The sequence below is a fragment of the Buteo buteo genome, chromosome 9 (genome assembly GCF_964188355.1).
Source record: "Buteo buteo chromosome 9, bButBut1.hap1.1, whole genome shotgun sequence".
Classification (NCBI taxonomy): domain Eukaryota; kingdom Metazoa; phylum Chordata; class Aves; order Accipitriformes; family Accipitridae; genus Buteo; species Buteo buteo.
In genome coordinates this window covers 10879656-11023834 of record NC_134179.1, presented here as the reverse complement: position 1 = coordinate 11023834, position 144179 = coordinate 10879656, and the positions used below count along the sequence as shown (strand labels likewise).

Here is a 144179-nt window from a genome sequence, read left to right as displayed (position 1 = left end):
GCAGATCCTCACCGTGCCCCTCCAAACCCAACTCATCAAATTCAGTGTGCAGCTGGGTATGAGCAAAGTGATCACAATGTGTGCCAAGGTAAGCAAGCTGCTGTATGTTTTGCTTTCAGTATAACTGGAGTGTATGTGATAACAAATCTAATGCCTGGAAAATGAAAAAAATGAAAAAAGCCTATAACTCTTGCACTTACTAGAATATATTGTTGCACCATTAAACTGGACATGTACACACTTAAGATATAATAAATAAAATACATGCATGTTGTTATTGTTCAAGGTAACAGAACTTGCAGTTTGTTGCAGCCTTACAGTCTGTTCCATCTATTTCAGGGCAACAAGTAGAACTAATTCTGTTGTCTGTAGATCCTCAAAAAAAACCTCCACCCTTAATGCAAGTAAGCAACTTTAGTCAAACATTTTGTTTTGTATTAAGTATGTCCAGGAGAGGCAGTGCTTTGAAAAAAGTAGGCAACACAGCAAGTCATATTATAGACAATTTCTCAAGATTTGCAAAACTATGTAGTTTACAGTAAGTGAATGCTGAATGGAACAAAAAATAACCACCATGTGAACTTGTGCTTAGACCAGATTGCAATGGAGAAGAATATGGTGTTTTTATTATGTTTGAGGAATATTTCTCAACTAGTAGGAACCAAACATCTGAACAGCTTGTGCTCTTCTGATCTCTATGGAAGTAGTTCTACACAGACCCTGCCAGCTCACTTCCAGTCATAGTCTAGCCAGTCTTTGAAACTATGGCAATGAAGAGCTTTCATCTCAGTGTACATACACCACATGCAGTGCCAAAATTCTCAGGGTATTAGCAATGTTAATTGTATGCATTCGGGAACCAGACTCACAAGCACTACTGTAAACTAAGACTGTTTCATTTATTATTTCATATAAATAGTTTACTCTTATATTTGCTGAAGTAACAAACGTTTCATCCACTGTTTTGTTTTCTTTCATAAAAAACATATTCTACTCCTTGTTCACAAACTTGATTTTTAAGCACATTAGTGAGATACCCGTGCAAACAGAGGGCAAAACTTAACCCCATGTTTCATCTTTTCCACTTTGTGGCCCATAAGAGTATAATCATATAAAATAGCACTTGAGTGACTATAATCAAGGCAAGCTGTAATATACAGTGGTAGTTCCTTTCTCCCTGGTATTCATGTATACAGAACATTATTTATCACTAGTAAGTAAATTCCCTGTCATTCTGAAGCATAGTAATCATCATGGAGACTGGGTAAGTTATTTTTGTAGGCAAAGCCTCAGAGTTGCATTTCTGGCTTATCTGCTAATTCTCAACATTTCTGTCACTCTAATTCAAGAACAGCAAGTAAAGAACCTACCGCAGGAGGTCAGTACCACGATCCCCTCAACCCTGAGCGTTCACTTAGAGTTATCAAGGGAAAATCAATGTCAAGGATGGCAAATTACTTTTTCCTTAGTTTAACTTAGCAAAGTAGCAGCAGAACCAGGAACAGAATACCAGACTCCTATGTTTGATCCGGCACTCCCTCCTTCAGGTGATGTTGTGTTACTGTGGCTGGCACTCATCTTCACTGGTGAACTGCAATAAACCGCTTCAACTTTAGCCTGTGACAACATTTTTGTTTGATAAAAGAGTGCAAGTAATGCTAGAAGACTCCAAACATGAACATCACTTTTGCTACAATGGCTTTAGGTGTATAAATTGGGGATAGCATAAAGTTTAACAGCGTGTAGTACCGATACCTTATATTCCAAATAACAGTTGAGAGTTAGGGTTAACTTACAGACTGACAACTGGTTGACGTTTTTGTTTTGTTGAGGAGAAGATTGGTGGTGATATATTACTATTACTTTACTCCATGCTCTGGCTTCCTGAAACTTGCAACTAAATATTTATATTCAATTCACAAATCTTTGGCTAATTTATAACAACAACTAACTGTTGTTATAGTACCAGAGTTTTTTAACTAGCAGACCCAAACTATGGTGAAATCTTGGGCTTGACTGAATCAAGTTTTGCTACTAATTTCTTCATGCCAAAATTTCAATCTAAATGCAGAAAGCATGGAAATATTAGTGTTTAAAAGTTGAAATGTATTGTACTGAATGAATTCCAGCTGGAAAAAGGGTAGTGGACAGTGTGCTTGAAAGAAAGGATAAAAGACTTTTGGAGCACTTAAAGCATGCATTCAGCTTCATGATCTTCATGCTTTTTGCTGCTGAAAATATCTTATAAAAGATAATCTTGATCAGCAATGGTCCCACTGTGGATTTATTTAATTATGGTTAAAAGACTTTGCTATGATAACTGCTTGAGGCTCCTAGGGAGTGTAACTTACACATATAGTCACACTTAAGCTTGTTTTATTGTTTAGTAAATCAAATATGAAGTCCAGCTCCTTCTAATTGTTTGCAGATGTATGACATTTTCCTTCCAGTGCAGCAGCACTAACTATTTTATAGCCAATGTGAAAGTGTGGAGACCTCTGTTTAAAACAATAACATGCTCTGAGGAGCTGTATTACTGACATCATACTAGAGTATGAGGGGCCTTCTGTTTTCATACAAATATCCACTCCCTTTTTAAACATTGAATAGTGAGTGTATGATAGGCCAAACACACTCGTGTTGCTTTCTGTGCTTGGAATAAACATGCATAAATGACACTAGCTCTGTTGGACTTTAAGAGGCTTCAGTGATGTGCTGAGCTTCATCATTAGGTAAAGCATGGTGTAGTGTGGCCAGATCCTATTTCTGTTGACAGGAATGAGAAACATTGAGAGGCGCATGATTCTCTGCACTTCTTAATCTACCAAAACATGGCCATATGCCTGAGTCACAAAGATACTTAATACCTTCTTAACTTCTGACCTGAAGAAAACAAGTGACAAGTATGATATTTATCAGCATTGAGAGTTTTCTGTCTGCAATGCGTGCTCTTATTTATTAGAGACCATGTAGCACATGAATAGCACAGATGGCAGGTTGATAGCAAAGCACACTGCCTTGCAGAAGACAACTCCATGGAAATGACTGCAGTTTCCTATGATATACATAATTTTTTATAGCTACTAGTAGTCAGAAACAAGTTCTTGTATAATTGTGTTGATGTTAGAAGTGTAGGTAGCAAAAATTGGGAAGTTCTTAAGATGCTGTACGTGAGCAGTAAGTGCTAGGAAGCCCCAAAACTGATGAAGAGATGACGGGAGGTTATTCTGGAGAAAGATCTCTTGTGTAGAATGTGTACAGAGCACGGAGTTTTGTGCTTTAACTTAAAACACTTTAACTGTATCTTAAATTCTGAGTTTATGACCTTAACTAATCCACCCTCTTCCCACCTCTGTATACTCAATTCACTGTCACTTCTAAATTTGCCTTTAACTCAAAGGGCTGCTGAACTGGTCACTAAGGTAGATTCCCATGTGTGGCACCTGCCAGCACTTTCAGGAAGCCACTGAGATGTTCTGACCTGTCATTGTGAGAGTATCACTCAGACTGGGAAAAGCAAAAAACAGAATAAGAAATATTTTTAAGTAAATTACTGAGTTAGCTAATACTCACAGATACTTTTTGCCTGATAGAAAACATAAATAGCTGCATTCTGTTGCCTGCATACAAGACTCAATTGTATTTTCTACTGTGGTGTTAGGCTCTCTGTGATTTGAGTCTGCTCCTATTGAAGTCAAAAGAAAATCACCCAATTAATTCAATTTTGTCAAATCTAGTCTGCAAGAAACTACTAGCTTTTCCTAGAATTTTAATGACACTTAAATGAAAAAAAAGAGCAAGCAAAGGTACCAAATAACTTGTAAACTTGAGAAGGGAAAGGAACTTTTTTTTCTTGTGTTCCTATCATACTGGCAGTAGAAGCAATAAAGTAAGCAAACTTTTTTGCTCCTCAGATAGATTAGCTTCCTGTATTTCTCCAGTCTCTTTATAACCCTTTGTGCTGCTGTGACTGTAAAATACAGGGGGGAGCCAGGGGGGAGACAGATTGTAATAAAAGATATCAATGCTTGCTTATATGGAAGAGACACATTTTTCCAGAGAGTTCTGCCTTGACTTGGTGGACATTGGTTGCTTTTTTTTCTTCTCTGTGGGAGGAGGAAATGAATGAACTTCTTTTCTGTGCTGAGGTTATTTTTCCCCTGCAAAATCATTTTAGGGATCTCTATTGGTAGGGGTTAGGGTCTTTTTTTGTGAAGTTTTCCAGTACTTTTCAAAGTAACTTACCATACTCAATGTAGCTTTTTGACTCAAGGATTTAACATGGTGTAAGTAAGTCAAATAAGCCTAAATTTTGCATCTCTGGATTACTTTTTTTTTTTTTAGGAGGGAGGGACAAGAGGGAGCAGTTTGTGATGGTTTGTTTTCTGTACAGAAATCACTTATATGTATATATGTCAGGGATGTGCAACTTGCATATAAAGGAGATTAAAAATTGGATAAGTGCAGGTGCACTCAGCCTGGCCCTTGGCAGAACTAGTTCAGGTTGGAAGGTCGGGTGTGCCTCTGGCAGGGTGCTCTTCATTGACGTTTTGGCTGGGGTGCAGACTGCACTTCTGAAATGCACCTCCTAATGAGCTCCACTTAGCACGCTTTGTTTTGCCTCACTGAGCGGTCTTGGAACATGCAAACCAGATCCCATTCAGAAGAAACTAAACCTGAAAGGCACTGCAGGAGTACCGCTAATATGCCACAACCACTAACAAGCATTCAGGCTCCAGGATCAGACTGGAGAGAGCCTGGAGACCCTCAGAATGCACATACTGGGACATGGGAGCCTCTGCACCAGCTTCTGATCTGCTTCTATGGGTTCATGCTACTTGCTAATATAGACATAAGCTAAAATACACCTTTTAATAGCTTCTTAGGCTGGCCCCAGAAATGTTTTGGAGAGCCTTCTGTAAAATACTGCACCATCCCAAGTTTTCCCACTTCCTGTATTTAAGGAGTACTTTAAAAAAATGCTTTCAGGACTACTTTTAAAAGAGCCTGAGTTGTGACAAGTTTAATTCCAGAGTTGTTCCTCTCAACAACATAAGACCTGTTTAGTCTGAGGATAGGGTGAGGAGAGAGGCTGTTTTAGGAAAAATAAGGTCTAGTTATCTGGTTTAGGATGCCATTAGTTCATCAAAGTGCTTACTCAGGCACAGTTCATATGTACATATGTTTGCTACAGTACTTCAGAAAGTGGAGAATACTTGCTGCCAGCAGTAGCCACCCTAAGAGATTGACCTGGTTATACATGCCATTTGAATACTAATTACTTGGAAAAGCCGTAGGAATTTTGCAGGTCTAAGAGAATCCACAGAAGGATACAAGCTGACATTTTCACAGCTATTTATACTGAGTGTTCATAGACGCCAATTAATTTCTTGTACATTTGGGTACATCATGCAGAGATCATCTTTCATGAGCCCATCCTGAACCAATTGTTCAAGCTGTTAATCTGTGAAACTGCTGCATTTTGCTGCAAAGAGCCCTTTCTGGAGAATCTCTTTAATAGCCTTGAGGGACCAGGGGAGAGGTCACAAAAAAAACATCTCATTTTGAGGGTCTGAGGGCCTGGGTTTGGGCATTTTCAAAATTTAGCCACTCTGAATCATCTTCCCGTCTGTGCTATTTGCACAGCTGTGAGTGTCATGTCAAGACCTTGGATAGACATTCTCTGTTCTGTCTGACCATTTTACTGTGAACATCCATCACAAGCATAAATGCTAGCAGCTGCTTTACTTCCTTTAGACTTACTGCTTTTCCATTATTCCGACCCCTGCAGGAATATGCTCAGTACGTTGCAGCTAAAGATTCATACCATATGCTAATCGTGCTAAGTACCCTAGATTCAGGCAAGCTTCCGTAAGTTGTATTTACCTTAGCTTCTTGAATTGCAATTATGCAGGCAAGCACTAGACTTCCAAGTTTAAGTAAACTCATTAGCAGTTCTTATGGCTTCTTATTCAAGAAAAATGGGATCATACAGTAGTCACATCAACTGTCATACTTTTGGGTTTGATTTGTTGATTGTAAAGCCTGTTTGCTTAGTAGCTCTGAGGAGTCTGATGTTTTCACAAGCAAAACATAGCAAATGTATTCAGAAGGCACATGGCCTAAAGAAAGTCCAAACGTCCAGCCATCCGTCCTTCTTCAGAATTTCACTCTCTAAGCTGGAGGTCTTTTTCATAATGCAATCAGGAATAATACCAGATAGCAAAGGGGAAGAATGTGCTTATGTCTGATCCTGACTGGGCATCCCAGTGTACTTGGCACCCCATTAAAAAGCATGGAGTATTTATTTATCCCTTCAAGGAATTCCCTGTATCTGTTGCAAATGCTCAGACACAAGCATACTAAAAGTCAGTAAACCCAACAAGGAATGATAGCTGTCATCTGTTGCATTCAATAGCATCACATAGCTTAGAAGGTGATTTGTGGGAGCACAAGCTGGCTTTTGTTCCCTGTTTCAATACCTGCTGTCAATCAATTGTGGTCTACAGCGTTTCAGTGATACAGAAGGTTTCCCTAGCAGCTACAGCAGCGTGAGAGCATCCTGGCAGCTACTTTTAGCACCCTTCTGGGATATTTTTATAGTGATACCCTTGCCGCTTTGTGGATAGACTGTTTCTCCCATGCTGCCATGAGAGAATTATAGTGATGTTCTCAGTGTGTTTGCTTTGAGCAGGTCTGCAGTTATTTCATCCCGGACTACTGCATTATAGTTCTTTAGCCTGCTGAGAAAGGTTGTGTGTTCCTCTTTTCTTCAGTTGTTTGCTCAAGGTAATTTTCTCTCAACCAACACGTTTTTCTCTGTTTTCAAACCTGATTCCTGCGTCAGATTACTTAGTATATAATGGAAATGCTCTTATCTGTGTTTTATTTTCATTTTTGAAATTTGGGTTACTGAGTCACCTTTTCTAACCCTGGAACATCTCTAAAGGTTCTCAGCATTAGACACACACTTTTTAAAGGTCCAAGACATTTCTTGAGCATCTCCAATGATGGGACTCTAATTTAGCAAGCTGGAAAGCTAGCGCAAGAGCTGAAGTTCAGAACTGTTATTTTCTTCATTTCTTTTTCATGTTGGCAAAGGAAAATGATAACTACTGTTTCTCTTTGCCTTTCTGTGTGTGCCAAAATTGTCCTACAGGAAGAACAAAGCTTCCCGCAAATATAGAATTGGTCTGTTTGATTCTTCACTGTACCACCTAGTAATGCCTATGTTCCTTTGCATATCCTTTACTAAGGAAAAAATGTCTGATGCACTATAGCCAAGTGAACCAGTCTCCACCATTACTTGAATTAATTCAGTATGTTGTTTAGGCTTGCTATTTTCCTGTCATCAAGGACAATGAGAACATAGTGTTATAGGACCCCATACTCATGAGATATTTTTGGTCTGGTGGAAACCACAATGAGAGAGTAATTTTTGAGTTCACCTTACCAGGTTGCATCTTAAACATTCTGCATATTTTGTGGTGTGGTGTGGTCAACTATTCTTGTACAGCACTTTGTCATGGCAACCCTTTTGTCCTGTGTATGTGTTGACTGAGTAAGAACTTCTACTTTTTGTTCATGGGTTTCATATAAGTTGAGCTTGGCCATCTCCTTTCATTATATTTAAAGAATATTTATTCTCATTTTCCTTCTGTGATGCTTTTTGAGCTGTTTTTTCTGGACCATCATCATTTATGCATGTTCTGTAATAATTCATATGAGATTTAAGCATCCTTTTGGCTGAAGGGTTCTTATCAAAGGGAAGCTTGCCACATACCTGTTGTAAAGTTAAATTGCTCCTGTCCACAAGATTGAAAGATCTGAACGTGGCTAGTAGGATCTCATCTCTCTGTATGTGACAAGAATATATGGAATAGGTAATCAGCCATATAAAGTTCATGGATAAAAAGCATGAAATTTCAAAGGTTATATCTGCTTTCATCTTTAATTTGCTAGGTTTTGGTTTTATAGCAGCCAGAAAGCAATAGTTTTGGAGAGAAAGCTATTTGCCGTAATTCGATATACAGCAAAATTTAACCTGAAAGAACTAATCCACAAGAATCCTGCTTGTACTTTCTTTCATTTACATTTTAACTTTACCAAAAATACAAGCGGGATTTGCAAATTACAGAGCTATGAAGTAGTTTAGCGTACATGTAGTTATTCTATAATACCTTTTATGCTTATTCACATTTGTGTTTTTATTTGTTGATCTGAAATCATATTAAAAGTTGGTTTTGTTGTAAGTAAGAAATGTCTAATCTTTGTTATGTATAATTATATGGTAAAAACTGTACTTCGAAGCTGAAAAAGTTACTAAGAAAACAACATGTGTTACACATACTTTTGTAAGATACAGTGCTAAGAAAAAGTTCTTGAGGCCCAGAAGTGAATTAGACCTTTTCTGGCATAATGTATCCAATCTCTTAATTAAGCATTTTTAGAACTAGATATTCAGTAGACCCTTACCTGTTGCTGTTACCAAATACCTTAAATAAGTAACTTCACCTAACTGAAAAATGCCCCATAACTATTCTGCAGGGGGTGGTTTGTTATTTGTTATTTGGGGTGGGGTTTTTTGTTTGGTTTTGTGTTTGGTTTGTTTTTTTCTTTTTAACATGGCTTTCTTATTTGCATTTCTTACTGTCAAAACACTAGTTTTCAGGAGGTAGGAAAAATAGTACTTGATTGGTCAAGGATAGTGGTGATGACCATAGATGGCTAACCACAGAAATAAGTAAAATTCTTAAATAGTGTAATAAAGGATTCAGTGTATGAAGGTGTATCTCTTGGGAAGAGATGTTTACTTTGGGAAGCTCTGAATCTGTCTTTATTAACTCCTGATTAAAAAAAATTCATGCCTTTGAGTGGACATATCCAGGCATCATTTAAGCCTATTTAAATTAGTTCTGAAAAGGAGAAGACATGCCTGAGCTTTCTTTTATAAGCTGAACTTAATCTGAAGTAAAATTCTAGTCTAATGCATGACCCAGTATGATATGATACAAGCAAATCTGACATTGCACTTAAGCATGTTTAGTCCATGCCTGAACAGATGTTGTATGTAGTTTCCTGAGTACAAACAGAACTTGTTAAAGGATTTTTATATGCATATGCCTGCATGGGTGGGATTTCTGTTAACGGGTAACTGGTCATAATGTGTCCCATCGAACCTCAATAGATAGCGAAAGCAATGGAGAATATGGTGATTTTAAAATTTCAATCCTGAATGATTTCAGGAATGGGTGGGTTTTTTTGTCCATCAGCACCACTAAAATCTTCAGCCTGAGTTTTCAAAGTAATTGGTTACTGTCTACCCATGAATCTTTTCTTTCAAAAAGATGGCCTTTATAAAGGAGAACTGGCCTTCTGCTGGCCTCCGAGTAAATAATCACCTCATCTACTTTGATACTATTGACACCTAAATTCCACTACCAGCTGTAACTTGCACCAACAGAAAAACTTAAGTCAGATTGCTGTATAAAACTGGTGTTTATACAAAGATTTATACAAAGTTTGTTTTTTCAATAATTAAAATTCACAAGAGTTAAAGAAATCCAAGGGGGTGAAATAAGACATCTTATGGGATGAAAAAATACCATCATGCCAGAAAAACAGTAATATGGACAATCTATTACTGCAGATCTCTTAGCATTAACAATTTAAAAAGAAATCCTTATCAATACCGTAACAGCTGCCTGTTCTAACAGAAGTAGTTAGAATTGAAAAGTGCGAGGACTTTTGACAGGTAACAATTTTCTGTATGGTTTTAAAGAGGTTGCCAATAAGCTAACATTTAATAACAGACTTACACAGAAGAAATTAATAAAACATGGCAAAGTGAGCAGAAATTTAAGTGTGATTTTAGGTGACTTGACCTAGCTTATAAAACTACCTTGATCAGAAAGATGGAAAAAGCAAACTCTTTCTTTTCTAGACTTACTCTGTGGAGAATTTGGGGTATCTGGGCTGTGTTAGAAAAGAAATGGAATTAAAATACACATTTAGAAGCAACAAATACAGTTCAGTACTTGGAGAAGGTTCATCTAAGTTGATAAAGATAGCATCATAACAAGAAATAGATATCTTTGTCAAGCACCTTAAAATAAAATAGTTACTCAGTTCTTCATCAGTTTTGAAATTATTTTGTTTTGCACCTGCATTACCAGATCTTACTTGTACTTTTATATCTTGTAGTATTTAAAGCACTTTCTTAGTAGATGAATTTGTTCTCAAGGAACTTTCTTATCAGAAACAGGTTCTCCACATAACTTTCAGATGATAGAGGTGAACTAGATAAAACAACGTATTGCATGTCACACTTAGGGCTAGTTAAAAGCAGTAATATTTCAATAGGCAGTGTTGCAGTTAGTGCATAGACACATCAGAAATAAGCAATGCTTTGGAGTACCCACTGATCTGCCCATAGGCTGTGGAAGATACTTTATTCCTCCCAGAAGTTGTTGGAGACTAAATCAGGAAAGTGTGCAGAATCCAAAAGTCATTCCTATTTCCCAGGAGTAAAGAAAAAACACATTCTTATCTGAAGTCATCCTGCTTGTATTTACTCTGCACCTAGATCTTCCTCAATCTTACCTGGCTTAATTTGAAGGATCAAGACAGATTCTCTTTCCAGCTTGCTCCTTGTATGTTATTGGAGTACAAAAGAAGTTCAGGATTGTTGCAAGACCCTAAGATATTGTCGACAATTCTAGGCCCAGTATTTTTTACCTAGTGCAGAAAGCACTGTACAAGCAGATAAAAATGATAGGCTTAAGTCAACAACAACATAGTGGTTGAGCACCTCTTGGGCTGCCGGGGCTTGCAGAAGCAGGAGAGCATTATAGCTCAAATGAGCCTCGGTTGGAAGAGAGTTATAACCATCTTCCTGATACGATGGGTGTGCTGCAAAAGCTGGGTGCAGGAGAAAAACCACCTGTTTTTCCCATTCTAAACACTGTTTGACCATTATTTAAACAATCTAGAAAATATATTAATAAGTTTTAATCTATTATTCAGCATGTGGAAAATCATGATTTTGGGGAGGTGGCTGCTTTTTTCTGTGTGTTCCAAGATAAAGTATTCCTCTATCAGAAACTGTGGCTCTATGTGCCTATAAAAGGGAAAATTCCCCATTTCTAGAAGATATTTTTATGAAAAGGTTGCTTCATTATATATTTAAATCATAAATGTTCTCTCCATTATGATTACACTCAAATTCAGTATTCACCATTAAGAGAATCTCTTCCTTACTATGTATGCAGATTTATAAGGCTCCAGGCACCTTTGAAATAAATTGAAAGCACAGCCATGTAATAAAGCCAAAACCAGAAACTAGCCAAGGAGATCCACCCAGCAACACCCTCGAACACCCTCAGCCTCTTCCCCTAAGCACAGCTTTAGAGCACTAGTCTTGATCTTGTCTCTGCTTTCTCCACCCTCGTGAAAGCTTCCTGGGGGATTCCCCAGCTAGCAGAGAAGCTGGAGCTATGCAAGTGGCTGTTCGTGATGCAGAAACAGTTCACTTGCTTGATTTTCTTACCTATCAAACAGCTCATAAGGAGCGCGGCTGTTTGCAATACTGCTCAGCCCATTTCAAGGGGAATATTGCGAACTAGAAGCAGATCACAGCAGGAGAAAGCAACAGTTAGGGAACGAGGAAGGATTTTAACAACTGAGAAGAGAGATAAGCATGGTAAAAAACATACAGAAATAAAGAAGGAGTTGGAGAAAGCAGACTTAAAACTGCTGTTTCCCACTTTGAAACACAGTTCAGAACTTCATTTAATGAAAGGCAGTGTAATCAGAGGACCCCAGAAAAGGAAACACTTCCTGAAGTCACTGCTATAAGATATGAGTGAGGCCAACAATTTAAGAACTGAATTAAATAAATGTCTGGACATTTTATATAGTGAAACCAGAAGTTAAAGAAGAGCAACTTTTGAAAGGGATAACAAACCTAATTTATATGTTTAAGTCAATCTTTAATTATTAAAGAATGTCAGGATGAGGTTAATTGTTGAAAAGTAGATTGGCAATATCTATGCACTTCTGAAGTATCTCATGCTGCCCAATTTGTGAAAGCATAGCATGTTAAACTTTCCATCTTTCTGCATTTCATGACTGCTACCTATGGATTAAGCGTAAAGCCTGTTCCCCAAAGCTTTGATTAATCTGTCTGGTGGACATCAGATGCTCAGTATTGTAATGGAACCATTCCCTGCCCTACAAAAACTGCAGAAGGTTGAGACTTTTTTTAGAGAGCACAAACCAGTACAGTTTTGTTGAAAATTAAAATGATTGGGAAAATCAGACAAAAGTTTCTGTAAATCTGACAAAGTGATGTATAAATAATCCAATCTGAGTGTTAGCTGTCAAATGCCATTTAAAACATTTCTATATCGAAAAGAAATCAGGTATTAATATCAGAACATTTTCACATAGGAATCACAGCTTGTCACTGCAGAGAAAAGCATGCAATACTGAAATTCAGTGACATCATTTTGTTCTGCCACAGCTTTCAGGGGCCTTACTTAGGCTCTGTTCTTCTGGACAACATATGCATGTAGAAGGAGGTCCGTCCTGCTCTGAACAGCTTAGTGGTGTATGCACTTGTACACCTTAACAAGCACCCCCTTTACACAACACTGTTGCTGTGTTTAAGTCTTGTGTTTGGGACAAAAGCAGCAGCAGCTTATATCGTTCTTTGCATTTGATTCTTTGTTTTAGTATCTGTCATGTCCAACCTAGCCAAAAAATGGCCTCAGCAAATTCTGGCTCGTAGATGCTGTGGGAGCCCCGGAGGCTCCATACACATGCCTCATCTGTGACCAAACAGGGGCTAAGGAGCCATTTCACAGTGCCTTGTCCTCAGGGTGGAGTCACACTCCTACAACAGCTATGATCAGTAGGCTGAGAGCAAAATATTAAAGAGACCAAAGGGACCAATTGGGATTTTGACAGACTGAGTGGCCACTCAGGGGGTTCAGCCAGAAAGAACGATCTTAAGTGCCTAAAAATATGAAAAATAGCAAAAAGGCGACACAAAAATGTTGTGGGGTTTTTTTTTTAATTTGGCCGTAACATTCCAAGCAGGACAGCCATAGGATCTGCCTGGATCGACTCAAGACTGCCTTTGCAGAACACCGCAGAAGTTCATGCAACGCACCAGCTAACACGCACTCCACCTTTATGGCATGAAGTCACAGAACTGTCTCTGTCACACAAATTCAGATTCAAGACAGCATTACCGTCCCGTTGGGATGCAGTTGGAATGGGCTGGGTAGACAACAGCCCTTAAAAACTGGAATGATAATATGCAGGTTTTTCCATTCCTATCATTTGTCCTTAATTTGAAAAATTAAATGCTTATGTCCCATTGTTAACTATTCTTAGCACTAATTTCACAGTTTAGCCCAGTGATGACCAAATGGCTTCCTTACAGGGTTTTTTTTCTCTCAGTTCACAGCTGTCCTGAATTTATTTAGTTTGGTGCTTAGGTTGCATTAAAAAAAAGTTTTGTGACTCAACCTCCATAAATGTTTTAATCAGAAACCTCACTTGACTCAACTACTGCCTGAAGAACGCTATCTGTAAAAATTCAGAGGAGAGAAAGGTAATACAGTTCTCCATTCTAGTTACTAGCTTAGGATACATTTACAGCATCATAGAATAATTCAGGTAAGAAGGGACCCCAGGAGGTCTCTAGTCCAACATCCCACTCAAAGCAGGGTCAGCTTTGAGATCACACAGCAGGTTTATCCAGTCAGGTCTTGAAAACCACTGTGGGTGGGGAGTGCATTAACATTTTGAAACTCATGTTGCGATGTTGCTAATTGTATAGTAATTTATCCAGGACCACAGTGTGAATTGCTGTTTTCAGTCAGGTTTTGGCACTTATTGCCAGTTTAAGTAAAGAGGAAGACTCTTTTGAGCAATGTGTTCCACTTCTTGACTGCCCTAAAGGTGAAAAAGGTTTTTCCTTATATCTAGTCAGAACGCCTCCTTTCATTTCACCCTAAATTGATAGAGACAGACAAAAGAGATGTGCTAAAGATGCAGACTTCTCTTTTTTTTCCTCTTCATTTTTCATTATACTTCTAGCTGGTTTGCACCAGACCCTTAATTTTACTTATCAAAATATTTAGAATTAGTTATTATTTCATTTGGCTGTAGCACAGAGAGGGTGCCAGTCACCAGTGAAAGTTTCCTTCTGGAAGGCACTGTAGGTACAGATGCAGTGAAAAAGCTAACCTGAGAAAATCTTCCATCTTCATACTTTTAAACATTTGGCTCGCATTCCTTCTTTGCTCTGTTTTCTTCAAGATTAAAAAATACACCTTCTTAGGTTTTACCTGCTACTAAGACTAGTTCTTACTGTACTTTTCAGAACTGAATTTTGTATAGAACTGTGCTGTATTTATGGGAAAAACTGGTTGCTTTTCTTACAATAGGTGAAGGTGAGGAAGTGCTTTCCATAAGGGAAAGTAACACAATTCTGAGGCAGCCCTGGGTTTGAATGATAACATTTTCATGGGAAGCAGACTAGCTAATGAGAAGCTGAATGTCATTCCCAGCCTCTCATGACCCAACTCTTGCTGCAAGTGAATCTCTGCAGCTTTTTCAGTTTCAGTTTCAGTTTGTAAAAAAAAAAAAAATAAAAAGGAATATCAATGTGTATCCACAAACCAGGAAAAAAAGTAAAGTTTCACTGATCAGTGTCTATGCTACTTAACATGCAAAGCTCTGAATAAATGTGAAAATTTATTCATAGCTAGTGCCCACCAAAGTTCTTAAAGTATATCAAGACTGATTTTAATAAACAAAACCACTGTTTATACTTTGAGGTGTCATATTAAGACACATTTAGCTGTGTTCCAGCATTTAAAGCACGTGCTTGGATCCCAGCAATTTCTCTGACATCTTTGCACATACCTAAATTTACACAGTTACTTAATGCTGCCCTGAATTAGTTCTTTACCTTGTTGCTAGGATCTTTTATTTTAAAAACCCTCACTAAACCTGCCAGAGCAAGCCTTCAATACCAAGCACAGACCAATCCTATTCACAGGTGGGTAGGAAATGCTTGAAAGTATAGGAGGGAGTAGCCTTGATCTGAAGGAACGGTGCTGTTTACTCAGCTTGCAGTTACATCGCTGGAACATAGTTTTCAGATAATTCTGCTGAGTATCCCAACTTGTCCCACATCTAGCAGTGCTGTCCCTTTTAGATACTCTTCACGTCATTTTTATGTCTATTTAATCCTTTATTCTCTCTTCCTCTTTACTTAAACTGGCAATAAGTGCCAAAACCTGACTGAAAACAGCAATTCACACTGTGGTCCTGGATAAATTACTATACAATTAGCAACATTGCAACATGAGTTTCAAAATGTTAATGAAATAAAGCTGCTCCTTTAGGAAACTAGATACTTTACAGTTTATGATTTATGATGACTCTAAATAGGATTGTGAGCAGTTTACAGTGCCAGATGAAAAAATATTGTCACTTTTACTAACTAGATACTTTGTGCCACTTCTGTGGAAAGTGATGCCTGGCTTGACTAAAACAATCATCTCCTCAGTATCCTCTCTGTAAAATCTTACCCCTTCTAGAAACTGAATTGCAAAATTGTTATGATCTGAAAATCAAATACATTTTCTTCATTATGAAGAGCAAAATGATGCGGTGGACATGGCTGGTTTGGGACAGAATGACACGTAGCTGTATGTTCACAGAGAGTTCCTTCCATGAACTTCTCAGATTCACTTTCTGGCTCGAGAGGCTTTGTTCTCTACTACTGGACATTTTGGGCGAGCACACGTACATGTAATAAGTATGAAGCCTTATGAAGTAAATAAAAACTACTGCACAAATAAAGTAATAATAAGTCAAGCCCAAGAGTTTTAGGTCAATATGCAGTATTAGCCTATTTACTGAACATACTGTAGATAAGAGATCATTGTTCTTTGCTTTAAAAAGATTTATGGTTTTAATACATATTCAGCTATTACTTATCTATTATGCTTTGCTTCCTTTTTATTTTCCTTTCATTGAAAATGAGATCTAACTCCTTAAAAATCATTTGGACTTGATCCTAAAGCACATTGAACACTTTCCAGTCCTTTTGAAAATAATACGATACAAGAACTTTCACGACTTAGTTTTCATTTCTCTGAGGTGGTTTTGAAACTTTGAAATCAGTTCACAAGATCCTATCTTCTTATTATTTGAGACACTGTATTTCTTTTCTTTCATATTTATCTTTTTGCCTGTCCATGAAATCACAAAAGCATACTTATAGTCTGTTAGATCCTAAATAAGTTTAGATACAGATCCAGCTACAAAGAGTGTTCAACTAACTGCTAGAAACCAAACTTGTCATTGGTCTTCCACCAGTGTTTTGCATATTTATTGGTAGCATCTGATTAATTAAAACCAGCCTCTAAATCAATGGAGTTGGTTAGGTGCTATATATGAAAGTTTTCAAGCTATTTAAACCAGCATGTTTACAGTCTGCTAAAAAACTTGCCCTCCTCTTCAGTAGTCCTTGTCTGGAAATCTTGTATTTTGCAAAAGCTTTTAAAAAATCTTCACAGGCCACAAATACCATTACCTACCAGACTGGTTCTTGCTATCCTTTGAAATCCTCCACTCTGTCCTCTCTGAGACTGTAGGTGCTTGAAAGTGGCCCTGTCTTTTGGTTCAGACTTTACATATCAGCAGAACAGTGGAATCCTTATCCATGACGAGGGCTTCTGTAAGCTAACAGTGCAGAGAAATACAAGTACTCTGTTAGACCTCTTAAGCTGACACAATAAATTTGATTGAAGTTGATTAGCCTGGGAGAAGGCTTAATGTTGCAAACAGTGGTTTGGGTTATTCAAGCTAACGAAAATCATAGTAGCATAAATAATAATAGGATTAGTAAAATTATCAAAAAAACTTACTTTAAAACACTTTAGCTTCAGAATTTTAAGCAATTCTCCCCCTTATCCTATTGGTGAGAAATTAACATGCTTGTAGATGTTTACTTTTCCTCCACTATAAATAGAACTTCTAACTAATACTTAGGTACTTATCTCCTTGCTTTAACTTATAATTCTATTCTTTGTTCATGACATTGATTACTTTGATATAATTAGTCTCCCCTAGATTCATCTTCTGTCAGTTCATCTCTTGCCTCATCAGTTATTTGAAGATAGCACTTCCATGAAGAAAGAGCCACTAGTAATTTTTTTTTGCCATCCAGCAGATGAATGAGCATGGCATGGACTTTCCCCCTGAAGTGCACAGCTGCAAAGCTGAGTGGACAATCAATCATACTGGCATTAAATCCGTCTGGAAGGCATTTGAGGCAGCAAGACATCTACGAAAACCTTGAGTGTGATTGACAGCTTTTTCCAATAGCTTTGACAGGGGTCTAAATTGAGAAATCTCTTCTCCCATCCTGCAAGAATTTATGAGCAAAATTTATTTTGACCAACCAATATTGGCCTATATTCAACATGAGGCCCTTATGTTCCCCTGTAGGCTTGTGTTCATTAGTTAACCTCTGCAATGGTCATGGAAAGACTAGATTAGATTTTAATCAAATATTTATGACTGTCTACTGAGAGCGAGAGACAACCAGGCAATGAAACAGTTATGCTGAGCAACATACTGATAATGTTCTGGGCATCCCTCAGAAATGCTGAGATACAGACAGACTACGTATCCTTGGCAATTAGCTCATACACTCAATTTGCAAGAAAATCAAAATCTGGGACCTCATGCCTTTTAAAGAGGGAATGGAACAGACTGAAAACCAAGCAAAATACCTTCTCATGAAGAGAAGGAAAGGCCTCAATGCTACCTTTTCAGGAAGGATGACTAAAGCTTCCCACTCATCTTTCTTTCTGGAGCCAGGAGCAAGAGAAACTTATCATGCCACAAAGTATTAAAAAACTTGTCCAGCGAATCTGTCAGGGCCTGTTCCTTTCCTTCCCCATGTTAGCTACAAAGCTGATTCCTATTTCTTCCTGCAGGTCTCTGGAGGCAAAAAAATCCTCTGGTTTGGATGGGCATCTGTACTAACAGTTGTCCCGCAGTAGATCTCTTTCTACTGGCATACTAGGCTCCATGCTGCTCGTGCTTTTCAATGCCTGCCAGTGACCCAGAGCCAAAACTTGCCTGACATTGAGCCATTGCTAATACTAGTGTACTTCTTGAGGACTGAATTCGTTAATTTCTCAATGTCCTTGGTTATACTGCCTACTTAACATCAACGTGTTCTGGGGAGTGCCCACACTTTGTCACAACCACAGAGTTTCAAAAATAACAATTTTCTTTAATTTGGTTGTAAACTACTCATTCAAGAATTTCATCAACTAGCGTGGAGTAGAAGGGATTGTCAGAGGAGCTTCTTATCCTTTCATGACCATCTTGCAAAAGCTGATTTTCTCACCAAACTGTGTTTTGACAGAGTGCGTTTCTCTCCCAATGCTCACTTACCTGTGTTCTGTACATTTTAAGATCGTCTTGAGACTTGCACAGGGCTGTATCTATTTTAGATTGTTTTTATTGGCAACTAATGTATACTACCATGCACCCACGTTAACAAAATTACAGAGCCTAGACAACTTTTGTACAGAGTTCCTTTGGCCACAGCCTCTCTGTGGGTTTCATTTGGCAGAAGTGATATCAAGCAGAAGTCTTTCCCTCAGCTTCTGATGTAAACTAAAATACACCTTATAAATAGAAAATACAGGCACTGAGAGCAGTGCCTTTGGGCAAACAGCCACCTTTGGGCTATGGGAAAAATTCAGTTAGATATGATTCATAAATGTAATGAATAGGGTGCCATAAACTAACTTTGCTCTTCACAAACAAAGGCACATTCTCTGCCTTGAAAAATTAGAAGGGCAGAACCCAGAGGAACAGGGAAAGAAAAACAAGAGCAAAGTAAATGTGGGAGATTCAAGGGGAAGAAAGAAACGTGGGGACTCAAGTTGTCAGAGTGGAAAGTATAATTTTGAAGACCATCACACAATGCATGGAGTAAAACAAAGGGCTTTGTTAGGCACTGAATCCCTCTGCACCTCACTTCTGATAAGGTCCAGCTTTAATTTTTCAAAATTTGAAGTGTAATACATTTCAAAAAGAAGTTAGTTTGTTCTTTAAGCTCTAGTTTAGTTGAAGGCTCCTATTGATTACAGCTGGAGCTAGATCAAGCATGAGCTGACTGTGTTCTTCTGGCAGAGTCTCATTTGTAAATACCTTTCATCTCATCCAGCAGTGATAATGATGTGCTTAGATGATGTGGCAGCAATTATTTATCTGCTGTGTTAGGTTTTCTACTTTATGCTAGCCAAGTACCCTAAAGTCAGACCATAGAAAGGGATGCTTACATTTTCATTAAATCTTATAACTTCTTCCAAAGAAATTGTAACACTTCTATTGTAGTTTAAGTAGTCATTTCTTTCTTCACTGTCACTGACAAATTTGGAAGCAACGGGCCTTATTCTACCATATTTAGCAACTTTGAACATGTTACAAATAACCTTGTTATGTGATAGCACACCCCAAAGGAAAACCCCTCAGAACTTGCATTTTCCCAGGTTTCTGAGCATCCTGTCTACTAACCAAAGATGAAGCAGAAAGAAGGGGGTGGTGGAGGCCTTGGTTACTCTCTGAATGGATTTACACACTTGCTTAATACCACGTAAATACTGGAAAATAAAGCATGGATCTTGTCAAACTTAAGAACTTAGCAAATAAGGAGCATTAGAAACAGCACTAAAGTATCTACTGCCAAGTCAGTGAGAGATCCCACGTCCTGCCTGGCAATCAGTCTAAATACATCCTTTCTCCCACTTTATGTGACCTTTTCAGGTCAGCAATGTTGTGTGTTAGTTTAATATTTTAAAACTGGAACTTTACTGGTATTTGGCCTACTTTTTTCTATTTATTTTCTAAACAAATGATAGCCACTCCCTTCTCAAACTAACCTTTTAAGCTTCGCCAGAAGTCTGTGAAGATCACAAGGTATAAAAAAAAAATGAAAAAAATCACATGCTCAGGCAAACAAAAGCAGGTTGCTGCATTTCACCATCCTGACAGCCCTGCAAGCAGACTTCTGGAGTACTCTACTTACTCTAGGAAACACTGCTGAAATCTCATTTTCAGTGAAAAGTGCCAGGACTATGGTAGCATAGCATCTATTCTGAGGCAAACCCATGTAACTTCCCAGCCAAAGACCAGGAAAAAAAAAAATAAAAAAAAAAAAAAGAGAGAGAAAACTGTCCCAATTGCTACTTCAACTTGGTTGCTTAAAAGCAGCTGGGAATTCAGACCCTTAGCTTGAGAGCACAGTCGATCACAATTTTAAGGCAAAGTAATTGTGGAAGAAAAAAAATAGCTCTCTTCCCAAGGAAACTTCTGGTTTTTAAAATGTTAGGTTTTATTTATTACTGGCTCATTGAAAGAACAAAGTATTTTTTTGGTGTCTTTTTTCTTTTTTTTGTTCCCAAATACAGAAAAAAATGTGGCTAAACCCCAGAAAAATCTTAGTTTGGGGCCAAAAATAATAATAATTTTCAGTTTTAAGGTTTTTTTTGTCAGGTTTTTGAAAGAACAACAAATACTTCCCAAGCACCACTCCAACTTACGATATTCGGTAAACTGCACACCCTCAACTTATTTCAGTTACCCTTCTTGTCCATCCCCTGCTTTTGCCCACAGCCCACCATAACCTCCCTTGGGCTCATGTCTTGCTCTCACCATATCCCAGGCACGTGCAACCACAGCAGGACACGTTCTCCTACACAACACAGGGTGCACTGTACCACCTCAGCACTTGCTATTTAGGCATTCTTCTAACAGCTGCAATTATACTTTGAATCAGAAAAACAGCAGTAAAATACAGGCATACATTACAGGCAGGTACTTACCAGATCTCAGGTCAAAAAGTGAGCAATGAAAACACCTTGGTGTGGTGGTGATCAAACTGCTAGTCTTGAATTATAATAAAGTGCTTAATAAACACTATTTCTGTAAGTGAAAAGCAGCTACATTACTAGCGCTCTTATGTATGTACCTTGCTTTTTCCCCCTTCTTTTCTTTAGCCTCCACTTAGTACCTCTATCACGATACATCTTTTTAACTTTGATGTTCATTTTTCTTCCTTCAGAAATACTCATACTGCCTTTTTTTTTTTCCCTCTTTTACCTTCAAAGAATAGATTTCTTTTGTCCTAGTGCCTCTACCTCTCTTCTGATCCTGCCTGGCTTTGACTTTTGTATCTATTCTCTTTCAAACAAAGGATTTTTAAAACTTCGTTTTAAGCTCTCTTCATGCTAAGAATTACATGGAAAATTGGATTTTCCACTTAAGTTCAAATGGAGAACCAGCTACTGTGAATTCTTAAGGCAAGACAGACAAACAAAAATTTATGAGATACTGTTCCTGATGGTTTTGTTAGATCAGTACCATATAACACTGCTTGTTTACAGCATAGTCAGATTGATATTGCCACAGGAATCTTAACTTTTGCACATCCATTTCATTTCACTTTGCTTGAACTGCGCAACCTGAACATTGTGTTTTTCTATCCCAGCTCTTCCAATCCCCTCCCATCCCTAGAGTATATTTTGGACCAAATCAACTGATGTGTCTTTAAGTACTATTTCCATAATTTGCTTTTATTGTTTTATCATTCAAAAGTTGAGGAAGGCGTGAAAGTGAATTTCTTTTAACCATTTAATTTTTTATTTCACAAGAAGGTAAAATACAGACCAGTGCCCACCAGTTATACTTTGAAAATAAATAAGTTTTGGATATGTTTCTTCAAAACAAGGCATCTGTGGGTGCATACGGCAACACACTAGAAGTATCACATAACCATGTAGGAGAAATTCATAACTAAATAATGCCTTCAAAGGCATTTCTGAAGTTGGAACGGCATCAGGAATCTGCTTATTTACGTAGGGAGCTGTGGAGATTGCAGTATGTTGGTACTGCCAACAGATAGGCTGATTAGTGCTAAAAACAATATCATCGTTTAGATAAGCCTTCTCTTTCTGATAGTTGCTATTGAACTCAACTTGAACTTAAATGTTCTCGGCTTGGGAACTACAGTTATAATTCCTAGAACAGCTCATTCAGCCTGCAAAAGCTGAAGGAGAATAAGATTTTATTGATAAAAATTGGTCCCTTATATCAAATATTTTAAGTCCCTTGTCTTATAAGTCCTTTATATCTTAAAGTCCCTTGTTTCTTAAGTTAGCAAAGTGTGCACTGATGAGCTGTGCACTGATGAGCTATGCATTCACTACCAAAAAAACCGCAAAAATCAGACTATTGTATTTGAGGCTAGGATTGGATATCACATAGTTTGTGCTTAGTACATCGGTTTGCTCACTGTGTTAATTAGATTTTGTTCAGTTGATAGCTAGCTGCCTTTACTGTCAGAAGGACATGCAGACTATGGTAGTGCCACACAGACAGACCAGGTTTTCACCCGACTGCATCCCCCATTGCAGAACCTTTGCCAGCAACTCCCACACGGAGATGCCTCTCTCACCGTAAGGAGACATTGTGCTTCCTCACAAGAGGAACCGTCTGATTAGGACTAAAACAGTTGAAGACATGCCAACATACAAGGAAAGCAAGATTTTTTTTTGCAGGAACTGTTTTCTGCGTTGTCTCAGAATAAAACTTGATTTTTAAAGTGTGCTCTGAAGCACACTTTTTGGATAGAAGTTTGTGTTTTCCTTTGCAGGGACCCAGCAGCTGCCAGTGTAAGTGCTGTGAAAAGGCTTGCAAAGATTTAATGAGTGATTCTTCAACTTCCTAATTAAAAACCACAATGAGCTTTCAGGCCTTTTTTTCCCTAATATGACAGGTTGTAGCAGTAATATTTTGTTCAGTCAAGCCTAGCTAAAGGAAAATGCTTATGAGGTTTCCAAGGAGAGAAATAAACAAAATGGAAATGAATAGGGAACTTGGAACTTTTAAGTGTACATAATTAAGAAAAAAATACATCCTTCAGATAATTCTGGAAACTATTAGGAGATATTCATAATTCATAACCAGTTGTTTGGTTTTCTTTCAAGCAAGGGGGCAGCTTTACATCAAACACTGACTAGCTTTTCCATTAACTTAAATAAACAAAACAGTATGCTTCAAGTTAAGTGAACATCTTTTTTTTTTTTTTTTTTTTTTTTTCCTTTTTAATAACTGGGTGAGTTAGAAATAAGAACAAGACATTTACTTTCAAATAGGAAATTAGTTTGCATGCTATTTCTTCATGTTAAAAATACTTTGGAACACTCACAAAAACAATGTTAAGCTGAATTTATGGAAATGTTCCATATCAGTTTTGAAGATGATATGCCAGATGTCGGGGAGAACTCTTTCATCTGCAATAATGGAATAGTTTAATCCACCCTTGTTGTTTTTGAGTATAGTCCAAGTGTATTGGTCATCATGGGTGGGTGATCCTCACTTAGGCAGGCATGAACCAAAAAGCACAAGTTGTTAGACCTCTAGCATAAAGTCACAAGAAAGCAACAGCAGGAAATACTCTACTGAAAGTAAAAATAAGCTATTGCAATATAAATCAAAAAGTTTACCATTATGACAACTGACATTTTGAAGCACTCTGAGACTTGCAGATACATTGCACTGAATTATTGGATTATAATTTGAAAGCAAGTATGGCTCCATTTATGGCCCCAGCAAAAATAAAGCCAAAAATACAAATTTTAAATTAATATAGATCAAAAACATGGAACATTTTTCTTTTTGATGAGCAGGAAGACTAATAGTTACCATTGTGGTCTTCTAGTGGGGGAAAAAAAGTATTATTCTTCCCTTTCAGAAACTTTAAACACAAAAGACATATATATTAATATCTGTGTTCTTGTTTTAAGAATACATGTTGCAGTAATATTGGATAAAAAATACTATTTTTAAATGTCTTTTGGGAATGGTTTTTGTGGCCTTCTATAAGACTAACATTGTTGTCATATTAGCCATACCACTTTTATTTGTAATAATCATTTTAATTACTGTATTACTTGGAACAGTGTTTTATGTGTCACATTCATTTAATTCACTGTGGTTGTTATTCGATAATGAAGTGTATCTTTTTATCAGAACACATTTCTACAAGCTGTGTTGAACCATGGCTTGTACTGGTGGGGGCCAGGAAAAAGTACAGAGCACAACACAGTAAAAGTTGTAATACAGCATTAGGCTTTTTAACTTGCCATACTATTTCCAGCATGGACAGCTACTGTGCAGAAGGCAGAATACGTGTTTGGGCACTGATTCAGGTTAAGCACCCTTACCTTGTCACCACTGAAATACTGTCCTGAATGCAACAATTATAAGTATTGTCTTATGTTAAGACATAGGATAGAAAAAGCATATTCAGTTGCATATGGCATCTCCATCTTAAAAATAAAAAAAACCCAAACAACTCAGAATTAAAAGCCATTTACCTTTTGCAGTATAATTTACAGACTGCATGGTGTACACTAGAGAAGGAAGGTGGTATCACAGATGGAGGCAAAGTGGAGGAGAAAGGAAGTAATGCATCAGTTCAAAGCTTCATTCTTTTTTTTTTTCCTTTTCAGCTGCCTGCCACTCCCAAACAAACATGTGGGAGATGTTCTAGTGCTGAAAGCTATGGCTCACTCCTTTATTTAGCTATTCTATGTGATAAGTCAATTCAGTTTGGACATACCAAAAACAATACATAATTGTGACAAAGTACTGCAGTCCAGACTTGATTATTACAGCTTGATCCCTTGTTAACTCTGTTGAGTTAATAGAAGGAGGATGCTTTTCCTATACCTTCATACTCACGAAGTCACTGTGGTTGGGTGACTTTCCCAAATTCACGGTAGTTGCTAACATTTTTGCAGTCCAAATACAGAAATCACACAAGGAACTATAAGTTGCACTGGATTAAATTTTTTTTATACATTTTCTACATTAATACTTTGCATTACTTCTATTTTGTTGTGCCATGATACCCAGGAGTATTAAAAGACAAATCTACAAGGAACTTGCTTTGCTGTACTCTCAAATTTGAGAGGGGAAATGTTTCAGCACACCAAAAGAAGTCGTGCCGTTTTTCATGAAAATCTCATTAATTTAAACATTCTACCTCACATATTTGCTTAAATGTAGGTCTTGGCTCTTACATATATTTTTCCTGTGCAAACAAGCATTTGTGCAGGTTACCTTCGCTCAACTGTGAAAACTTGTTACCAGGGCAATCAGTCCAATATACTTAACATGAAAGGGCCAAAGGAAAATTTAAAAGGGAAAGAGAAAAACCAGCAATAAAGAGGGGTTTTATGGGCTGCTACAGAGTTGTACAGAATTATAGACGCTACCTCATGACACTACTGGATAGTGACTGCACTGTTAGAGTGCAGGTCTCTATATAAACAGGTTTTGCCACTCTAGAAGTGAGAAATTTCTCCAAATATTTAGTCTTTTGGTACCTACTGACCTGATGTTATGTAACAGATTTTGTGCTGGTATTTTACCACCACAAAGCACAGCCTCCCAACACCAATGAGTTAAAAGTTGTCTGGGCATCCAGCCCAGATGAATAACATCCCAAATGTTGAAGGAAGTAGCAAGGGAAATAGAAAAGCCTTTGACAGAAATTGTTGATAGCTTGCTAAGGCTGGGGAGGGAACCAGGGAATTTTGAGGTTGCTAATGTTGTTCCTATGTGTAAGAAAGGATCAGGGAGGATCCAGGAAACGACATAGCAGTGAGCTTGGCTTCAGTTGCAAGAACAATATAAGAAACATAAATAAGGGACAGAATACTTAATTTGGTAAAATAATGTAAGCCCATTCTCATGGAAGAACTATAGTGGTCTAATATCTTCAAGTATTTCACCTTCAGCTGGTTATTTCTGAAAAATACTAATAAAAAATGTCTTACAGACAGAAGGAAAGCTAATGAAGTGGACACAAAGTAAAAGGTTTTACAGAATCCTGAAGTTAAGTAAATTGTCCATGATACCTGCAGTACTGTGCAGATCATTGTATGTCTGATATCAGACTCACTGGTGCCATCGCTTACATGGGAGGCAGTGTTTTCAGTTCAAATTAATCTATTAGAAAAATAGACCAAGTCATTTTCTGGTCTCACTCACACTGAGAACTCAAAAAATTTAAACTGATTAACTAAAATATTTATCGTTTACATTCAAAACAAATGGAGAACAGCTTCACTGGAGTCAATAACAAGTGCAACACTGACATCAGTGGAATCATTCTGGGTTTAGATTTGTATAAACCATTCAGAAGCTGGTCTGTTGGTGCTGCTCAGTGGGGGCAGAAATAAGAATTTGAATCCCATAAGGTCATTTTAAGAACCCTCTTTTTGATCTGGTGGAATATTCTGCTTACAAGATTACTACAGACCAGAATAGAAAAAGCAATTTTGAGTTGTTTGAACATTTTGAGTTGTTTGAACAGATGACTATATACACAAACAAGCAGAGCATGAAGATGCTGTAATAAATTGCAATATGTTGAGAGCCAGTGAGCAGCAAGAAGCTGAGCACTTCAGTCACAGGAGTAAGACATACTTGAGTTAGTTAAGAATAGTTCTCCAGCTCTGAACACAACATACAGGTATGAGCTAAAGGAGAAAAGGTTTAAATGGCTTAAATAAGATGAAGGATAGATGTGGATTGCATTTTTTTTTTCTACAAAAGTTTGAAGCACTGGTGAAATGCATCTCATGAATTTATGTACTTCTCATGATACGAAGAAAATTACAGAGATTAAGCTGTTGCATAAGTGAGCAAGCAGCATGAGTCAGGGGGTTTGGGAAAAATGAGTCACAGCATGAAGGGAACGGAGCCAGGTTTGTAGCTCAGAAAGAGAGACTAGGAAAGAATTTTATGGATGTAGATAAGAGCCTGACAGAATGGATTGCAGTAGAGAAGTAGAAAAACTAACTAGCTCTAAAACAGGGAACCATACACTAGATTTAGAGAAAGCTATAGCTAAAAAGCAGGTCAGACAAAATTTTTGTACACAACTGGTGGTTGAAATATCAAGCAGGCTGCCAAAGTCAGCAATGGAAGGACATAATTGTGTAAATCACTTCAAGAGGGAGTGCGGGTACATTTTTGGAAAATGAGGGAATCACTGGGTATAGCTATTAGTGAGGCTTGTGGAATTAAAACTATGAAATGCAAGTTGATTTATATTTTGAAGGAATACAGGAGCAAGCTCTGCTGCCCTCCATGGTTCTCACGTTATTTCTGTAGTACCCTGCAAACTTCAAACAGTAGCCTATGCAAATCAGAGCATTATTGTAACCTGCAGATAGTTATCAATATGAAAGTCTTCTAAAATAATCTTCTTAGAATAGTCCTGGAGATTGTTGCAAAAGGGTATTTATATCAGGATGGGTCATTGGGGTCTGATGGCCATATTTACCATAGTATCGTTGAGGACTTCCATAAACATTTCTGAAGGAGCAGTGTGGCTTACATGTAATTTAATTGAGACACCAGTGTCCTTAACTGTAATTTTCCTCCTCCCAATTCTCTATGACTCTGACTCTTTACACTAATTTAAGGTTTTTATATAGCAGTAATCATTGCAACTTGATAGAGGACCATACCACCTATCCCATTTCCGGAATGGTAAGGTTTGACCGAGCATAAGCATGCAGGAAAAACAGAATATGAGATTCAAATAATTAAAGGCTGTGTCATGATGCTTAATGGATCTGAATTCAGTCTGTTCAGAGAACCTGAATTTGTGTTTTGCAGTCCTCTTCAGTGTAGTGTTCTGGATGTAACACCTATAAACAACATACAGAAATCAAAGTACTCAATTCAAACACATTTTACAAATTTTGTTAAATTTTTGTAACTGTGTGAAGTACAAATAAATCCCATAATAAGTTTACTTTTAAGTGGCTTATTGAAAGACTACATAATAACCAGAGTTCAATTATTACAGTGATCAAGACACTGAAGGTAACCCAGCTCCATTTTCAAGTAAGATCAATCTGCAAAAGGATTGTTAGAGACACCCAGGCTATTTCAAAGGAAAATTTCCAACTACACAGGCTGTAACTGTCCAGAGAATAACTGTCTGGGAATAAGAATCTGAGTAACATTTTAGATCAGACTCAGAGATACAGTGAGTTTAAGAATTAATCTATATTTCATAGGTTGCATACATCAATAATCAAATAGCATTCAGGTTGTTTAACAATTTAATACAACTTACAGCTCTGTTATCTGTAGCGAACAGCACAACCCCTTAAACAGCTGAGATGAGAAAATACAAAGAAAAAAGAAAGGGTAATGTTGAAAGAGAAATCATTTTAATTACTGGTTATCAGTGTAATTTACATTGCCTACCTGAGTGAACAAATGTATGTGTAACATCAAGAAATGAAATTTAAACAAGTTGATGAGGAACAAGTTGAGGGTGTTTTCAGGTACAGCTTACAAGATACTTGGTTAGGGTAGAGGCTTCAGCTATGGCATCAGTTGCTGAAACACTTATTGAAACAAACTTTATCATGATGACACTAAATTTGGAAAAGAGGATGCAGAAGAAAGATGCTCAAGAATGAGCTTGTAAAAGCCCATTATTTTCTTTCTAGATCTGTTTCTTATACTGCACTCATCACTGTGGTATCTTGAGTGCTTTCCAGTAGTGCATTAAGCAACATGACAAACATCTGTCACATGTTTGTTCTCTCACCCTCTCCCCAGAGAGACAAGTGTGTGCAGTGGAGTGTCTTGTTTTAATTTTTTTTAATTATTGTAAATACACATGCACGTAACACATTATTAAACATTCGTGCTAGAGAGGAAAGGTCAGACAAATTTAGCTTGCTTTTAGGATTAAAGCTGGTGAGCTCTGTGATTGTCCTGTGGGAGTTTCTATCACACCTTTGCCCCAGATGGCTATGTCTTCACAGATACCAGATCAGTCTGGTCACGGGTGTCTGCAGCAGGCAGAAACCAAAAGTGTGGATTCTCAATACCCTCATTTACTGTTCACACTTAAGTCCAGAGATTTTGTCAAGAAAGATCAATTGGAATGAGATGGTAGAATTTAAGGAAAAACACGTGCTTTGTATAACCACCATCTCATCCCCATATTATTGCTTTTGATACAGACTAAAAGCAGGAATTGGTGCAGCTTCCAGATCACTGTCACAGAATCAGGTGCCACTGTGCAAGTTACACACACAAGCTAGGAATCTAATGGATTGGAAAAGTCTGATTTAAACTGGAAAAAGAAGTTCTTAGAATAATGAAGACCTGAGAATTACTGATTTCCATACAGAGGGGACATAACTGGGAAAACAAATATGGAAGCTTCACATCAGTCAGAGTTCAGTCAGACCCCAAACAGTTGCAGATAGACAGTCTACGCATTCAAGAACCATGAACACATAAGTGGGAATCCCAGATGAATATTGGCACCACCAGTGTAAGATTATGCTATTTCATATGGGGAAGAGAAGCGTGTGTGTGTGTGTGTACTTCTGCCACCTCAGAGAAAAATGGAGCTCTTCTGCCTCATCCCAAGGAGACCTCCAGCACTGATGTTGCTTCCTTCCTATGACTTCCACTCCTCTATTGCTCCAGTAACTCCCAGGACAGTTAGAAAAAAGACTGATTCTCTAATAGAGGATTATTCAGGTCACACCGAGTGCCAAGAAGCTGAAGACTTCTTTTTGGGCTTCGCTCACCAAAGGCATAGATGCAGAGATCTGTACAGCAATATCACATTGCAGAATCCACCAGTGCTTCTTTCCATACTCCACAAGGGCTGGGCTGCTTCTAGTATCACACCAGTACAATTCACATTTGGCACTGCTTTGAGCACTGAAATCTTCCACTCACATCCTCACCCTTGTATCAGTCACAATGGATATATCTGTAATTATTGCAATCCTAGAGATTTCAGAACTGCATGTTCTAGCACTGAAACGTTTCTAGCTGCCTGTTGTTCTCCTTCCACAATATTTTCATTGAAGCACCTAAACATGATCTTTAGGCCATCAGCCTTCCTCTAACATTACTGATTTCTTTGCACAGATGTGAGCAGAACTGCTTTAAGCATGACAACCTACTGCCCTTCCCCAGTGAAGGCTAGAGGCTGCTCTCCTGTCCTCCTTCACTTCCCACCTTAGACAGTTCAGAAAAGTCCACACAAGAAAAAAAAAAAAGAAAGAGAAAAAAAAAAGAGGATTGGGGTTTTCAAAGAACTCCCACCAATACTTCATTCCATGTATCTGTTTCCCTAGCTTGCCTAGGGACTCACTTCTCAACAAAAGCCATCCAGCAAAGACAGTCAAAATAGCAAAAAGTACCATGACGATGCAGAGTAACACTGATAAAGCTCTTCTGAAGTCCACCAAGAATATGCCACATACTGATACGCATTTTCATGGCATGTAGAAGACAGACAGGACATACAGTCACAGCTAATATGCAACCCAGTTCAGGATCCCAACTTGAATAAGAACCTTAGGAGAGCTCTAAAGGATTCCTTGAAACAAGTCTTAAGAAAAGGTTGTTGTTATAAGAACAGATCTTTTTGGCCATAACATCAGATCCTCCAAGAGGAGGCAGCTAATAGTCAAACACTACTTCTAAATAATTGTTTTTCTTTCAAACTGAACTTACCATTGGGAAAAATCAAAGACTCTGAGTGCATAAATCAATCTAGTTTGATTCATTTTTGCTGGAGTAGCTTATTAATCCATAGAAATTAAGCTTAATGGAAATCAAACCATGGATGCAAATGGCAACATAGGTACTTAATGCATTTTAACTAATCCATCTTAAAAGGTAACTCATGTTAAGTTTACTCATATATGAAGTTGCCAAAGATCAAATAAACTTTCTTTGTTCCAGCACACTCTGCAACAAAAAGGATTTGAACTGTATGAGTATTATAGCCATTTTATTTTCAACTTTTGTAGAAACTAGGAGTACATGCAAAGCCCAGTGAAGTCCTTGCAAGGACTTGCATTGAACTCCACTGTGCTTTGGCTCAAGCATTTAATGATGTGTCAGGTTGGTATGAGGCAGCCAGCTATAGTCCCTGAAAGTCTTTACACCTGAGAATGTGCTTTTCAGCTGTCAGTACAGAACAATGCAGTCAGCAAGTCCTGCATCAACACAGCAGCTTTAGGACTGATATGCAGAAATGCAAAGAGCAGGCTAACATAAAAAGACTTTATTTTTCCTGTCAGATAAAGAGAAGATACATGTAAAGTATTTGGACATTTGGGGAAAGGGCAAACATTGAGAATTAATTCAAACTGTTGACGGTTTATTTTTTATTGAATCTTGTGGTCAAAATTGTTTTCATTTGCTCTGAGAAACAATCCATCATTTTTTCCAAAGCACCACCCAGAATCTGCCACTGGTGGTGTTCTAACGTCCCCAGTGCCTATACAAATAGAGAGGTCAGCTGAGATTTGTAAACTAGAGATCATAAGTTTTAAGGAATTTGTTTATTCAGCCTAGAGTCTCCAAATTGTGTACAATGCCAAAGTTAAAAAGTCCTTTCGCTGTACTGTGTCAGGTTACAATGAAAAGCTTTCCAACATTTTGGATGTTCAGATGAGAAAGCAAATTGTAATTCCATCTTAAGCAACCTATTTGTCAGCACATGCAGTTTAATTATAATTAAGTACCTCCAGCAGTTACAATGAATAGGCAAAATCAAAATGTTGTTTTTATACTTGTATAAACCTGCATTTAGTGTGAACTAAAGCTGCCTGAATTACACTGAGAAGTATCAGTCTAGTATTTGCATTTTTAGCTGTACTGTTCAAATACAAACATACGTAAATGGTTTCCAAAGACTTCAGATTGACTGAATTAGGGGAATTTTCATGGGAATGAAAAGAGGCAGATCTCTTCCTGATGAGAAGGCCACCACATACCAGGTTCCAAGTCCCTGTCCAAAGTATGGAGCACAGGAACCATGCAAAAGAGATCACCAGAGTCTTTTTGTATCAGCAAAACAACATATTTCTAACTCATCTCATTCTTGGGAAAGAGCTGAACTACATTTGCTGAAATTTGCCAGAGTAATTCAGCATGCAACAAACAACCAGCATGGGAAAAAAACACAAACCAGAAAAGTCAAATTATTAAAATATAATAAAGTTGCAAGAAGTTTACAGAAAGTTTTATAGTGATAAGTACAAAATATTAATGGTATTTGACAAATAAAAGTATCTGATTGTTTAAAATAACCATATCTGAAAATATTTCCAAATGCAGTACATCAGAATTAAAAGCTATTAGAAATCTGATAACATTATGCCCTGCAAATGGAATAAGCATTGAGATTACATCTTTGGAGTATATTTGAACTTTGCTGCCTTCACTTACAGGTAGCTTGAAGATGTGTAAAGCATTTCAACAGGCTAAATATTGTAAGTAAACTTTATGACTAATACTGCATTTACTTTTTTTAATAAAGATATAGATGAATGTGCAACTGGAACCCATAATTGTAGAGCTGACCAAGTATGTGTCAATTTAAGAGGGTCCTTCAGCTGCCAGTGTCCTCCAGGCTATCAGAAACGAGGGGACCAATGCGTTGGTAAGTGTTGCTCTAGACTAAATTATTTTCTTTCATTATCTACAGTTGCAAACTTTATATTGATTATAAAGTCTATAGGCATGTGTACTGTAAAATATCTATATAACTTTGAAATGCAATGGAATAATCACTTTATCACAATAACTAGTCACTGAAACATGAAACTAGAAACTATTTTAAGTATAATCAACACTTGGACATGAACTTCACAAGATTAATTTTCCTAACAGTTACCATTGTGTTTATTGTTTGTATTGGGGTATTGCCTAATGTCCCAGATATAGTCATAAGTCTACTATAGCAGCAAACTAAAGCATGTCTTTCCACTGACCTCAGTGAGACTTGACTCCAGATCTGTAGGACAAAGCACTACCTTCACACAGACCTAAATCCCAGCTCTGCAGAGCCCCCTTGCACAGTCTGTTTCAGTACTCAGTTTTATGAGTATAAATGAAAGAGATGGAAATTCTGAATGCAGGTATATGATATTTGCAACTTATAAACCACTACACTTTATTCTTTGTGCCAAAATAAACTATCGGCACCTTTGGGACCTATATAAGTATAGCATTAAATTAAATCCAAGTGCAGTGTAAACACTGCATCTTTCCTATTCCATCCTCATTTGGGGACATTATGCAAAAGTGCCATTACTCTGTTCCTGCAGTCCTCCTTCAGCCTTTATTTAACACCTCTTTAATCATGATTTCAATGGATGAATTGCTTTTATAGGCACTCCAGCCTTAAGCCTTAGGTTTGTCAGAGATAATAAAAACAACTATGAAATAAGAGAATCAAATATATACATCATGAGCTGCTTTAAGAGGTGGTCTTGAATAGGACACAAGACTGGTTTTATGCAGCCTAGGAGAAAAATGGGGGGGGGGGGGGGGTGTCGCCTCAGCAGAACAGGAACAGAACTTCAGGTTTTCCTCTTTTTCTTTGTGTTAGGGATCCTCCATTTGGAAGTGTTTAACTTTTTTTTTTTTAATCTCTTTCAAAAAGCCTTGCAAAGTCTATAGGTAGTCACTGCCTAACAAGAGCTGCAGGAAGGAAACTGGGGAAATTTCAGTACACATCCAGACTAACTTAAATTTCTGGGCATGGCTCTTCCTTTAGGGTTCTGAGCCAAGGGCTGTAGAAATTGACCCAAAAATTCTTATCTCTTTCCCAAAAGATGTGGCTCAGGCCCTGAACTGACAAATTGTTATAAACACAGATGTATCTGATTTTTCTCAGTTCTCTGTGCAAGAGTAGGAGGAATAGTTTGGAATGTAGGTAGATGAATAGTTTTGACAGGTCATTGATTTTTTTTTATTTTTTTTTAATATCTGGGTTTTATCTAGATTTTTTAGAGCAGGTAAAGTATATTACTGCTATGCAATAGCACTTTTAATGTCAAGACCTATGATACTACCTGACGGTCTTGTGGGACACATATTACAGCACTCAAAAGAAAAGAAGCAGAATGATACACCCTTATATCTACATGTGAATACATTAATGCATCTAAGTCTATACATGAAGATGTCTGGAAAGTGAAATTTCCCTTCTCCTATTTAGGTCAAAACCAAGAATAACACCTGTATTACATATTACACATTGACCTAAATTATAAGTACATCCCTACACTTATTACTGTCAGCATTTCAGACTAAAGCCTGTCTTTGGGGATTTTATAACAACTTAGCCAGAAAATGTTCTTGGGGCCAGATCTTGATAGAGGTTCTCCATATGGGAGGAAATGTTTCTCAAATTTGAAAGAAATTTTTCCAGACTATTTTGGCTTCAAGGTAGAAGGAGAAAAGGACTCATTTCTAACGACTGATTTTAATCTAAATTCACTAATAATTTCTGTCCTTTTTTTGAGATTTTTTTTAATTTGCTCATTTACATATTGCAAAATTAGTCTTTTCTGAAACATGGGACTGCAGGTAGAATAAACTGTTTTCCAGCATTACTTCAAAGAAAAGATTTGGCCGAATTGATTAGATAATGCTTAGCCCTTAGATCTGCATGGAGCTGATGTGCCTAATCCTACAAGGAAAACTCCCACTGACTTAGAGTCAAATCCTGGAAGCATTTATGTGCATAAATGCAGTGCCTAAGTAGCAAAGAATTGCTCGTATGTCTGTATTGTATAATCAAAACTCTAAACAACAATTTGTAACAGCTTAGTCCTGTAAAAGTCAAGGATGCACGAGATCTATTGTGCCTCCTAATTTATTCCATTTCTACTTCCAAATTTCTCTCTGCAACAAAAGAGTTACAGTGACAATCGCTACTGGATGGATAGCCAGGAATTTTTCAGCATAAGCATTTTCATTCAGAACCATCCAAAACACTCCACTGCTAAGTTTAGCCCCAAACAGTGACTGCAAATTTGACAAAGAAAGGGTTAACTTCTAAAGATTATTTTTTCACTTGATATTAAAACAAACACTTTCCTCATTATAAAAAAAGTCTTGGCCTCTTTTTAAACACATCTATGGTGGAAACAGCTGGAGGTAGGAAACTCAAGATCTGGCATGGATATGGGAAGTGCCTTTGTTCCAGTGAAAACTGGTCTTATTTGTCTGAGCGTTGAGCCTTTGAAATCTCACATTGTGTACATGTACAGAACATGGCATGGATTTCTTCACCAAGCTCAAGCAGGCCACAACTAAAGATGGCTGCTGCACGTACATGCACGATCAGAATTGTAGCATAATAAAAAAAAATGTTTTTCAGACAAAACCAGAGGCAGTATCTCCTCCAGAATGCAAGGAAACCTTTTAAAATGCAGAGAGGTAAAAGAATGGGCTGTGGCACATTTGTATGGTTTGCAGGTGAAAACCCTGCTCCAGTGCACATTAGGAATGCTGAAACTTGGAAAGGCAGCCTGCTCCACCTCAAAACCAGGGCTAATCTGCAAGGAGAGTCTGTGGAAAGTTAATACTGCCTGAGATAACACCAACTTCAGCCAGTCTGATCACCTTCCTTGGCACCCGAGAGCACAGCCAGAAGGTGCTAGTGCTGCTGTATGGAAAGGTATGCAGGAGAGGCAGGGAGGGGAATGGGAGCAATGGCAGCCCCTTGGGGGAGCAAGCCAGTTTCTGGGGGACCCCTGCAGAAGCGCAGCCACCTGTTTCCTTTTCAGGCCCATCAATCTTCTATCCTCACCATTTCCCTGTACTTGCACAGAAAATTTGGACTCTTCCTAACGGAGCTGAAAAGATTCAGTACATGCTAAGAGTGCTGCCTGTGAATTTTTGGAAAAACGAGAGCTATAAGCCACATTCACTGTGTTGGTCGGCATTATGTCTGATCATGAGAAATCTTAGCTGAAAAGCCAAACAAAACATTCTGGGTCTTACCTATACAAAATAAACAAGACTAAGCAGTACTGTGGAACTGGATAAAAAATAGAGTTGGAATGTGTATTGGTTTCAGTGGCTGGAAGACAATCAGCATAAAGCAGATTTTTACAAAAGTTACTTAAAAAAAAGTAAAATAGTATTCCCATTAATATCCACAGAAGCAGTACCTAGCTTATATAAGTGTTTTTCCCCTGCTTTTAATCAAGTGTAATTAACTTTACAGTTTCTTTGGACAAAAGACAGCAACAGTGAACTGCCATGATTCCATTTGAACGAATTTCTCTTTTTTGATAACTTAGACATCGACGAATGCACCCTGCCTCCATATTGCCACCATCGATGCGTGAACATTCCTGGTTCCTATTACTGCCAGTGCAATGCTGGTTTCCAGTTAGCATCCAACAACCACACCTGTGTAGGTAAGAACTTCTCTGCATGTACTTGAGCTCATGTACTCATGAGCCTCTTCAGTATAGAGACAAATACTGACATATGACTTGCCACGGTTGAAATTTAAATGTCTTCATCCCAACTTAAAGGAAATAAATACCAACCAGTACGACATACCAGTTGCTGTATTGAAAGGTTCTCCCGCAAGGGATCTGAGAAGTACAGGAGGGTTAGAGAGAAAATGGGAGCCTTATTGAAAACCTGTTATTTTGTTGGTGTAGCAGGTTTCTGAGGAGCATCTAGTTTGGCAGCTGGAACCCAGGAGGTTTACATTCATTATTTAATCTTAGATTTAATTATTCTTTCAGTTCTGGTGGATCACTTTGCATTATCATTGGCTTTCATGATATTATTCCCAGTTCATGCAACACAAGGGCTGAAACTGGAAACCAGGGGAAGCAATACTATACCTCTGCAGTTAAGTGTAATTATCCTCAGCACATGATAAGCATAATGAGGAAAGAAAGCATCTATCACATTTGAATATCTAGAAAATAATGTTAAAAATGAAAATGAGGGTCACTAAGGAAGAGTGACCCTTTAGAAGCCTTGCAGTAAAACTTTAAGACTGCTGTTAAGTTTGAAATCATAAGTTCTGTTCTAGAAGAATTAGACAGAGTAATAATAAAAAGGTAACTATGTCTGCTGAAGTGCGGAGAGAATGGCCATTAAAAAAAAAAAATCAAGAGATTGGTGATGGAGATGGTCAGAAGTCCTTTATGGCTATAATTTTTATATATATAAAATCTACATTATATACATATCTGTATAGGAGATAAATCAATCTGGGTTTTCCAGTTTCTACCATTACTTCCAAGTGTTGCCATATCTTAACAAGTACCCTGGCACACTGCACAGCACTGAAGTGAGAGAGGAATGTCTCATTTTTCACCAAATGATAGGATAAAAAATTGCACATGGACACAACATAACCGTGTGACAAGTTGTTACTTATTTGACCCTTTTCCATGGCTCAAATGCAAGGTGTATTCTTTCAGTTAGACTCACAAATCCATGACAGCTCCAACTTTGCTAGGTGCTTCACCATAACACCCCTTCTCTGACTTGCTGGCCTCCCAGCCTAATAAGGCATACGCCCACCAGGAAAGGTAACGTAAATCATAAGAAGAAAATTTGTAAATGAATGGTTGCTGCATCAAGAAAGACTTTCACATCTGCAACAGTCATCTGGCAGAAGTGATGCTTGACAGCTGTACTGATTACATTTGTGTTACAACTTTTGCATATATTGAAAGTGGGTCAATAGTTCTTGGAAGGAAAACAAACAGAACAACTGTGGCTTTGGCTAACTTATTTATTCCTTCTAGTAGCATTGTCACGATGTACATTCGTTGCACTGTTGCCAGAAATTAAAAAGAGGAAGAAAGAAGTTTGTAATCAGTTTTTCCCTATTACCATTCATTTTCAGGACTAGGAGGTTCATCATATAGAAAATTAATATCCTACTCATTGGTTTTGTTATTGTGAATGCCTAGTCTTCATAGTCTTTGAGTTTTTAGTTGTATCTATAAATGACTGAGTGTTGCTGACATTTATAAGCATTTGCAAAAGGCATGAACTCAAGATTTATTTTTTTTTCAAATGCAGCTCTCTACTAATGGTTATATCTGATAAACACAAATATGAATGGAAAACATGCAGGGGAGGAATACAAGGGAAAATACACTAAAATCTACAGAGGGAATGACAGAGGAGCAGCAGTTAGTCAAGAGCCTATGAAAAACAAGTGTTATACATTCCAGAGGTCATTACAGTTATATAAACTTACCATTAAAAATTGCTTCTCTTCTCATACCACAGTGTTCTCACATATGTTCTTAGGATGGACACTTCATGGAAAAAAATCTAGCATAGAAACATACCTTCCCCCAATATGGTCTAGGCCTTAGAGCAATGCAAAACTCTACTGGCCTCAAAGGCTCATGTTATAATTGTAATGGAATTTAAAAGAACAAATTTTAAGAGTAATAAATAGCTCAAATAAATCTTAATGACTGCATGCTGAGAGGTCTTATCAGTATGTATTCCTTATATCAATTATTTATAGATACTTGGCATTTCATACCTGAAAAAAAGACACTGGAATGTGGAGTTTAATGGCCACACTAAACATTTTTGGAAGAATTCATCACACATTAGAATAACTCTCATTCCTGGAAAAATAGTCTTTTTCTACATGGAATGTAAAGCATAGATCTGACTTTGTTCCAGTGACTGCAGATCTATATTGATACAGTCAACTGAGCTTCTGCTAAGCAATAGACCCAGACTAAGGACTAATCCACTTAATCAGCCTAATTACCAGCTACACAGGATAAAGATCTGTAATTTTTCCTTTCAGACATAAATGAATGTGATGCCAATAACCCATGTGCACAACAGTGTTACAATATACTGGGTTCTTTCATCTGTCAGTGTAATCCAGGATTTGAGTTAAGCAGTGACAGAATCAACTGTGAAGGTAAGCAATTTTTTTTGTCTTGGAAGAGCGATTTTTTTTTTAAATTATTATTTTCCAGAAATCTTTTTGTGAATTAAGGGATATAATTCAACTGGAGCCACCCTGTGGGTGCAGTTTGTGGCCAAAACCCTTAGATGTTTATTTTTTATGTTGCAAATGTGGTTGCTAATACACACCTTGGTAGCTGCAGCTGCATTCAGGTACATGTAGATACGGGTATATCTCTCTTAATAGTAAGTGCAAAACAGGACAGACTTTACTACATGTCAGATCACAGCTGGGAAGAATAAGGCTTCTGAACACTTATTTCACAAATTCACTTGAATTGTGTGTGGTCTAATGCTGATGACCATTAAATGAATCAGAAAGGAATGCAAACCAAAAACAAGTGCAATTTTGTGTGTTGTTAGGCTCCACTGAAAATAAAACCTCAAATTTTTGATTTTAAGGAAGTGACAATTGTGCTTTTGAGGTGCTTTCAAGCCTGTGTATACAAACAGCATGTCTCCTGGTGATTATACAATCAACACTTTATTTCCTCTGCCAGAGTCTCCACAGGGGTCCTCTAATCTCCTTTTGGACTCATGATGATCTCACCCTTAAAACCCATATTCTTTCTACCAGTCTTTGAGCCAAAGAGATCTTTTTGGTTTACCACTGCCCTCCTAAACAGGCCAGCTGAGCTATTGCAGATGCTCCCTCTCCAAGCTTCTTAAACTAATCCTACTTGCAAGTGAACAGAACAGGGAGCAGCAAGTATGCAGCCTCCAAGGACTTCCCTGACAAAATCAAGAACTGGCCTCAAGCCTCAGAGGTAGTAGGAGGAAGTTATACTGTTTTCCAAACCATTCCCTAGTTTTGATAAGTTTAATTTAATTTCTGGTTAATGGCATATACCGTTAAATTCTGTTTCACACTACACTTCTCTAGCAAGGGACTGATAGCTACTTAAGGATTAAAAAGCAAGAGAATGGCATACACTGAATGTTATTTGAAGACAAAAAATGAGGCCTTCCCCTCTTTCCCAAAGAGCTACTCCATTAGCATAGGCCACAAGTATAAAGGCAATATTTTTGCCTTACTAATCTCACATCTGTGGGTTTTTTGTGAAAGTAATCACATTTTGCAATACTTAAAGTATAAATTCGCAAACCTGTTCTGCAGTCTAATTTAGCTTTTGCTTCCTCAAATCCAAAATTCTCATTTTGGAAGATTATTGACAACACACAAGTAGAAATAGCACTTCTGTTTGCAACTTTGAGGCTTTAAGCAGTACACTTCAGTTTTTTGAAAACATTCTTTTTAGACAGAATTCTTTTTTTTTTTCCTGTAAGAGCCAGCATTTAGGTATTGTATTTAGTTCTGTAACAAAGTAGATGTTAAAAAACAATAACTCTAAGCTCTTTTGCTCTCTGCAGACACTGATGAATGCAGAACCTCAAGTTATATATGTCAATATCAGTGTGTCAATGAACCAGGAAAATTCTCGTGTGTCTGCCCTGAAGGATACCAGGTAGTAGGAGGCAGAACATGTCAAGGTAAGTGCCCTCATCTTAGCAGTCTCAATACTGCATTATTAACACCACCATTTCAGGCAAGACTAAGAATGCTTGCTATCAAAATGTTTACATTTCATGACAGGACTACCATTATGTTAGCAAAAGATAGGTTGATAAGCATTTGATGATTAATTGCATATCTTATATTAATTCTTATTTGAACCCTTCAGCTCAAACGCTAAGTCCTTCAGATTCCTAGGACAAAATTTCAGTTTTTGCAACCGTCAGGTAAAACTTGTCTTGGATGTCTAGGTAGTGAGTCTAAGTTTCAGAGATAAGTATCTCTGAAAAAAATCAAGCCGTTTTCTGCAGACACTAAACATGGCTTTATATGATGTTTCATTTTATAGAGATTCTTAAATCCAGCTGCAGTAGAAATTGAAGATATGTTTCTTCTGATAACAGGAGAGAAAAATGCAAGTCTTGAGCAGCTTAGATAATTTGTGTTTAGAAAATAATATTCTGGTCAGGTGCCACCAAATGCCAGAATTTTAAAGTTTGTGGGTTTTCCCCACTGGTGCTAAATGTCTCTGCATCTTATTAGATAATATTGCAGAACAACATATTAAGTGCAAGAACCATTGCTTCTATAATGCAGAACCCAATTTAACAGTCATTATTTTTAGAAATAACTAGGTATGCTAATTATTGGCAGACAGGATGAGAAAATAACTCATTTTTATTAATATTTTTTATAAAATCTAGATTAATTTATTTCCCTTCTTAAGAACAGCAGCTGATACTGAACATTGTGGGGTGGGTAGTTTCACCATCTAAAAATCTGTGTCTTCTGAGGGATTACATTTGCATAAACCCTTTCTGTGACTGTGTTCGTTTCAGGAGACCATATCCATAGACAGTAGCGGGGTTCTGGCATTGACAGGATAATAGAGCATTAATACAGTGCAAGTCTGACAGTCCTCACCTCCGTTCAGGATTATTTTCCCAGGCAAAAAAGGAAGGTCTGCTTTGAACAATAAACAAGTTTTCATTATTCCTTTCAAAGCTATTTTAGTTAAAATGTAGCCATTAACTAAGCATTTCAGTTACACCATGAAACTTAGGCAATTAAAAATGAGAACCTGCAAAAGGCAGGAAATCACAATTCTTACTCAAAACATTTTTCTTCTGTCTACAAGATATCTTCTGCTATAAAATCATTCTTTGCTAATTAGAAACTTCACAGTATTTCTACAGTTGTGTTACGGATGATTAATGTGTATCTTTAGTCGACTAAAAAAATCTTCAGACTTAATTAACATTCAATAAACAAATTTATTCCATTTCTGCATAGAGAAATCCTTTATAGCCAGGCCCCAGAAAAGCCAGTAAAGAACATGGAAACCTGTTGGCTTGCAACAGACAAGCAGGTGGCTTTTTTTTCTTTCGGTTGTTTGGAAGATGTTGTGTTTGCTTTTGTAGTAAACTCTTTTCCATCTGCTTTAACACAGTCACTTTTCCTTCCTCCTAGATATAAATGAGTGCGAGACTACTAATGAATGCAGAGAGGATGAGATTTGCTGGAATTACCATGGAGGATTTCGTTGTTACCCAAGAAATCCTTGTCAAGAGCCCTATGTCCTTACATCTGAGAAGTAAGAGAAAAATTAGTCTCTTTTTTTAGGATCATCCTCAAGAGGCAACATGATCAAATACAATAGAAAGCAAGTACCATTTGTTTGCAACTATCACAGTTTCATCCGTTTTTGTTTTTCAGCCGCTGCGTCTGCCCTGTATCAAATGCCATTTGCCGAGAGCTGCCTTACTCTGTTGTGTACAAATACATGAGCATCCGTTCAGACAGAACAGTGCCCTCCGATATCTTCCAGATTCAGGCAACCACTATTTACCCTAATACTATTAACACATTCCGGATCAAGTCTGGAAATGAAAATGGAGAATTTTACCTGAGAGTGAGTATTGGTGGGAGTTGGACCCTGAGTGGGGTATAAAAATCACTGGTGCTACCAAGGTGTTATAGTGCCTTGCCATTTTGACAAACCCATCAAATGTCCCTGTAAGAGTATCATGGCATCCCAAAGTTTATCAACTTTTTGATACTTCCTTATTAAATATGCTTGACTTCCAAATTTTAAAAAGCCTTTTACTTTTCTACCTGACAACTCTAAACAGAGTCAAACTGTTTCTTTCAAATGAATACACTACTAGTAGCAATCATGAATATTTAACAATCCTGAGACATCCATGTCAGATTCAAATGAGATACCTCTATGCTTTTCACTCTCTGTACCAACACCCCATGTGTATGTATTTAGGAGAGGATTATAGAAAGATGCCTTGTACAATTACTTTAATTAAATTTCTCATTTTTGCAAAAAAAGTAAAGAAATCAATAATAGCTTGGGATGGGGCACTGATTTCTAGAGTGCTAAGTTCCAGCCAATTTACAAAGGTTTTGTGTTGAGACATACTTAAACCTTTATTTTCCCATAGTGCTGCAACTATTTCGGAAAACCACAAAAGTTCAAATGACTTACGATAGCAGTATTTCCTGTTGGTATAATGCATTCAAGCAGATACACATGAATGAAAGTGTCTATAACATCTGCTTTTTAAGATTTTTTGGAAGAAATCTGATTTTCTTGGACACTTGTAATATTTACAAATTCCTGGGAAATCCTTTTTGCTTCATATGTGACTTTACACTCAGTAAAACAGAATCAGCACAAAAAGCTTCTATCAGAAATATATTAATTGGAAGGTTTTCATTTTTTATTTTTCTTCAAATCTGAACATTAGGGGGTTTTGATAATACATCCAAAAAGTGTACCAAGATATGGCATTACCATGTTTCCCCACTCTGTCTCACTTGTTCTGAGTCCAGATAATCCAGTGCTTTTCCCTGGATTGATTACATATCAAAACCCCATACCTACCCCCAAAATACAATTATTTGCTTAAAAAAGAATAAGATCACTCCAGCTGTAGTTTGGGTTAGACCCCAATCTAGCCTTAAGACTGTCTTTCTTTAGACTAACAATTCCAATACTCTGTTGCCACCCAAAAATAAATCGCAGGCCTTAAATAAGGAAGCATGTGTTCATTCCTGCCAAGGGACTGTAGTAAACAAAGGCTTACTTAGAAGTTATTCCTATTGTTTAGTAAAACTTAGCTGGGTCTCAGATACAGCAGATGGATTGGATTCATCTGTATACCCTGCTCACTTGACATGGTAAGAAAATATTTGTAGTAGGTGAAGGGAGAGATGGAATTTACCCTTCTGTCATCATCTGTAAATCATGAAACTGTTTAACAAACTAGCAGCATGTCACAGACAAGGCCTGTCAATGTTCCTCAGCATGATTCCAGACTGGGAAAAGAGCTTCGGAGCAGTACAAGATGGGGATGGCAACAGGCACACCAGTTGCAAAAATTCGCAGTGTTTACAAGGGGAGCACGACTCCTTCTGGAGTGTAAGCCATGAGGCAGACTTAAGGTTTCCCTCCACTGAACAAGCTACATCACTGTTAAACACATTAGGTCTCTCTTGTTTTACTTTTTCTCCATATATTTTAAAAGCTGATAGATGGGGATAAAAAACAAAGACCATCCTGGGATAGATTACCACTTTTCACATCCTTTAGGAGAGTCAGCATAACCAGGAACAGATTTTGCAGTGCAGTTTATTCCTCTGAGCCCTAGTCAGGTAAAGTTTTCCCTGCAGCAAAGCCAGGTGTGAGATTAGTCATGGCCATTTAAAAATGTTAAAAGAATACTTGCATTGTGTATCTCTGCTGAGACAGAGCATTTTTACAGTGTAGTAACACACAAGCACTCTCTTGACGCAACTAGGGAATTGTTTTGGATTTGACTGAATTAAACCTTTTTGTTGTTGTTCTTTCAGCAAACAAGCGCCGTAAGTGCAATGCTTGTACTGGTGAAATCACTATCAGGACCAAGAGAACACATTGTGGATCTGGAGATGCTAACAGTCAACAGTTTGAATTATCGTACAAGCTCGGTGTTAAGATTAACAATAATAGTGGGACCTTATGCATTTTAGTGGTTTTCAATAACCCTTTCACTGGCACTTAAAGCAGCCAAAGAATATTATCTTAAAGAAAGCACTTACTATTTTATTTATAGATTTTGCTCTCTTTTTTAAGATTTGTTTAGTAAGTTGATATCTTTAATCCACACATTACACCTGTAATTCAAAATTAGTAGATGTGTTCCATAGTATAACATGGGCATTGTCACTTTCTGTATAAAGATTTAAATCTTTTTTATTACCTTTCTTGGACTAGATACATACTATGCTTTTGTATGAGAACTGTTCGTTCATACTATCCTGTAAAACTTCACACAACCTTCCTAGCCAAATAGGTCATGCAATTAAAGGGTGATCTTCTCTGTTGTTTTTATTTTAAATTCTAATGCAGCTACACTGACAATCTCAAAAAGAAAAAAATTATATAGTATGAATGATACACAAAGTAACGGTTATCTGATAAGCTAAAATATATTTCTTCTTTAACTACTTTGTAACAAAAGATAACAGTCAATAAAAATCTATTTCTCTAGACATTTATGTGCTATCACGGTTGGTTTTTCTAATCCGGATTGGAGGTAAAATTACATTGTGAGAATTGTTTTGCATTGGGTTTTTATATGCAGATTGTGTTAACCATACCACAGAATAACATTCTGCTCTCTCCAAGAAAAATAGACCATAGGAAGAAAATTTCTCCAACAAGGGAAGAAACTCCAAATGGAAAATCACCACACAGGGCACATGTGTCTGTGCTTTCTCCTGAGAACACTGTTGGTAGTTACTGGTTAGAGGGGTACGGCATTTTCAGACAGAGGTTAACATGCTATTTTTCCAGAAATATTATGTTGTATACTAAGAATTGAGTGCATTTGCTTATTAAGTTATATCGTTTTCAGGCACTCGGTCCTATTCCTGCTCTTACAACTCAAATGTATCATGTACAGTGTTCATAAAACTTATTTCTAATTCAAGAACTAATAACATCTTTTGTAATATGTAAAATCTTATTTCTTGTTTAAAATGTAGTAGTTAATCCTTTGATGTACAAAATTTTTAATAAAGATCTCTTACCATATTGTATTTAGTCTTTTTTGAGGTAGTTTATTAGCTGCATTAGAGGGCTGAATTGTCAGCTACTGCAGGAGTCAGCAAAGCCCCATCGAGTTCTGCAGAGTCAGAATGACCCAGATCTCAGTCCATACAGTATTAGTTCATGGAAGACTAAAACCACAATTCCTTTGTAGAAGGCAAACATATTACCTACTGAGTTTTAGTTTTACTGACATTAAAAAAAAAGTAAAATATACCAACATACACACATTGCTAGTTAGTTGCTGATTTACAGGAAGGAGCCTCTTTTCTACTTAAAATTCATTTTCTATATTTGTGAGTAGTGCATATATTATACACAAAAAAAACCCTCTTGTGGTGCAGACCCACAGATTCATATTTATTATGTCAATCACCTTCAGTGATCGCTTTCAGGGGATGTGTCCAAAGAAGCAACGAGCATGGCTGGAGAACTTGGCATACAGAGGTCCTTCACAGCAAGACAGCAAAAATTTGCTCCAGAATATAGCTTAGAACAGGCCACAACCGCTCTGGTTTAGGGTGACACATCCCCCACACTCAGACAAATTGCAGAGCAGGACCCCATTATCCAATGATTGTTCCTTCAGGCAGCCATTTGTGGCTTTAAACAAATACTTCATCTGCCAAAAGGGTCAGAGCACATGGTTGTAGCACAGGCCAAAAAATAGTGCTGGCACTGGGTCACATTTGCTTTGCCTGGGGCCCCAGAGCTATGGGGTGAGACCCCAGGTAGCCTTCAACCCTCTCTGCAGAGAGAAGCTCACCAATACAATCCCAGTTGCTTTATAGAGGGATTTAATTTGTGTTTTCCACGGTGAAAATGCTCTGATATAGAGAGCTTGGCTTGTAGGAAGCTCCTTCCTCTCCCCAGAGGGATTCCTCCCCATTCATCATCACTACAAATCCGCTTCGTTTGAAAGGCAACTCCTCATCCCACACATGTACTGAGCAAAATGCCTCCAACCTTCTCCTCCTCCTCCCTGTGATTCTTGCGGCAAGCAGCACATGCTCACCTCCATACTTAGTTTGTCAATTAACATTTTCTTTCTATGTAGTCTGTCCTCACAAATGAGCTGTGCTGGCCCTCAAGCATCCCCCTCTACCCCCAGAATCAGCACTGTTCTTTTATACCAACTTTTAACTTCCCAAACTGTGTAATTCAGCATTGCCCATTCCAAGAAACAATCAATTTTGTTGTTGTTTCTAGGTTTAAAATGGGCAGTTTTCTCTTGATAGGTGCAGAGAGGAGGCTGAAATGGCTTTTCTTCCTTCAGTCCTGGGACTTGCAGGGCAGCAGGCTGGTCCCTGCAGTGAATTAAGCAGCCACAAATCATCCCCGACGTCCCCAAGCTGCCAGACTCTGCCCCAAGAATTTACTCTACCTTCATGCTCTGCCAAGATTTACACCGGTTTTGTCACTAGCACTTTTAAATCTCTGCTAAATCTCTTATCTGACAATGACCCAAAATTGATTATATAGAGAGAAAAATAACATTTATATATTTATCAAATGGCATGAACAGCAGAGGCAGTTATAGCTCATACACATGCCCAAGCCACGTTCAGCCCACTTGTTCCTCCACAACTCATTGTACGCATAGACTTGGCTTAACCCATTTTATTTTCACACAAACTGTCCTGCCAACCACTCCACTCCCTGTCTGTTTGCAATATTCAGGTCTATATAAGATCACTTACAGCCCAAACTAGCCAAGTCAGAGGTTATCACACAGCTCAGGAGCGGAGATCCAGCCACTTGCCAATATATTGCTACAGGTTGGTTGAGACCTAAACGCAGTCGCTAGGTGTGGGCACTGCTCTCCACACACAACATTAATCACAGCACTTTTATGGAAGCAGGGAGCTGAAATAACAGCAGCCCCTCCAAACCAAAACACAAACAGGTGAGCAGAGCAAGACAGGGACTACAGCAGGGCTGTGCAGAAATTGGAAGGTAGTTGGTATTGTTTTGGATAGGGGTGGTATATGATCGAGCGTGAGAGTGTCCGAAAGAAGCCTGTAATCAAAATGAGAAGGTGGTTCAGAGCCCAAACAAGGAGAGCTTTTGTACGCCACACTGTGCTAGAAAACCTGCATGTTGTTAGGAAGGAAACCTGCAGGTTCATCTGATTTTCCAGGAAAGCAGGACTTTGTATGTTCCTTGCAAAGGATACAGAGCTGCAGCAAACATGCAGCAAGAGTTTGAATAGCTACTTGGATTAAAAGAGATGCTGAAATCCCAAGAAATTACATGAGAGCAAAGTGTTTGCTCAGACTTCGCTGTATCCTACTGGCATGACCATTATCAGTAACACGCTCCAGGAAAGATTCTCATATAAATCTCTGTCACTGTTGGAGAAGAATCTAAATCAGGATCACATGCAAAGTTTAATAACTTCTCAGAAATAGAAGTCAGAGAAAAAAGTAAAAAAAAAAAAAAAAAAGGGGGACTTTGAGTAAACAGAACTTAAGGAAATAGAAATGCAAGTTCATTCACTTCCCCAAGACCACCTGAACACAGTGCAGTGGGATTATTTTGTTTGGAAGGCTCACAAATGCAAGTTTATTGTTGAATCCTGTTTCCATGACTGCAAAGAGTTGCTTATGTTTTGAATGATCATCCATGTTTCTAACTTTATAACTCTCCTATTAAAATATAGAACAGCTGCTGCCCCAGTCAGCTGTTCGGCATATGGAGCCCACCAGGGAAAAAGCCCACTGTTAACACAGAGAATTATTTTTAACGCCCTAACATTTCTAAACCTCACCATCATCTCAGCAAAATGGCACGTTTCCACACTCCCCAGCTGGGGGAACACCTGCGTAATGCAAAACTGAACTGTGCTGCATCTGGTACAAAACCCAATTTTATTTCATCTGGCCAGCAGAAAAAGTTATCAGCCCCAGTGAACAGAAACAGGGCAAAAAGTTAACTGTGTTTTATATCTGGGGAAAAGCAGATGTCTAGTTAAGATGTTTATACTGCAAACATTTCTGTATATATTTGGAGGAAAGAAAGCTATTTAATAAAATGGAGTTGGCTTATTGTTGCCAAAGCAAATTTGAAGGACAGTACAGCAGCTTTTATCATTTTTGCATGGGAAAAAATACAGTCTGATTTTATATTGATATAGATTAAGAAAAATTACTTGTTCAAGGTACATAAAGTAAGTTATCTCAAAGTTAGATCTTTTTAAAGCCTCTCATTTATTGTGTATATTTGCTCAGCAGAAAAAGGTGCAAACATTGTGTCACAACAACATGACAAAGTAGTATTAAAGGCTTCCCCTGACTTATTCTCTGGTATCTCAGAAAACACCTTGATACTGGATTAGGGGCTGTGTGGCCAAGTCACACAGCAATGCTTCCAGCAGATCAAAATACTGGACTTAGGTGAGCTCCAGGTTTTGTCTGTAAACACAGTCACACTGTCAGTCACATGCCATTTCTGCTCTCGCTTGAGAGAGAAATTATTTCACTTTCCAATCCAGAATCTCAACAGTCCCAGAAGGGGAGTGCTTTGCATCTCTGCTCCCTCCCAGAAATACATCTGGATAATTAATATATTTTAATTTAATATAATATTTTTGTAATTTCTGCATAACCATACAGTACGTATATATCCAAACAGGGGAAACGTTCCCACTAACATGCTTCAGATCAGACCTTTGAAAGTGAAAGGTGTAGCTCTCAGCTAAGCCCTTCAGCAGCTCCTGCCCTGCAAAAACATACTCTGGTGCACTTAATTGCATAGTTTTAATGAAACATTCTTTTTTTTTTTTCTCCCCCTGAAGATGCCCTCTAAAGCCTCTGCAGTTCTGGTCTACAAAAGCTCCCTATGCAAAGGCATGCACCATCCCCATCTGTACACCCAAACAATCATACAGGAAGGCTTTCAAATTTAGCAGCCTGCCAGCTGGGTTGACAAAAGTAACGTATTTGTGCTGTTAAACTCTGAAACCACAATCATGAAAGTTACACAGACACCTCAAGGTCTAAATCCTGCCAATGCCACATCTGAACCTTTGACCACCTCCTCTTGAGGGTCACATTTTCTTCTTGCACTTTGAGTGTTTCTGGAGTTTCTATGTGCAATATATGGGAATGTTTCCTATACAGAATATATACAACAAACACCCAAGTGGGAAGTCAAAAGAGCAAAATTCTTGCAGGCGGCATGGAAACTAGGAAAACAAACAGATTTTGGAAGCTCAGAGTAAGGGCTGTAGAGGGGAAGCCAACATACCAAAACAGCAGGGTAAAAGGCATTATTAAAATCAATAAGTCATCCTCTGAGAAGCTGAGGTTGTATATGAATGAGGAAAATAGAAATGTTCCTGAGATCTAGAAGGTTACACATAAAAACAAACAAGGCAGGCCAAAGGAGCAACTTGCTAATGCCTGGACTAGCAAATCAAGCCTCTTCCAACCACAGCAGAAGCAACCTCCCAGGAGGCTGATGGGGCCAAGGAGTGACCCACACACTAGAGGAACAAGCAAAAAAGATAATGCCATGGCAGAAAAATGAAATGAAGCTTTCTATCACGTTCCTGGAGGAGGAATTTGGCAATACCACTGGGCCAGAGCTGTTCTTACAGGCAACGTATCAAAGGACCTGCCTTGAAGAAAGAAGTGGATGGAGGAGGGGGAACAGCAAATTTTGCTAATGATATCCAGTTGTTCAGGTAAGGATGAGCATCCTCTGGAAAACAGGGACCTTGCAGTACTCCAAATATTGAGAAAAAAATGCCAAATAAAACCAAAGGGGATAAATGTAAAAGTGATGCACATGGGGGAAAAGTTATCCCAGGTTTGTTTGAACAGCAAAGGCCTCTGAACTGACCATCACATCTCAGAAGGATAATGTCAAGGTTATGACAGACCATTCAAAGGAAACCACAGCTCCAGAAAGCAAATCCAGCATAAGGAATAACTGGGGACAGAGCAGGGAAAAAGCTGAACATTTACACAGTTGTGTAAATCCACTACATCTTGAACACAGCAAGCAGCTTGGGTCCCATCCCCCTGACCCCTTCCTATGGCAGGATGTTGGGAATGTTAAAGCTCAGATCAGTCTGAAAAATAACTGCACGAATTCACAGAAAAGCCTCCCAAGACCCATTAAATACATGGCTGTCCTGGACAGAAGCTCTTCCCCAGCACCTGCGGGCACAGGGGAAACATTTGCAGTTTGCTATTAGCAGCCCCAAAGCTGTTACACACCCTTGCCAGAAGCTCTACCATCAGCACAATGTTACAATGACAAATGCCTAAAAACTGAAAATCGCAACAAAGAGAAAAAGGGAGGTAGCCTGCACAAAGCATTTTGATGCTAAATCCATTGTTTGCATTAGTAATGTTTTTGTGTGGTTGCTGTAGTCAGTCCATGGTGAACTGCCAGCACCAGGTTTGGTGACAAGCCATTGCACCCAGCTCAGAAGTGGCCACAAAAGCAAACTCTGTGAGCAGCAAATGCTTGGGGGGGGGGGGGCCGGCGGAATCAGCTTCAAGGGAGCAGAATTTAACTTCTGCCCAGTTTAAAGGCACTGCCTGGGAGAAGGTAGCAGGAACCAGATCATTGCAAATAATGGTGGTTCTAGGAAAGCCGTCTCTGGACACACTTGCTAGACATGAATTGACCCTTGAAGTGATTCAAAGGCTGAGGCTGAAGTTTGCATTTGCTGCTTCCTTTTCCTGTAATGAACCAGGTTCCAGACAATTTTGCAACCCAGGGTCGGTCTAAAGACTACCTGCAAAATTTAGTAAGGCAAATGTTTTGTTTCACGAGAGCTTTAAAACCTGGCACAGGTAGGTAGGCAGCGGAAAACATGAAGCAACATGCCGAGTACTCACAGCAAGGCTGGTGATTTTGTACTAAAAACCAAATCACAAGGATCAAAATAGTAACATGAAACTTTAATGGGGTTAGAAGATTTCTGCCTTTGCCCTGGTATGCTGAAAAGGGAAGACCTAAATTATACAGTGAACATCTTCAATAAAGCACTGAAATTTCATGGACAATCAAGCAGTAGTTTCTTCTAATGTATCACAAAAGGCCACAGTTTCTTCTGTTTTCTGCAAACAGAGAGCAGATCAAGCTGACATATGCTGATGTCTTACTGCAAGCCAGACTCGTGCATCATTTTCCCCACTAGTGCTGGGAAACATCAGACTGAAACCACAGCGAAACCTTTGCAAGACCATCACATTTTGAGAGCCCACTCCATCTCTTAGCAAACTGGCTGCAGTTCAGCTTCCCACTTTTATCAGGAAGCTTCCCCCTCTCCAACAACCCTTTTTCCCCCCTGCTATACAGTAGACACATTGCTGGCTGTTAATTTCCATCATACCAGGTTGAAAGCTGCCCAGTTCCATCACAAGTAAACATTTTTCAGGAATATGTTTCCTTGCTCAGTTTAAGAATTTTTTTCCCCCATGTCTAGAGTTGGCAGAAATTGAAAGGACACAGTGACATTCTTGTGAAGCTTCAACTTGTGCTTTGCACAAAGGCTGTTTGTATACAAGCATAAATAAAAGCTAGAGAGGCACCACATTCACATCATGGCAAAGATGAAAATAAAGCTCTCCTGAAAGATTATGCACACATATACATTTCAGATGCACAATACATACATGCAATACTGATATGTAAAGAAACAAGGATCCAGCCAGTACCAACATCCCAATCAAATCCACTTGCTGGCAAGGCACCAAGATAACAAACACATCTCTAAGCTGGCAGCTTGTTGGCATAGCCTTCTCCTATCATAAAATTAGCAGTTAAGTCACTATTCATCTTGACATAATTTGATGCTCGTACCTAGGCCAAAATCCCTAAACCAGGCTATTTTCCAATATAAAGTCCAGTAGTTTGGTATGTCTTTCTCTTCCCCGTACTGTGAGAGATGGCATAAGCTCTAACCAGCCTGGGAAAAAAACAAAACACATTTGCAAAATTTCCAGATTCTGTCTTTAAGCATCTATTACTGAGTTTCCAAGATATTCAGTCTGAGCACTGAGTCCTCAAGGCACATTTCAGAGAGGGGTGGAGCACCCCCAGCCCACTCTCACCCATCTTTAACCTGTCTCTTCAATGGGCTTTGGGAAGCATCCCAACACATCCTCCACTGCCGCGTTTTCTTATCTGAATTCAACCCTTCCACTGCTGTGACCTCACTGCAGGGATATTTTCCATCTCTGGCTGGTAGAGTATTTCTTCACCTTTGGGCTTACCCAAATTTGCACACACTCAGGCACTGGGGATCAAGGCTTTTGCTCCGATTGCTCTTGACCACTATCACTCAAGCTGAAAACACTGTGCTTCAGGGAGCAAAAATGTTATCTACATGTTTAGAAAGATCAGCCTGCCTCTGAAAATTAGACAGTGCTTTCAAGCAGTGTAGGATATTTGGTATCAGAGGGGTGCTTTCTCACAGCACAGGCCCCAAAATCCCACTGATCAGCTATGCAATCTGGGGTATTTCAACAGCTGTCCTCAGCAGACACTTCCTGAGGTTGCCTGGAGTCTCAAAAAGGATGTAAAATATTTGTAGTAATTCCCTGAACAAACCCAAGAGGCTTCCTCGAAGCAGAGTCCTCAGCTCTGTTGACTTGCATTTTTAAAAGGTAATATAAATTCCACTTACACTGGTTTGTTTTGATGTTGAAAATTGGTCTCCATAGACATGGTTGAAATCATGCCCTGAAGTGCCGAGGCTGGAGCCAACAACCACACAAGCCCTTCGCCAGTACAGAGCTGAGGAGGTTTTAAAGGTGTAAATGCCATCCTGCCTGCCGCAGCGGGACTGAGAGAGTGCAGGGGAGACCAAGCAGGGACAGGGTGCCCCATCACAGACAAAAAGCCACAGTTGTGGCCACCCAGGCACAGAAGAAGTCTGTGGGGTTCCCCACCCATGTCACCCCCAACCCAAAGCCCTGTCCCACTGCTCACACATTTCCTTCACCAGGCATAGACAAGGGGGCAAAAAGCACTAGAGAGCCCATCAGAAGCCTAAAAAATTATTTATTTTTAAAAAGTCATTGCCCCGCAGAAGCTCCCTCAAAGGCTGACATGCACCTAGGACTGTGGTGGTGTTTGCCAAGCAGAAACAGCAATAAAAAGAAATAAGGGTGAGACAAACGGGGGAATATATGGAGAAACGACAAGTAGAGGTTTTTATATGGAAATTTATATCGAGGGTAACATTCCTGTCTAACACAAGTGTTTTAATGCTTCCGGATGCAAGCCTTAAGCCAAAATCCAGTGAGGTCTGATGTTACAATAGTGTTTAAGATCAGGGATGCTGAACGTTTTGCAAGAGCTACAGGTTTTCTCAGCGCCAAAAACCATCCAGAAGAACAACAAAAAAGCTTTTAATTCTCCCCCAAATAACCCCTCGCAATGTCTCAGCATGAAGCAATCACGAAGCAGAAATGAGTCCTGAGGCACCAAACCGCCCAAGTTGATTTGAACATTGTGATGCACAGACCACTTCAAAACCTGCCCGCCCCATCCCAATCAGGGCGGGGGGGGGGGGGGGGGAGAAGGGGGAAGAGACAAAAAGCAGCAAAAAACAGAGAATGACCAATATTTGAGAAAGCATTATTTTCATTAAACTGTTTTCTTCCCCTTTCCAGCTCTAAGACTGCTTCTGCCTCCTGCCTCCACCACCCTGGGGGTAGTGCCATAGCCCTCCCTACCACTGCAAAGCCCAGGCAGAAAGCAGCCATCGAGGATTTCCCTGAAAGGCCAGCTCAGTTTCAAATAAAGCACAGGATTGCTCCACCGAGGGCAATATCAGGCTGAGATCAAACAAGGAGACGCGTTCCCCAGGTCTTTTTGCAACACAGCAAGCGTGAGCTCACACGAGCGATAAACTGTTCAGAACAACTTGTCCCAGAGACGCTGCTGCTCCTCCGTTGCTGCCAAGGCCCATTTCTGCTTGGGTTATGCACTATGCCAATTCCTCCCGTATAAGATTAAGCTGCCTTGAGGCAATTTCAACTTACACATCTGATATTTTGAGCATTTTCTATGCTCTGCAGCTCAGGAGCCGGTGCAGCCCGTGTACTGCCACTTCTCCTTTTCACCTCATGTCACCCTTGCAAAGGCGTTCATTCCCATTTAAGGGCTCATACACCTTTTCTGGGCTTTTAAAACATCAAAGGGATAATTCAAGCAAATAATATTTCACTGAAGAGCAGAACTGAGCCATCAGTGCCATACAGCTCAACTCTGCAGGGGCATGAACCTGATGGCAAAGTGTATAGGACCTGTTTGCTTAGATATGTCCATCATACTGAAGAATAGTTTCCCAATTTTGAGACTGTTCTGGATTTATTAAATCCCATTAGTTTATTACGAGTACCAGTAACATATCCCAGAAACAAATAAATGAGCTTTTAAGCCTAAAAGCTTAATTTCAAGACCATCCTGGGCAGCTCCAAGTTAAAGAGGCAGATACCAAATGAAAAAAAATTTAACAATCTAAAAGGTCTCCAAATTCCTTATTTGTTTACTTATCTGACTATACATGAATAATTTCAGTCTAGCACAGGCCTGTTTGGGTGCCAGATCTTGTTTGCAAGTCTGCTCTGTGAAAGGCAAATGTACAGTTGAACTTGGATGCTATGCAAGTATCAGCCAGCTATTAGCGTTAATTGCTAAGCAATTTTTCCAAAAACTAGATTAACTATAAAGCTCAATGCCTGCGGTTGTTGCTGGTTACTGCTGTGAGGAAAACAGTTACTAACACAACTGGTTGGGCTCAAATTATAAATACAATTAAAATGCTGCATTTACCTAGCCAGAACAGTAACTCTATTTTATGGAGATGTGGTTTTCTGCATTAAATCCAATTTCTGTACATTTCTGTATGCAACAAGATGCACAGATCTAAAGGGACACTTGTGTGGACAGTAACCATGATCATTGTGATTCAGCTCACAAAACACAAAAAAAATTTTGCAGGTGCATCTCCAAAGCTATTGGTTAAACCATTCAGATGAAACACAATTGTGTAACAAAGTTATAAACAAGACTATGGAAAAGTGGGGAAGAAACTTCCTGAGTGTTTGGCATTATTCTTATTAGTGATGGCTGAATTCATTTTGCCTCATTTCCAATGTAGTCAGATATTCAAATAAAACTTGAACACCATCTGTTTGCCATGATCCAGAGACAACAAAGATTGGAGACCAAAAATGATGAAGATGGCAACAGTTACACACAGATTTTGCCTGTACAGTCAGTTTGTATCAGACCAGGTCTGGGATCCGTGAGAAAGGCTGTTGTCTAGCCATAACATGGAAAAAGTTTCCTCCAAATGCAAAAACATTTATAACTGAGTCAGCACTGGCTTGGTGGAAAGAATATATTTACAAGGAAAAAAATTTTACAAGAAAATTTTGCAACTGTAATCAATTCCTCCATGAAAAGAGTCTATGCTCAGGTCTCTGGACCAGCAAGGCAGAAAGCACTGGCTTTACAGCAACTGGCGAGGAATAGTTTGCAAAATGTTTGCATGTCACCTGTACTGTAATTATACAGATGTCGTGGTTTAACCCCAGCCAGCAACTAAACACCACGCAGCCGCTCACTCACTCCCCCCCAACCAGCGGGATGGGGGAGAAAATCGGGAAAAGAAGTAAAACTCATGGGCTGAGATAAGAACGGTTTAATAGAACAGAAAAGAAGAAACTAATAATGATAATGATAACACTAATAAAATGACAACAGTAGTAATAAAAGGATTGAAATGTACAAATGATGCACAAGGCAATTGCTCACCACCCGCCGACCGACACCCAGCCAGTCCCCGAGCGGCGAATCCCTGCCCCCCCCTTCCCAGTTCCTAAACTAGATGGGACGTCCCATGGTATGGAATACACTGTTGGCCAGTTTGGGTCAGGTGCCCTGGCTGGGCATGAGAAGCTGAAAAATCCTTGACTATAGTCTAAACACTACTGAGCAACAACTGAAAACATCAGTGTTATCAACATTCTTCTCATACTGAACTCAAAACATAGCACTGTACCAGCTACTAGGAAGACAGTTAACTCTATCCCAGCTGAAACCAGGACAACAGATCACTAGTTCACTCACATCTCCAAGCGCCTTCATCATGAAATAAGAGCATTGTTCCTTGCATTTTTGTAAAACTCTTAGAAATCGATACCTGCTGAAGTTTTTTTAGAAGGCTGGTGAAAACAGGAACATTAAAACTCCATACTGAGGAACTCCACTTAAGTAAATCAACTGAATAAAATATCCAATAAAACGCACAAAAATCTAAAGCAAACTTAATTGTGATAACTGAGTTTAACGATGTTACATGGCAAAGCTCATCACAACAAATCACAACTGAAACTTTTCCCCACAGTATTATTTAGGGCAGGTTTCACTCCACCTAACTCAGACAACAGGAACAAGATGCAGATTTTCATTTGGTACAGGAAAATCTGTTGGGAACAGGAGGGCTGAGGAAGTGTATCCATAACTAACTCAATTTGGAGGCACAGTTACAGTGCAAGTGTGTGCACTAATCATTTTCCTTCTTTCAATAACATCTGTGCTCCTAATTTTGTAACCAAGAGTCGCACATTTTCCTGAACAAGAATAAATCTGTGCAAGCCTTTGCTCTGACATTTGCTCAGCACTGAGACCAAACGCTTATCCCAGCCAAAACCAGCACAACCAGGCACACAGGGTGCCCCATCTCATCCCTCTGCTATCAGCAACAAAAGTCAGGGGACACATACATCCCCTCAGGCATTTTGGGATTGCAGCATGTGTCCTGCCAAGCTACAAGGGTCAGGCTAGGAGGTGCCATCACCAGCTGCCTGGTCACAGAAGACAAATCCCATCCAGGACGCATTAACTAACACCCATCCAGTAAAAGGCAGGTGCTGAACAGAGACCCCAGATTGTCAGAAATGCACCCTTAGCAGTATTCTACTGCAGTCCTCAAAAGCATATTCCCTCCTGCATGTAAGCAAGCCACAGGAGCCACTGGTGTTCAGGGCCAGCCCTGGCCAGGGATTCCTCTGCAGAGGCCAACAATCCCCAAACCTTGCAGAGTCGGCCAAGAAATTCGGTTCCATTCCAGCTCAGCCGCTCAGGGCAAGAGGCTCACAACCTCATGGAGGCTTTAAATCCTTCCCAGGGACAAAAAAAAATCATCCCTTGCCTCAAAATTTTGTGGCATGGCAAGTCAAACCCCTTTTCAGAGCACAAAGCAGAGGGAAGAGAGGATTTTCTTTGCATCATTTTTTCTAGACAGCCTCCTTAGAGGCTGTGTGTTTGCTGGTGCCCATCAGCATCTTGCACTGTACCACTGTTATATGTAGAAATTGCTGTGCAAGTACAGCTGACCAAGCACCACTGCCAGGCAGGCGTCATAGCCTCAGCATGGTCTGCAGAAAGTAAAACAGCTCAAAAAACCCCAGATGAAACACATGCAACTAAGGTTTTAGAAAATGCTGATTATAGTGCATTTGAGAAACATTTTGCAGCCGTGCAATTAAAGCCTATAACACAGCACATACCCACAAAGGCAAGATTACAGATGTAACCTGGATTTTTTACATTTCCTTTTGCACACTTGGCCACAAAACCCGAAGCTCCCAGTGTCACTCCTGCAGGGAAGCTCACATGCACGCATGGGTGATGCGAGTGCTAACAATAACAGCCAGGCTATAAACTACACAACCAGGAGATGGGTCTACATGGCATGAGCTTTTGATAGAGCAAGATAAAGTTCTTATTAGCATACTTTTACAACTACTCCTCTCGAAAGTAAAAGTATCAGACCAAAGCGGGTTCAGGAAGAAAATACGAGATTTCCAGATGACATCTTGTTTGTTGATCATGGAAGAGGCAGAATTACATCTGAGGATTTTGCAAATAGAAACTACACAACAACTGCTTGGAATTGGAAAAAATAAGTATAATCTTAAAGAAAAAAAAAAATCACTGAAAGAAAATGAAGTAAACAAGAATACATAGCTAACATGATACACTGGATACTGCTGCCCGGAGTTCATGTGTTTATACATGCCTGTACATCCACAATAGTTTTAGTATCTTGAAAACAGCAATAACAACTAAAAATTCTTTAACTATAGGTGTTTTTTTTCAGAACTGGGGTGTAATCCCTGAAGCCAAAGGTAGAGGGATAGAGCATCGCCCATCCTGGGAACAATATGCTAAGTGTTGTTGATAAAGATCAGTCGAGTAATGCAGAGTTAAAAATCAGAGCGTACCACAGAGAAACTCCTGGTTTTCCTTCAGATGCTCTTTACGGCCACTACACAGAGTTACAAATAACTTTAAAAGGTTATACTGGGGGGGTTGGGATGCTCTTAGGACCTGGCAACACCTGAAAAGAGCTCAAGGCCAAACACACAGTGTGAAGTTAAATGAGATAAATCAAAGGTTGAAGTTGAATCACTGAACTGTTATCAGCTGGGGAGCAAATGTCGGCTATCATGAGCTGAAGTATTCCCCCTTCCTCTACTACTTTGACTTCTGCAGCTGCTATTACCCTATTAAAAATTTTTATGTTCTTCTACACATTTCAGGTCCCGAAACACAGTTGACTATACTTAGTTTTAAATGGCAGATACCCTTATGGCTATTAACATGTATCACTATTCTATTACTACTTTTACTAACAATGCTGGCATTTTTCAAGCTAGTTGCAACTTGTGTAAGTAACTATGAGTTAAACACCATATACTTAATTCCTTTACCAACCTTTCTTTCAACAATGCAGCAATGTGCAAGTATAACTATAGTAAGTGTTGACGGGATTTATAACTGGGTCCTGACTATAAATTGTATTTTTATCAGCCTTAGAAACTTTTTATTGCCTTTTTCATCCTTCATTTTATAGGAATATGTGCTATCTCCTCTGATCAGAATGACCTGTATCAAGGTGTAGCTCTTATTACATGCCCCAAAAGATAACACAGATTGTTTTAAATTTTTTTTTCTCCTAAGCAAAACCCCAAAATTAATGTAAACATTTAGGGATTCCAAGGAGTCATTTTGAAGAAATAAGTTCAAGTCTATCATATTTGTGCTCATTGTAAAATTTGAAAGATCTGTACAAAGGGCTTGACCCAGCCCTGCCAAAATCAATGACATTTGTCACAGCAAGAGGATGGAGCCAACATGCTGGAAACAGATCAAGGACATGGCATGGGTTGACAAACTGCTCGATCATTAGCTCTTAATTTAAGCTTAGACCTCCTTTATAAGGCGAGTGGGTGAGAACAGCAAACAAAACCCATATCAATCACCACATCCACACAGTTCCCAACTCCTATTTATGGTTTTGCTTTGAAATTAAAGAGAAAAATGCAAACCATCATGCCAAAGGGGAGAGAGACGGAACAGATACAATCCATAAGATTCTGAGCTGTAAGGCTGCTGCTTTATTTCAAGCATGCCATCCACAATACTCACAGCACCACTGCAAATTCAGACTGTCAACATCCAACTTTTAACAAAGTTTTGAAGACTTTTTCCTTGAGTTTCATAGACAGCAAAAATCAAAAGGCTTCAATGGCTAAGATGTTTTAATTATTGACAAGTTGTAGGCAAGCGATCATCTCCTGTCTTTTTTCTGATTTTTACATTACGTCCTCCTGTCTTTCTCCGAGACTACCAGGGTCTTTCTGCATGGCACCACCAGCAACTTTGAGGCCTCCAGAGCTTTGCTCTTTGTTAGAGAGGCCCTATTAATCACTGCCTTGTCTTTTTCTTCTCTTACTTGAAAATGCTTTTTAAAATGAAAACACTCAGTTAAAAGAAAACGGATCCAGCGTGAAAGCCTCAGTAATCATTAAATAACTATTTCAAAACATCACATCCACAGCCAAATAATCATGACTAGCTTTTCAAAGGATTTGAAGAGTTCCAAATTCACCTTTTAGACTGTTTTTGTGCCATCACCTGACACAACACAGATCAATCACATTTCACCATCAAATCACCCATCTTCACCCCATGCTCCATTGCCAGCTTGAGCCATGTCATCAATCCTTATTGCTGCCTTCATCTCATCATCTTGTTTAATTACCACCTCTTTTACTCATCCATTTGGTACGCTAATCCCCAACACAAAGCCTTTCACCATTGTCTTGCCCTAAAACAGGCAACAGCCCCGCAAGGTGCTGCAGGACAGAGGCAGACCCTAAACCCACAGCCACACTCCCAAGCAGAGCAGTGGCCAAAGGGATTTTAATTGGGCAAATGCATCCTCACATGACAGCAAGAGACAGCTCATGTTTCTCCCTGACAGAAATAGGAAAGCAATAAAGGAAATGCATCAGGCCTTAAAGTTATAATTCCTTTAAAATTTGTCAAAGATTTAAGGCAATAGTGAGTGTAGTCCCACTATCTTATGGGTTACCACACAAGAAAATCCCAGACAATAACTGGTTTTTTTTAAAATGCATTAAAAAATATATTAATTTACATGCCTTTTCTTTGCATTACAGACTGGATCAGACAGCTACTTGCCAGTCAAACAAGGGTCTCTGTTTTAAAAACCACCCTCCCCAAAGGATGCCCACCCTCCGTCTGCCACTGTCATTTGCTCAGTTTTCAGCCCTGGGCAAGTAATTCAGGGCCTCAGGTCATTTCAGACCTATTTGTATTCCCTGGTATTTATCATAATACCTATCATAATCATTTAAAATCAGACCTTTGGCTCTTGACAGCCAACAACAGTCTGCATGGCCTCATAAGCTGGTACAGAGAGGAGCCCCAAGCAGTGCTCAGCCCTCAGATGGGATTTTTGGGGAGAGGTTGCCAGAGTACAAATCATTTTACCTTGGGCACTGAAAAACTGAATTGACAGTAAATGAGCACAAACATCTGGAAGCTTTGTGCATTACACATGATGTTCACTTACATTTCTTTTTAAACTAACTCAAGATACAGATCACAAAAGTAATTTGTAGTGTTAGAAGTGGTGCTAATTGAGTTTCGAAAACAGGTATCTAAAGTTATCCCATACAGAGTGCTTTTGCATTTATTTGTTAAATTCTGGCTGTTTTGTTAAGAATACAGCACTGAATGCTCAGAGCTTATGTAAATGCCTGAAAAGGTTTAAAATCACACCCCTAGGTCCTCGTTTTTAAACCATGGACTTAGTGGCTCTTCAGCCACTCTTCACTCCCATTGCACGCACAAAGGGGAGAGCGCTGTCTCTCATAAATTTTGTAAAATTTACCATTTGTGTAGATTATCCCTTTCACTTCAAATTAAACAAAAATTATTTTCTGTGCCACTCATTCATCCCCGCAAGCTAAAAATTGCCCATATTTCATCTGATCACAATGAAGAGCTGAGCTGGGAATTTATCTCAAGGATTAGAGAGCTATGAAGTAACATGTAATGAAAAACGAGCTGTTGTTTTCTATTGTTCCACAGATATTCAGTCTATCTCCTGATGTTTCCAAGCAAGCTGTGGAGGAGTTCCGTGAGCAGAAGCTGCACTCTGCGGGCATCACCATAAAATAGCCAGAACTCAGCTTGGACTGCAACAGGAGAACCATATGCCTTGGTCAGCTAACCAGTGCCATCGTATGGCAGAAGATTAAATAGAGAAAGATGTGCAAAATAACTCATTTTAGGGTCTTCCTCTGTCCGGGGAGCTTGCTACAAATGTGGGCAGGGTATTCTCAATTTCTTCAAGACCCCAGCAGAAATACATAGCACAAGGGATAGTCTCCAGGATGAAAATGTGATGTTTGACACTGCTCCGGAAGAAACACAGTTATCCAGTGAACTGTTTAAAAGCAGTAACTCTCTCTGTAGTTGCTCATCCCTCTGATTTTTCTGGTGAAGCTAAAGATGATTAAGTGACATGTCTTAAGGGAAGAGAAACTTTGTTGTCAGACGAGGTGACTTTTAAAGACTTTTACTGAGCTCTGCAAGGCATTCTCTCAGCCAGGATTTGGGATAACAAGAGAAAGGGACTTCCAAACATTAACAATGGCACTGCCTGAGACCTACAGGGCCACAGCTGCACTGCTTTGGTAGATGCTCCCTTACTCCTGCTTGCAGGGTGTTCTTTTATTAAAGACTCCTTCCCTCAATATTGTTTCTCCAACCACACCGGCTGCTGCCTCAGCTAAAGGGGACCACCCTCCCACACTCATTTACACCTAGTGGCGCTCACCCAGCCTTTACAAATTACTACAAATTTCCCCCCACTTCATGACATTCCTCCTTTTTCCAACCCAAATGCCCTCATTTATGACCACACAACAAATAAGAACCAAGTGTTTCAGGTCCATCTACTCATCCCTTTCCTCTGTCTGACCCCATCAGCATCCCCCAGCTCCCCAGCACAAGCCTCAGCCCCAGCTCAATACCCACCACCAAAGCATACTTGCCACTTCAGAAAGGATGTTTACTTCAAAGACACTAAACAAATACTTAAAAGAAATATTTGGGGTAGCATTTGAGATTCTGCAAACAGGCCTATGTATTTAGTAAGTAAACACACATGTATACAAATACATATGTAGTAAGTAAATACATATGTATACAAACAGGACCCCCATATGGTACCACCACCTGTCCCAACCACTGGCCTGAAATATTCCTGTTTCCAGGGGAGCTGGTGAAAGAGAAAGCAGCTCAATAAAAACTGGCATAAAATATGAAGGTAACTCTTTTGAGAGGACAGACTTCGTTACAGGGAATAATTTTGCTTTAAGAAGGGGATGCAAATACACATTAATACTATCTTCCAGCATGTGCAGATAATAGTTTCAGAAGAACCTGGACTTAAGCCATCAGATTAAATGAATTAAGGTGGTTTAAACAGCCAAAGGACCCAAATCCACAGCTCCCAGAAACCATTACAGCTCTACTTCAGTACCTGGCCAAGGACATTAAAATTTCCAGAAAGAAGAATTACAAACTATGCCTTTATTTCCAAGTAATATAGAGAGTTTTCTATGAGCATATATAATAATTTCTTTTAGCAGCAGACAGGCACCCCCCATTACCCTGCAAAACTGCTCTTGCAAGCTCACATTAACATGTTTTAGTCAAAGCCTGTGTGCAGCTACAAAGTCCCTGCACCTGAATATACAAGCTTTCACTAGAGACCCTCAGTTTTAAAGACTGCTCCCACCCTATGTATCTGCTGAGCTCATTTTAACCTCCCAGAAGACTGCAAAAGACCCAACTGACCAGTCTTTTTTTCACATAAAGCATATCTTAAAGCTGACTTGTTGGAGAGACATTACATCCCATACACCAGCAGAACACCTTGGAAGAAAACAGTTTGCTGAACATTAAGACCGTTTTATTCTCCACTTAATACAATAGGACACAGAAGAGCCCAGGCAAACATGAAGGTGTTGACTCCACTTGTTCAAGTGAGGAGCCTGTCTTGTCTGTGTTGTTTTCTAACACAACCAGGAAAAAAATAGCAACTGTTTTCCTGAAGTCTTTCACTAATTTTAGATTTCACAGCAATAAAAATCATAACTCAAATATCTTGGAAGCATATTACTCAAAAGAAAAAAAAGTATGATAGACTGTATGTGTCTATTACAGTGAGTATGATAGACTGTATGTAGACACATAAGTTATATATATACACATACACACACAGTCTGATCACTGTCATATCCAAATAGCTTTCCTAAAGGAAAAAAAAAAAAATTTCCTCTGACAACTGTTCAAGCCTCTGCCTTTCTTGCACTTTATAGGGTACTACCCCCCCAACTCACTTCAGAAATCACAGCACTGGTTTGGGAAAAGGGGATTTGCATCTGCAACTGCTTCATATGGGTTCAAGCACCTGCCTAAGAGAAATACTTGGTTGTAGACATCTCCAACTTACTCAGCAGGCCAGCAATGCTTGGGACAATCACAGGCTTTAAATTTAATTACCTACATCCTCTGCTTGAATCTATCCTTCATTCCCATAAACAAGGCACATGCAGTACTACTGCATCACACCTCCTTCCTGCCCAGGGAGTAGGGCAATGTATAGACCACAAGTACTCAGGAAAGAAGGGAAGGATGACTGGTGCTGCCCTAAAATAGGATGAGATACAGGCACTCCACCAAGATAGTGCAAGTCAGGAGTCAGATAGCTGTGGCTGGGTAGCTTGTTTAATGCTATCAGCCCACCTTCTTACTTTTACTCTGAAATCCCTCATTCAAATAAAAGATTACATCCACCTGCCACAAAAGGTTTGATTATTAAGTTCATCCAAATGAGTTTGCTGAAGAAAACAGTGAGATTTACTCAAGTAATCATTACAGCTAATACAAGCTAAGGAAATCTAGCAGCATCTGAAAGCTATCACAAGAGATACGGCAGGGAATTAAAGTAGAGCTAAACATGACAAAAATAGGGAGAGAAGACTAAGTAAAAGAGAAAAAAAGTTTTAAAATCATGCTATTTCAATGTATACTCCTACGACTTCTTTAGAAAGTTAGGATAAGAGCTATGCATCCTGCCAAAACAAGTTTACTGGGTCAAAAAAAATTACTTGCTCAGGTGTGGCATATGAGCAGGCTCCTAGGACTACTTAATGCTGGTCCTAGTCACATTCCATAATTGTTCTTCATGGCTTGTAATGAAATCAGCAGATTGAGGTATCGTACCTGGGCGTAGTGGTATGGCTGGAGTGCTACTGAGAAACTTTACTGGGACAGTAACAGGCACAATCTCTTACCACCATTGTCCTTATCTGTAATGATGGCAAAAAAAGGGGAAAATAAATCACTGTCGGAATTTTTTTATTATTATTTTAAGGTAAGTGCTCTCTTTGTCATTCCCCATGAGTTGCTTTCACGTAGCCAAGTTTGTGCAATGGGTTCCACTCCCCCTCCCCCAAAATTAAAAAAAATAAAATAAGTATGTATAACTTCATGCAAAAACTATTTAAGGAGCTCAGTTTAATCTTACAGTATAAAGTAGCATATAAACTTAAGTCTAGGAGAAAGCAGAGCCATAAGAAGCTATCCAGTGGAAGAGTGTATGCAAAATGGTAGCTGCCTCTTGTTACAGAAGTTAATAATATGCTTACTGTTCACTTAAAATAGGTACACATCACTTTTTTACAAGTTTTTTTGGTTTTTCTCTCTACCAGGGAGGCAGCACTTTACATGAGACATTTATGTAGCTGCAGAATGGGGAGTGGGCTATGGATAGAATTGGGTGATCAACTACAGATGTATCCTGGCCAAAATAAGTAAGTGGCTTAAGACTGAGTGGATCATAGCTAATTCTCCCTACACTTGGGAAACTTGTTGAGTTTGCTACTGCTACCCCACAAGTTGCACCAGCACACCCGGTAAGCAGGAGAGGATGGGGCATAGACAGGCCAAAAGGGAGCTGCTTAAGCTGCTGCTGAAAGAAATGCCTACTTTTTAATAACTACCATGGGATAAATATCAGTAAGACTTATACAGCACAAGAAGATGGAGTAATGTCATTACTGATATTAAACATCTTCATTTCAATGTGGCAGAGGCTGCTAGAAAAGGCTCAAAAACTACTGCTGGTCTCCGGTAAGCTTGACTAATGATCTAAAGCATATTAAAACTATAGAAATCAAGTAGACATATTTACTCAATGCTTTCCACAGAAGCTTACATGTACACATCCAAGCTATTTGGGTGTTTCAAAGAGCAGAAGGTATGTGGTGAATTCAGTGTTTTTCTTAACACTGTTCCTCTGAGCAAGTGTCTCCCAGGAGAAACTCACAGGCTTTGTATGACTTGGGAGACTTTGAAATGGTTATAGCAAAGCTTTCTGAAGAAGCAATGTAATGTTTTTTAATAAATTTGCATTAGTACATTATTATGGAGGTGAAATTTTCAAATACAGCAAATAGTTCTCTAGGCTGAAATCCCATTTTACAAAAAAGAGATACTAAGGATGGACTCTAAAAATTCTTGGCAAACTCAAGCTTTTTATGCTAAATAGCTGCAGGTATCTACATTGGTCTTGACTTTGTTGTTGTTGCTTGTTTTGGGTTTGTTGTTATTTTTTAATTTCTAACTGATTCCTCTTGCTTTCAAGTGGAATAACTTTGCCAGGTAAGCACAAATCCATAGCCAGTGGGAACAGAACATGTATGGTTGGTGCTCTTCTGAACAGGGCAAGAAATTAGGTAAATAGTGGCAGCTGCAGCTACTGGGACTGAAACATAGGAAAATGATCTGGTGGTAGTTGGGAGAGCTGTTCTGGGGGAACGTGCCTCATATTGCTGCACAATGGGAACAACCTCCCCCACAGAAAGAGATTTTGACCTCCAGGCTCCCTCTCTGTGGGGTATGCTACGAGGGTAGCTTGCCAACCTCAGGGCTACCAGGAGAGAAAAGCCTGCTTGGGTGATCTCTGATTTCTGGGTAGAGAAAGATTTTGGGAGGGGTTTTAGTCCTAGACATTGTTCCAAGGAGTATGCATACAAATTTTAATTAGCATTTTCAGCATGCCTGTAGGACTTTGGACGGATACATTATCAATAAAATAGCAAAGAGAACTCTATCTCCACATGTGCTGTCACCAGAGCTGAGATTAGCCCTTATTTACAATTCCTAAACATCTGTGGGTAGGGCATTCACAGCAGAGGTCCCTTGGCTCTGGAGCTCGTTATTTCTCTTGATGAGGAGTCCAAATGTACTGGTCTTGAGAGCATGGTGCGTGGACCATCTATTTGCCACATTCAGTATTGGTTTAGGAAGACGATATAATGGGAAATATAGTCAGTAAAGCACAATCTCCCTAGGTGAGACCTGAATAAGAGTATTTGCAGAGGTTAATTGTAGAAAGTGATCTCGTCAGCATGGTGTTGTACATGCAGAGTGTGGTGTTGTATAGTACAAAAAGATCAAGCATCTGTATTAAACAGGACTGTAAAAAGACCTTTTCAGTATTTTTTGCCTACTTAAATGTTGGTGGGTGGTTCATGAGCTGTAGTTTTGAAGTTCCAGTGCAAAACAGGTTTAGTCTCAGTTTACTGGCATGTGCTGTGCATAAGCAGAAGTTTGGAAGAAAAATATCTCTTATCCTAATTCCAAACTAGATAGGGGAAACTTGAATGGGGAAATGAAAGTGACGTGTGTTCTTGGGTGGTGTTTCTTACTATTATATACCGTTAAACTGGGTGGAAAAAATACCAGAGAAAAAATCTAATGAAGAGAGAGACAAAGTGCAAATCTTGCTAAATAAATGAATAAAATTTTGCTTTTTCATGAGGTTAAACATTAATTTTGTTTGCTGCATATTATCTTGCAAATAATCTGAGTTCTTGTATCCTTTTTCTGTTACAGTGGCATGGCCATAACATGTTAGCTCATGACAGTTATGAAGGGCATACACTTCAGGCTTCTCATTTTGGTGAGTGTGGAAAAAGCTGTCTAATAATTTTGGTTTAAGTCAAAAGATCTGTTTTCAATGCTTGCTGCTGTTTGTGAACTGTTTAACTCTTCTAATGCACGTTCAAATGGAAAAAAATAACAAGGTTAATAATAATTTTTTTTAAAGCATCATTTTTTTGTGTTTATTCTGGACTTTTTTTACAACCATACATAATCTCAGCTATAGAATTCATTCTTTGGTACAAGTAATGTAGATGAATGGCTTTTTTTAAAGTTGAAGGTTATATTTTGCATGGCTGCTTCTCAAGAGTTTAGAAGTTATGGCATTTCTCTAAGATCTCAGAACAATGTCAGAATACAAGTTATGACTGTGTCATATTGCTGATGACAGAAGTCAGGAGGACAGAACGTCGTGTTTCCTTTACACAGAAATTATTGAGACAGTGTCAGATGTTTGGAGCTATTGCAAAAGTGTTTGTTGTATGCTGGTTACTGTTGACAGCAAAAGTGTTCAAGAAAAACACTTTTCACACGAATTCTGTATGGTTTTGTCCCTTGTGGTGAATGGACAGTGCCTGTTAGAAAGATCTTTGCTTCTAGATCACTTCTAAGTCCTCCTTACATATTCCTCTACACCTTTGTTACACTTCTTTCTAAATTCTGCAACATCAGTCTGTTCAACCTCCACATACATATATCACTTTGTGTTCATTCTCTATGAAATGCTACCCTGCTGTCTCTTCTTTGCTTGTCATTTCTGTCATGTAATTCTCTGGTTTAAGTATGTTGGCTTGCCCAGTTGAATTTAAACTTTAAAAGCCCTAAGTAACCACCTTAACAGAAGACAAGACTTGTGTTGCTCATGTCTCTTGTATTATATGAATGCTTCCAACCACGTCTTTATCACTTCTATGAAATAAAACATCTTTTTGTAACAGTATAGAGCTTTGAACAGTTATTTGCTGTGAGCTAGAGAATAGCAATTTTAATGAGTAATAATGACATAAAAATATTTCCAAACAATCCTGTTTGTCAGCAGCAACGTAAATGTGAATTCAGGCAAACATGGTGAACATTCTTGCTTTGCCACCTAATATATTTTTGTACCAAGTAAAACTGCACCAATGAATTCTGAATCTGGATAAAGTTAACGGTCCTTTAGCCCAGCCCAAATCCTAAGTTTCTGGATCACTCATCTTATTTCTCTCTTCTGTCTTGCCAAAAAGATAAGAAACATGTTGGCACAGAAGAAAAATTATTACTTGGACTGTTCTCCCAGCCAATGAATCTGTTTTCTATAAATGCAGCTTTAACAAAAAAATCCAGTTAAGTAGACAGAAAAGATTAGTAAACAACAAGCAATATCAAAATAGCATTAGAAACAAACTAGTAATAAATAGTGTTAACTTTTTCAATAAATATCCCCCAAATTTAAATTGTTAACTCCAGATCACAGATGAGTTTAAGATGAAGTGTGACCATTTGTATTAATTTAATCCTGCACAGATCTCACTGTTGGGGTGATCAGATCTCCATGATCACGTGACTGTTCCGTCATGCTCACAGACATAGATAATAACAAAGCAATTACTAATCTCTTTTGCTTTATACAAGTGAGCAATAATCTGTCTGAAGTATAAATAATGTATCAACAAAACCACTGTCCCGTAAGTGTAACATTCTGTTGCGCTCTGAGCATGTAACTGCACAATGAATATTTTAACTGGCAAGCCTTTGTGATAAGCAGTAACAACTGTTGTAACCCTCCTCTTGCACTTTGAAAAATATTTTGACGTTCCTGGCTTAAGAGTGCTAAGGATGACTATTCTTGCCTTCCCAAGGAGAAAAGCGAGGAACGGTGTGATGGAGTCACCCCTTCAGTTACTTGAGACGAGTGTGACCTTGAAGTTGGGTGTGAATCTCCTGACGCTGTTGCCATGCTCCAATTGCCAGACCCTGCTATGGAATCTGTGGTTAATACAGCTGTAAGATTAATTACTAAAAAGATAAAAGGGGCTTAATTACAATTCTTCATTTTGAAACGGGGCAGGGGGGTGTTATAGTTTTGAAAGCATGAGGCACAGAACAAGGTCTTCTGGGCAAATTCATTCCAAATGTATGTATTTTTCCTTTCAAGTGTGAGTTTATGCTGGCACTGACTCATTCAGCCACGCTCCTGAAGGAAGGGCCCTGATTTTTTGACTGTGTAACACGTACTAACTTTTCCACACCAGGCTTTTGCAGCTGCTGTCACTCAGCAGCAATACTGGGCCGAAGGCGCTGGCTGCCGAGCCTGGGGCAGCCGGACCAGGCCTCGCGGGTGCAAAGGTGCCACAAAGTCTCCTGAGGCGCCAATGGCGGGCGGGAGCCGTGGCAGCCCTGGTGCAGGTGTCCTCTCCCTCGGCCTGGGCCCCTTTTGGGCTGGCGTCCCCCAAATTTCGGTCTGAGCCGGCTCTAAAGCCGTCTCATACCCAGGGACCGCCACGGAGCTTTTTCTGCCGCTTTTGACCTCAGACTTCTCAGCAGGGCCCCGCCGGAGGCCGCGGAGCCGCCGCGTTCGCGCGCTCTGCGCCGCCTGAGCCTCCTCAGCCGCCGTAGCCGGCGGTGCTCCGCCAGGGGGCGCAGGGACCCGCTGGCGCTGCGGAACCGAAACTAAACCGCCGGTCCGAAAGCCAATCGGTGTCGAGCTTACTGCGCGGCAGCCGCGCCGCCCCCCCCTCCCCGCCGCTTCCGAGAGCCAATCGGGTGGCGGCTGCCGTTGGGGTTGCCTCCTCCTGCCCACCGGCGCCATGGCCGCCGCCACCACGAGCTGTCGTCGCGTCGCGCTCGGCGGTTTGGCCGTCGGGGCCGCGGCGCGATGGCGGCGGCGGCTGCTACCGGGCGGCTGCGTGCTGCGGCTGGCGCCCGCCCGCGGGGCCGCGGCGGCGGCGGAGCCCGGGCCCTGCCGGACGGTGACGGTGGAAGTGGGGGGCAGGTGAGGGGCGGCAGCGGGGAGGCGCGTTGCGGGTGCTCCCCGCTCCCTGGGCCTGGGCTGCGGCCCTGGCTGAGGAGCGGCTTTCGGTACCGGCGGTGGGGAGGGGGCCGGCGGGCCCCAGGGCCCCGGTCGTCGGCGGCGAGAGAGCCGTCCGGGGTGGCGGGTTGAACAAACGTGAGGAGAGGTTGCCGCTGATCCTCCTGCCGGGCCGTTCCTCGCTCTCCGCGGGTGAGCAGCAGGTGTATTTCCTTCCCTTTCCTGTACGGAAGAGAGAATGTTCCGCAGGTGTGGCGGGAAAAGGTGTTACGTGGGTGCGCAGGCAGCTCCCCTTCTCTTGTGAGGGTACAGCAGGTGTGCATTGCGTTTTCTGGCGGCAAAATTAAAATCCAGCTTGAACACGTGGGTGATTCCTCCTCGCCCGGCGTGAGCAAAGCATTGCGCCTCTAAGCCATATACTTTGCTTTAGGTGACATCCCATGTGGCTGGCTGCAAGTCTTTGCTTCAAGGTGAAAGAAGCAGGACATTTGAGGCAAAAGCATGTTGAAGTTAAGGGGATTTGGTCACTTTTGGTCAGAGGGTTTCAATTTCCAGATCTAATCAGGATTTTTATGTCTAATACGAAGCGTAGCCTACATTCTGTATAGTTGGTGCTGTAGATGAATGCAGAAGTTACTGGAAAATTTGAATTCACCATAACAGATTATTTCTTTCTGACAGAAAGATGGAACTGTCTTCTGGAAAACTTGCTAGGTTTGCTGATGGATCTGCTGTTGTTCAGGTAAAAAAAAGAAAAAGTTAAAATTTGTGCAACTTCAAAATTTCTGGATCTGAACAGAGCCTCAAGTGACAGTTTAATCCCTAATGAATGTACAGCTGTGTTTTGTAGGAAAAAAAATTGTTTGAAAAGCAAAAATAATGGTGTGAGTCATGGATTTATGTGGTTGTTTTCTGCAAAGAATATTCTGGTGGTTTAGTTTGTGAATAAGTTTAGGACTTCAGACAATATTTTACCTGCAGGTAATTGCAATTTTTTTTCTTTTTTTCCTTAATTCAGCTAGGTGACACAGCAGTAATGGTCACAGCAGTCAGTAAAACTAAGCCTTCTGCATCTCAGTTTATGCCATTAGTGGTAAGTACTAATGACAAAATTAGTTTTGTGATAATCAGTGGTAGCCTCAGTGGTAGCAGTCATTAAATAGTGGAGTTCAAGATGCTGGGAGGAGTGATGAGTGCAGTCAGCAGCCTATAGACCCTGGATTTCAGAATAGCAGTCTATGACAAAATGACTAGACCTATGGATGAGGGATGAGCACTGGATATTGTATACCTTGACTTTAGCAAGGATTTCTACAAAAGCCTTTGTACCAAAAAAAGTCTTTCTACAAAAGCTCTTTGTCTGCCACAACATCCATGTTCAAATATTATATTTTAGATGTGTGAAAGACTGGTTGGATTATGAGGCTCAAACGGTTGTGGTTATTAAGGGTTGTGGTTATTAAGGGTTGTGGTTATTAAGGGTTGTGGTTATTAAGGGTTGTGGTTATTAAGGGTTGTGGTTATTAAGGTTTAAAGATGCCTGTTCTACCTTGAGACTGAATAAGAGTGAGTTCCTCAGGGGGTCTGTCTGGGAAAGAGGCCTGTTTCCTACTTGTATTGGTGACCTGGAATTCCTGCTCATCAAGTTTGCAGATGACACCAAACTGGGGGGGGGTGCAAATGATATGCTCAGAAGCAGGGCTGCCGTCCGGAGGGACCAGGGGCTGGAGGAATGGCCTGACAGGAACCTTATGAAATTCTGTAAGGACAAACATGAAGTCCTGAACTTGGGGTGCACTAGTGCCCTGCAACAGTTCAGGCTGGGGTCTGACTGGCTGGGCAGCCCATATATGATCTAGAGTGGGAGAGTCCATTTGAGCATCAAGACAGAGCCTTGAATAATGTCACCTGAATTCAGAGTTGACCTTGCTCTGAGCAGGGGATTGGGTTATAGGCCTTTGGAGGTGTCCCTTCTAACCTGAATGATTCTGTGGCTCTGAAATAAGTAATCTGTTGTCTTTAGGAATCCCTGTTTTGTTATTAAAAGGTTGACTACCGTCAGAAAGCTGCTGCAGCAGGAAGAATTCCTACAAACTATCTAAGAAGAGAACTTGGTTCCACTGATAAAGAAATTCTTACGAGCAGAATAATAGGTAGGCTGGAACACTTTATTGACAATGTATTTTAAATATTTTGTAATATTCTCAGGAATGTTTGGAAAGATAGTAATTTATAACTGCTCTTTGAAGAGTTCATTGTTTCTGCAGTAATGTCAGAAGAAAACAAACTTGTAGTTTCTCGTTTATCAGTACTGATTTTTAAAATGATATATCAACTGGGGCTGTGTCTGTATTCCTTTATATATAAAAAGCCTGAATCTTGAGAAACCTTGTTGTCACCTTTGTTGATATTAAGATCTCATCCTAACTGCAGAGATAACATCCCAACAGTTGCACATCTGTCTGGACAGGTGGAAGAGACAACCAAGCTAAACTCTGAAATACAAAAAGGCAGACTTACTGATTGGTATAGACTTGTTCTCTCTCTCTTGATCCTGCTTGAAAAGTCATCTCCATCATGGCTATCTCCATTGATGAATAAGATAATGCCTTGAAATTCAACATTTATTTAAAACTGATGTCAAATACAACAGCATCTTAAGACAGCAGTGAAAAGAATTAGGAGAGGGAACAGCCCATAAGGCCTAGGCTGTTACGGAGTCCTGTACACTTCAGACTGCAAAAAAATTAATAGGAAATCTACACATCATGGAAGTAATGCAGTATTTTGAACATACACGCTTTTGTTGCTTTTCTCTATTTGAGGACTATGTCCCTTCATTGAAGATATTTCTGGTGAAATACTATTTAATAGGTTATTTGTATCCTAAAGCGTGGAAGACTTTTTCAATGTTTTTACCTTGTATTAACTGACAGTGGGTATGCTCACCCAACTAACTCTTACTCTACTCTGAGTGCTATTGAAATTTTAGAGTTGATTGTATGTCATACTAAATTTCCTTCAGGGTTCTCTGCCTTTTCTCTTCCTTTTTGTTTGTCTGGGTCTTTCATTTAAACCATGTTGTCAGTTTCTTCTGGGGTTATTACAAGACAAACTGAATACTGACTACTGAAAACCAAATACTTATTAGACTTGGAATATTTCTTTTGCAGATCGGTCAATCAGACCACTCTTTCCAGTAGGCTACTTTTATGATACACAGGTAGGTCACGTTCACTGTCCTTAACTATAGCTACCTTCAGAATGGGAAACCTGGATACATCCAATGAAAATTTCACATGATACAGGCATTGTTTTAAGAAAAGCAATTTTCATTAGCATCCAGGAGGGGTTTACACTTTGCAAAACAGTCTAATAGTGTAATGCTGCTTTTTAGTTTGTCATTTCCTTATCCTAAATTATTTTTATTACTTGCTAGTTTCCAAATTTTGTTGTAGAGATACAGGAACAAAATTCAAATATCCTCTGTATAACAGAGGAAAGAAAGGCTAATAATATATGTTATATGATATGATACGATATTATACATTAGTGGGGTTTTGTGAGCTTTCTAGTTTAAATACCTGAACAAATTTTCATTTGCAGTATAGGCCTGTATAAATATGTGGAATGTTTTGTTTTATTGTTCTTGGCTTTGTATTGACAGCTAATAAAAATGTATAGGTCAAAATTATTCATTGTCTTTTATCTTATGCCAGATCCTTTGTAATCTTTTAGCAGTAGATGGCGTCAATGATCCTGATGTTCTGGCAATTAATGGAGGTAAGAGGATGTTTAAATCACACATGAGCAGTAATTTTTAATGTGATCCGTTTTTTTCTAATACAGGTTTTATCTCTTCATTCTAGCTTCTGCAGCACTTGCATTATCTGATATCCCATGGAATGGTCCTATTGGTAAGTAAATATTTTGAAATGATGATGATTTGAACATAATGGAAGACTTAGACCACAGTTCATGCTTTCTTTTTTAACAAGAATCTGAATTTGAAGTCCACTAACTTTTGGTTCAAGTATTGAAAATAATTTTACAATGGATAGCATTATTGCACTTGAAAGCATTATTTTTTTCTGGACTAAATATACTTCTGGAAGGATTTATATTCCAATATAGTAATGACTTAAATTTTTTTCTTTAGAGAAACTTAGTCTTTAAAAGCATCATTTAGAAAATAGCTCAATAAGAATACTTCTTTATTTCATTGTGAATATTTTTTTTTTTTGAGAAGACAAATGATCTAGCCAAGGACAAATGTTTAGCTGTAGTTGCCTTTCACCTGCCTTTTTTCTAGAAAATGTGTTCAAATGACTAAAAAAACCTAATAGACTTACAACCTTGTGTATAATGCTGCTTGGCATTATATGCCCTACCCAGTAATACTAACCGAAAGAACAGATAATTTTGCCTTACAGTTTTGTTCTTATTATATAGCTCATGTTTTAGAATTAATCCATAGCTTTAATTGCTGTTTTTAGATGTATAATTTTCAAAGTTAAATGACGCCTTAAAGAACTTCCTTATTATAATAATAATAGTTTTCTGGGGTTTCTTTGTAGGTGCAGTAAGGGTAGGACTGGTTGATGGAGAAACCATTATCAATCCAACTCGAAAACAGATGTCTTCTAGTGCTTTAAATTTAGTTATTGCTGGAGCTCCACAAAATCAAGTTGGTAAGTAGGTTAATTATTAGTGTGTCTTGAGTGTTTGAAAATCCGGTAGGTGCCTCTTTGCAGATATTTGCCTAATCTTTGAAACTTGTGTTTTTACACAATAGTAGGAATAAACAACAGTGATAGGTTAGGTACCTTTTGGTTAGGTGAAGTAAATTCCATTATATTTATGCAGTTGAATGTTAATCTGGTTTTCCTCAGCTGAGTTAGGTTGTTATTGAACAATAAAAAAGTAATTTACTTAATTTTTAACTTTCCATTGATAGTTATGTTGGAAGCAAGTGCCGAGAATATATTGCAACAAGACTTCTGTCATGCCATCAAAGTAGGGGTGAAGCATACCCAGCAAATAATTCAGGGAATTCAACAACTAGTGAAAGAACAAGGTGTTGTCAAGAGAACTGTTCAGAAGTTATTTGTTGCTCCTGAAGAGATTGTGGAATGCGTGAAGAAGTAAGTTCAGAACAAATAATTTTGATCTGAGTTATGTTAAGTGACTCAAAATGCTTATTTAATGATCATTTAATTTGATGATCTCTAGATAGTTTGGGTGTTTGGTTTAATAAAATAGCATGTTTTGTAAGTTCAGAATTACTTGCTGCATTTTCCATAGAAACTTAGGAACACAGCCTTCAGCTCTCTGGCTTTATACTTAGTAAGAAGGACAGGGCAAAACAAATACCCTGAAAATTCAGTAAAGGAATTGTAAGTTAATATGCCATTCTTGTGGAATGGTGACAAGAGAAGTCAGGATGTTGGCGTGTATGATCCTTATGGTGGAAGTGATAACTAGTTTGAGAGGGGTGGTGGGAGAGCAGGCAGGAAGGACAGCTGGGGCTAGTAGTTTATGAATGTCAGTCTGGTGATTTGATATTGCTAGTGAAAACAAGCATTTAATCCTCAAAAGAAGCTAATTGTGTAATTGTTTTTTAAGCTGTGTTTTCAAAAATTGTTTCTTTTCTTCTGAAAGACTTGCTTTTAACAAGATCTATGGAGTGTTCACAGATTCCAGCCATGATAAAGTAAGTAATCAGTTCAAACATGATATAATTATTTTTTAATTAATATCATAATGAAACTGTAGTAAGATTTAGTTTTAAGCTAATGTTAATAAAAACTCTTCTCCTCTTCTGCATGTATTTGCAATAGTAATAAGAAATTGTTCTGTAAATTCTTATCTACCAGAGTATTTGTTTGCAGTATGTTACTGATCTTTGAATTTGTGTGACAATCCTATTCCTTATTCCTGGAGTTTTATGGAATTTTAAACTAAACAAAAACACAACAACTCAAACCTCCTTTGTTATTCTGCCTTGTAGAGTTAACTGGTTGCAAATCCTGTGTTCTAGATTTCTAGAGATGAAGCAATTAACAAGATAAGGCTTGAAACAGAAGAACAGCTGAAAGGTATTATTTTCTGCTTTCTTAATATTTAGAGAATGCTTAAATGGAGCTAGCACTACTTAGAATTAGTGTGCTCTTTGGCCAAGCTATTTTAGCAGAAGTTCTATAAAATTAATTTTCCAACTTCAGATGCAATTTCTTTTTTATACCCAGAAAAATTTCCAGAGGCTGAGCCTTATGAAATCATAGAATCTTTCAATATGGTTTCAAAGGATATTTTTAGAAATCTTGTTCTGAATGAATATAGAAGGTAAGTATATCAAACTCCTACTGAATAATATTTCTGTCAACTTTTTGTCCAAGACTATAGTCCCATTGATCTCATAATTTCTGCTTGTAATTTTAGGTGTGATGGGAGAGATTTGACTTCCCTCAGAGATATCAAATGTGAAGTGAACATGTTTAAAATGCTTCATGGATCAGCATTATTTCAGAGAGGTCAAACACAGGTAGTATCTTTAAACGTCAGAAACTATAAATTAATTTATCGAAAGCTGAAAGATTTGTATCTTTCATTTAAATGCAAAGTTTCCTTTTTCTTCACATTCAAATAGTAATAACTAGAAAACGGTTTAGATTTAATTAAAATACATCTGAGTCCATTAAGACAGTAGACAAAGCTTGGCTCCTTGCTACATGAACAAGACAGATATATAAGCATATGTGCCCAGAATGAGTCTGGTAAGCATTATTGTGTCTTTAGACTTTCTGAAAAATGTCTAGTAACCAAAGTTAGAAGCTGTAAGGATTCTCCTTGTTCAGATCAGGTTGGCAGGTTTGGGGCATTTTTGGTTGGGTGGGTTTTTTCTTGGGAGTAGGTGGTTTGAGAAGAAAGCTTTCTGATTCAGGATGGCTTGAAGTAAAATTGCTTGTTAATAAGATAAGTCCAAAATCATACCTTTTTCATCCCTCTACATAGACTCTTATGTTAGAGATACTTGTTGAAACAAAAGCTTTTAATGTAAAATATAATCTTGCTCATTTTTAGAAAAACGGGTGACTCAGTGGTATGCAGGACAGTGCTAAATTGTCTATGTCATGAGAAGTCTTTTAAAAGAAACTTCATATGTAACCTGGACTAAATAAGGAAATTGTACCCAAAAAACTACCTTGAGATTTTTTTCTCTTTTTTGCCAAAAGTGTCAGATATTAGGTGGATTGAATTAAGAATGTACTCAAGATTTGGTCTCCCATATTTTTATAGCTCATTTTCCTAGAAGGCTGTCAGCTGTTGATCTGACTTAGTACAGGGTACATGGGTAGTTGCAAACAGTGATTTATTCCTCAATGTTGTTCCCTCTTACCCCACTAAAAAAACCACATGCTGCAAGTCTATGTGATAAACAGGCTTGCTCTTTTGCACAACGTGGTGGCTGCATCTTGCCCTGGCTCTTAAACAAAGTTGTTTGGTTTCTTAGTGAACAAGCTATTCGAGGCTCCTACTAGGTTAAGAAGCATTAAATTAGTATTTTTAAATGTGATCACCTGTAAGATTATACAAGCTTTACCGATTATGAGTAAGTTTGTGCTATGAAGGAAAAAAAAGTTTGCAGAGGGGGTAGGTGATGGCATCATATTTGTTGCTGAAGTCATTCTTTTTGATTCTTCATAAACAGTGAAAGTTGTGAAAGGTGGAAGTGTTTAAGAACAATTTATTTATCCTCTCTCTTTTTATTTTAGGTTCTCTGTACAGTTACGTTTGACTCTCTAGAATCAAGTGTAAAATCAGACCTTATTTCAACAGCAGTGAGGTATGTACATCTTTTGGTGTTTTGTTGGTAATAAAAAAGGGTGAGCATTTAAGCACATTTCATAAAAATTCCTTGGACTTTGACATATATATATATTCATTAGGACTGAAAGAATGTGTAAAATTAGGCTTTGAAGTGGCCTGTTCTCAAAAGATCTTGGCAGTTGTTTTGTGTGAAGGTGACATTAACTCCATGGACACACATTTGAAATTGGACAGTATTACAAGTAACATCCAGTCTGGTTTCAAGAGAAAGAAAATAGTGACTTACTCTTGAATCTGTAAAACTGTCCATATACCAAGTCTCTTTAAATAAAGAGTTGATGAAAGTTGATTCTCTTTGTTCCAAGTATTTATCATCACACTTGGAACTTGGTATCTATTCTATTCATTTAATCTGTTTCTCAGATGTTTTGAAGTTTTGCTTGATAGGTTGGATGCAGGTAGCCTGTGAAATGCTGTTCTGTTTATCAAGTTTGGTTTGAATGGAAAAAAAAATAAAGAGCAGATAATTTTGTGGGTTCCCCCCCCCCCCCCAACTGAATCAGCCTATCTATATATTCCCATTTTGTCTCAAAATAAAAATGTTCAGAAGGTGAAAATATTTGTGTTCTTTCCTAATGGAGTAAGGAAAATTTAACTTACAATGTAGCAAGCAAGTCCTTGTGCTGTTAACATTTTGTTGCTGAGGGCTAACTTGTTGGGGAGGAGAAACTCCTTCCCTTTAAAGCTGCAGTTCAGTGATCTCATCCCACCAGAGTTGCAGCTTCTACATTTTAATATGTCAGCTTTGCATTAGTTAATTTTTTTGGCCTAGAGGTGTTTGTCCATAGTCTGTAATTTTGGTATTCTTGGAAATCAGTTTGTGCTAAATAATGGATTTTAATTAGCACTCATTAGGTTGCTTCGTGAATGAGAGATTGCCTCTATATGAAACTACGGGCAAGTCTTGACTTGAAGCAACTTTATAGATTAGCTTTTTTGTATTTATTGCTAAGAGTCAAGTCTTGTGGTACTTCAATAACTTTTTTGAGCATGCTTTTTTCATTTAATCAAGAGCTATTTTGTGATTACAGAGATTTTCAGTATTCATTCTGAGCAGTTACTTTTCTGAGTCCTTACTGCAATGTGTACAGTAAGATGCTGCTGTTCTTGAAATTTTAATTTTTTTTTTTTTTTTCTTGCTTCAGCCACACCAAAACCAGCATAAGGAACTGATAGGGCCTATTCTATTCTAAACAGCTAGGGAAACTGCTTTAATGATGATGATTAGCACATGAGTTTTTTTCTTTGTAGACTGTGCTTTTTCATGTGTTTACTCCATAGAAAACCTTTGGGAAAATGTGGGTGATCAGCAAATCTATTGATTCATTGTTTTTGCTGGGTCTATTTGTAAGCATAACTGAATATAATCTTATGTATTATTGTATGTAAGACATGTTTGGTTGCTCTTTTTTGACATGGTCTTGTTTTTAATTAATAGTGGAATAAAAGATAAAAACTTCATGCTGCATTATGAGGTGAGTTTTACCATGTCACAGTTTTCTGCATGATTCACAGAATGGCTTCATACCTTGCTTTTAAAGGTGAAATTGATCACTTCCAAGGATATAAATTATCTCTAGATTTGTTAAAATGTATTAATTCTAGTTCATATGTGAATTTACACTGCAGTTTGTGAACAAAAGTGCTGGTTTCCTAAAAGGCCCTAGATAATTTGTAAATTGCCATTTTATACTGCCTTTTTAATATCTTAACATTAGGTTAGCCCCTTAAGAATGGGATATTACTGAAAGCACGATTAACCTGCTTTATTATTTTTAGTAAACTCTATTAATAGTGTTCAGCTGACAAACTGCACCAATAGTAAATAAGTGCTTTTACATCTTGGATCCCTCAGCCTTTGGAACTTGCCCAAAGTATTTCATACAGGCAACAGGCATATCTTGTTCCATTATATGTATGACAGAAACAAGATTTCTGATATGTTTGACAAGTTTAATTGGAGTAAGCTTGTGTTGTTTTTCAACTACCTTGCGACTGCTTTATTCTCTTTTGTTCAGTGGAAGTGAAACATTTACTAAACACTATCTAAACTGGTCCTGGTTTGCAAACCAGGTGACTGACGGAAGTCCTGTAGTGGTTTGATTTTATTTTTTTTTTTAAACTTGTTTTTTCCTTGAGATGCACAAAAACTTAAAAAGAATTTTTTTCTAAATGTATGTTTTAAAATGGAGAAAAAAATATTAGTTAGTTTTCTGTATACACATATTTTTACTTCATAGTTTCCTCCTTATGCAACTAATGAGATTGGCAAAGTTACTGGTATGAACAGAAGAGAACTTGGACATGGTAAGTTCAGACTAGAGAAGTCCCATGCTATAAGTTTTAATATTTTGTCTGATTGTTTTTATTTATGGATTACTTGGTGTTTTGTTGTGTTTTGTTTTGGTTCTTTTTACAGGTGCACTGGCAGAAAGAGCTCTGAAACCAATTATTCCCCAGGATTTCCCATTCACAATACGAGTTACTTCTGAAGTCTTAGAGTCAAATGGTATTATGACTTTCTTATTCTTAACTTAGTGCTAGGGAATAATTTGGCTCTTAAAAAAACCTGAGTTGGACAAACTTGAGTTGTAGGTATTTTAGGTAATAGATTTCATTTTTAACCTTCTTAATCTCGATAGCTCTATTACCTGAAGTGCTTAAAATAAAAAGGATGTATATAGTCATGAACAATAGACCTTTCTTTCCATTTGTGTAACAGCACAGTATCAGTATGAGAGGCAAACATAAACTCTGAGTTTAATAAAAAGGTATTTGGTGGCATTTTTATGCTACAGAGTGAGGAAAATAAATCAGCATGTATTGAGACCCATTCTTCAGTGTTTAATCACAGCTGGTACCCTTACTGACTTAGTAGTAACTTCTCCTGGCTGGCCGTTTTGTTCTCTCCCATCTCCCCAGTTTGGGGGAGAGCTATCCATTTCACCTTTCTGCAGATTCCCGTGTGTGGCAGGAAGCTCCCTGAGGTCCACCTCCTATTTCATAGCACTGTAGTGAGATTAGGTGGGTTGCAGAAGGGGTTAGTGGACAAAGGGAAGGAGTCCCATTTGCAGCTTCCTGCGAAACCCACAGATTCCTTGTTTAGAATATTTAATGTTCATTGTGGTGTTTGAGGGGTTTTGGTATCAGTATCATGAAAGATTAAAAGCATATTATGCGTTTCTTGTTAAAAATACTTATGCTACAGAAAAATTCTAATTGTAATTATTTATTGTGGTATGTGTGGTGCTGTACAGTATTTTCTAGCAGCAAGTTAATTGTCAAACTGTCATTGAAGAATATCACTAGCAAGTTTTGTTTCAGATACTCCTGACCATTGTTTAATACTTCCCTCCCCCCTCTGTATTCTTCTAACTCTGTAGGGTCTTCTTCAATGGCTTCTGCATGTGGTGGAAGTTTGGCATTAATGGATGCAGGTACAAAATATGGCACTTAAAAGGATAAACTACATATGATAATGTGTTACAGGATTTGTAAATGGCCAAAGGTTATAAAAATGTATTTTTATGTACCACTATTAGGAGTTCCAGTATCAAGTGCAGTCGCAGGTGTAGCAATAGGTCTCGTTACCAAATGCAGTGTGGAAAAAGGAGATATTGAGGACTATCGCTTGCTGACAGACATCCTGGTGAGTGTTTCTAGTACTGCTGGTTTTATTGCTGCTTAATTCTGTAAAATACATTCTATGGCCTTCTTTTGTAACTGTTTACCCAGTTACTTCAGGAACATACACTACTGGAAATATTGAATAGTTTTATCTTCTCTGTTTTGTCTCCCAAACTCTTCCCTTATTTCAGAAAATCTCTGTGAAATGTCCAGTCATGTTTCTCAGTTTTTTGTAATTACTCAGTTATTTCTTTTAAGCTCTCTCTTTACAATTAATTTTGTCTTTTCTCTTGGGAGAAAGAGATTAGTAATTCTTGAATAATTTACTGAAAAACACAATGTATTGGATGGAGAATGAGCACTTGACAAAGTTGCTGGGGCGGGGAAATGCACATTATCGTGTTGCTGATGCTTGTTCCTGTGGCAGCCACTGCTAGTAGAAAATGAACTGTTCAGGAACTAGTGCATGAAAGCTCTTAATTTATAAGGAGAGAAAGGAACAGTGTTAATCAAAAACAGCAAAATAAGGTTGAAGAAAAACATGTGAGTCTCAGCAGTAATTCCAAGTCTGCAGAACTACTTTGTGGCTTATTGAAACACAGAATGTACTTTTAGTATAACGAGGCTTGACACTGGGATAAAGTTACTCCAATGTGCTTTCTTTCTGTCTATGCTGGTAGGGAATTGAAGATTACTATGGTGATATGGATTTCAAGATGGCAGGTACTAATAAAGGAATAACTGCCTTGCAGGTATCGTAACATTAAATCTTCCTAAAATGGAACTCTGAAAATGTATCTAAAAAAGCTTTCCTTACATATTGATGTAACTTAACTCTTTTTGTATTAGGCTGATCTAAAACTGCCAGGAATACCAGTAAAAATTGTAATGGAAGCTATTCAGCAAGCTACAGGTACGTCCATATTGTATTTGCACCCATTTTATCATATTAAGTGATAAATTGTATTAAATTCTAAGTTTTATGAAACTAAATAATAAAGTACTAATTTTTTTGTTCTCATTGTGGAAAAAAGCTGCTGTCTTCAGAAAAACTGGGCTGGTTTGGGTGTTGTCCGTTATACTTCCATATAGGCACTCCATGCAAAATAAATAGCTTTTTGTGTTGGAGGAGAGCATTCGATCTCCAGAAAAGCCAGGCCCTTCCCACCACACTTAAGTCTCATATTATTGTACATAATGTCAGTGAAATTGTCTGCTGCTCCTGGAGGTTACTTTTCATTAAAACAGAACAAAAATGGTGTGATATTAACAGTCACCAGTTTAGTACAATGGGTAACTTGTTTTGAAAAATTGCAATAAAAGTAGTGGCATAGCAAACTGGGGAGGGAGGGAATTTATACAGAAGAGCAACATCAGGGTAGAGGAATACATTAAGAAATATTTACATGCAGTATTTTGGATTTGATTGATGCAAGTACAATATTACTAGGCCATGTCAGTTTATAATATTTTTGTCATACTGTCTGAAACCATATGCGGTGAGTTGGGGAAAAGAGGTTTGTTTTGTGCTGTGTGATAGATCAGTAAAAAGGATTGTTAAAAATAAGCTCCAAACTAACTTTAAAGTAACTTCAGACTAATTTTTAAATGTGTCTCGAGCAGCAAGTTCTTAGAACTTAAGTAAAAGTCCATGTCATCTCAGGGAGTTGATGGTTAAGATCTAGCAGCATGGTACCCTGTGAATAACAGAGGTGTAAAGGCTGAAGTGCAGCTTTGCTCACTGAAACTGGATTGCTTTTGATTGGTGAAAGTTGGGAGAGGGAGGAGGCATCTGTTGCTAGTTAAATATGTTAAGTGTTACCGTAACACCAAAATGGATTTGGACTAACACACAAACATCCTATTACATGACTTTTTTTTAAAATACAACAGAATAATGTTATAGAAAGAATAGCAAAAACTATTTCTTATTTACCATAAATTCAGCTATATTTACTATTGAAATTTACTGCTGTCTGTATTCTGACATGCACAGCTAAAATATTCTTAAGCCATATGAAAAACTGAAGCTACAAGCTTTAATAAGGATTTAACTAGTTGTAAGAGAAAATTTTCAACTTGATTGTAATAACAAGACTTTAGTAAGAAAACCCTTACTAAAATGTAAGAACCAGTAATTCCTATTTAATGGTGTATCACTTAAGGCAGCTCAGCTGAAGTTCCAGGCCAGTGTATTATAACTTAACTAATCAAAGCTACACCTTGTTGCTTTTACAGGCACTGTGATTTATTTAAATAATACACCGAAACAGAATTCTCTGTAATGTTCTAGGCTGCATAAAATCAATAAATGTGCTGAAGGCGTATGTTTTGCATACACAGAGCAGAATGTTGGTACCACAACAAACATGCGCTACCTGAAATGTGTTAAGTTACCAAGATAAATTCTGAAGTTAGGCAGGAGGCAGACTTTATGAACAGATGTTTATCTACTTTATAACAAAAACTGCATAAATTTATTTTAATCTTACACAAAACTCTTTATTTTTCCTTCCTCTTCCTCCTTCCCCCCCCAAAAAAAACCCTCACAGCTGCAAAGAGGGAGATTTTACAAATTATGAACCAAACGCTGGCAAAACCCAGACCTAACAGAAAAGAAAGTGGACCAGTTGTAGGTAATGTTAGTTGTATGTTGATAAGAATGCATAACTTTTATAATTATCTTTTTAACAATAAGCTGCTGCTTAAAACAGCTTTCTTATTGAATGTTTGTTATATGTTTCTGCACCTGCCTCTGGGGGTTATTTTTTCTCCTTTTTTTTTTGAGGTGAATTTTTGGGTTTTATTGCCATGTGAGGCAGCACTGTACTATTTCACTATATACCAGAAAACAGAATTAAACTGAAGTTATGTGAAACTCTCACAAAATCAGAGTGGATATAGATGTCAGTATTGGCATGGCTTAAGGTAATTTACACTCAACAAAGTATTTGTATTTTACGTTTTCATTTATTTCAATTCTTAAGTGTAATTATGTCAATGTTCAGCAAATAATACAAGTAGCTATAGAAGATTAAAACGTAAATGAATGTGACTAATTTTTTGTGACAGCTTTCAAGATTATTATATTTAGAATTTCAAAGTATTTTTAAATGTTCTTTCAGAAACTATCCACGTTCCATTATCAAAAAGGTTAAGATTCGTTGGTCCTGGGGCCTATAATCTGAAAAAACTTCAAGCACAGACTGGTAAGATATTCTTACTTCATGTGACAATTTATTTTAATGTGTTACTAGCTTCTCTTTTCTATACAAAAATTACTAGTGTGGAGTTTTAATTAGTGGATCTTGGTAGCATGGGTATTACTAGCACAGCTATTGCTAAATCTTAGTGCTATCTTTATGTTCTTTCAGAAACTGTAAGTAGCTAAACTTAAACTTCCCAAATTGTTCTGTAGACCACCTCTATAAAACTGGCATTTGTGCTTTGGCAGCAGCAACCTAATAAGTAAATAGGAAGAACTATTAAGAGAAAAGGGTACTTTTAATTTGTGTTTTATGCTGCAGACTGCAAAACAGTATTTGCCTTTGTTTTCAGACTTGCGTGTTTAGCTGTTCCAATGCTCGGTACAAACTGAGTCTGTACTGTATCTTGATAAGAGGTGCATGTATTTTGAAGAGCTAGGTGAAGCTCACTTCAGCTACGCTTAGTTGTGTAGATTCTCTCTGTAAAAGTGCTTGCTGTTTGTTTTGCAGCAGGAATTCCTGGAAGTTTAGTGCATGTGTGATGGTGTTTTTCAGGGCTTGCAGAAGAGGCAGTTAAAGGTTCATCTAGGGACAGTATTGCAGAGTGTTGAATGAAAGTTGTGAAAGTCAAGCAAGTCTGATCAGGAATATGCTGAAGTGTAGATCAAATCTCTTCCTAGCTTCTCTTCCTAGAAACTAAATCTTTTTTGCTGTGGTTATGAGGGGACATTGAACTCTTTCCTACAGTGCTCATTGACTGTTTTCCTAGGATTCTGTGAAGAGCTTGTATACACTGTTAACGTGCTGGCATATGTTAGAAATCCAACTCACTACTCCATTGTAGGAATGACCTGTACTGGGGCTTAAATGGGTAGCAAGTAGTGTGACAAAAGTTTCCTGACCTTGTTACATTTCTTGGAATAAATTGATTTTACTTGTTTACACAGTGGTTTGTCCTGCCTGGCCTAAAGTGCCAAATTCAAAGTTGATGCCTCTTTCACTAGCATTTCCTAAATAGGGCAGTTGATACTTTGGTTGAGATAAATGCAGACTGACAGGTCACTTAGAATTAGGCCTATAGCTTGATGTTGTGGTTGCCCTTGGAAGTGAATGAACGGAATTTGTAAAGCATTAAGTATTTCTGAAAGGCTACACTATTAAAAACTTTTGTTCAAATGACTCAAACCAGTGAAACTAGACATAGTGCACCCTTACTGTCTCTCCAAGGCAATGAAGGTAATATTCAACCAGTAGTCAGCCATTGTAGCAGAGGTGAATTTCTGCTGTGATATTAAATACATCAGACTTCTTTTATGAGCACTTTGTTGTAAATGTAAATTCTTCCCTTTATTGCTCAATATAGTACAACTTCTTTACTTGATCCCTACTTTTAGAAAGCTAAAAATTAAAAAAGACTGATGTCTACAGACTATCAAGTAGGTGTTCTGCTTCAGCTGCTTTGGACTTGAAACTCTTTTTAATGCTCAGGCTAGCTTGATTAGTGCTTCTCACGGGATTAGGGTGGAGAAAAGGAGGAAAAATCATACTTCCCTTTGGTTGCAAGCCTATGCAGTCTGTTGGCCAGAAAACTAGTCTAGAGGTGCAAAGAATTTTACCATGCAATCTTAACTATGTTCTGGCTCTGAAACTCTTTAATTTCCATCAGCTATTAATGAAAGCTATAGTTCTATTAAAAATTCTCTGTGAAATTCATTCATAGAAGCTGAGATTCATTCATAAAATCAAAATTTTTTCAATAATTTTTTTCCTGCCATAAAAGGATTATAATAACAATTTTGTGTTCCTATATGGAACACAAGTTTGTCCAGGTATTTAGCAAGCATACCTATAACATGGCTTCCATTCAGTTGCATGTAAAGCTGTCCAACGCCTAATCTGAAGAAGATTCAAAATGATTAGGACTCTTGAGATCTTAATGAGTCTGTGAGAAATCATTTTGCTCTATGCAAGTCTTACTGAATGTAACTTTTCTGCTTGCTGAAACAGTAGCAATGTTCACATAAATCCTCTCGTTAAATTCTCTTTCTAAGGTGTAACTGTAAGTCAGCTGGATGAAGAAACTTATTCTGTGTTTGCCCCCACACCTAGTGCTATGCATGAAGCAAGAGAATTTATCCGTGAAATCTGCAAAGATGATGTAAGGACAAACTTTTGTTGTTAGCTTTTTAAAACTGCATTTTGTGAATTTGTGTCTTACTGTTTTCTTTTTCTCCCCCCCACTACAGCAGGAAGTTAATTTGGAATTTGGTGCAGTTTATACAGCCACGATAACTGAAATAAGGTATAAAAACTGCTCTGGAGTTGAAGTAGAAATTAGTTTATTTACGTAGCTATATTCCTGATGCCTCAATATGATGTAAAATAATTGATTTTTAAGGATGCCAAACTTACGCTGGTGACCTTGGCACCTGCATCATTCTTGATATTTTCTCTGTTGAAAATATTACTGTGTTTCTTAATAAGGCTGTTTATTTTTGCTGCTTGTTTAGTTACTGGAATGTCTCTATAAATAAAACCTAAGGCCTTTTTTCATCTTTGTATCTGAGAGAGATGGTGGGAATTTCCTTTTCACTTTTCAGTCCAATATTTGTCTTGCAAAAATTACATGCACTTTTTGGATGGTACTTATTACTGTAAAATACTGTCCTGAAATAAGTAATTTCCGTCCACCCATTTTTCCTTAATTGAAGTGGACGGAAATATTATGGTTGATAAAAGATTTTTAGAAAGAGGGGAGTAAAATCTTGTTTATGAGAAGTTTACTAATACTTGCTTTGGAGTCAATATGCAGAGTAAAATACCTGCAGACTTCTATCAATGTATTTTGAAATAACTGTGCTCTTTTCTGTTGCAGAGATTCTGGAGTGATGGTAAAATTGTATCCAAACATGACACCAGTGTTACTTCATAATTCACAACTTGATCAAAGAAAGGTAATACATGCTTAAACAAGTATAAACTAGACACTTGTACTTGTTTTTAATCGATTCTCACTAAACATAGTCTCCATTAGCTGTAACACACATACTGTTGTTCTAGAGTACATTTTTACGTTAAAAGCTGTGTTGGACTAGCAGCACCTTTTGTTTAACCTCTGCTTGCCCTGTACATAAAGCTGCAAATAATCTAACTACATGCTTGCTACAATCCTACTGTTTATGCTTTTATGCACATCACCAAGTTCTTTAGATCTCTAATACCTTTTTCTATGTAACATGTAGAAACCAGTTATTTGTAAGGTAGTGTTGAGCCACTATGATTGTCTGAAGGGTAGCATGAAGAATTCCTAAAAGAAGGAACTTTTGTAACTAACCTTAAAAAATTAATCACACTGAAATAATTTTTTCTGAAAAACACTGTGTTCTAGATTAAACATCCTAGTGCCTTGGGATTAGAAGTTGGACAAGAAATTCAGGTAATTTAAGATGCTAACAAACTGCTGTTCATATTTTAGAATTTGAGTGAATTTTTTATTTTGTGTTTATGAAGAAAATATTTTGTCGTATCATGTTCCTTTTCTATGCTGGTTAAAGGCCTGATCACTTCAAATTAGATTTCTTTAGTGTCATACTCCTGCTATCTAGGCACCACATTAATTTGACAGAGCTATATAGGCTAAATGGTGCCTATTGTTTATGGCTTTTCTAGTGTCAAATTGGAAAAAAAAACCCAAACCAAAAAAAACCCAAAACAAACAAAAAAAATGCAAACCACTACCTTTTAAGGAAAATGCTATTTCCAGCTCTTTAAGTTGGCCAGTCTTAAAGTGGTTTGTTTTCTTAACAGGTTAAATACTTTGGACGTGATCCAACTGATGGTAGAATGAGGCTTTCACGTAAAATTCTACAGTCACCAGCCACAACTGTGCTTAAAACCCTAACTGACAAAAACAGTATTGTCTTGGGAGGTACTGTTCCCCAGTCTTCTACTTCATCCCAGTGACAGGTAAGGCCATAAGAACAACTTAAGATGACTCAGTACTGCACTTTCTTTACAACTATTGTGAAGAATTGTATCAATCTGATCTTTATGTTGTACAGTTAACCTTCAGTGGTGTGCAAATACTGCTTGCCAGCTGTGTTGCAGCATGTAAGTTAGCGACTGCCCTTTCATGTGCTGCAGTTGTAAAGAGCTTGATATTGTAAAATTGGCATCCAGTTTCAGCATCCTAGACAGTCTACTTTCTCCAAAACAAACATATTTGTTAATCTACAACACCTGTGTAAGCATTCCCTCTTCTCTACCTTGCCACCATTTTCTTAAAAGGAAAAAAAAACAACAACAACAACAACAACAAAAAAACAGAGTGGGGGAAGAGAAGAAAAAATAAGCTGCTTTCTTGGAAGTTTTGAGTCAATTAGTGGAGACTTCTCAGTCAATTAATGGAATGCCCAAAGCTCCTCCCTAGAACTAGTTTCCCAGCGTGTATTTGACTGTTAGTAGACTTATGCCTAAACTTTTCCAAAAGCTGTTGTGTATGGCGTTTTTTTTCCTTATGAGGCTACTAGAACAGGAAGGTAAAATTGATTGCTCTTGATTGTAAAATCAAGAGCAGTTACACAATGAGATTGGCAAATGGAAATGCAATGCACCAATGATAATTTAAGGCAATCTGTGGCAATCTTCTAGGAATGATTCACAACACTAGAAGAAATCAAAATTCACTGAAGAATTTTTTTTTTTAAGAAGTGTTTCTGAGTTTGATGCCTTGATATAATTAGTTGGTTACAGAGTATTTTCTCTTTCTTTCAGGAAAAAAGGCGTGATAGTTCATGGAAATACAACCAACCTTTGCTAGGATCTGTAGATGTCTACACAAGAATCTGCAGGTCAATGGTAGTGAATCATGTTTTTAAAATAGACACTATTTATGCTTAAAGGTGATGTAGAACTTCAAAGTCTTCAAATTGATTAAAAACTCATTTAAAAGAAAAACAGAAACAACCAGTGCTCTTATCTTGTATAGCAAGGGTGAGAATCTAAGAACGTGGAATTGTATAGACTGAAGAGCAGACTACATTTCAGTGCTTAGGATTCTTCTCGTTGTCATCTCAAAATAAAAATGCAAAGATGAGAAGGAAGTATTTAACAATTATTTTCTGAGAGAAGGAATTCTCCTGTATACTTGGCTGATGAGCTATGACTGTAGTTGAGAGGCACAGTTGGCCAGTTTTACTGGATTTTCAGTGTACAAGATTGAAATGTTGAGCAAAACATAGCTCAAGACTTAGAAGTATCACCTTTAACATGATTGACACTGTTTCAGATAAATACATCAGTAACTGTCATAGGGTTCAGACTTGCTAAAATATCTGAGCAGAAGGGGAACAGAACTACCTGGCTGAAACATCATCATTTGTTATCTGGGTTCATTAACACTGAATTTTAAAATATACAATGAAAACATTAAGATTAAAATAATTGTTTTGGAATAAACAATTGATGTGATAAATCATCCCCCTAAAACCTCCTCATTAAGAGTGTCACAATTTCTCTATTGACTATGTTCTGTCAATGGATTCACTGGTCTTTTAGACTTCAAAACATTTCCCAGAGGCTCATAAGAACAACTTGTTTTTCTACTGTGAGGTACAGACTTTGAAAATCAAAGAGGTGTCCCTTCTGATGTTCACCAATTTGTAGATAGACCTAATAAGAAAATCAACTTTCCACCTGATGGCAAGTGGGCTTTGGACCTCCTGAAAGGAAAAAATAAAAAAAAAATAAAAAACCAAAAACCACTGGGGAGAGGAGAAATGTGAATATGCAGTAAAAAATTTTGTGTTCTGCCTTTTTTTTTTTATTCTAAGTTAAAATATTAAAGAAGAAAAAAAATGATTGGCTGCTGCCTTTATCGTTGTCTGTCTGTCTTTCATCATGTAAGACTGAAAAATCCTGGACAGTGTTAATGAAATAATGTAGACAAATGTTAAAATACCTGAACAGAAGCTGAAATGTTTCCTTTTCTCATAACTGTTCTCAGAAATTGCCCTCTGCAATCTAAGTGGTTCTCCAAGGTTTAGCTTCTTTTATTGCAGAAAAACTTCTGTAAGGCTCCTCTTAGTAGAACAGATGGATGTTCTAGTTACTGAAATACTACAAACCCACTTCTAAAGTTAGTATTTTATGTTGGTTTTTTTTTTTAGCTTGCACATTACCAGTAGCATGCTTGCATCTGAATGTGAAAATCAATGATTTATGAGCCAAAAGAATCCCATTTTTTCCTGTAAAAGTATTTTCTTGCCTGCAGTAACAGGAGTATCAATGATTTGTGTGATAGGTTGTAGTCTCAGTAAATCAACTGTTGGAGTGCTGGGGGGGGGGGTCTGTTTGTTAGATGATAAAGTAGGAAAAAGATATTTTTTTTATGTACCTGTGACAGAACCTGTACAGTCAGCCTGACTTTCTGCACTTGTAACAAGTTTTAGACCCTATGGGAAGGAGTGGAAAAAAATATGCTTGGGAACTGTCTGGGAAGAGCACAAACCAGCTGCTCTTACCTGAGGAGAGAAATGTGATGGGATCCAAGAATTGAGTAAGTGTGTGTCAGTGTGAACCTTCCCGGAGGGAAAGCAGGCTGGTTTCAGACATCCCAGGTTCACCTGAGAGGCATCAGTAGTGGCAGGTTGGACTGTGGCAGGAAGCACTTGACTCTCAGGTGATATCAGCTGTGATCAGAGAGCATGTAGGTTAATAGTGCTTGAGAGAGCAAACTCAGCCCTATTGCAGTAGCTGTTTTTTCATGTTTGAAATAGTGATTTTTGTCTCTACTGCCCTAGATAATTAGCATCTGTAATGACCCATCTTAAATGGAGCCATCAAAGGAATTGCTTTGGAAAGTGAAGCTGGGCAGTTGCAGCATTACAGCAGGTCAAGAGGGCCAGAAATGCATTTATTTGACCAAAACTGAATTTTTCACACAGGTGCAAAGCATCAGGAGCTGGGTATCTTTAAAGGCTGGCAATAAATATAACAAGTACTATAAAAAAAAGGCATAAGAGCTGGCCTAATTGTAATTCTGGGATTACATGCCAGAGGGAATAATACAGTCTCTTAATTTTACTACAAGAAATTTTAAGTGATTTAGGAATGCGTTGTCTGTCTTGCTTCTGAAAACAACAAAAAAAGATTAGAGCTCCCTGCTGCTCCATGTTGTGACACTCGATGACTCGCTCTGTCTGCAGCCTACCCTAACAAAATTCTTTGTTTTGATGAAGAATAGAGAACTCTACCTAAGAGCTATAGCTTTTTCTCTTTGTGATAATGGGGAGAGATGAGCTACTGGCAGGTGCAGTGCCACAATGAAAAAGTGCTGCTTTGCTTTCTCTGAATCTTATGATGCAGAGATTCAGATGTGTTGCTTTCCTGGTCTTGTATTTACTCTGGTTTTAAGTCAGATATGTAAGAGCTGTTGGGGCAAGTCTTGCATATCTTCTTCAGGAAAAGTCCCCCAGAATTGACTTGCTTTTTATTGCTATAGATGGCAAGATCATGGTGTGGTTTCTAACACTTCAGGCTGTGGAGTCCTGGATGCTGTTCTGGGCAAAAAGGAGCCCCGCATCTGAGGGAATGCAATCTGGGTGTGTTCTGGAGTGGCATTTTTCCACAGAGGTCATTGATTTCATGCCTGGAGAGGTCATGGATTTATTTTACAGCTTAAGCAGAGGAACAGTTTTTCATGCCACTTCTAGCTCATTATCTCCTGCTCCTTCTGTAGCTGTTCACCATGACAGACGAGAATTTGGTCCAGAATATTCTGCTGTGGTTTCTTGCTGTTCTGCATATCTGGAGAAGTACTGCATTTAATCTTGAGTAGGAGAGGCCATACTTAATTTTACGCACTTGGTTTGAAGAGGTAAAGAGCATGCGTAGAAGTTCTTGCAGAGTGGAGAGAGAGTTTGCAAGTGGCAGATGTCCTGAAGCAGCAATACGCTGTGGCCATTGGGGTTTGTATTTCTTTTCATGGGTTTTCTTTTTACTGAGCTTTCACTGAGGCAGAAATATGCCTGACGTGTAAAACCTTGAGGGGATCAGGCCATGTAATGCGGAAAAGGCTACCAACGTGTAGTGGGGAAGGCTTGTATAGAACCCAACTGTAAACTGTTTAATCTGACTTTCAAACTATGGTTGGTGAAACCACTAATATAAGATGGCCTTTTGTGCAGTTACTGACTTACTTATCCATAATGATACGATGCACGTATCCTAAAGTATGTTCCTATACTGTATACAGCTAAAGATAAGTGTATATGATAGTTTTCAGAGGTGTATCTTACACTTGTCATCTTTTGCAAAGAAAACTCATGATTGTGTGTCTTCCATGGCCCCTGTTAACGATGAAAATAAGGGCTTGATTGAGCTTGAATCCAGGATCTACAGAACCCCAATTAAGGGTGCTTGTCTTAACATTTTTTAGAGGTGGGTTGTTTTGCACATGTCAAATAAGCAGGCTGACCAGTCCTCGGACCATGAGGCTGCCTCTTAAGGAATGTGAAAGACTTTTCAGCTGTTCAGCCACACCAATGCAGCTGATTGAAAACTGCACCAAGGAATGATCAGTGGCTGTCACATACTCAGTGTGCTGAATGGCAGTAAATCTTAGAGGCGCCTGTTAAAATGAATGTCAGAGCAAAAGCTGAGACTTAAATGTTACATAAGTGTAAATTTTCTAAATCTGCCCAGAGAATGTTTTTCTAACATATGGAAGAGTTGCACGTAGTTACTTACAGTGGCGTATTTTTCTTTCCCTTCATCTGGAACAAGATTGAACCTTCACCAGTGAAATGCCAGTCTTGTAAGTAAGAGCTATACCGGTGTAACTGCTTTCACCATTAGGCAAGAGCTAGAAAAGTCTTGCTTTGTCTGGGAATGAGACACACCCTGGCCTGGGGAGCCCTTCCCCTTCAGAGCCTGAAAGATTTTGTTGTGAGACACTTTCAAGCTTCCCCTCCTTCCCACAGTCCCCGTTGTTTCACACAGCTTGACTTCTTGCAGGCTTTTGTGTCCTTTTCCCCTATTCCCATGCAAACACTGAAGTGTAATTTTTTATTATTCTTAGTACAGAGGAAATGTGTAGCTGTTTTTTAGTATGGAAAACTAAGCTTTACAGACTCCCCAAAGCCTGGCAAGTGGTCTGTCTTAAATTGTACGGTTTGTAAGGACTAATTAAGCACGTTTCTCTCACTGAGAAGCTTCACAGAACAGCTTCAACTTTGGTTTAGCTTTTGAGCCTCCTCTACGAAGCACGGGAACGTGCAACAACGTGCACATTACGGCACAGGCGTTACGGTGCGTGCCCTGCTGCGGCCCAGGGTTGGAGCGGCACGGGAGCCGCCACAGCCGCGCGAGTACACGCCTCCGACTGACGGCAGGCGCTGTCCCGCTCCCCGCCTCGGCCGGAAAGCCGCTCGGGGGGCGGCCCCTGCCCTCCCCTGCCCCGCCTCGGCCCGGCCCGGCCCGGCCCGCCCCGCTCCGACCGCCGTCCCGTCGGCGGCGCGGCGGCAGCTGCCGGCCGCCGTAGCCCCTGCGAGGGGAGCCCGTGGCCGAGCTGGGAGGAAGAGAAAGGCGGCGAGAGTCGGGTTACAAGATGGCGGCGGCGCTGCGGTAGCTGCTGAGGCGGCGGAGCGGCGCCAGCGAGGGCCCGAGCCGGGGCGCGGCGTCGCTCTCTCGCCGTCGGGGAGCCATGAAAAGCGGCGCGTTAAAGGCCCCGCGGTGCCCCTGAGCGGCCCGGCGGCCCCGCTTCCTCCCCCCGGCCCTCGTTCCGTCGCCCGCCCCCACCACCCCCCCCCCCCGGAGGCGGAGCGGGCCCGGGCCTGGGCCCGGGGCCGGCGCGGAGGCCCGAGGCCGGGGCTGCACCATGTCGGACACCCGTCGGCGGGTGAAGGTCTACACCCTCAACGAGGATCGGCAATGGGACGACAGGGGCACCGGGCACGTCTCCTCCACCTACGTGGAGCGGCTGAAGGGGATGTCGCTGCTGGTGCGCGCCGAGTCGGACGGTGAGAGCGTGGCCGGGGCTGCGCGGAGGCCTAGGCCGCCCGCCGCCCGGGCCCGGGCCTCCTCCCCTCGCCCCCCCGCGGCACCGGCCCTTGCCGGGCAACCCGCCCGGCTCCGGCGCCCGCGCCGCGCCGCTCGGCAGGGCTGACACCCGCCGCCGCCAGGCTTGGCTGCTGGTGCCTTGCCTCCCCGCGCTTATTGGAGAAGACCCCAGAGGATTTTATTGTTATTATTTTCTTTCCCCTTTCATTTCTTTAGCTCGCGGTTCCGCTTAAAGTTTCCTTCCCCCGATAAGCCGCCGCAGTGTTTACCACCGTGGCCCTAGACTTTCCTCCTTCCAGTTACCCTGGCCGGCTGCATCTCTTTTGGCTGACCGGAGATGAAGTTGTTACGTGTGACGACATCTTGCTCGTTTTCAGAATAATTTTATTCGGTTTTGAAGGGCGCTTTTCCTCCCCTTTTTGCTACTATAAAAAGTTGGTTGCTTGGTTGGGTATTTTTCGCCTAGAAATTCGCTGATTGCCTTCGAGTTGTGTGGTGTTCCTCATGTTTTATTGCACTTTAAAGTCACCTTAAGGGTCTCTTTTGGAGGGGGGAGGGTTCATGCTTACCACTTTGTCAGCCGACAGGTGCTAATGTGCTAAATAAACCACCTAAGACTGGTATAAATTACTCTGGAGCTGTTGCCAGGATACATACACTACTTGCATACACAAGATAAAGTCCCTGGGTTTATAGTATCTAGATGATTCACTTCTGAAGGACAGTTGAAGGAAATAAAAGCAAATGGCCCACGTGGCTTCTGTGGGCAAAAACATTTTTATGCTGGGTAGCATGTTACCTGGTGCAAATTTGAATAGGTTTGCTAAACGGCTAGTTGTTGCACCAGGTTTCAGGAGAGAAAACAGTGCTACAGAGAATTTTGGTTTAAATTAGAAGACAAAAATACATTTCGTTATGGATATTTCTGTTGAATTGTGTATTACCTGGCTTATTTTAGGGAATTGTGTTTAAGGAAGGTGGTTCTCCTGGACTTTCTGTAAGATGCAGATTAAGTTGAGGATATGTTGGCTGGCACGTAGGCGGCTGTTGTATGTAAGATGCATGGAGGTGTTTATTTTGTTAAACTCGGTAAATATTTCTCTGTACCTTTTTCAGGTTCACTACTGTTAGAATCGAAGATAAATCCAAATACTGCATATCAAAAACAGCAGGCAAGTATTATTGCTAGGCTTTATTTTTTCTGATTACTGATGCAGAGGAATTGTTTTGTGCTCAAAGTAATTGCATTTTTCAGAAAAAAAGGAAAGCAGCATGATATTGAATTGTCGATGGTGTTTTTCATAGAGGTGAAAAACTTGCCTAGAAGCCTGTAGATGCTATAATACTTCGCATCCTAGGAATTAAAATGTGGGTCTCCTAAAAAAACCCTTTTGGACTTAAGGCTTTGAAGAGAATATATGCAATTTGGATAAATATTGAAGTCACTATAGGAAAAAGAGTTCCAAACATACACATGTAACTTTTGTCTCCCATCCTAGGCCATGCGAAGTAATTGCCGAATTAGGAAGGCAAAACTTTGGCCGGCTCTGTTACGGCATATTTACTTCTTGAGGTCTTTTTCTGGAAATAACACGAAGGAATTTGTGGGACTTCTTTCATTGTTGCTGTTCAGTTTTTGTTTTAAGCCTTGAAAACTTCTGCTATCCTAAGTAAAGTGACTAGCCATGGTGAGACTTAATTGCATGGTTGCCTTTCCTGGGGGTAAGCCTTCTGCAAAACAAAGAAGTAAAACAGTTGGGAGCTATGTTAATAGGTCATTTTTGCTTAATCCACTAAAAAAATTAGCTTACTAAATCTTTTCTGCTTTTACTGGTTTTTTCATTTTTCTGCATTAATTTTTGGTGTGTCTGCCTACATTGTTCTCATGGTTATTACTGGCTTTTTTTCTGGCTGTTCCTTTGTTCTACAGTAGATTCTCTGTTCCTTTTGTTCAGTGTTTTATACTGCTCTTCATCATTATGGTATCCAGAAGTGTTTAAGCACTAGAAAATGGTAATTTTGTTCTTCGTAAATCATGAAGAGACAAATCTTTAAGGATTGTGTTTGTTTTGGTGACAAGTTATGTTAGGAGAATTTGAGGAGAGTTTGTTAGCGCTTGAGCACAGGCTGGTTCACTTTAGGTTAGGAGCAAGTCAGAGTCTTCGGCCTAGCTTTTCAGAAGGCTCTGTTTTCTGTGGTTTGCACTTTTCACTTGTTAGATATTGGTGGTTTTAGTCAGGTGTGTCACAGTCGTAGGCTTTCCTTGGGCGGGTCACGCTGAGGAAGGACGACAGTCTTCATGGAGCTCTGCAGGGCTCTGAAAGTCAAGAGCCTTGAACTGCTTCCTGTTTAGTAGAGGAAACTAATACATAATGAAACACGAATGCAGATTATGTTGCTGTAAAATTTTAAATGCTTCCTTCTGCAACCTGTTTTCTGAAACTTCATACAACTGATTATTTGAAAGCTGCCTTTACTTAATTAGCAGCAATGTTTCAAGTGACTTAAGTAGCTTTTGTTGTCATTTTTCTTGTGCAAGTCTCTGTAGGTTGTAGTTTTGAAAAACTCAGGCTGAGGTTTATTTTGGTTGGCTGTTATTACTGGTTCTAATGCTTGTGTGTCCTTGTGGCTGGAGTTGTTTGCTTCACTGTTCATTCTTTTGAAGAAGTTTGGTTTGGGGTTTTTTTTTTGAAGAGGAATAATGATTGATGATTTCCAGAGACAGGTTCTAAGTTTGTCTAACCTCTGAAATCATACAGCTTTTAGTTGACAGAGCTTTGTCCTCAAGTTTTATGTGCTTCCTTCTGAGTAGAGTAGCAAAAAGCAGACCTTAGTGTAGCATTCCCATGCCTTTCTCAGTTTGTGAGATTTCAGTCTCATCGGTAAAAGATTGTAGTATTTAAACCTGGGCATCTCAGGAACAGACCCTTTTTAAAAACGGTGGGAAGATTTAGGCAAAATGTTTTGGTTAACCAGAGATGAAGAGAGGTGGTCTTCCTTACTGTCCCTACCTGAAAGTTTAAGTCTATTACATAGGTAGCCTCAAGACTTGGAAGCTGTACTGCTCTGCCCAGGGCAGATGCTTGTACATGAATGGCAGCATGGAGGAGAGCTCTCTCTTCCACTTGCCAGAGTTCAACTGCAGATTTTCATTAAGGTGCTGATCATCTTGGGTTTGGGGAAAGCTGCAAGATGGTGCACCTTGATGGAAAGGAAACATGCCCTGGCTGCACATCTGTCTTCATATAAATTACTTGAATGGACTTAGAGGATAGTTATCCCTTAAATTGTGATTTCCAGAACAACATTCTATGAAAAAAGAAAACCAACTGATTTTTAGTTGCTGTGCGTCAGTCTGTGATTCCCAGTATTACACTGTTTGTGCTAAGTAGTACTATAACTATTGACTAACTGTAAACAGGGCAGGCCTGTTATCTGCCTTCTTGAATCATGTTTGTGGTCACTAGCTTTTGTGCAGAATTCAATTCTGTCGAGGTGTTAGGCATATTATAATCATGACCTCTTTCTCCAGAGAAATAGGACTTGGGTTGGGCATAGGTGTCAGGCTGCTCAGCATACGAGATAAAAGAATCTCTAATTGCATGTATCCAGAGAACATTAGAGCTTGAAGAGCTTTAGATCCCCCCTGCATTTTGGGGCATAGGCTTTGAGAGTTACATACCTCCACCAGACACCTGGTCTTGGCCAACGGGCAGGGTCAGATGTGTTCTGGAGGCTCTAGCAGGAGCCGTTTTTAAAAAGTTGTTGCCACACCCCTTTGTCGTTCCACCCCCTGCTTGAGGTTACTGTTCCCTGGCAAAACTAGCAGAAGAGCGTGTCTTCAGTGAGAAATCAGATGGATCCATTCATGTGCCCTGTTCTTCTGGCTCAGTTACGAGGGCAGTAATTTTCAGTTGCATGGCTGTAAGACTTTAAACTGCTACAGAAATCCTTACTGTGAACGCTGCCTTCTGATGCTAACTCTCCTTTAGGTGTGCTCTATCGGTTTTGAGATCTGAGATGAAGAATGTGTGCAAATACTGTCTTTCGCACAGAGTTGCCATCACTCATGTGACAACAGCAATTTGCATGAGGCATAATTGGAGTTACTTGAGGGCAGGATTTAACACATTTGCAGGGGTGCTGTTAAAGCCAGCCTGAGCAGTTGCCAGGGGGCTTCTTCACTCCTCTTGCATGCCAGCATGAGTATTCATGTTACTGTGTGACAGGTTAGATGTAGGAACTGATTCAGTTGAAATACCTCTTTTTTGCTGGATTAATATTTATCGGCATGTGTTCCCCCATCTGGTTCACTGTACAGCATGCTTGTGCTGGCGCAGGGGGATTGAGGGGCCAGTGCAGGAACAAGGAGAGGTGGAGTAGCAGACATTGTGCAAACCAGTACTGACACTGAAGAGGGGTTTGAACTACTCTCTTAGTTTAAATTGTTGTTCTGAATTATTCTCTTCTTTTGTTTGTCTTTATATTGTGTTTGGGTGAACTGAGGAACATTGCTGTTGCTTGTCAATGGAGCAGCATCGTGGGTGCTAATCTAAGCAGGTGGGCATGGTAGTCTCTCGCAGCAGCTAGGCCTGGAAGATGTGTCTCTGTGGTCTTCATGGGTTGTCTTAGGTCATGCAGGAAGCGTACGCCAGATGAGTAGATTTTGTATTGGTATTGGACAATTATTTTCTGATGACATTCTCTTTCAGTCTTTCAGAAATATTTTGGGAGAAACTTATATAACTTCTGCTTTGTGTGGGCAGTACAGATTGTAATGAGTACCATTCAGTAACTCAAGAATTCTCACAAAATTTTTGAGCGCAGTCTCTATGGATGCATGCAGTCATTTAAGTTACTGCGCTATATCTTTTATTTGAATTGTTCTGGGCTATGAATAAGACCTTGTCATGTATGTGTCCTTCTTTGTTCACTGAGGCACCTCTGAGTCTCAGCTTACCTGGAAGTGTATTGATTTTGAGTGTCCGGGCATCTGTACTTTCACAGAACATTTCAAGATAAACATTTCAGATTTTGAGTTCTGTAATAGCCATAAATTTGTACTTAAGAATTGTTATTTTTTGTTTAATTTCTGAAAGAGAACCAGGCCAGGGAGTGCATCAGACTTTTCAGTGCCCACAGTTGACAATTATTATTATTTTTTCCTTGAAGCCCAGCTCAGCTGCTCGTTCTAAAATGGCACACTGTAAACATAGAGATTCAGCTGTCTGTGAGCTGGAGATGAAGGTGGACAGCTGTAAGCAAAAACCGTGTCAGCTATATGAAGCTGTGCCATTTGTGCATGTGAATCAGAGCCCGAAAGCAGGGAGACTACCTATTAATATTTGTGACTCTAGGACAAAAGTGCAAGTGTAGTACAGGACACTGTAGTATAAATGAACAACTCTCATAAACAGCATTAAAACCGTAGTGCAGTCAGCTCAGTTCTTTCCAGAACAGGAAAACCTGGTTTCTTTAAATTAATATGTAAAAATGAGAAAAAAAAAAATTAGGTTGTGCAAATGCTGTTGTGTTTAGTGTGGCCTGTGATGATGTTTTGGGGGAAGGAAGCTGATCTATTGGTAGGCATTTGTCAACAATGATGCTGTAAAAAAAAGATGTTATGCCAAACCTTTTTTTTAAAAGAAAAAAGACAAAACCCCCAAAACATGCAACTATATATGGACATTGATAGATTAAGATTACTGTAGAAATTAACAGAAGAATTAATGCCATCAGTGATGCTGATTTTCATTCATTTCCAGAGTGATAATTGTAGCAGCTGGTAAGTTGTGTTTGTTGAGACAGACTTCTGTTTTTCAGATAGCTGTGCTGATGGAAGAGTTTACCTACTGTCCCACGCCAGCTGCTTGTCAGCAGTCCTGTCCCAAATGTTAGTCCCTTCTCATCTGCTGGGGGAATTACTCACTAGTGCTCCCTGCCCAGATAATTGCGTTAACAAGGGTCTGTTTAAACCACCTAAACTAACCTGATTTTGATCGAGAACAATTAAGAAATGCTGACTGACAGTAGGTTCAAGAGTAGCGATGATCACTTGGTATTTATTATGTTTTTGTCCCCCTGTCTTTGGCGGATACATGAAGGATGGTGACTGGATAGTTGTATGATACCATGTCACTGATTGGCCTTGTAGCAGAGTGAACAGCTTACAGATAGTAATCAATCAGCTTCATCGGTTCCTGTCATTTGGTGTACAAAGGAAACCAAGAAGTACTTTTGGGGTAAAGATGTGAGGAGGCAATGGCAGTGTCTGTTTCTTGTTGCCCCTGAAGTTTCCTAAGGTATATCTGGTATCTATAAGCTAGTCAGATATTTGGGTTTCGTTGCTAGGCTTAAAGGTATCACTTTGCATATTTGTTTACAATAAGTGATGCATAAGGTAAAGACTTAAAAGCCTTGATAAGTTGTGTGGTGAATATTGACCTTTGTAAAAGTGGGAAGTAAATTACCTTATTGACCATTAAGCAAGGGCTTGCTGGTGTTTGGTTTTTTTTTTAAAAAAATAAATGTGGTAACAGTTCAGGAAGTCAACAAACTTGGTGGAGTGTTGAACCGTTTTGCTGAAGCTCATCAAATGCACTGCAGAGTTAGCAGAGCGCTGTTCAGTTTTGAACATTTTAACATGAAGATGAGTTTCCTGTAGGATGCTGAACTATATATAACAGGCTTATATATATATATAACAGGCTTACATTCCTCACACTACAGCAGCAAGTGTCCTAATAAAACCTCATTAAAAAACCCCTTTTTAGTCTATTCAGAAATTCCAACGAATCATCTGGATATACTGTGCAAGTGCACAAATTGAATTGATAGAGGCAATAGTAACAGAGGAAAAACAAACAACTTGCTCAAATGAAAATAACTGTTGGCAAGGTGTTTGTAGCTTTAGTAAGAACTTAGGAGTTTTATATTATTCATGCTGTATGTCTTTTCATTCGGAAAAGAATATTTTAATGTCGGGCATTATTTCTCACATTGCTAAGGCTGTATTAAACCCTTTCTGAGGAGGAAACACTGTAAGCTTGGTTTCTTGTTTCTGTTTTATCAAATATGAAAAGACTTAAATTGTTACATTGCAGGTTTTCTTAATCTCCTACAATGTGTGCATTCCCTTTTCAGGATTGTTGGCTCAGAAGTATGTTGCAGAAAAATGCCATTATAAGTGTTTCAGATACGAAGAAAAGTATATTTAAATATATAATATGTAAGGTAGTGGTCATAAACTAGCAATAAAGAAAGATGATGTCCCCTATGGCAGAACAGGTGATTTAATGTTTTAGTGTCTTATGTTCTTTTTTGACAAGTGTAACTTTAAATAAAATTATTTCTTCTTTAGATGTACGACTTAACAGAATACAAATTAATATGCAGTATAGACCTGTTTCAGATACAATTAATTTTTTTGTTTTTGTCTTGAACAGGACACCCTGATTGTTTGGTCAGAAGCAGAAAACTATGATTTAGCACTGAGTTTTCAAGAAAAAGCTGGCTGTGATGAAATTTGGGAAAAAATCTGCCAGGTACAGTTAACTTCAAATACTCTCTTTCTTCCAAATGTTTTAATTTCTTCTGTGACTCCATGTATTTGTGCTGTAATTTTTAAACCTACTTGTAAAATAGGCACATGTTATTTCAGTTATTGACTTGATTATTTTTATATATGTTTTGAGATAAGACAGTAATTGTGTGTGCTTTCTTCTTAGGTTCAAGGTAAGGATCCTTCAGTAGAAGTCACACAGGACCTTATTGAGTCAGAAGAGGAACATATAGAAGAAATGCCTGAAACTAGTCCTCTGATTGACCTTCCTACTTGTGAACTCAACAAACTTGAAGAGATTGCTGACCTAGTTACCTCCGTTCTCTCCTCACCCATCCGTAGAGAAAAGCTAGCACTGGCCTTGGAGAATGAAGGCTATATTAAAAAACTGTTACAGCTTTTCCAAGTCTGCGAGAATTTAGAGAACACCGAAGGCTTACATCATTTGTATGAAATTATTAGAGGAATTTTGTTTCTCAACAAAGCAACTCTGTTTGAGGTGATGTTTTCTGATGAGTGTATTATGGATGTTGTTGGATGCCTTGAATATGATCCTTCTTTGGCTCAGCCAAAACGGCACAGGGAGTTCTTGACCAAAACAGCAAAATTTAAGGAGGTTATTCCTATAACAGACTCTGAACTCAGGCAAAAAATCCACCAGACTTACAGGGTACAGTATATTCAGGACATCATCTTGCCGACACCATCTGTTTTTGAAGAGAATTTTCTTTCTACCCTCACTTCCTTTATTTTCTTCAACAAAGTTGAGATTGTCAGTATGTTGCAGGTAAGTGGTTTTTAATATGGTTTAGATGGATTATGTATAGATACCTCTAGCTGTAGATTTGAAATTGATTACAGATCTTTAACACTGTGTAAGTTAATCATACAGGCTTTCATTTGCATAATGTTTTGAATGTTTCCCCTCATTTCTGTTACCTTTTATTTTGTACTTTAAAAAAGGTAGATTTCAGGTGAGTATATTAATATTTTTTAGTGGGTTGTAAACAGTTAAAGGTTCTTCTTGATTCACAAGCAACATACATGTTTTGAGCTGTTTTTGTATAGGTATTTAGGGAACAAGAAACTTTTTGTATTCTATATGAGGGACGTGTGATGTCTTTATAGCAAATTCTGAATCTGATTCAAAAAAGCATGTTCAGAACAATTCCTGTTATACTACTGTTGCTTTATGGTACTGATTTCAGATGTTTGTGTTTTAGTATAATGTAATTTGGTTTTTTTCTTCATACTGATATGCAAAAGTAATGGTAAATAACCAATGTGTTACTATATCAAAAAACTTACTGCATACTTTGTAGTCAGAAGCAGGCTTAAAAGTAGTGAGGTGTGACAACCAAGCTGGACCATGGAAGGAGCCTTGGTAAAGAGCTGTGTGTGAACTTCATGACACTTTGGGTATTTTCAGTTCATATTTTGTTGTGCAAGCTAATGGGTACCAAAGTGGTTTTATTCCGTTTCTGATCCATGTCCTTAGAAAAATGGTATGTTTGTGTAGAATAGAACATCACAAACCTGTTGGTCTTGAGTGTGGATAGTCTCTGTGCAATAGGAAGATGGAGTGGAGAAGAGGAGGGTAGTTAAAATTGTGGAAAGAGAGAGGCACTGGAGAAATAACATTACTATAAGGAATATTTCTAAAGAATGTAATAGAGGACTGGAAAAAAAATGAAAACTAAAGAATTGTAGATAATTGCATGAATAAGCTTTTGGACTTCTTTCTAATTCCTTCGTTCTAGTTGAATAGCAGAAAGAAACTAAAAAGTAAATTCCACTTGCAAAATAAATGACTTTGTGTTAAAAGATTTCCCTTTGTATTCTTTTTCATATATTACTTTTCTAAAACCAAAAATAAATTCGGTATTACTCTCCTGAGGCCACAGTCCTGTTTCCATTTAGAGATTTTTTAACTCTAAAGTTCTTTATTTTTCATTTCGGCTTTACTGTACTGGATATTTAATTGTGTCTTAACAGAAAACTATTATTTCCTGTTACCTCCGTACTCTTTGAAAAAAGTTCTGAAATCCTCTGACAGTTCTTTGCTACTCTGTCACTGCTTTCTTTGCCATAGTAGAGAGAGTATATGTCACATAGGTTTGCCTCACTGTTTTAAAGACTGTAATTGAGGCATGCACGATGATTTACAAATAATGTTGATACTTGCATCATTTGAACTGCCTTGAGAATTACAAATTAAGAGGCAGCACACATGGAAGAGATGTTATTCATAGCACACCTGAGGAAAATTACATGGTAGTATGGACCTCAGGTTCAGGACTGTTGTCGCAGTCCCCTGGTGTAAATCAGCTGCTTCTTGTGGCACAAGAACTCTAAAGCTCCTTTGGGTTTGGTGAACACATTAGGAGTCTTGTTACCCTGAATACATCAGCAAAGCTCCCTAGGAGAATGCAGTTTATAGGAGTAACAGATTGTGTTTGCTACAGCAGTAAAGCTCCTTTCTACGTGCCACGAAGCAGTAGATCCCAGCACTGCTATCGATGAAGGGCAGCCACGTGGGAAACTGAGCGAGCATGCAAAGCAAACCTAGATCCATCTTGTGCTTTAGGACATCAGGACTACACTGCAGCAGCCTTATACAAGCAAGAGATCTTTCTGTTGCCAGGTGTTCTGTAGTGAGGATTTTCTAGCTTATTTGTTGTTGATTGTGGTACGGTTGGTTTTTTTTTTTAACAGGCTTAATCAAGCTGTTAAAGCCAGCAAAGCTTAGAATAAACTAAGTCTGTGTGTTTTGCACTCTCTCTGATGTTGATTCCAGGTATCATTTGTTTGTAAAGCACTTCTTTCCCCACATCTTAAAATTTTCAGGAAAAAAAATTGTGAGCCTTTGGCTGGCATTCCTGTAACTGTAAAAATTCTGTATTTTGTTAGCTAATAAAGCACGCAGATTTTAGCAACAGCACACAGGGATAATAGAGAAGTAAGCACCCTCTACATTATGCAGTATAATGTTTATTGGAATGCTGCTATTCTGTTCATGTTTGTTCAATGCATGAGTAAAGTTCGTAGAGTTGAATTGGTACAGTGACGCATAATTTTGTAATGCTGTAGCATAACATTACTATTTGCTTTAAAATTTATATTGTATTTAAAAGGTAACAGAGACATTTGCTTTGAGAGAATGCCAACACTGTTTTCCATGTGAAGGAGTCCAGAGAAATCGATGTACAGAGAGGGCAGAAAGTGCCCAAACAGTTGAGATATGATGATGTTCACCCTGGTTTTCTTGTATCTCTTGAGTATTAAGCAACGGTGTAACTGAAAAGCTTAACAAGAAGTAGAAATATTGTCCTATATGTACTTGAAAATAAGTATCTCTTGGTAGTAGATGATCTGAATATGAAAAGCAAATAATACTCAAAAAAGTTTTCCAGATTGGAAAAGCTGAGCTTCATGCAAGGGGTGGGGGGGGCTTATTTTGAGAACAAGGTTAATGGGGACATGGCTGTGGCAAACTCATGATGTGTTAATCTAGTCACCCTTGCATAGGTGGACTGAAAAAATGTTTGTGATGTTGCAGATCCGAAATAGGGTAACTGTTATGTATGTGACATTAACAGTGTAGTGTGAATGGCATAGATGCAGCATGGTGAAAACTGTATCTTGATTGGCAACTTCTGATGTAGAAGTGTCCAGGTTGCCTTCCTGGGAGGTTACATGGACAGTGCAGGGAGGGAGCCTGGAATAAAGACGCTCATTTTCTGGAATTTTGATGCATGGGGGGGGGTGGCAAATCATACAGTTAGTATGTGAGGTGGGGCAGAGCTGTAAACCACAGGGATAGCATGGCAGAGAAGGAAAGGAAATGACACTTTCCCTAGAGACTAGTCATTCAGAAGGCAGTTCTAGTAAACATTGCCTATGCTCAGCTTACACATGGTTCTGGTCTCCTGGACATGCTTCCACTGCGCAGAATGAGTACTGAAACAATACACTGGAAGTGATCCTCCTGAATGTGTACCCCTGCATTTCCCTTTTTTGTGATAAAATAATGGAGGTGTGGAGAAAAATAGAAAAAAAAAACCCACCTTATGTACCGAATCTTCTAATGTATTTTTTTGTTTGTTTGTAATTTAGCATCATAGTTAAGCTTAAATTAAGTTTGACTTTCTACAGTGTGGGATCCAATAAAGATCGATGTTTTAACTTTTAAGGGGCATTGTGTAAGTTGTATTCTTCTTATGTGTTACGCAGGAAGATGAGAAATTTTTGTCTGAAGTTTTTGCACAATTAACAGATGAAGCTACAGATGATGACAAACGATGTGAATTGGTAAGTCAGTGGTCTTGGTGGTTCTTTGAATGCTTTAAACTACAGAGATTAAGTAGAAATACTGAAACTGTTCTGCTAGTTCTGCAGTCATTGAGGTATTTCTGTAACTCTAGAATCATTTCCAGTGTAGCTTAGTCTTCATTTGTGTACTCACTAGAAAAATATTTCTTGCAAGGTGAGCTGTGATTTATTTGTTCTAAATAATTATTTTATTGTTGAGAAAGTACTAGCACTAAGTTGACTTCCTAGTCTTAAAGGTATACTTTCTTCCAAGTACTCTTCAACATACCATATCACTTACATTTGTCATGTAAGCACTGCTTTTTTTCCCCTGTATATTACTCTTTCAAAAAGACCTTTCAAGTCCTATGACTGAGGATTACCAGTAGTCCCTTAATATGTATTAAAAACTTTACTTATTTTTGACTATGTTTATCACCTTAAATTGCCCTGTTAAAATCTTGCTTTCAGCAAGGGAGGCATCTTTGCTCTTTCAAACAAAAGACATGCCAGATAGGAGTATAAACCCTTCATATACTAGGTGTGATAAAATAGCTACAAGGTGACTGTATTTCTTTCTGAGGTAAATTTCAGTGTCTTAAACTATTTTATTTGTTTATGTACTTTCTTTTGCTTTCCTTTGTTGATGTTGTTGAAGGTTGGAGGAGAGAGAACTAGAATAATACCATTTTCTAGGAAGGCACGTACAAGCCAGTATACAGACTCTGATATAAATTGTAACAGTTTCCTACTTTCTGAGAGTTTTCTGAATCAAATACACCTTAAATTATTTTTTCCTATATGATAGGTTAACTTTTTCAAGGAATTCTGCGCATTTTCTCAGACGTTACAACCTCAGAACAGAGATGCATTTTTCAAAACTTTGGCAAAGTTGGGAATTCTTCCAGCTCTTGAAATTGTAATGGTAAGTGAAAACTTAAAGCTGATTTTAAAAAAATTTTAAAACCCCACAGCTATTTAACCCGTTTTACAGATCTGGTAGGCACCTCTTTGTAAGTTTGATTGGACAGCTTTGCTCTGTTGAAAGTTGAAGTTTATTGTAATGTTCAGAATCCAAAAGATGCCTACAGTTTTCTGAAGTAGCCTGAGTTTATTGCTATTATTTTTATTTTGCATGATGGAGAAGTCTGTGGTAAATGCAGTCCTTTTGACAATGTAGTGTAGAAATTGAAAGATACTCTTTTTCATGTGACAGCTTGATTTGTTGTTGTTGTTGTTGGAACAGAGCCAAAGAAGTATTTTTAGATAATCTTGGAACTTGTTCCTATCCGAAAGATTATGTAATCCTGTCTTTTCGGAGGTATAAAGCAGATTAATCTATCTTAATCAGTAATGTGGAAACATAATTTTTTTCACTCCTTTGGTCAAAGCAGCTGTTGCTGCCTGACCATTGCAATTCATGTATCACTGCTGTTGTTACTCAGAAACTACGAATTCAAGGGGTTTTATATTCTAGAGTAATAACCTTGACTGTTCTGAAAACATAAGTCATATAGATGTTCAGTGATTAAATGAATGCTAATCTTAGTATTCTTTTCCAGGGCTAGACCAGTCTAACGTTTCCTGTTACGCTAATATTTTAAGTTTAGAAATTGTGCAGTTCTCAGAAGAAATCCTATACCTTAAGGAAAATTATTAATAAATCACAATATAAAAGTTTTCTGCTTAAATTAGGGCTATCAAATTCACAGAGAGCCTTGCCTTCTTTCTAAAGGCTGTTTGGGTTTTTTTTTCCGTAACTGTATTACCGTGTCTCTTGCAGAAACTTTTGTAATAAAATGTTCTCAAAACTTTTAACTCCCTATTCTTTGCAGCTTTATTTGAGAATAAATACCAAACTTTATTTACTTTAATAAATTGATCTCTTTTTATTAGGGAATGGATGATCTGCAAGTTAGATCTGCTGCTACAGATATATTTTCTTATCTAGTAGAATTTAGTCCATCCATGGTCCGAGAATTTGTAATGCAAGAAGCCCAGCAAAGTGACGATGTAAGTAAAAGTGTTTTGGAGTGTGTTGAATATACTAGTTTTAGAGCAAACGGGGGGGGGGGTTGGGGGGGGGAACAAACCAGCAAAAGAAACCTCTCCAGAATTTCGAGTATGGTTATCCCAAAAATGTAGATTCTAGTAACATAGGAAAAAGTAGATTTGATACAAAAATTCCTGTTGTTGTTCCATGTGTTTACAGTACTAAGATTGTAGGTCTGCCTGACATGATTTTTAGGTGAGGAGGGTTGTGCTTGACAGAACTCCAGTGTCTAAATGCAACTCTGAATTTTTCTGTTTCACTTAAATTTAAAAAAAAAAAGAAGGAAACCTAATACAGAAACTAGGGAAATCATTCCACTATTGAAAGTGTCTCTAATTATTTTGTGGTTTGTTTGTTTGGGGCTTTTTTTGCAGGATATCCTCCTCATCAATGTGGTCATTGAGCAGATGATCTGCGATACTGATCCTGAACTTGGGGGAGCTGTTCAGCTAATGGGGCTTTTGCGTACTTTGATAGACCCAGAGAATATGTTGGCCACAGCTAATGTAAGAAAATACAAAGGGGTAAAGATACTTTACTGTCTCAGCAAAATTAAAAACCTGATAATCTCTATTACTGTTGTTGTCGTTAGAGGATTTAAAAAAAATAAAAAAAGACATTTTCTTTTTGTGTGTGTTGTGTGTGGTCTGATACTGATTTTAAACAAGCTAAAAAATAAGCTAAAATTTCCGTTAACTTTCGATAATAAAATGTTTGTGTGTGTGGCATTGTGCAAGTGTTTATTAAACCAAGCAGTCCCATGCTTCAGTGATACAGCACTATTTATGTTCTTGAATTCCAAATTGTACGTGTGTTTAGATGTCAAAGTGAGAATAGGAAATTTGTAGAAATTTGCTTTAAAACTTGGATCATTCATTTCTTTCAACTGCTGACGTTCTGAATCCAAACCAAAGTACAATGTATTTGTAATTTAATGCATACTGCATGTAAGAGAACGCATTGTAATCTTACTTGTGTATTGAAACACATATATTATATAGAAAGTAGTGAAATGGACCAGTTGATACTTTTTTTCAGTGTAAAAAGGTTTGCAGGTTGTTACTGATAAAATTACTGCATTTAAGAATGGTTTCTGCAAATTTTGTCAAGCACTTTGAGACATTGATGTATTTTCAGTATATATTTGCATCCATGGTGGGGATTTTTTTGGTGCTAGCTAGTTTGGTTTGATGTCTCACAGGTCTTTTCCCAAAATAAAGAAATACATCTTCCTTGAGTGAAGATATTGTTGTAGGCCCAACCAAAAAGATACAGGCAGACCTGAAGGAGGTGATAGAATCTTTGTAGGCTGTTTCTTATGTTACTACTCTTTCTTATTTAAAAGGTTATATACAAATGCCAGTATTTAATAAAGTTGTATTTGTTTTAGAAAACAGAAAAAAGCGAATTTCTCAATTTCTTCTACAACCATTGTATGCATGTTCTTACTGCACCGCTTCTGGCTAATACATCAGAAGATAAATGTGAAAAAGGTAATGTGGTTTGTTTGGTTTGGGTTTTTTTCCCCCTTTAAGTCTTGTAATGTTTTCAAGTGACTTACAATCCTGGTAACAGCGATAAGCCTGTGATGCAAGCTGGGAAGATGCTTGCTGAAAATTGTTGTTCCCCCCAGTCACAGCGGTTCTGTGGGCAGCAGTTTTAATAGCCCTTTCTTGCAGCTTTGAATGATAATGTATCTTTATATTGTGCTTTGTAAAATAGGTATCTCCTTCATGTGTATTGTTAATTGTATACTAGTTTTACTAGTATAATTTTAAAGAATATTTGCTGTAAAGCAGAGAGTATCTTTAGTTCACAGGTACTTTTTTCTAAAAGTTTACAAAAATGCTGTGACATTCATCAGTGGTTACATTATTCCAAGCATCAGGTGTGCTCAGGTGATTAACTCCAAAGCCTAGTTTTCACTTGGCTGCAGTATAGAAGTGCTGAAAGAAATCTCTTCAAAGAAATACAACTTGGAACTCCTTTATTTAGTTCCTTTTTATTTTTTCCTGGTGACAGTAAAAGAATTGGAAATGTCCATTTGGCACACGCAAATAACACTCATTGGTTTGCCTCTAGTGCTTTACAAACAGAAATTTAACATCATTACAGCCTCTTGAGTCAGACTTTTTTCTGAATGCTCATTCAGGAGATTAAATTAAATCACACCAATACATATTTGGTAAAAACATTTCTTTCATCTTACCCATCTTCTCATCTTAAGTGTTAAGTCAAAAAAAAATACATCGTTTATGCATTTTATGTGAAAACAAAACTTGCATCTGTAGTACTTGTTTTATAATATTATTTGAAAAATTTAGAATAGGCACTTTCTTTTAGTCTAAGTAGGAATAATATTCCTAAGTATCAGTTTACATATTTTCACCTAGTTGAACCTGAAACTTTGTAATGTAAATTGAATACAGAAATCTCAGCTGGCATGCATTCTTGCTGTATGTTTTTTTCCCTATAGCTTACAAAAACTTTTGATTTGATGAAAAGTTTGAACAGCTGGTAGAATTGATTGTTTATCCCCATCTTTTAAATATTTACAGTGCTTTGAAAACCTTTTTCTGTTGTTGTTTTTTTTTTTTTTTTATTTTCTATTTATCAGATGCAGTAGTTGGGTCCACTAAGAGTAATACAATTTGTCCTGGTAAGTTTTAATTGACCTTGAGTTTTGAAATTTTTGAAACTTTTGTGTGTGGTGGTTTTATTTACCAAAAAAAAAAAGTCCATACTTCTTTTTTTTTTTTTTAATACTTTTTATTGAAATAGATGTAGGTGCTTTGCTTCACTTGAGATGACAGGAAGGTGAATTAACATGTTCATCCGCTCTTGAGTTACTGGGTTTCACCTTCCCGCCCCCCCCTCCCCCCCCCCCCCCCAACCTTGCTACTGAAAGTTTAAATCATTGTTAGCAGAATCTGTACTAAAAAGACATAGCTGAGCTTTTACAGTTTGGATTTTTATCTGTGCAGGCTTCTTTTTTGAGCATTATGAAAAGACATTGCTAATTAGCTTCACACGAATACAGGTCTGACTGGCTTTTTTCTTTTAACTACAAACCATTAGTCTGGATTGCCATAACCAGTAACTCGCTGATCCTGGAAGATCAATTCGGGGTGATTTTTGTGACTGAAAAAAAAGCCAAATTTGCGTTTGTTGTTTTGTTCTGACCTAATGTCTTGCTTCCTAAAACAATCCAGTCTGCCACTAAAAATGTTTCAGGAACTGAATAGCAACTGAGCTTGGTGATGATTTGGTGCATGACAGTATATATATATTTTTTTTATTATTTTTTTTTAGTAACTTAAGGCATTAATTTTTCTTGTAGATAATTATCAAACGGCACAACTACTTGCCTTAATTTTGGAGCTGCTTACTTTTTGTGTGGAACACCACACGTATCACATCAAGAATTACATTATGAACAAAGATTTGCTAAGAAGAGTCCTGGTCTTGATGAATTCCAAACACACGTTTCTGGCCTTGTGTGAGTATGGAGCTGTTGTGATACCCTCCTTCAAGGCTTTCTGTATACTGTGTGGAATGCATATGAGTAAAAGTGTGTACTTAAATTCAAAATTCCTGTTAATTTCTGATTTATTACTGACTAGCTGTTAAGTAATTTTGAAAAAAAGGTAGCAGGTGTCTGTTAATGTAGACCAATGCAGTTTATGGTGGAAGGAGAATTGTTGTATCTTTTGAAGTCCACAGTGATCCTTTCAGGTCTTTATGACAGTAAGGATCATTTGTGATCAGCTGTCTTATTTAAATGGAAATACTGTCATTTCGTAATAACGTCATAAATCTAGTGCTCCTTGTGGAGAGTGAATGAAATTTTGTGAACCTTGGTATTTAAAGAATAGGGGCTAATTCTGGGAGGCGCCCACAGAAAAGCACAGGAATGAGCTAATAATTCAACTTCACCTGTGCTGAAGTTTCTTGCTGCTGTATTTCAAAAATAAATTCATGGACCCTGATCATATTCAAATACCGAGGATAGTCAAAAATGAAAGAAAGGTTACCTGTCAGCAAATATTTCTTCTGAACTTTCAGAAAGTGTTTTTTAATGCTCTTGGTTTGGGGGTACATCTTCCTCTCAGTAACGTCAGGTCAGGTTTTTTTGGTTCTTTCCAAGAGAAGCAGATTGGAGCCCTGGCATGTAGTTATTAAATTCTTGAATTTTTTTTCTTGATATAGGTGCTCTTCGCTTTATGAGGAGGATAATTGGCCTAAAAGATGAATTTTATAACCGTTATATCACCAAGGGAAACCTGTTTGAACCAGTTATAAATGCTCTGTTGGATAATGGAACTAGGTACAATCTGCTCAACTCCGCTGTGATTGAGCTGTTTGAATTCATCAGAGTGGTAAGTTAAGCAGCTTCTTCAGCTCTCGTGTGTATGTGGCATCTCGGGTAGAAATACAAAATCCAAATCTTTCCCTTGCAATAGTGTGTTACTGCTTAAAATCACAAACTAAAAATCCCATAGGTAAGTACCCAAATAGAAAGGAGCCGGTAAGCTGCTTTGTTCTTGTTTTACTTGATTGTCCTATCATATTTGCGTCGGCCCTATTTAGATAGAAGTCTGTGTAAAAGTATCCTGCAGATTCAGTTCTTCAAAGTGGTTGAATGTGTTGTTTCTGGACCAAACTTTGAAGTGAGGGACTAAGTGAAATGTGGTACATCTGAGTAAATCTGGGTGGTATTGGGTCTAAATGAGACTAATTTGACTATAAATTTGAATGATCATTGTCCTTTAAAAGCCTACACACATGCTTTCTTAGCCAGAGTCAGCTTTGAATTGGTAGCTTTTCCACTGACAGCATTTGTGGGAACAACATATATCTGGACAGGACAGACAGGACAAGCAGGAGTGCCCGGTTGGTTGTACTGCTGGGGTAGAAAACAAGGACTTGCAACAGCTCCTGAGCTACTCGCTGCGAATGCCTCAATTTGTGGGAGTCTTCTCAGGGAATCTTTGTGGTCTGGGAAAATGAAGGGCAGTTTTTAGCCGTAGGATATTGTAGCTGCTGTCTTTTCCAGCAAAAAGAAAATGCCTTGTGTCTCCAGGTGACTTTTGCCAGCGTGGTGCAAACATTAAGATTTGCCTGATACGTTGAGATTTGTTAGGTGGTGACTGACCAAATGGTGCCTCATCCCGTGTGTGCTGCTGTAGTTACTGAGGGCGAGGGAGCGTGCTAAAAAGTGCGGGGAGAGCAGGGCACAGCTGGACTCCTGTTCTTCTCAAGAAGGCTTAATCCTACGTAGCAAGCATCATGGTTTAATCAAACTATCACGAGTAGAATTGGGATGATACTGAGTATATTGTCCATTTATATGGGAAATTTAATAATTATTTCTAGATTTCAGCTTTTTTATTAAAGAGGAATCTGATGACTTCACATCTGTTCCTTACAATAATGTTTTGACTCTGGACAATGAATCAGTTACTTTTAAAACACTAAAGCTTCTGAACTTCTGCATGTTAGTATTTGAGACTGAAGTACTGGTTTGTTCTCATGCAGGAAGATATTAAGTCCCTTATTGCACATATAGTTGAAAACTTTTATAATGCACTTGAATCTATCGAATATGTTCAGACATTCAAGGGACTGAAGACAAAATATGAGCAAGAAAAAGACCGACAAAACCAGAAGCTGAACAGGTACGACCCAATTGCGATGTATTCTGGGACTTTCATGGAATGCCATTAGGTAGTCTCTTCTTACTGCTTGTTGGTTTTTTCTTTCCTGGAGGGCAGAAAAAGCAGAAGGCTGGGATTGGCGTTGTTTCAATTAGAGCAAACCCCCATCTGACTTTCCTTGTGGCCTGCTGTAGTACAGTTCATATTTTTCAGTATATTAAACGTTACATTCAGAAAACTCTCAGCTTATGAAGGGCAGAATCTTCTGTCACTCAGAGTTAGGGTTCGGTCTGTCTTTTTGTCAGCTGGTATTCTGGTGAAGCTTACGTTGACAGTAGAGTGGGGGACAGAGCTGGACTGCCTTCTCAAATGCACTCAATTCACTGTAAAGCATCAGAAGCCATTTCTGATCCTGGCAGAGTCTGAAACAGCAAGCAAAACTTGAATCACTTGTCATGTGTCTCTTACAGTGTTCCGTCTATATTGCGTAGCAATAGATTTCGCAGAGATGCAAGAGCCTTAGAGGAGGACGAAGAAATGTGGTTCAATGAAGATGAAGAGGAAGAAGGTGAAGCTGTTGTACCTCCGGTTGAGAAATCAAAACAGGAGGATGATTTTCCAGATAGCTATGAAAAATTTATGGAAACTAAAAAAGGTATTTACTCCATTTCACTTTGTCAGCACTGGAAGTGCTCTGTGCCACATAACGTGGAGTATCATGTAAACAAACCAGTTGCTTGTGCTCTGTATAAGCAGGAGTAAGTGTATTCTGTGTAATTAAGTAATGAATTCTTAACATGTCTTTGCAAGCTAGTTTAGGATTAAAATAATGAGTAAATTGCTCCAAGTGTGCATCTCGTTTAAATGACATTCAAAAGCAAAACTTTACATGCACTTGTGCGCGCTGAGTGAGCAATGTCTGCACGTCCACAGCATCTGTGCCATGCTCAGTTTGAATGCTAGCATGCTTTGGATGAGGTCAGTAGGTGAGCCCTTGATTTAAACTGAATTAAAAAGATAAAAAAAGGTGGCTTTTGCCCTGTGATTATGCTGTGATGTGGATTGTACTCCATGGTGTACAGCTGATACCTAAGTATGAAAATGTTTGTCCCTCAGCTAAGGAGAGTGAAGACAAAGAGAATCTTCCAAAAAGGACTTCAGCTGGGGGATTCAAATTCACTTTTTCCCACTCAGCCAGCGCAGCCAATGGTGCAAACGGCGCAAACAGTAAATCCGTGGCAGCTCAGACGTCACCAGCAAGCTCCAATGGCTCCTCTTCAAAGAACGCAACCCTGACCACAGCGGTGACAGCCACAAAGGTGGGAGAACTTGTACAAAAGCTGCTGTCCTCGCTTAGGACAGCAGAGCAGTATCGTGAGACTTTACTGGTTGTAATGTGGTAAGGTCTCCAGGCAGCGTATCTTATTGATGTGTAAATTCATCCAAAGGCCTGCCTAGTTAAACCCTTACTAGTTTCGGGGAAGGTTTAAGGAAGTATTAGGTGGACTGGAGTCTGTTGGTGATCTGGTGGGCAGAGTTTAATCTTGCATCTTCTGCCTAATTTAGCGGCTCCCACTCCTCAGCTCTAACTGTCCAGTTGCTGCTCTGTGTGTGTGTGATACACATAGGAAATTGGGGGTTTTTTTCTGGATTAATGTTAGTGCCCTCCTGCCATCAGGGAATTAGTAAGTGTTTGTAAGCAGATGAAATACAGTAAGTAAGAATTCCAAGGCCAGATCCAGAGGAGCAAGGAAGTTGCAGTACTTCTTAACCATGTCTCAAGACAAATGAGTCTTAGAATGAAAAAACCATCACCAAGAAACCTTCTGCGGCAGGCTTGCATGTCCCGGGCAGGTTGGCTGGGGGTTATGTACTAAAATTGCATGTTCCTGGGTATTTTTTTCAGTGTGAGATTTTCTTTTTTTTTTCTTTTTTCTTTTTTTTTTTAAATTGGCAGGGAAGTCTAGTTGGCCTAGTGGATTATCCTGATGATGAAGATGATGATGAAGAGGAGGAGACATCTCCAAGGAAAAGACCTCGTCTGGGTTCATAAATGAAACCAAAACTTTGGAATAAAAACTTTTATTATGGGGTTTCAAATGCTGCAACTGTTTTAAGAGCTAAAAAGGATCTGATTCAGAAAGCTTTCTCCCATGAGTATATAAGATAATACAAGGAGTAGCAAAAGAAACTCAGTTATCAGCTAGAAAGGGTTAGTTCTGTAAACACAAAGCTTCCAAGGAACTGAATATCTTTCTAGTAAGTAAGGAGTCTGCCATTCAGGCTGTCAAAAAAATGAAAAATTAAAAAAAAAAGTGGGTTAGTATTCACAGAACCTGGATGATGGCTTCTCAGCAAGGAAAGTCTCAGGTGTTGGGAGGGCAGGGGGAGGGAAAGGTATGGTAAACACTTTTTTAAAAATATTGCAGGGTTTCCCCGGCGTTTAACAGAAGTAGAAAAAAAAAATCAAGCTTAAATTTTGAACCCAGTAATCTTAATTTTGTAATGGTGCTGTCAGTTGTGTTCTTTTAGCAATGCCTCTTTTAAAAAAATTTTAAGGGAAAACTAACTCTGTTTGCCTAAGAACAATCCAGATTTTGGGACCATTTCTTACCAATTAAATCGCATTTCTCATGGTTGGAGGGAGGGACACTGCAGTTATAGTGCATGTTGAGTTGTTTAAAACAGTTAAAAGTAAGTTTTAATTTGTATTTTTCAAGAGAAAATGGAAGCTGGATGCAAAATGGATGGGTTTGCTTGTTTTTTTCGATTAGACATCCAGTCATATCTATGCCAAGAACGATCGCTTCCAAAATAGCTCCAGGAGCTGCTTGTGTCAAACTGGTGCTGTACACAGCACACCCGAGTAGCTGTCGGCTTCACATTGTGGAAGATACCGAATTTGAATCACTTTCTGTGTTGTTAAACGAGCTGTCTCTTCTCGGAGCAGCAAGCCATTTTCCTGTTTGCGAGTTTAAATTGCGTAATTGAGGTGGTAATAAGAAACACTAACAGGTTTTTCATAGTGATGAATTTAGCAGCGTTTTAACACCAAAGTCACTTTGGACCAAGACGGAATTATTACTAACAGAAAACTGGTCTTTGAGGCAGAATCAACAAGCAGCACCTGAACCTGGGTGTAATACGAAAGCTGCTTTTTTAACCAATAAAAGCACATTCCATGTAGGTAAGCAAACTGCGACAAAAATAGATGAGTTGATGGCGATAAGAGGCAAACAGTCCAGGTTTTATTTGCAAGAGCAGCAAGTGAACTGTAAATATTTTAATGTTAGTTTGCCCATATGTGATCTGAGATCATGATGAAGTGAGAGGAAATTGATGTGTCAGAAATGTTAAAATACGAAACCAGCTGCAATCCACCACATAGATCACTCTTGTAATATGTGTTATGGGTCCATTTCTCCTGGAATAGTTTAAACTGAAGCAGTTTCTCTGTTTTGGAGATTTTTGTAGTTAATTTTAATTTTAGCTATCGTTTGGAAAAAGATGGGCTGTCTGTGTAGATATGAAGTATAGTTTTTTTCCATAAAACAGAAGTTTATTTTGTATTAAAAATACCACTGTACTTGTTTTACACCATTTGTATACATGTGGTGATATTAATGCTGAACTGTAAAATTCAGGAATTAAAATGTGACCCTGTAATTCCATAATTATTGCTTTTGTTTGGTTTGTTGTACATGGTAAGTTAACTCAGAATTTTAAATGTGGCCATTTTAGAATATTTTTTAAGATAGCTATCCATGCAGTTTTAAAAAGTAACTCTATACCACTAGATGAAATCCCAGAGGGAATGTGTGAGTTCTTCCTGACGCATTAAGCTAGACCCAAGCGTTCTGATGGATGATAAGACCTGGGGACAGTGGTGTTGCCCTCTGTGGGCTCCAGGCGACCAAGAATGGGACTCCTCATTTTTCACCTGTGCAATGAAACACCCCGTCAGCTCCAAACGCAGAGGATCTGAGGAAGTGTTTGCTGGTAAAGCGTAGCTCCAGTGTCATCGTTGTGCGCTCGCTCTCGTGCTCACGATCATCTGGTTCTCTTCCTGATGAGTCTTTTCTCTCCATCGGTAACGATGACTAACTTCCTCCAGCGCTCTACATGCTACGTGAGCAGCAGAGTTATGTGGTATGTGCCTTTACTCACCTGAGGCTGAAAAATTGCATCACCTGGTCTGCGGACCTGAGTTGTCCCAATTCTTTTTAACAGCTACCCAGAACAAGTTCTGTGGGGGTCTCCGACAGAAGTGTGTTAGTTCCTGCTCTGTTCCCCACCACCCCAACTCTTCCCTGAAGTACTGTAAGGAGCTTTAAAAATACTTTCAGACCAACCTGAGGTTTTTTTTACAGCAAAAACAAGAATGTCATGAATTTTTATAGTTCCTACAGAAAGACTGCGTAAAGTGGCATTAGATGTCCCGTTTAAAAAAAAAAAAATTACAATCCCTGTAGAAGGTGACATGCAGCACCCTTTTTAACTGGTTTTTGTCTGGGGCCGTCACCCCCACAGACGCTGTTTCCCAGTCTGACCTGGTCGGTGCTGCCTGGGTTCTGCCTGTGAGCAGCCGCGTTCCCGTGCCTGGGGTCCTTCCACAACCGCTCTTTTTGGAAAAGAAAAGAACATCTGCCAACATGTATCAGTTATAAATACTATTTTAATAAAAAGTTACATTGGAACTTGAATTGGTGGGTTGTTTCTTTTAATGTGAGTTACTGTTGCAGTCGGCTGTGTAATGACATAGTGCAAAGGATAAACTGAAGCCAGGAGAGAGGCTAAGTCTGTCAAAGCTGAACTAGTAAACAAGATTTTTTAAAGATTTCTACTTTGAATCCAAATTGCTGGTGAAATCCCTAGCTTTTACTTTGTAACTAAAGCAATTAGTTTTACTTGAAGTTGCATTTATAGCAGAACAGAACCTAAGGACTGGTAAACTGCCTCAAAAGTATGTAAAGCAATGTAATCCAGAGTTAATATGTACATGTCTTGACTCCAAGCTGCATCATATTTCTCAAAAATACAATGGTCATAGTTGAACTTCCATGTGAATTTAGACTTTATTACATTGCACAGCTGAAAAATAGTAATTTCTTTATAATATTCTAATAAGAGCAACAACGTTCTATAATTTTAAAAATAAAAAAGTTAAAATTTCTAATGCATTCAGAATGGTTCACATAGGAATTACTTTTAACAGATCTCACTATCTGCTTTTGTTCTATATAATACCGACTGGCACAGACCAGTAGCTTAGCAAATCTGAATGCTGCAGTGATGTTAAATGGCCTCACTGCTGAACATTTTCCAGTGGAAGGCAGGCGGTTTCCAGCATTCTGGAAAATAAGCGGTTTTTAGTGTATTTCAGTGTAATTTTTAATACATTATAAAGTACTGAGTTGCTTGTCTGAAAGTTCTATAAAACTAAGTGTAATATTGGAAAATAAATCCATTCAATTATTGATGATATAATTTATTCTAAAAACATACTTATGTTCTTGGGGTCTGCAATGAGCTGCTTAAAATTACCGCTTGTTAATAACTTCTTCTTTTAGTTTTTCGGCAAGCATTTTCCTCTTCTGTAGTAACCTTTGCTTCTCTTCTGACATTTCCTAAAAACAAAGTGAAAAAACATTGCAATGAACTGCATGGCTTTCCTGGTAGGTAGTCTGACTTCCAACGCTAACTGCTAACCAGAGGTGGCAGCCAGATTTGGTAGCTGACACATGGTTTCTCCAACAAGGAGCAGCCACGTAACATCACCTGCAAACCTGAGGCTGCAGCAGCTGTCCTTCAAACTCACTTGCTCTCCAGAATGATTTAGAAAAATACTATTATTCTATTTCTTGAGAAGTGGATCCCAGGATGCAGATGACTGGCTCTTCACATCAGTCTGCCTTTTTTCCACTGCACCATACTGATCTTTTTGAGAGGACTAACCTCAAATTCAACGGGTGTTGCTTAGTTGTTTTGGAAGTTCCCCAATCAACAGTATTTTGGGCATGTTCTGAGCATAATAAAATGCTCAGCAATGCTGAAAAATACTCAGAGGCAATAGAAGATCTCCAGTCTGAAGTATGTGCTCTGTAAAGAAGAGTAGCGATTGATTTTCTTTCTTTTTTTTTTTCTTTTGTTTTTTTTTTTAACTTAACAGTTACTACATTGTTTTGTGTGGGTTTTAAGGTCTTCTAGATTCCTCATTTGTGTTGAGAGTTTTCAAGCATTTCTTTCCATATAAATGTAGATTAGATCTACTTGTGACAAATGCATTAAGTCATATTAACCATAACAATGATTAACAAAAAAAGTTTGGGTTTCTTTTTCCGATAAAGACCTCTATATTGGTAGAGCTTTATCCTGTCATAGGATTCCAAGTTTTTTTATGTTGGTACTTTCTTTCCCCAATAGGATTTACTACTTTTTTCCCCAAACTAGATTTTCTATCATCCCCATGATGCAAAGGATTTTTTGTGATTTCAGCACTTGTTTTAAGTCAAGGAACATAGTGGTTAATTCACTAAGTACCTTCACGCATGTCTCTGAAGACAGACCAGCCTTTGGACAGAACGAGACACTGAGGAAGGAGCTGACTGCCGGCTGTACCCCTTCCAAGAGGGCACACCGCTCTCACTGTGTCCTACGCATCCAACCCTCGCCCAGACTTGTTTTTTTCTGTTGGAGGCAACTGGGTAGACAACAGCAGCATCCACCCTTCGGAATGCCTTGTCTTTCTAAAAGGTATCATTGTCATGTCACTTCTATATCCAGTGGTTGATGGATAGAAATCAACAATTTCTTTCTTTGAAATAAGCACAAAACTCAGAACAAAAAAGAACAGAGCAAATTTGTTACCTCTGTAAGAAAAGACTGCGAAAGAAAAACGCTTTTTTCCATTTCAGCTGGAGAAAAAAAAAAATCCCAGAGATTTAAGGGAGCCCAAGCGGTAGGTCACAGATTGGGAGAAAACCAGTATTTAATTTAAGTTTATGAATGGCTAAATCATGAGGATTTGATGATACTGAAGCAAAATAATGCTAACTTAATCACTAAAAGAAGTTGTAGCCTATAAGTTCTACAAACACAGTAACTTAAAAATACTTCCTCTCTACTTCCCCCACTCTTTTTTATTTTTTTACCCTGCTATAATATTCAGGAGCAACATCAACATCTTCACTGAAATCATCTGTGTTTTTTATAAAGTGATCAGGATGATTAAAATGTTTGAATCCTTCACCTCTTTAGGAGATGACTCCTCTTCTTTCTGGTCAGTGTTCGTTGGTAACAGTACATTATTTCTTGACTCCTTCTTTGTAGCCATCAGCATGTCTCGTTTTTTCTTCAGGTAGTCCTCTCGTTGCTTCAGCTGCTGTTTTTCAAGTTCTGATAAATTCTGGAAATTTTTTTTTAAAATACATTTTGAAATTAACTTTTGGTATGCATGGCATGTGAGATAAAAGCATTTACATCACATTTGCACCCGAAATTAGTAGCTGAAAAAAAAATTCAAGTTGAAGTTTCAAGCCAGAGCTGTCTGCTAAGAAATCATCATGGACAAAGGCTGAATGCTGAATTCTATTCTAAAACTAGAATGAAGATCTGAATTTTATGCAAATTAAACTGGTGAATAACAAAAAACACTGTTTGCATGCTGGTTTAAAAAAAAAAAACAAACACCAAAAAACTCAAACAAAACCAACAAACCAAAACCACCTGATTACGATACTAGAAAACACATATTTAAATGTAATACTGTCTTAAATATATATTCTAAATGTAATCCTGTCTTTTTGCATTCCAGTTCTATGTTTGGGGTTTTTTATTTTTGTTTGTTTTAAACTTACAGGTCCTTTCATCCCAGCTTTTTGCACTGCATTTTCTGAACATTTTCCAGATGACCTTTTCTTAATGTCTTCTTTCCCTTTGGTACAAGATGGCTGAGGTAAGCTTTCTGTTCCTTTTTGTAACATGCGTACTGGTTTTAAGTCTTCCCTCGCAGATTTCCGAGAGTCCCCTAAGCAGCAATTTTACATAAAAAACAGTGAGAAAGAATAGAAATGTATAAAATAAAAAAATAAATTGGTGTTTATTTCCATATCCAGATGTTCTTCTGATGAAATGGAAAACTTAGAAAAAAAAATCACATTTCTCCCCTTTTATTAATAAAACTTTCTTTCAAAAAACACAGATACTGTATTTGTAGTATGAAAGCAATTAAATGCTTTACATCGTAAGTACCCCTACTGCAATAAGTTATAAATTGTCAAATGCTTGGAATGTAATTTCATATTCAGCGTTCTAATAGTCAGTTCATATTGAGATTGCACTTTCAATTTCTGTCTTGGCAAGCCGCGCCAATCATCAGCAGCTTCGAAGGCGCACTTTAGCCAACTCTAAGCGTGCTGGTTCAGCTTTCAGCTTCAGAGAAAGAAAATACTGTATTCAAGTGAACTTGTACAGGAGAGGGGGGAAGCGAAGCTGAAGAGGTGGAAAGCGTTACGCTGACACAGCTCAGTTAATCCTCTTCAGAACTAGCCTTGCCCCAGCCTGGGGACATAGCGGGAACCCACCAGGTTTCTGACCCTGGCAGGGCTCAGAGCCCCACATGGGCTGGGCCGGCTGGTGGGTGCCAGGAGAGCTCTGGGCACCCTTGGTGCAATCAAGGCTCAGGCAACTTCTGGTGTCTTTCGCTCCCTATCAAGTCCCTCACCTTGTGTACGATAACAGTCCTGCACGATACCCTGTTTGCCTCCTGCTCTTCTCCAGGACAAATGCTGCCTGCGCTGCCGAAGAAAAGTAGCCCTGTCCTGATTCCAGCTGTGCCTTTCGTATCTCTGCAGGTACCGAGGTTAGTTTTGCTTTGTATCCTGCCAAACTCCATGGTGTCCGAGATGGCATCGTGGTTACTGAGGTTAGAGTCAAAGCCTCTCCAGTCACCGGACTGTAGGGCAAGGTACATTTGCAGAAGTTTACTAAGACTTCTCTTGACTTGACCTACAACTACTCCCAGGTAAGGTAAGTTGCTGCTCCTACTATACTTTCATTAAAAATGAAAAGGGCTTTGACTGTGTAAAATATGCCTGAATATATCCATATAGATGCAAGAATACAGGTAGTGAAATACAAATTTTACTGTGTTCAGTCAGTTTGCGTCTATCCATAATATCTGAGCTGATACACGTAACTGAATGTAGTTGATTGTAATTCTGCTGTGCTGGACCATGGATTTCTGCTGTAATGCTGAGAAATAACTCACACGAGTATTAAGGTATGAGTACTCTCCTTGGTCTCTGCCAGCCCACAGTAACAGATGACAAAGCTAGCTCTACTGAACGTAGTGCAGGATTAACACCACTCAATCATTTAAGTTACAAGTAATGCACGTTTAGCTCTTTAACTTTGCTGCTTTCTTTAGTACAGAAAATTACAAGATTGTGAAAAGGTAGGGCAAAAAGCATAGGAGAAGAAGCGCAATTCAAAGTACAGGAAACAAAACCAGGACAGAAATGTAAAACAAAGTTCAAGCTGAAGAATTGGCATTTCACTGAAATATGTCTGCTGGAAGTCTTGATGCTCCAAAGAATGTCGGTTTATGACAGATAAAAGTTCTTAGAGGTTCTGTGAGAGGTCACAGTTAAAATTGCTAGAAAAAAAATCCTCACGCTATAGTTGTCTGATTAAAAAGCGGGGGGGGGGGGGGGGGGGGGAACCCCAAACCACACACCGCATGCCAAATACCTACCCCATAACAAACATTATGATTAAGGAAAACTACTCACCAGAAAGTAGTTCTTTGAAATGTGTTGTGTGTATGTAAATTTACACTGTTGCTGTCCATATTGCAAACACTCAAGCTGGAGATGTTTGTGTCTTAGCAGTACCTGTAGGATGTGATCATAGGACCCTCAGTGTCACTTAACCCACGAACCTGAAAAGACACTGAGAAGAGAAGGGAAGGAGGGTGGGTAGTGAACGTACAAATAGACAGCGCATCTCAAAGAATTACAGTTACTGGTATGTAACACTTTTTCTCCTTTGAGAACTTGTCTATATGTACATTCACACTGTTGATGACTAAGCAACAGTCTTTTCCACGTGGACAATTCTTTCAGATTATTCTCAAATTACAAGCACCCAGGACCACTCCAGCAGATGCTGCATCCTTCTTATCCACATGATACACGCAGCTCGGTGCCAACACAAGTGCAACTTTTGAAGCAGCTGCCCTGCAGGTACCCAGAAAGGGAAGTGTTCTCCAAGAATGCTGGAAAAGTCACTTGCACTCCAAGGTGTTGAGCATGACCTTTACTATGAAATTCACCCTTCTGATCTCTCCATACTTCAACAAGTTGGGTGGCCAAAGTACAGGAGGAATGGTTTTGCAAGCTCTAATCTGTAAACTATTTGTAACGGGCTCACCAAAGTGAAATTAAGAAAATTAAGGGAACTACCATTAAATCTGAATTTGTTATACAGTGGAAAACTTTAAAGGGTCCACAGACTGAAATCCTGGGTCTCAAGGTGAAGGGGAAATAGCAAGAGATAATAAAAACCCTGTGTATCTGAAGGAAGAGAAATATATGCCAGACTAGAGGGAATGAAAAACAAATTTTAAAAAGTTCTTCCTTTTCCTGACTCCAGGAACTCGTTCATGCAAGGGCCATGTTGCTGAGGCAGCTGATACTCCCTAGGTACAGGATTCCTCCCCATGCTCAGGTTGAGAAAGGCGAGCTGTCATGTTCCTCCGTAACACAACCCTACGAGTGAGAACACGGAGCCAGGATCTGAGCACAGGTCTGATGGGCTGTGAGGGTCAGGGACCAACTGAGGTGAGAGAAGAGCAGCTCTTCTGCCACCCTAGAGGGGCACAAACCATCAGCGAAAGATTCTTGCTGTTTCTGTTCCCAGAGTTGTATCTGGCACCAGGAGGAAGTCAAGTGGAAGTCATTATCCAAGATGAACCTTTAGTTGGGAGCCCATGTTTTGGAAGCAGGCAATAACAGACTGGTCTGGAGGCCGGTCCTCGGTTCTGTGTGAGAAAGGGGTCTGGAAGAAGACGATTGCCAGTATAGATTCTTCTTGATTTTTGCCACCAATACCCAAACCCACTTTTCTAAAAGGTGATACCAGAGGATAAGCTGTGACAAACTTTCTCAGTAGCCTCTTTGGACAGCTACACTGCCACAAGATGCCAATTCTACAAGGCTGAAGAAGATTTCCAAGGAGCTAAATTTTTTGTAGACCTGTCTCTTCTTTGGCATTTAAAGAGCCTGGGAATGCTCAGCACCAGCTCAGCAGGCACTTGGACAGCACAGAAGAAGGGCTGCACTCAGTGCTGAGAAGTCTTGACTCCTGAGCTCCAAGATCTCCTGTCTCAAGCACAGGATTAAGTCCTGCAGACAGAATATTTGCTAGGAATGTGCCTTCCTCCTGAACCAGGAAAAGAGCCGCTGCAGGACAGACATAGTTTAGAGGCGCCATTGCAAGGTGGTGCAACTATGCGAAAATAAGAGGAGTAAAAGCAGGCTGGGAGAAGAGAAAGAAGAATGTGAATATACCTGCAGACCTTCTGCATACTTCTGAGGGTAGAAGGGAGAGAAGACGACTTCACATAAATGTAACAAAACCTCAGCAGGAGGACAGAAGGGATAAAAGTAGAAAAAAAGATATTTAAAAGGTTAGTGACACAATTTATTCTTTTTAAGTTTCTTAATGTGAAAGACACTAAGTTTAAAAGAACAGAGGGTCCTACAACCACTTCATCTGTTAACAGCCATCAAATGAAAAAGCAAGGAGCAAGTATGCCTCAAAGGTACTACCAAGGCTAAAAGTATCCAGCTCAAGTGTCTGTGATATGAAAACTTCCAGTGTGAATGCATACAAAGACAAGCACAAGCCACGGGAAAAATGTAACTAAAGAAAGCACAGACTATTATTTCCCAAAGTTGGAATTATATTCTTGGAAGTGACCTTAGAATATTATGTTACAAATGTTTCACACACTCATGAGAGCAGATCCCACTGATACACAACCTGTTTTTGAAGATCACCTCTGTATACCTATATACATAGATATATGTGTGTATATACATGCATACCTATATGTGTGTGTGCATGTATACACATGTATACATACACACATATATATGCTTCTTATCACCTAAGAATTTTCCTGCTTTCCTGAACAGGTCAGCACCCTTGTGCTTGAGCTGCAGCACAAACATACCAAGAGCACCTCCATCACAACCGGTGATTCCTTTTTTTCTCCTCTTTGTAAAATCTACTGGCTTGGTCACGCTCTCGAGTAAATAATCATCTACAAAACGATTCAGACAATTTTCACTACACAACTTTGGTGAAGTTCAAGACTACTTATAAGAGCTCTCCTTAGTATTGTGAGTTGGTAAGCATCACATTCCCACTCAAAAACAAAAATGTAAAATTGAGAAGATTAAAATGAGTAACAAAAATCTGAACCAAAGGCAAAAAGATTCAGTTTGGTGGTCTGACAATTCGGCTTGAATGAATCTTAACAGTTTAAGGTTGGTTCCTTCAGAAATATTTGATTGCTATCAAGAAATCTTGTACAGTTTTAAATTAAATCTATAATGGCCACACACAGGGAGAGAAAGCATAACTTTTTAAGTGAATGATTCACAGCTGTCTACAGGGAACATACTGTTCTTAACAGTAATGGTGGCATAAGCAGAGTAAATTGAAAGATGAAAACTGCTGTTAGACTCCTGTATTTCTCCTCCAATTGGACATGTCTTTTAACATCACTGAATAATAAAACAACTCATGTTGGAAGGCATTTCTGTAGGCCACCTAGTGCAAATACCCTGCTCAAAGCAAGGCTAACTTCAAAGCAAGGATGGTTTACTCGCAGCCTTATTCAGCCAAGTTCTTAAAATCTTGATAGGAGTGGACTCTTCAATAATTTGAAAATAGTATTGTATTGCATGCTCAGCATTGCTCTTTCCCATAAAATTACCTAACGGAAATCTTGGAGTTTCTTCTGAATCATCAGCTCCCTCAGCAGATTCCTTAACTTTTACTGCTTCTCTTGAATCTCCTGGAAAACTGTAGGTAACATCTGGTGATTTAAGTTTATCATGTACCTTAAATTAAAAAACAAACAAACAAAACCAAGCATTACCTTTCCTGGCACTGTACTTCAGGCATTAAACTGTCAGCACAAAGTAAGCTCCAAAAGAACTTTCAGTTAAAATCAGGTTGTTTACACTATGTATTGCATTGTCAAAGTGAACAAAAGCAAACTACTTATTTTGTTTCACTGATAGGAAGGTTCTTACTGGCTTATAGTCATAAGTCAGCATTTTTTATTTTAGTTCAAAACCTGTTCCCTAATCAACAGTCAGAATTTAGAATATTAGGTAAATTGGTATCTCGTTTCCCAGCTACAAATAGATAATGTAGGGGGTTTTTTTGCCACACTTTGCCTGTGACTTTCAAGCAGATGTCTGTCCACCAGAAATATGCAATACAGTAAGAGAACCAGGAACATACACTGAAGTTACCACAGAAATGGAGAAATAACCAGCTGAATGGAAACAACAGGTCTGGATAATCTTTGACACTATTGCTTCACTTCTACACTTGTCTGGGAAATCTTGACAACACAACCCACCTCTCAAAATAGTAAAGCCAGCTGGGATTTCCCCAGAAAATGTCTATGCTGTTCATCAACCATCTAATTCATGTCAGAACCCCCAGCATTCATCAAAATGTTAAATTATTTTGTATTAAAATATTCTCTAACAAAAACATATTACTGAACAATAACCATCACGTTTTCTGTCCAGGTGAACTTGACTGGGGCCTCTGTAATCTAGCTTGTTTATCAAAAATATTGATATTCTTGGCTGGTCTATAAAGATTTGGATAAGCCTGCATCTTAATACAACTTGAATTCTTAAAATGAGCCAAAGCTTTAGTTTCCTGTTGGTTTTGTGAGAAATCCAGTAGAACAGGTGACTCATTTCCTGGAATGTATCATTGTAATGTGGGATAGAAGAGTTTTGTCACCACTTTTCAACAGTGTCAGACACTGGGAGAGAGGTTTAATTTGATAGAATATCCCAACTGTTTGGGACTTGCATTCAACAGCATAGCTATCATCTGCACCTCTCATGGGTTTGAATTCAGGAGTAGGGTTGCAAATAAAGTGTGGACCTCTGCACTAGCTACATTTGGTCTCCAGGTGGTTTCCTTTGTCAGTTCAGGCTGAAGAAACAGTGCTTTCTCTCTTCAAATTTAGTATGTTCAATTTCCTAATAACAGGAAAGAATAGAAGAGCAATTCTGCTCCCTTTTGAAACAGCCTACAATTCCACCTATTTTTATGTTTTCCCAGTGAAGGGGAGGTTTATTGCCACTATTCTACCATAGTTAATTTCAATTTCCATTTGTTTCTCAGTTGCTGAACGACTGTCAATTTAGCCAGTCCCCATTTACATTCAGTTACCTTTCTACATGGTTTATTCTGATGGAGACCAACTGATGGTCTAACTTGGGAGAGGATTTCTGGTTCCTGGTGATTAGATTCTGGCAGTATTGTATAGACTTAATGAATAACTAACTATACTGTCTATGAAGTGATCCTTAAAATTCCTGAAGGATTATGAATGCTGTCATCTCTAAGAAGCTTATACTTTGAAGTCTCTTTGATCTTGACAATATTAGTAATTCAGATGTTCTCTGGATCTGAAAGGTTGACATCCATTACCAGGATTTTAGAATTCAGACACTGAAGAAGGAATATACTTATCGTATGAACTCCACCAAATGGCTGATAGTTAATGGTATCATGTATAACACTAGTGTCAATGACACCATCAAGAAAAACATAAACAACAGAACAGACCTTTCAAAAAGAAGTGTCAGTAAGACCTTCCTGACAGACCTTTTGTTTGCTTAGGATTGTACACATTGCCTTAAAGTGATACAGTCAACACTCAGGACAGGAATATCAGAGTATTTCTTAATCATCAACATAACTCATTGGGAAAGGTAAGATACTCACTTCTTCAGTCCTCTTCCTTTCTTGCTCTATTTCATATTCTTCCTTAGATTTTCTGTAACACAAAATACAAGTAAATACTCAAAACTTCTTTAATATTAGTGACTTTTACGTAAATCTAGCACTGCTTAAATATTTGAGGACTGTCAAAACAATTACAAGCTAATATGAATTTGTTAGTACCCAGAATACTTCCATGACTTAAACGAAAATGCACTTTTAATAGAAATAAATAATTATGATAAACACACAGAACTCACCATCCTCGGTCTATCTTTCCCTGTGCAAAAATAATTGTGTAAGAATTTCCATGGCTTATCTATCCCTTGTTTCATTTGCTCATTTAAAGACAGGAAGGGAATTATTTCCAGAATACAGAGGGAAAATAACATAATTTAACATAACGTGAATGGATTAATCTGCTATTTGTTTATGTTTATACACATGTGAAATGGGAGTGGAGGACAATCCATAGAAGTTGTATCAGTCCTCACATCTTCTTAGATCATAGCAACAGTCATTGAACACAACTAAGGAGAAAGCTGTAGAAAGCAATAAAGCGTACTGCAAAAGCAGAATTTGCCTTTCCAAAGCTTTAATGTTTAGGGTGTTCCCTGAATGGATTACAGCTACTGTGCTCCTATTGTCCAGAGGCATCTAACCCAGGTCTAACTTTAGGTCCACCTGGTGTTTCAGGGGAGAATGGAAATGATGGGGCTCAAAGTTGCACATCATTCCATGCATCACCAAGACAATTCATCGTGGCAGAGCGGTTATCTCTCAGTCTTTAAATATTCCTGATCACACCCACTGTCTAGCACCATTCCTTTTCTCTTAGGTAGGATTTTGACAAGAACATTCATGTCATCTGTAAGATGAAGGCAGTTTCCTGGAAAAGGCTGGAAGAGTTAGGCCCTACATACTTTTATTTTTTATTTTAAAATAACGTACAAAGTAGGGCCGATTAATTTTTTACCTTAGAACCTCCCTCAGTATTTTCATTTCTTCTTGTTCAATTTCACTGAACACATCAGAACCCTCTGTCAAACAGTCGGGCAACACACCTATTAAAAAAAAATGCCAAAATTTATGCATTACTCTAAAGAAAATTATTTTGTACTCCATTTGGCATCATTCTTCAGGCAGAGAGAAGGAAAAAAAAACAAAACAAAACACACAAACCAACATCCAATTCTTCCTCTCTGTAACTGTTTCCAAAAAGATTCTGGACCTTAAGCATCAAGTTGCTAGTAGCCAAAAGGTTTCTGAACTACAAAAGTTTTGCCATCTAAGGGTAAAGCACAAGCCATACTCTGCATTGACCATCATATGGCATTTCCTATAGACTGCAATTCAGCCACAGCTAACTGAACCATTTTCAAATTTGTATGAAACTCGAAATTTAAAAATTATTCTCCAAAAAAAACATGCATGCATGTCCTGGTTTCGACTGGGATAGAGTTAATTGTCTTCCTAGTAACTGGTATAGTGTTATGTTTTGGGTTCAGTGTGAGAAGAATGTTGTAACACACTGAGGTTTTCAGTTGTTGCTCAGTAGTGTTTAGACCAAGTCAAGGATTTTTCAGCTTCTCATGCCCAGCCAGTAAGAAGGCTGGAGGGGACACAAGAAGTTGGCACAGGACACGGCCAGGGCACCTGACCCAAAGTGGCCAAAGGATTTTTTCTATACCATGTGACATCATGCCCAGTATATAAACTGGGGGGAGTGGGGGCAGGGGGATCGCCACTTGGGAACAAACTGGGTGTTGATTGGTGGGTGGTGAGCAATTGCATTGTGCATCACTTGTATATTCCAATCCTTTTATTATTATTATTGTCATTTTATTATTGTTATTATCATTATTAGTTTCTTCTTTTCTGTTCTATTAAACTGTTCTTATCTCAACCCACGAGTTTTATTTTTTTTTTCCCCCTGATTCTCTCCCCCATCTCACTGGGGGCGGAGGGGGGGGGTGGAGGGGGGGGGTGGGGGGGGTGGGCGGTGAGTGAGTGGCTGCATGGTGCTTAGTTGCTGGCTGGGGTTAAACCACAACCATGCAGTAAAAAAGAAAAAACAAAATGTTAAAACTAAAGACATGGAAGAAAGGAATAGGTAGATGAAAATCCTTTCAGAAATATCAGAGCAGCAGAGTTGGGTGTAAATTATTTTCTCTTCTTTAAAAGTATGGATGTATTAGCATGACAAAGGCCGTAACTTCTGCTTTCATTTTTTCATATGCAACTGTACAGTGTGAACTGCAAAGTAAGCGCAGCTGATAGTACAGCATTGTTGGTATGCAAGCAGCATAATTCAAATTATCAATATTGCAATTGTTGATGAACTGATGTAATTGTTTTAACACTCAAACTTATCACGAAAATTCTTCAACAAAAAAAACCCTAAGTGAAGTTTCACACAAAAGTTTAGACAGAAAAACAGAACTGAAAAATCTGTTAATTTAAAAAGTAGTATAGACAGCTGTCACTGAAAATACAAGCCAAGGGCTGAATATTGAAATCCTAGTCCCAGTAAAATCAGCCAAATGTTTTCCATTAACTTGAGCTGGAACTGAACCAGTATTCCATACTCATTTATGAATGGATCACAGAGTCATCAAAAGAGCACTAAAAAGATGAAAAACAGTGAAACCCCACATTTACCACTTCTTACCATTCCTTTCTTTAATGATCCTAATAGCTTGCAATTGCATCTCAATATTTTTCTGTACCATCATTTTTTTAAATAGTCTAAAATCTTCTGCTGCCAACACTGTTTGCAAAATGGCCTGTGGGAGGGAAACATGCACAAAATTAAAAACTCTAGAGAAATCATAACCATCTCAGTCTGCTTGAAATTATGTTGAGATTTAAGTTCTGTGGAGCATGTTTTTAATAATTAGATTTAATTCTCCTATCTGTCTATTTTTCCAGCCATACAAGTTGAGCTAGTAGTCAAGAAAATAATTTGATGGTTTATGTCTTTAGATCAACATGTCTACAATAATATTATCACAAAACCTGGAGGGTTTCCCAGTGTAAGTTTACAACAGCAATTCATTTGACTTCCTGAACAAATGTGTAAGCTTGAGTGAGGAATGTGCGCTCCGAAGAAGCTTGTTACACATGTAGGAAGATACATGTCAGCAAAGCCCAATTAACACTGGCAGCAGAAGCTCCCACTCCTCTGTCCCATATACCCAAGACAATTCTGAAAGATGTTTTTGAGCAGGTGAAGGGCTGCATTACCATGCCTTGTCTTCTCAAGGCCAATGTTTCTCTTGCAGATTTTACTGTTTTATTATAAAATCAAAGGAAAACATCTTTTATTTTATGGAATATATCTATTGTTTTAATCTTCAAGTTTGTCTGCTACTGTAAACAGACTGAAGACTAACATAAAGCTGAAAAATATGCAAATAAAGGTGGCAGAAACACCCTAAGCTTAGAGGTTTGTTTTAGAAAACACAAAGCATAGAAGACGAATCTCAAAAGGTGTCCCGACAACACACAAATATCTGTCATTATTTTCAAGATGTGCATTTTTCTGGTCAAAGTTCATAATATAAACAAACATATTATGTTTTAGGAAATTACAGTTTAACAAGAAAACTTTTCAAAGTTTCATCACCACCCTGCCATATCAGTGAAAATATAAAGCTAAAAATTAAATCTATATATTCTTAAACAAAGGAAAATTTACCTGTGAAGTGTGTGTCTTTGCAAGAGGAGATGAAAAAGCTTCTTGAAATTTCTCTTCATTAATTCCAACTTCTTTAAGATAGTCTTCTAATAATTTCTCAACCTGTAAGAAAGTATAAACCTTACTTTCTAAGAGGTTTTTCCCTAAGAATCATATGATTTTTTTCATAATTGTATATTCTTTTCTGCTGACTTTGTATTTTAAGACTCAAAGGAAAATCATTGCAAGAGTATAACTGATTTTTCAGATACATTAATTTTAATTAAAAATAAGTAACACAGCATAAGAGATATGACTGTGTGTTAAAGTTTCTTTTTACATATCTGGTGTTTAAGCATAAAAGTGCATAGGAAAATGATGACTCAAAGGATTTCTAAATAACACTTAAGACAGGAAATATTAGAAAATTCTAAATAAAAAGATAACACAATTAGAAGTTCATCTAAATACTACTTTAACATTTTAAATTATACTTCTTAGAAATCTACCACAAAGAGTGAATAATGCTCACCAGAGCTTGGTACTCCTGATAAATTTCTGTGTAAGACAACTTGCTTTCCTCTTCATCATCAAAAACTGTGGGAAAAAAACCAAACCAAACCAAAACACACACACATATACACATTTTGGAGTTACTGTACACACCACAAATTAACTTATGCCTTAAAGAGAAAGATTAACCTTTACAAGGTAATATATTTAATCATATGAAAATATAGGCCATGATTGATAATCATAATGTATTTTTCCACACATTCAGGTTAAACATGTACTTCTGGTAATTTAATGGAATTAAATTTCATAATATAATACCAGGAAAACGCATCTTCATTACAGAAGCAGATTTCTAAGCAAGTTGAGCATTCAGCAGATACGTACACTAAAAAGTAAGATTTAATACAAGAACTACCATAAGAACTTGTGTAAGGTTGTTCTAAGATGGCAGATGACATACATAAAGCAGGAAATTTCTCTCTCTCTACGTGTATTTACGTGGAGGATGTAGTGATAACTTAAAAAAAAAATTTTTTAAATGCCATTCATTTAGCGAGAAGCCAAGGTGATACAGGAAAATGAGACCCTGCCTGCATAAAAACAGATAACCCCAAAGAAGAAATCTGCTGCAGGTAAGTTATTTTTAATTATATCCATCCTGTTTTAGACAAAATAGGCATCTGTATAATATAGGCCGTATTAATCATATTCATGTAAGTTCATATTAAGAACTCGTAACTGGAAATATCAAGCTAATGATCTCTACGCTTACGGAATAGATGGAAGAAGCAGAAAATAAAGAGAAACTGAAAACTAGGGTTTGGGCTTTTTTTAATTTACTTTTTTTTTTTTTCCATGTCAACAATGAACAGAGGTAATGTAAAACCTAGCAATTAAATCAGAGGCTTAGAAATAAGATTTCCTCAATCCCCTTTAAGATTAGCCACTGTATGTTGGACAAGTCACTTCCCATGCGCATGCTCTGAAGTAATTTGAAGAATGGGAATTCTGCTTAAATTGGTGAATGAGTGTGATTTAGTCTTCATATATATATGACATCTGTGATAGAAGATTGTACTGATGCATGTAGAACTAGTATAACTTTCATACAAATTTAGAGTGACTTTTAGAAAGCATCATTTTCCAGCTGTAACAGCCCAGAGGCAATGTCACTCTGAACCTTGATAAGGTGTGATGCAAGATGGCTGTTCCTAAACCAGAAAGTACTTGCATCACTTTTTAACATCCTACAGCAGTGCAATGATAGAAATCTAATCAAACAGTTCGGGCCCTCTAAATAAGCAAGGGAAACTTGCTTTTTAAGTGACATAATCTGGAAAACCAACATTTGCTGTTGTTTCATTTTTGCACAAGGGAAGTTTTTTTAATGAAGGGACTTAAACCAAAAAAATAAAAGCTTTAAAAATATCCAGGGATGAATTCAAATGGTAGAAAAAGTACTATAAATCTTACCCTAAAAAAAAAAATTCAGCTCCTATGGCAACCACCATATTACCAAACCCAAGAGGGTGAAGACACTTAACTGCCTCTATTGTCTTCTGCATCTCCTCCCCTCTGGGGGGGATCTCCCTTACAGCTCTTGCAGACCCCAACCTTTGTCTTGGTTTATCTGTTCCCTTCCACCTCCTACTGTTCCTTCCCACCCAGGGCACCCGAAGGAGGGGTGACACAGAGATGTCACTCCGCAGTCAGTGTCCATGCCAACAGCTAGCCTCAGGCTGCCAAGGGGATACTTCCAAGTCCTCCTCCTCCTTCCACAGCTGCAGGACAACACGGAAAGCAGAGTGGAAAGCCTGCACAAACTGCTCTCTGTTCTCAGGCTCTGAACAAAAAGAGGATAAAGTGCCAAGTAAAGCAAGCTGCGGTTAGCATCTCCTCTGAGTTAAGTGGCATTAAGGAGTACTTTGAATGAAGACCTTGGATTTTCTTGAGTCAGGGCTCCTAAATCATGTAATCATTATTCTCCTTAAGATTTTGGCACAGAGTCTTTTTTCCTGTCGGGCGACCAAAGATGTGAAGAACCACTGTATCGCCTGGGAGACAAACTCATCATTTTCCTGTTAAAATTGAAAATCTTTGCTAGGAGCCCTCAAACAGGATGAGCGTTAAGTCAAGTTTCAGTTCTCCCTACTAGACTGAGCCACTGACTCATTTGACCTCGCAGACAAGAGCCAGTAAGCAAACCTGAGGGAACTCTTCTTTTTCTCCCCCAGTCCTCACTGACTGTCAAGGTGGCTCTGTGCTGGGAGGGAAGGGAATCAGAGGCAACAATACCTGTTTATTCCTTTGGTACCTTGTCTTTATCTTCTGGTGCTCAGAACTATGAATAATCTGAATAAAACTGATAAGACCTCTCGACTTAAATACATACCCACTGATTTAACTTCAGTTTCACAGCAACATAAAAGGAAATTAATCAAGCCATGAGAAATTAATCAAGACCCCAGAAAGAGGGAGAGAGAGAAAGCAAACAATTGTCAACAGCTGGAAAACCAGCAGGATCGTTTATAAGTTGAAGTGCAAGGACTTGGCCTAAGTAACTACAGTTCCAAAATAAATTCCTTACATAGCAATTACCAAAACACAAATTCTATTTTTCAGGACTCACAAATTATTGTCAGTTAATCAAAATGTCACTAATTTTCTTGTTCAGCCCAAAGACTAAATGTCTTGAGAACTAAAAGAATTCTGTCCTGACAAAATATCTCAGTAAAAAAAACAGCAGTGGAATCAGCACAGTACATTTATAGAAAGCAAAAGCAAATAGCACAGATATCTGCAACTAAAACTTCAAATTTTTTTAACTGTGCTTCTTAGCAACCCTAGCATTGCAGTAACACTTCTTTAGCCTTTTCTTTTTTCTCAATAGCATCTGAGAGTTGTCCAACAGCACTCTGTAGCACAAATGATGCCTTGGAAGATCATTTACTGCAAGGGATTTCCCTACTTTGTTCGTCCAATTTCTTACATAGAAACAAACTGGCAGGAAGCGACCATTATGTAAGCCTGCCTCACACTACATGGAAATTTACAGAGGTTCCATAAATCTTCTTACTGCCAGTAAATTCCCCTCAACCTTCTAAAGAGAGATCATTGCTCCAGAGAGGGATAATAAATTCCCCCGATTCCTAAACCTAGACCCTTTGCTTGATAGACCCTTTGCTGACTTAAAGTTTAGGCAGACTTCCCAAAAGAAAACCTCTAGTCTAGATTTCTCTATTGCTTCCTAGCTATAAAGAGTCTCATCGCTTTACCTTTCTCATTTCCTGGTATACTAAGGAAAGGTGTACGTACTCACAATGATCTTGCCTCATGCAAAGGGTAGAAACAATTCAGAATAACCAAGAAGCAACTTGTTTAGAAGCTGTAATCTGAATCAGAGGTGCATCTGTTTCACCGAGTACGAAATAAAAATTCTTAACAGACCCTAACAAGAACGACTGCACAACAAAAGACACAGCCAGCCCCTGCTGAGGCCAACCATTATGGAAGCTGTTCTGGAGCCCGCAGCAGGGTGGAGGGGAGGAAGGAGTAAGCTCAAGCAGGTACAATACTTTAATAGTAAGAACCATTCTACTTTGAGCCTGATGTTAGTAAGCCCCTAAAAATAAAATGTATTTGGAAGCCTTAGTTTCCTGACTTCAGTATTTTAAAGTCAAAATTATTAATGAATCCTGCATCCTGTCAGATGATACTAAAGGAACAGATTTTATTCATAGTAGCCGTAGAAAGTTATCCTAAATTAGTCTACGGCAACATGCTTTAATACTTCTCATGTGTGAACATCTACAGGCTGGGCAGGATCATGGGCCATCATGTTCTCAAACATGCTTTTTTTATTTCAGTAATCAAAAAAGAAAGCTTCCTTTTTTCTAAAGAACTTAAGCAATGCTTTCAGATTTGCCCAAACTGTAATTAATTTGCTACCATTAAGGATCCAGGTGTTCTTTGGCAGCAGAAAATTTGTTCCATAAGCAGCAGAGCTAATTTAGCCAAATCTCTACTGCAGAAAGTCTATTTCCTCCTTTCCTCACTACATACATACACACACCTATACAGGTCTCCTCAGGCACCTTTACCTGGAGCTACAGGTCTATCCCAGTCCCCCCTCTCACTGCCTATACTTCCAGTTTACCAAGGCTGTTCCCCAAATTACTCCATGATTCCCTCAGTTCCTTCTTGAGGAAGAAAAGGAAGTGTAACTAGAGTTGCTTCCAAGCTGAGCTCATGCACAGGACCACCTACAAAACATAACTGGTAACTGTTGACTTTTTAGTGCTGGCTATCATTTTCTGAGAGGCATTAACTTACGGTTTCTCATCTCTTAACTGCCAACGTTCACAAAATCACAGGAGTTTAACTTTGGGCCTTCTACTCTTCCGTCCAACTGCCCAAACAGCAATTTTAATTGTACTGTGCCGTTCCTAAGGAAAACATCTAGCTATGGAAAAGTATTAAAGGCCTCCAACTGCTTTCGAGCCACGTCAGGGTATTACGCGCAGCAGAACGAAGAACTCGTTTAGGTGTCATACTGTAAGCTCATGCCATAATCCCCTGTACGAGCTAATGAATGCAAATTACCACAGCCTGACTAACGGCTTGCCCAGGGGAGACCGGCTTTCCGAGGGCGAGGCACCCGCTCCCCAAAAACGGCGGGAAGGCGCAGGCTATGGCTGTGCAAAACCTGACGAGCCCTCCGCGGGATCGCTCTCGAACGGCGCCTGCGGGGACCGTCCCCAACAGCGACCCGATGGGCCAAGCGCCCGTTTGCCCCCACAAAACCTGCCGCGCAGGGAGAGCCCCGGCCGGTGCCGGCAGCGGCGGTGAGGGGCCAGGGCCGCGGCGGGGCCTGGCGCGCCCCCCCGCCCCGGGAGCCCCCCGGAGCGTGCCCGCCCACAGGCCGCAGCCCCGTGCCGTGCCCCCGGCCGGGCGGCTGTGGGCTGGGAGACGGGGGGCGGGGGGGGGGCAGCCCCCAACGCAGCCTGAGGGCAGCGGGCCGCCCCAGCGCGGCGGGCGCGCATGCGCAGCCGACCCGGGAGAGGGGACGGGGCCCCCGGTAGCGGCGGCGCATCTGGGGGACCCGCGCGGGGCCGAGCGGAGGCCGCCCCGGCCCGGCCCGGCCCGGCCCTGCCCTGCCCAGCCCCGCCGCTCACCCTCGCACTTCTGTTCCATGAACTCCAGGATGGGGATGGACCAGGCGGGCCCCCGCAGGAACCCGGCGATGGTGTCCACCACCCACTCCACGTCGCCCTCCTCCTCCTCTGCCGCCATCGCCGGGGCCGCCGGGGGAGGGACGAGGGACGGCGAACGGCGCGGACGCGGCGGCGGCCGGAGCGCCCGCCCGTCGCTGTAGCAACCGGCGTCACGGGGCGGGGGCGCGCGCGCCTCACGTGGGCCACGCGCCGCCCGCCCGCGCGCTCTCCCGCCCCGCCCTGGCGGCGGTTCCCGGACAGTGCGGCGGAGCTGCGGTAGCGAGCGAGGGGTTCGGGGCTGCTCTAACGGCATCGCGTGTCATCGGGTCCGGCTCTGAGGGAGGGGCGGCTTATCCGCCACAAGTACATCGGCCTCGGAAGACTGAGCGGAGATGACGCCTGGGGCGGAGGGGGGGGTGGGCGCGTTTACAGGCGGCACCTGGCGCTGCGCAGCAAAACAACCGTGAAAGTGCCCTTGTTAAGCTGAGGGCAGCCGGCGACGGGCGGGGGGCTCGGGGGTACCTTCGAAAGACAGCGGTGGCGGGTTAGCCCTGCTGACCGAATAGGGGTGAGGGGGGGGCCGGCCGGGAGGACCGGGTGTGAAGTCAGCCGGCTGGCAGCTGCTGCCCGGCATCTCCCGCCCGGCATCTCCCGCCCTGCCATGTGCTCGATGGTTCTGGAAAGCTGTGAAGATAGTCACAAACAACGAGGTTCTTTACTTAACCCATTTCAAGGCGAGAATAATGGGGCAGGGGAACGGGTTGCCTGGCCAGGCTGCGGCTTCCCGGTCTGCGGGGGTAATGAGGCTGTGACAGGACAAGGCCCTGAGAAACACGGTCTGAGGGCCCTGTGCCCTCCAGAGATCCCCAGCTGCTTCATAATTATTCTGTCAGTCACAGGTTTACAGTACAATAGAGGTTGGCTTTATATATCCTGGATGATGGAAAACTCTTGTTAACCGGTAGTTTGTCACCCACAGAGTGCTGTGGCGTTGCATAGCAAACAATAACTCTTAGGCTCCTTGTTAGCTGTTGTACCTGGTGCTCTAGTTCCAGATCCCTGAATTTCAAATGTTAATCACTCATCAGGCCTTCATGGGAACACGAATACCTCAGCATAATTTGTAACTCAGTAATACTGTAAACACCCTGAGGAAATAATTTTACAAGGCAGTATGTAAGAAGGTTTACATTGAAACTTAAAATTGTTTGGGTATTCTTTCTTAGGGCTGGTATTTGTGTCCACATTCCTTTTCTCCACTAAAATGAATGTAATTTCTGTCATTGTCCTCATCTGTCACACTGCTGAAAGACTGAGAAGTTTTTCCTGATGTATAAATTTATTTCCCTCCTAATGTTGAATGACTGCTTGCCTTACTTGTGTGTGTTACTGGTAAGTTTTAAAAAAAAAAACAACAAACCCCACAACCAAAACTCTTTGAAACCTATTAATCCTTTTTTTAATTCTATCCTTGTTAGAGGGGGTTTTATGCAAGGAAGGAACAAGTGGTACAGTGGTCGTTCCAGTTAGTTACATCAGGCTCTATTCTTGTTCTTCCTCAAGAAAAACTCTCATAGACGTTATTGAGATTTCACCTGCATAAAGATTCAGTGCTGGGTGTAGACTAACTTATTTTCATCTCAACGGTAACAATTCTACACTCTTTTCACTTTAGAGAAACACCTGATCAGCTGTGCTTAACTTCATCATTTTAATAAGAGACTGCACTGGAACATCTTCAAATTTTCCTTTGGCAGGTCACTTTAACTCCCTTTACACCATCAGTGGTTCCATTTCTACAGCCAATTTTGTGGTCTGAGACTATCAGTAGTATGAAGGTATTACTTCTCTACTCTAGAAAAGCTACCTTAGATTTGATTGTTCACATAATTTAATTACTAGTTCACGCTTATATGGTTGTAAAGTACGTTCCTCTCTTGCATATGCCATCGGCTATAAATTGTTATATAGGAGTAGCAGCACTTTAAGCTGCCAGCAGTCACTTTGTGTTATGTCAGGTTATGCTAGCTCTACTTGCACTGGCAAAAAACAATGCTTATATCTTGGTTATTTTTCCAAAATCTGTTCTGCTTTCTCTAAAGCTTCTTGTAATGTTGCACAATTAATGGCTTTAGAAAATAAGTTGCTTTTTGAGTAGTGTTTTGCACCCTAAGTCTCTGCGCCACAGTAACCTCTTCTTCCCCAGCACCCCCACCAAGCATCATGCCCGCTGCACAGGGCCCATGAGTAAGGGATCCCTTCCCACTGGTCCCACGGCTTCAGAAGTGTCAGGTAAGTGGGAGGATGTGTGGCCACATCCCCTCACTGCCATGGCACCCCTGCAGTCCTTGTCAGCACTTCCTTCCACCCACTGCTGTGCTGGCAAATCCCTGCTGATAACAACTTTGCAAGAGAGGGGCAATAAACAGCCAACATGAAATGAAACTGGAAAACCTGAGAAAGGAATTGGGCAGGGCTCAGACCAGAAAAACCTGGAGTTTTATACATTTCTCCTCCTTTGAATGAAGCAGGTAAAAACCCGTAACAGAAACGTATGCTTGGAAACTAAAGAGGATCTAACATTCAGATATGACTTCTCAAAAAGGGTAGCGTGTATTTCAAGACCTAGGGCATTTTGTACATGATACCAGAGAGCTTACAATGTGTACCTCACTTAGCAGAATTAATTTGAAATCTTAAGCGTCTCAATTTCTCTAATCGCTATTGATGCTGAGATTAATTGTAATAAAGAGGTCATAATGCAAAACCAATTTTGTTCTTTGCATCACACGCTTACGTATCAGTGCATGTAGCTGTATTATAGGACATGCCAAAAATGTCTGACTTTTCTTGCTTCTGCTAGCAATATGCTTGTGTCTGGTGAGGTCAGCTGAGCTGTCTCTAACAGCTCTGACACTAAGAAAAATCTGCTTATTCTTTCAGTGTGGGTAATCTTATTTTTCACTTTTTATTTGTTGCAGAAAATTTAAAGCATTTCATCATAGTTCCAAGAAAAATTGCTGGAGTAATGAATATGAGGGAATTCTGTCCACTATAATCAAAACCATTTTATCACCCATGAAACTGCCCAGTATTACTACGTTCTGTTCTTAGATGTCAGGGGGAACACCTGAGTTAGTGTTTTAGTTGTTAGTAGCACAAAAGAGAGCAGGAAATGCTCTCCTGTCTGACTCACAAAAGAGCAATTATTGCTTAATTTTCTGTCTTCTCTGTACAAGTTACTATATTGGACATTTTGACATACTCATGGTTCATTGCTTTATATATATACTGACAAGCAAATTTAGTCAAGCCTTTCCAGTCTCTGCATACCGCTGAATTCTTTATGTCAGTACACAATTCTCTTCACCTCCAATGGGTTCCACTCATATGCATAATGCAGCAAATCACAAAGCCCAAAGTATCTTTTCTTCAGTCTCTCTTTATGAAATAATTCTTGCACTAAATAGCTAGATTATTTTTTAATTTCTCACAAGTATCTGGAAAATATGCTAGTATATAATTTCTATTGCTTTATTAATGCCTCCTAAAAGTTTGTTCTTAGCCTAATTAAGTATAAAATGAAGCTTATAAACTATTCATTTTGCATGTGTCTTTAGAACAGAAATATTGAACAGTTACAGTCCAAGTAAAGCCCTATATCTGAACGTAGTTTGTCGATCCATGAACATTTTACTAGATTGCATCTCATTGTGTGTGACGGAAGCCTGCATTAAGGGGCTAGCCTAACTCCTCTCTGGCATCAAAATACAAAATTGCAGTAGCAGCACAACTTGTAACTATTTTCCTCTGGAGAAAATGGCCATGAAAAAAGCACATAAGATCAAGAGGAAAGCAGTTCTGCTAACTGCTGATTGAATCTTGACGTGTCTAATGGTGTCTTTCTGTCTGCACTTAGGCCTATAGCACAATTAATAAGGAAGTCTGAAATTCCAAAATCTTGAGAATATCGGACTTCTCATTGGTGAATGCCAATGTTGATCTGTTACTGCATTTTTAAATTTATTTATCTTTGGGTAAAAAAAAAAAAATAAAAATCAGTCTCCCTTCTTTTATTAGGCCCTGTTTCACATATTTGTTTCACTATTGTATATATTCAGGCTCTAAGGACATTTACAGGATAGGCAGTCTGGGTGTTATCTGTGCTAGTTTTGGTATTTGAAAAAGTTACAAGAATATCCATGCTCCTAATTTTTAGTTTATTGCAGATAGTCAAAACTAATGAATTTGAAAAATAAAATTAAAAAGAGGCAAAAAGTGGGGCAGATAAGCTTTTAGCTGTTGGCAAAGCAAAGCTAGTTTTTTCATCACCTTTAATGTCTTCCTTTTAGTCTTTTCAGTGTGGATAATTT

General features: G+C 38.9%; 4 protein-coding genes across 7 annotated transcripts in view; 3 read left to right on the top strand and 1 right to left on the bottom strand.

Moving 5' to 3' along the window:
- EFEMP1 (EGF containing fibulin extracellular matrix protein 1) overlaps nucleotides 1-45578 on the top strand; it is a 49829-nt gene extending 4251 nt beyond the window's left edge. For both annotated transcript variants that reach the window (XM_075035386.1, XM_075035387.1), the window contains exons 4-11: nucleotides 1-88; nucleotides 32516-32638; nucleotides 36297-36416; nucleotides 38810-38929; nucleotides 40348-40467; nucleotides 41960-42083; nucleotides 42206-42401; nucleotides 44354-45578. The exon at nucleotides 1-88 is cut by the window's left edge and continues 173 nt beyond it. In XM_075035386.1, the coding sequence (XP_074891487.1) occupies nucleotides 1-88; nucleotides 32516-32638; nucleotides 36297-36416; nucleotides 38810-38929; nucleotides 40348-40467; nucleotides 41960-42083; nucleotides 42206-42401; nucleotides 44354-44512 (1050 nt within the window). In that variant the 3' untranslated portion in view covers nucleotides 44513-45578. The remainder of the gene's footprint in view (nucleotides 89-32515; nucleotides 32639-36296; nucleotides 36417-38809; nucleotides 38930-40347; nucleotides 40468-41959; nucleotides 42084-42205; nucleotides 42402-44353) is intronic.
- Nucleotides 45579-70721: 25143 nt separating this feature from the next.
- PNPT1 (polyribonucleotide nucleotidyltransferase 1) lies at nucleotides 70722-89669 on the top strand. Its single transcript, XM_075035378.1, has 28 exons — nucleotides 70722-70944; nucleotides 71662-71722; nucleotides 71999-72073; nucleotides 73028-73133; nucleotides 74154-74203; nucleotides 74700-74763; nucleotides 74850-74897; nucleotides 75558-75671; nucleotides 75938-76124; nucleotides 76642-76693; nucleotides 77021-77078; nucleotides 77229-77325; nucleotides 77422-77524; nucleotides 78756-78826; nucleotides 80309-80345; nucleotides 81111-81177; nucleotides 81290-81379; nucleotides 82254-82307; nucleotides 82413-82519; nucleotides 83178-83249; nucleotides 83347-83410; nucleotides 85050-85133; nucleotides 85623-85706; nucleotides 87755-87861; nucleotides 87950-88005; nucleotides 88579-88657; nucleotides 89092-89139; nucleotides 89511-89669. The coding sequence occupies exons 1-28, from the start codon at nucleotides 70760-70762 to the stop codon at nucleotides 89664-89666; spliced, it is 2376 nt and encodes a 791-aa protein (XP_074891479.1). The 5' UTR covers nucleotides 70722-70759; the 3' UTR covers nucleotides 89667-89669.
- A 5606-nt stretch (nucleotides 89670-95275) lies between these two features.
- On the top strand, nucleotides 95276-119018 carry PPP4R3B (protein phosphatase 4 regulatory subunit 3B). 2 transcript variants are annotated; one of them, XM_075035375.1, is made up of 16 exons: nucleotides 95276-95722; nucleotides 96879-96934; nucleotides 103208-103306; nucleotides 103490-104110; nucleotides 107557-107634; nucleotides 108443-108559; nucleotides 109531-109647; nucleotides 110062-110193; nucleotides 111078-111180; nucleotides 112305-112346; nucleotides 113028-113186; nucleotides 113897-114066; nucleotides 115226-115365; nucleotides 115815-115999; nucleotides 116539-116663; nucleotides 117302-119018. In XM_075035375.1, exons 1-16 carry the CDS (start codon nucleotides 95581-95583, stop codon nucleotides 117395-117397), a joined length of 2382 nt encoding a protein of 793 aa, XP_074891476.1. In that variant the 5' UTR covers nucleotides 95276-95580; the 3' UTR covers nucleotides 117398-119018. The 2 variants fall into 2 exon arrangements, with proteins under 2 accessions (XP_074891476.1, XP_074891475.1); XM_075035374.1 differs by having other exon boundaries at nucleotides 95279-95722; nucleotides 116461-116663.
- A 1382-nt stretch (nucleotides 119019-120400) lies between these two features.
- On the bottom strand, nucleotides 120401-140021 carry CFAP36 (cilia and flagella associated protein 36). Of its 2 annotated transcripts, none has more exons than XM_075035376.1 (10): nucleotides 139768-140021; nucleotides 134610-134674; nucleotides 134099-134200; nucleotides 133070-133184; nucleotides 131375-131462; nucleotides 130402-130453; nucleotides 128351-128477; nucleotides 123201-123370; nucleotides 122594-122749; nucleotides 120401-120971 (listed from the first exon to the last, which is right to left on the bottom strand). In XM_075035376.1, exons 1-10 carry the CDS (start codon nucleotides 139883-139885, stop codon nucleotides 120885-120887), a joined length of 1080 nt encoding a protein of 359 aa, XP_074891477.1. In that variant the 5' UTR covers nucleotides 139886-140021; the 3' UTR covers nucleotides 120401-120884. The 2 variants fall into 2 exon arrangements, with proteins under 2 accessions (XP_074891477.1, XP_074891478.1); XM_075035377.1 differs by lacking the exon at nucleotides 139768-140021 and adding an exon at nucleotides 139401-139650.
- Nucleotides 140022-144179: the final 4158 nt, after the last annotated feature.

Coding starts and splice junctions, on each gene's coding strand:
- PNPT1 (XM_075035378.1), top strand. CDS start 70,760: ATGGCCGCCGCCACCACGAGCTGTCGTCGCGTCGCGCTCGGCGGTTTG. Junction 85,134..85,622: donor AGAAAGTGGACCAGTTGTAG/GTAATGTTAGTT, acceptor ATGTTCTTTCAG/AAACTATCCACGTTCCATTA. Junction 88,006..88,578: donor GCCACGATAACTGAAATAAG/GTATAAAAACTG, acceptor TTTCTGTTGCAG/AGATTCTGGAGTGATGGTAA.
- PPP4R3B (XM_075035374.1), top strand. CDS start 95,581: ATGTCGGACACCCGTCGGCGGGTGAAGGTCTACACCCTCAACGAGGAT. Junction 95,723..96,878: donor GGTGCGCGCCGAGTCGGACG/GTGAGAGCGTGG, acceptor TACCTTTTTCAG/GTTCACTACTGTTAGAATCG. Junction 109,648..110,061: donor AAGCCCAGCAAAGTGACGAT/GTAAGTAAAAGT, acceptor CTTTTTTTGCAG/GATATCCTCCTCATCAATGT.
- CFAP36 (XM_075035377.1), bottom strand. CDS start 139,635: ATGCGCGCCCGCCGCGCTGGGGCGGCCCGCTGCCCTCAGGCTGCGTTG. Junction 131,463..133,069: donor GATCATTAAAGAAAGGAATG/GTAAGAAGTGGT, acceptor TTTTTTTAATAG/GTGTGTTGCCCGACTGTTTG. Junction 128,478..130,401: donor AAAGGAAGAGGACTGAAGAA/GTGAGTATCTTA, acceptor TTTTAATTTAAG/GTACATGATAAACTTAAATC.